General features: G+C 38.1%; 10 protein-coding genes, 1 non-coding gene and 2 pseudogenes across 19 annotated transcripts; 8 read left to right on the top strand and 5 right to left on the bottom strand.

The window, feature by feature from the left end:
• The first annotated feature begins 2,243 nt into the window (after window positions 1–2,243).
• Window positions 2,244–17,360, top strand: EMB1427 (Spc97 / Spc98 family of spindle pole body (SBP) component). Of its 3 annotated transcripts, none has more exons than XR_016100896.1 (20): window positions 2,244–2,435; window positions 2,525–3,299; window positions 4,615–4,722; window positions 7,009–7,124; window positions 7,237–7,500; window positions 7,602–7,699; window positions 9,708–9,870; window positions 9,970–10,080; window positions 12,484–13,524; window positions 13,624–13,776; window positions 13,864–13,963; window positions 14,080–14,174; window positions 15,158–15,349; window positions 15,467–15,523; window positions 15,605–15,676; window positions 15,820–15,918; window positions 16,001–16,132; window positions 16,249–16,664; window positions 16,753–16,949; window positions 17,036–17,360. XR_016100896.1 is itself a non-coding variant. In XM_088950467.1 (20 exons), exons 3-19 carry the CDS (start codon window positions 4,701–4,703, stop codon window positions 16,921–16,923), a joined length of 3,060 nt encoding a protein of 1,019 aa, XP_088806593.1. In that variant the 5' UTR covers window positions 2,244–2,435; window positions 2,525–3,299; window positions 4,615–4,700; the 3' UTR covers window positions 16,924–16,949; window positions 17,036–17,360. The 3 variants fall into 3 exon arrangements, 2 of the variants coding, with proteins under 2 accessions (XP_088806593.1, XP_088806592.1); XM_088950467.1 differs by having other exon boundaries at window positions 16,249–16,422; XM_088950466.1 differs by having other exon boundaries at window positions 16,249–16,422; window positions 16,753–17,360.
• A 1,677-nt stretch (window positions 17,361–19,037) lies between these two features.
• On the bottom strand, window positions 19,038–20,890 carry LOC148847697 (serpin-ZXA-like; annotated as a pseudogene). The gene is made up of 3 exons (XR_016101055.1): window positions 20,792–20,890; window positions 20,017–20,163; window positions 19,038–19,860 (listed from the first exon to the last, which is right to left on the bottom strand). The product of XR_016101055.1 is annotated as a serpin-ZXA-like (transcript).
• A 3,915-nt stretch (window positions 20,891–24,805) lies between these two features.
• LOC148847696 (serpin-ZX-like) lies at window positions 24,806–26,232 on the bottom strand. The gene is made up of 2 exons (XM_088952046.1): window positions 25,745–26,232; window positions 24,806–25,619 (listed from the first exon to the last, which is right to left on the bottom strand). The coding sequence occupies exons 1-2, from the start codon at window positions 26,138–26,140 to the stop codon at window positions 24,822–24,824; spliced, it is 1,194 nt and encodes a 397-aa protein (XP_088808172.1). The 5' UTR covers window positions 26,141–26,232; the 3' UTR covers window positions 24,806–24,821.
• Window positions 26,233–28,975: 2,743 nt separating this feature from the next.
• On the top strand, window positions 28,976–33,861 carry LOC148847695 (la-related protein 6C-like). The gene is made up of 10 exons (XM_088950465.1): window positions 28,976–29,522; window positions 31,084–31,165; window positions 31,285–31,379; window positions 31,509–31,580; window positions 31,668–31,747; window positions 31,846–31,924; window positions 32,054–32,101; window positions 32,191–32,259; window positions 33,055–33,192; window positions 33,270–33,861. The coding sequence occupies exons 1-10, from the start codon at window positions 29,220–29,222 to the stop codon at window positions 33,534–33,536; spliced, it is 1,233 nt and encodes a 410-aa protein (XP_088806591.1). The 5' UTR covers window positions 28,976–29,219; the 3' UTR covers window positions 33,537–33,861.
• Window positions 33,862–33,935: 74 nt separating this feature from the next.
• Window positions 33,936–34,009, top strand: TRNAI-AAU (transfer RNA isoleucine (anticodon AAU)). Its single transcript has one exon. It is a non-coding gene; the product is annotated as a tRNA-Ile (tRNA).
• A 3,148-nt stretch (window positions 34,010–37,157) lies between these two features.
• On the top strand, window positions 37,158–38,304 carry LOC148847693 (Heavy metal transport/detoxification superfamily protein). Its single transcript, XM_088951947.1, has 3 exons — window positions 37,158–37,330; window positions 37,420–37,495; window positions 37,742–38,304. Exons 1-3 carry the CDS (start codon window positions 37,286–37,288, stop codon window positions 38,062–38,064), a joined length of 444 nt encoding a protein of 147 aa, XP_088808073.1. The 5' UTR covers window positions 37,158–37,285; the 3' UTR covers window positions 38,065–38,304.
• Window positions 38,305–44,692: 6,388 nt separating this feature from the next.
• LOC148847692 (GDSL esterase/lipase At1g71250-like) lies at window positions 44,693–46,724 on the top strand. The gene is made up of 4 exons (XM_088951279.1): window positions 44,693–44,906; window positions 45,292–45,650; window positions 46,118–46,388; window positions 46,495–46,724. The coding sequence occupies exons 1-4, from the start codon at window positions 44,693–44,695 to the stop codon at window positions 46,722–46,724; spliced, it is 1,074 nt and encodes a 357-aa protein (XP_088807405.1).
• Window positions 46,725–51,589: 4,865 nt separating this feature from the next.
• Window positions 51,590–55,949, top strand: LOC148847691 (membrin-11-like). Its single transcript, XM_088950429.1, has 4 exons — window positions 51,590–52,195; window positions 54,381–54,501; window positions 54,600–54,749; window positions 55,577–55,949. The coding sequence occupies exons 1-4, from the start codon at window positions 51,951–51,953 to the stop codon at window positions 55,736–55,738; spliced, it is 678 nt and encodes a 225-aa protein (XP_088806555.1). The 5' UTR covers window positions 51,590–51,950; the 3' UTR covers window positions 55,739–55,949.
• A 4,159-nt stretch (window positions 55,950–60,108) lies between these two features.
• On the bottom strand, window positions 60,109–80,496 carry LOC148847690 (membrane steroid-binding protein 2-like). Its single transcript, XM_088949419.1, has 2 exons — window positions 79,756–80,496; window positions 60,109–60,624 (listed from the first exon to the last, which is right to left on the bottom strand). The coding sequence occupies exons 1-2, from the start codon at window positions 80,058–80,060 to the stop codon at window positions 60,297–60,299; spliced, it is 633 nt and encodes a 210-aa protein (XP_088805545.1). The 5' UTR covers window positions 80,061–80,496; the 3' UTR covers window positions 60,109–60,296.
• Window positions 80,290–91,973, top strand: LOC148847689 (myosin-binding protein 7-like). Its single transcript, XM_088949418.1, has 5 exons — window positions 80,290–80,380; window positions 85,089–85,301; window positions 87,530–89,102; window positions 89,205–89,257; window positions 91,703–91,973. Exons 3-5 carry the CDS (start codon window positions 87,789–87,791, stop codon window positions 91,764–91,766), a joined length of 1,431 nt encoding a protein of 476 aa, XP_088805544.1. The 5' UTR covers window positions 80,290–80,380; window positions 85,089–85,301; window positions 87,530–87,788; the 3' UTR covers window positions 91,767–91,973.
• Window positions 91,974–98,235: 6,262 nt separating this feature from the next.
• Window positions 98,236–108,916, bottom strand: LOC148847688 (transferring glycosyl group transferase). The gene is made up of 2 exons (XM_088949417.1): window positions 107,334–108,916; window positions 98,236–98,730 (listed from the first exon to the last, which is right to left on the bottom strand). Exons 1-2 carry the CDS (start codon window positions 108,629–108,631, stop codon window positions 98,490–98,492), a joined length of 1,539 nt encoding a protein of 512 aa, XP_088805543.1. The 5' UTR covers window positions 108,632–108,916; the 3' UTR covers window positions 98,236–98,489.
• A 120-nt stretch (window positions 108,917–109,036) lies between these two features.
• Window positions 109,037–112,602, top strand: LOC148847687 (Pentatricopeptide repeat (PPR) superfamily protein). The gene is made up of 2 exons (XM_088949416.1): window positions 109,037–109,803; window positions 109,924–112,602. Exon 2 carries the CDS (start codon window positions 110,663–110,665, stop codon window positions 112,550–112,552), a length of 1,890 nt encoding a protein of 629 aa, XP_088805542.1. The 5' UTR covers window positions 109,037–109,803; window positions 109,924–110,662; the 3' UTR covers window positions 112,553–112,602.
• Window positions 112,603–118,042: 5,440 nt separating this feature from the next.
• LOC148847686 (uncharacterized) lies at window positions 118,043–129,209 on the bottom strand (annotated as a pseudogene). Of its 5 annotated transcripts, none has more exons than XR_016100696.1 (6): window positions 125,365–129,209; window positions 121,299–121,397; window positions 118,664–118,709; window positions 118,442–118,558; window positions 118,282–118,367; window positions 118,043–118,186 (listed from the first exon to the last, which is right to left on the bottom strand). The product of XR_016100696.1 is annotated as an uncharacterized LOC148847686, transcript variant X3 (transcript). The 5 variants fall into 5 exon arrangements; XR_016100695.1 differs by having other exon boundaries at window positions 118,307–118,367; XR_016100694.1 differs by having other exon boundaries at window positions 118,043–118,367.
• Between the last annotated feature and the right edge of the window lie 3,359 nt (window positions 129,210–132,568).

Genomic DNA, 132,568 nt, shown 5'->3' with positions numbered 1-132,568 from the left:
AAAAATAACAACAATAACAAAATAATAAAAGGCTTAATATGCTCCAGCAAAAACATCTTATGTCTTTAATAATAAAAGGCTTAATTATGGCATCATGTAATGTCAAAGCTTGCAAATAGTGGTTGCTCAAATATTTTGCAGAGAAGTACGGATAGGCCCAATGCAGATTTTTAATTTTCACTGCAGAGCTATAAACATTCAAATTGGCAACAACCCACACTCTATACACCAATGCCCACGTGAACTGGCATCAATTCCGAGCTGGCACCCACCCCAACAGTACTCTGTGCTTATAAATTCTGACCCTGGGTTGAACCGTCTCTCTCAATATTTTGATCTTTGAATCTTGAGTCCTATCATGGTTTCACACCTATTGGTAAGGAAAAGCCTCACCTCACCTCCCAATACAAAGAGAGCTAATGTCATAAAGTTTTCTTTTTCTTTTTTTGAAGCAAGATGTTATAAAGTGGGAAACATACCAAATTGACTTGAGATTCACTACTTACTGTGTATCTAGGGCTGTCAACAGGTCGGGTTTAGGTAGAACCAGTCCCAAATTGATTATTAATTGGAACAAAATCATAAACTCAGAACCATCTTGTTTAATAGTCAGGTCTGAACCCGGTTATATTGAAAATTATATTTACTTATTTAAATAATAACTTAAAATTTAAAATTTGATAATATAAGCATAATAAAAATGATAGAAAAATACTAAATTATCTATATATTAATAGTTAAAATATTTTTAATTAATATTATCTTATTTATTATCTATCGAATTTATCATTTCAAATATAACATATGGTACAAATTATAAGAAAATTAAGAAAGTATTATATATTTAAAAAAATAATCAATTTTTGGGTCAGAATTGGTTCAGGACAAGCAAGAACTAGAACCAATCTAGTTATTAATCTAGACAAAATAATGAAACTAGAAATGCTATAATTGGTTCGGTCCGCTCGGGTCCATCAGGCAAGTCCGACCCCTTAACAGCCCTAAATGTATCATCCAAGTTTCATACATGTAGGCCCGCATGCCAGTGCACAGTCTGCACAAAACACTGGTGTATTGTGATTGGTTAGTAGCAAGTGATACACAATAGTTCGAGCAACACATCCAGGTCTTGCCAATTCATGGGGGTTGGGTTGTGCAGCAAGTAGCAACTGATATAGGTTATATTTGGCACCATTGTCGTTCCCAGTTGAAACCCTGCCACATCAATGCAACCTAGGCGTTTTGAATTACAATGGGAATTTATTATTTGATTGAGACTGTTTCAATTCAAAACAGTAAAAAAAACGTTTTGTCTGAAAATAGCAACACGGGGGTGTTGGAGGAAACATCAAATTGAGGTTTCCCCCAACAGCCACTGTGTCTCACAATGTTTTAGCTGATGTGGCACTTACTTGTCATCCGATGTGGCATGGTGATGAATTGATAAGATGCATCGCGTATCATACAACACCTTAAGCAAAGTTATATAGCCTTAGTCTTCTTCACTGCATAAGCTCCATCGTCTTTCTTCTTGAAGCAGCCTGAAGCTCTTGATAAAACATTTACAGACATAACACCCCGGCCTGTACATTGGAGAAAAATAAAGTCCGATGAAATTCTGGGTTTGGAAAATTCTTGTCCATTAGATTGGCATAAAGTATGATTGGTGTTACCTAGAAATAAAAATTTAACTTTAAACACTCCAATGTGAAACAGGACATACCAAATACATATCTACTATAAACAATCTAGTGAGCACTGCTGTTGAGACTATAAACATTCATTAAATTAACCAAACAGTTTCTCCTCTAACCACTGAAACTTGCACCACTTACACTACTCAAAACGTTTCAACCTAAAATGACAATGATACCAAACACAATCATAGTGTTAGTGGGATATATAGAGAACCCATTGCAAATTGGAATTCTATTCTAAATGTTATTCACCCCTTTTCTCCCATGTTAGTCCTAAATGTTATTCAGCTAATCCAGCGATTCACCTTCCAATATCAAAGCTGAGTCCAGTGTGGCTGTTTGGATTAAACCACCGCCACTTGTGGTCAAAGTTAAATGTTGGCATTTTAATTGTCACAAAGCGTTGATTGTCAACATATTTGCATTTCTTTTGTACTCCTTCCAAGTAAAATTTCACCTCACATGTCACATCGGCTCGAAGACCAAGTGGCTTGTTTCCTGCCAATTCACCTTGTGGAATTACTTTTGCTTGTCGCTCCCTTCGCCGATCATCACCCACCCACCCCGGCCGTTACTTTCTACCGTAGGCCTTTGCATCTTCTTGAATTTGTCCGTGTTCACCGCCATGCCATCGCTGATTCCTGTGCTCTGCAAAAGGAACTTCTGTTCAACCAACAAAATTGCAGGACTCTTGTACAGTGGGAAATAACCAGCTTACAGGATTTACAGATTTTACAGGTTTACAGAATTTGCATCTCATGATCCACCTTCCAGCTTACATTTTTTTTTTCAGAAAAATGATTCTTCTTTTTACGGAATTGTTACAGAGTTGCAGATTTCCCCCTATGTTAGAGAGTTACAGAGATTCGTATGCTGACCATGATATCCTATTTGCGACTGGTTTCAGATTTAGCAAATTTGCGAGGCTACAAAGCAACCAATGCAATAGCAGGAAAGAATCTCTGCATGAGATTTAGTTGCAGCACTGATGATGCTGTGGGCATGAACATGGAGCCCAAAGGCTTACAAAACGTCTTGAATTTCCTTCAAAATGGTTTCTTCTATGCTTGTGGGTTACGGGTTTTATGGCAAGATCCCTTCAGAGCTTCACTCTATCTTTTGAAAATTTAAAGGATGGTTGAGGGCAAAAGAGTCTTTTTGTCAATTCAGTCAGAGATGACGGCATGGTATTCTGACAAGGGCACTCTTTAGTCAATTTCAGAAACCAAAGGGAATGTTTTAGTATTTCTCAGATACCAGAGGGGAGGCTTTAACTTTTCAGTATTTAACTCGTTTGAAAATCCCCATTTAAAAATCTTTCCTTCTGGGTGTAAAAATAACCATTCTTTCTTGGTTGAAGGACCGTAGGGGTTGGTATGATGTTCGAACTTGAGATTGGTGGAGACTTTTGAAGGGCGATTAACCGGTTGCAGAGCAAGATCAATATTGGCTGTGGAGTGTGAACATTGGAGAATCAGATCATTCTTCTTCTTCTTCTTCTTCTTCTTCTTTTTAAATCTGCTTTTGCCATGCTTGGCTGGTTTGTGCCAAACTTTTGTTGGTAGAGAAGGGATCACATTCAGTCCACGCACTACTAATGTGGTATTTTATAGAACTTCGCACGTAATTAATAGGCTATAGTGTTAATGTTTTCCATGTAATCCTTTTCGAAAAGATTTTATTTTTAACGAAACATAAAATGCGTCCTGGTGAAACTAAAAGGTGATTTTCTGCGGTGCTAAATTTCGATTCTTTTAGGTTTCTACTATGCTTTTGACTTTCCAAATATGTATGTCTCACATGTGAAGCTTTATCTACTTGATGAACACTCTGTATGCCCTCTATATGCTTGTGTTCTGGTCATAACGAATTCCGCAGCTACAACTTAAAAAATTGCTAATTCTAGTTTTACGTTAGCTATGATCTAACTTATAAGGTTTGTTGTAGGTTTCAACTTGGGTTTGTATATACATTGTAGGGGACTGAACTAAATCGGAAGTTCCCTTTATTCACCAAACTGGAAATGATTATAAGCTTTTTGTAGATTCCAATTAATCTGTCAATGATTATAAGCTTTTCACAGGTTCTTCTTTTTCTTCCCCTTGGAATCAAAGGGACTTATACTTGTGTTCCATCTCTTTGGTTTATACATTAACAAATTCTTTTATCTGCAAGATGAATGCAAGAACTGTCCCAACAAATGAGCTATATTGTAATAATTTGAAACGAATTTAATATCTAATTTCCCAAGTGAAATTGACCGACTGTTCTTTTTCCATTACTCTTGTACCTTTCTCCTTCTCTTGATAAGTCAATCACTAAACAGGACTATTGATGGATGTATACAGAACTTATATAATTAATATGCAATCTAACTATAATATTAACCTAAAAAAAATGTTATAAATATGTTGCATGACACTTGTTTCTTGTCTTGTTTTTATCATCAGGGGACTTTATAACAATACCCTTTTTTGTTATATGTACAGATATATGCTTTTACTTAGTGTATATTCTAAAAGTTAGAACAAAGCTATGCATATGGGTTGGTCAAACTTCTCTTTTAATGAGTGCCTTGAACACTGTGGATCTCTTACATCATGTTGGATGCCAGTGTTTAAAATTAAAACTAATAATATACTGGCCACATTGTGATTCACCATATTCATGGTGTTCAAGCATCTGTATTGAATGGTAGGTCTGACTAATCTATATGGCTAACTTCCTCTACAAGTTATGATAGTGCATGGGCTGTCTAAATCAGTGGTCTGACATGTTAACTAGGTGATTTGAAAATATTGAGAACTATTGTAAGATGTTGCTGACAGAAACTATCCAATGGATTAAAGCATTTTAGGAATAAATAATTGAACTCGAAAATAACCAGGAGCTGAGCTTGTTAGTTTTTCTATTGCAGGCATTGAGATGATATTTTTTTTATTTGAACCTACCTTGTTGGGGCTCTACTTGAAGTGTGCTTCTACTAGTCTGCAGAATATTTAAATGGGAAATCCCATCTTCTATGGTACTTCTTTAATTTTTTGATCTCTATTAATTTTGTACGACAAAATAAGTTTTATTTTTATCAGAAGAAGCCATTTTTTTGATTAAATTAGATCATGAACAATTGAACAGTACAAGTAACTGTTGGAAGAACTTCCAACAACCCCTGTGTGGCTGTGTACAATAGAATAGTTCAACTACACCTTAGCCTATAGCAATTGCTGCCTATACACCCCCTGTACGGCTAATGAATCTGTCATCCCATTTGTAGTCCTCCTAACCTATTTGAAGGTAGCACCCATCTCCTTAGCTAAGTAATCTATTTCCCTTAGGGTGTGCTTATCCAAGATACAACTTACTTTTGAGTCTCTTTCCACCTCCACCTGTTGAAGCCCAAGTTGCTTCGCTAATCTTAGTCCTTACAGCAGTGCCATTACTTCATCTCTCAAAGATTCCCCAATGCCAATTGGTCTTGAGTACAAGGCAACAACCTTACCTAAAGAATTGCTAAATACACCCCAATGCCTACCGGACCTGGATTGCCCGAAGAGCTTCCATCAAAATTCAGCTTTATTTTGTTATTTTCTGAAGGTTTCCATTCCATCACAATTCTGTCTTTCACTTTAAATGAGTTTTATGTTTTTACCCAATGTGCAAATTTAACCTTTATGCAATCCACTAGTTCTTCAGATTTACTTTTCTCGTTGAAGATCCTCTCATTCCTTTCTTCCTAAAGAGATCTTTCCTTCTCTCTTTGAGATTGCGCAAAACAAAGATTGTCTGATAGCTGAAGTACTCTTTCAGGAAGGAAAGTCAAGTGAGTGGTGCCCTGTTTTTGTAAGGAATTTGAATGACTGGGAGGTAAGGCAGTGGCTAGAGCTGATGCAATAAATTAGTACCATTATGCCGGATCTGACAAGAGGAGACAAGAGAGTTTGGAGGTGGGGCAAATTAGGAATGTTCACGGTTAGATCCTTCTACAACAAATTAAATGAGGTTGAGATGGAAAATTTTCCAGAGGATAGTGTTTGGAATACTGTTGCTCTCTTAAAGTGCTTTTTTTTTTTTTTTATGTTGACTGCAACGTCGGGGAGGTACTTAACAGCAGATAAATTGACTAGAAGAGGTCTGAAGGTGGAGCCCAACAAGTATGTTATGTGTGGCGAAGCTTCTGAGGACCTGGATCATCTTCTTATTGTGGTGTTGGAAGCTAAAAGGCTAATCTAAGCAAGGAAAGATCATATGGAAAGTTAGGGCCTTCTGCAGTGGTTTGGACAGTCTGGATGGAAAGGAATAGGAGGCTTTTTGAAAATAAATGCAGTACAGTGCACGAGGCTCCTGCTAATGTGGGGTCTGGGGAGGGACAGATATATGAAGCCTTACCCCTGTACATACAGAGAGGCTGTTTCCAATCTTTTTGTATCTATGTATACAAGATAGAAATGTACAGAAAGGACATAGGCCCTTTACAGTTTCTTGCTGTGTAGGGGGTTGTAATATTTTTCCCCTCCTTCCCTCCCCACTCCAATGGTGGGCCCCCAAGTCTGAGGGCGGCCAATTTGTGCAAACAATGCCAATGTTTAGGACCATACCCTGTCTAGCCCTCCCAAGACCCAGATGGCTAGGACCAACATTGGGTTAATGCCCTTGTTTTTAGTACCCCATTGATCCTATGTGATTGTATTTTCTTTCCTGATTTTATTTATGTTTTAGTCAATGTTTTAAAACGCAGAGGCATGACGCGAGGCGTTCCACTATCTAGAGGCGTGAGGTGTAGTTCAGAATGAAGAGGTGTAAGCCTCCTGAAGAGGAGGGGGTTAGGAGGAGGATGAAGAGGAAGGGGGGATCTCATTTTTCTTTATTTTTAATAAAAATCTTTTATATTAAGAAGAATTAAGATTCATAACATTAGTTGAAAGGGGGGGTCTTGTCGAAGCAGAGGCGAGCTTGCAATCCCCTTATCTTTTCTTCCCTTTCCTTTCCTTTTCTTTTCTTCTCTTTCTTTTTCTTTCCCTTCCCTTTCTTTTCCTTTCCTTTCCTTTCCTTTTTTTTTATGTCTTTTTATTATCAGATGTGCATGAGGCGCATGAGGCATACGCCTCTAGCACACGCCTCATGAAAAAAGTGGAAGAGGCATATGCCTCAGAGGTGTCAGCGCCTTTGGCATACGCCTCAGGGTGTTTTGGGAGTGCCTCTCCTGGAGGCGTGCCTCCAGGCGTATGCCTCCCACACCTTTTAAAACACTGGTTTTAGTATGTTCTATGAGGCCCTCCATGTTTGTAACAGTGCTATATCTTTTATTCAACAGATGGAGCAGAAACTGAAGTTGCTCAAAGTTTTGTCGTTCGGCTCCATAATATTTTCTCTGAGGGTCTTCCTTTTGCAGCTCCATTCTCCAATTCAAGGATAAATGAACTTGATCTGGTATGCTTGTCTTGATACATGTAACCAATATATAAGGGGTCTTGTTGCCTAAATGATAAATATTGCAAAATTCTATTCAAAGTTCATGCTAATTGCTTTTCTCCTGTTGCAGGTAAGAGGTGTTTTACAAATGTTACAAGGTTTCTCCGGTTCACTGTTTTATTGGGATGACAGCAGGAGAAGTTTTTGTGCCAAAAATGGCATATATGTTTCCCACCTTTCTCAGACAAGTCTTAGTGGCATTCTCAATCAGTTTATATACAGTTCAACATGCTTACAACTGGTAGAAGCTTTCATCAAGAAGGTAGAAATGTCATCTTTTAGATCACCTCCTACCTTAAAGGCATTTGCAAGTTCTGTTTCTGCATGGCATAAGGTATCTATCTTCTTAACATAAAATTACAATATTTGTTCCTTATTTAGTTTTTTAGTATGTATACCTTCTAGAAAGATAGCTTATCATGTTTTGTGCAACAGAGGTTGCGAAGCATTGCTCTGAAGGAGGAAATGAAGATAGCTGAATCTGATACAATAACCACTCCAACCCTCCTGGGATTAGCAAATGCTTTGTCAAGGTTCTTTGACTATGACCGTGTTAGTTGAACACTTGTTGATAGTTGAAATTAAGGAGCATGATGAGTGAAATGTAGTATGAACTGAGATGGTTGAACTTTTTTCTTTTGGGTGTTTTGAAAAAAGTGTTAAGTGCCTTTACCAGCTAATCTTCAGTCTTGGGGTCCATTTGGGTGGGTTGAGCTTAAGATAAGCTTTGGTTTGGTTGCATGAATAATGTAAACTATGTTTCTTGACAACTGGCTTATCTGCCTAAGAAGTCAGATAATCTTGGCAAGGTACTCTGGATAAGCTATTCTAAGAGGCTGACATGGACACCCTTTCAACAGGGTGATTGACTTGGCTCTCTGGATTTTTCACCAAACATGGCTTGTAGGCTGTTCATGGCTTGACCTGCTTCAAAGAAGCTACCAAAACTAGCTTCACTGGAAAGTCAATTCTCAGCTCAGTGTAAGTGCTTTTGGGCTTTCAAGGTTTTTCACCAAACATAGCTTCACAACCTTCTGTGTGGGGCCTACCTTGCAATGCCAGAAGTCACTGCATGAAAGCCCTCCCAAATGGGCACTTAGTGTCTCAGTGTCTTGACCCATAAAGCTCAAAAGCCCATGACCAATGTTGGACCCAGCTATCTGATCTTGGAAAAGATGGACTGGATATTGACCTAACCTTCGGCACAATCTTATATTCTTATCAATGCAACGACTAGTCATTTTGGCCTTGCTAGTCAGTGTGACTAGTTGATGAAAAAAGTGTGTTCTAAATTTAAGATATTGATGCAGTGCCACAAACAAGTTAATATAGACTATAATCATGAGACAAAAAATGATATTGATTATTTGGTTTAAAATTTGCAAACATAGAAAAAGTTAGGCTGGGTAGGAAATTATAGCCTTTGTTTTCCGAAAGTGCACCATTAATTACCCAACATGTAGGGGTGTTTATTATATGGTCCAGACTGCCAAACTGAACTGAATCGAACCAAACTGAAATTGGAGGTTTGCTTTGGTCTGGACTTAAGACATGGTCTGGTTCAGTTTTCTGAATTTTAGAATGTGAACCAAACCATAAACCGGAATATATATATATATAATATAATATTATACATATAAAATATGTTATTTGGGCTTTCTAATTGGATTAAGCTCAATAGAATGGCCTAAACCATATTAGAAACCAGATCAAACTGTAATAAAATGGTTTGGTTTCTATATTAAAATGATTTCGTTTGGTCCGAGAATTTCTCAGACTGCAATTTATTGGTTTGGTCTGAGATCTTCTCCAAACTGAACCAAACTGGACTGTGAACACCCTACCAACGTGCCCTTTGTGGAAACTTCATACTAATACACGATTCATTGGGAGAAAACTCCAAAGAACTCCTTATTTTATTTTATGCCTTTTTTTTCTATTTTACATACCATCAATTGTGCTCCATCACAAATATTTAAAGCAACAGCATAAATATAACAAAGTACAAACATATTCTATATCAATTCAATAATTAGAGATACAAACACACTGGGAGAAAACTCAAAAAAACTCCTTATTTATTTTATGCCTTTTTTTCTATTTTACATACCATCAATTGTGCTCCATCACATATTTAAAGCAACAGTTTAAATATAACAAAGTACAAACATATTCTATATCAATTCAATAATTAGAGATACAAACATACAAAGCTTCATAATAACATTGTTGTTAACTAAGCTGACTAGTCAATGATCAACCGATCAACCTAGTCAATGCTTAGTTATCCTAGGCAACTGCATCGATTATCAACTGACTAGTTGGTTGATTAGTCAATTGATGCTTTGATAACACTGCCTTGGCATTTTTTCCACATGGTGACCTTCAGACCTAAATCTGTTTTGCAGATACTCTGATCCCTTGTATTGCTTCTGGTTCTATAAGTGCTTCTTTGCACCCATCACCCTGTTGCTTGTTTTGTTATTTATTTTCATCTTGTTATGATAGATTTATGCTGACGGTCTCTCGTTGATTTATCAGTCTTTGCTCGCAAGCTGAATTTCTACTACAAGTAGTTCATGGAGCAATTCCAGGTGCTTATTTTGAACCCAATTCTTCTGTTCCAGCTGCTGAGGTGTCTGTTCATATCCTTGATCATCTTTATAAGAAGTTAAATGAAGTTTGTTTCGTGCAAGGTGGAGAGGTTGTAGAAGCATTCCTGGACATGCTTTATGCTCTAGTCTTTTGTCTTTTTATTGTCTTAGTTTTTGTGGTTCTAATTAACAGTTTTTGCTAATGGCAGGAAGAAGCATATCAGATGCTACTATATGTATTTGTAGGGAGTTTACTTCCATATATTGAAAGGCTTGATTCCTGGCTTTATGATGGAGTTCTTGATGATCCATTTGAAGAGGTAATATACTTGGTTTTTTCATATGATATCTTGATAAGATTGATAAAAAAGTGGACATTGTTAAGTTAATATTCATGTAAGGATAAGAAACCGAGTAAAATATTATCCTCCTTGTCCTCTTAGATGGAACTTGAGCACATTGGTTCAGGTTAGTGGTCAACACAGGCCCAACCCTAAAAACTATGCAAATGGCCTGGAGAAACCAAATCTGCTCACCTGATCTTTTTTAGTTTTACCTTGCCTAACTTATTTTGGTCTATATTTGTTAGGCTTAGCTTGCAATACCATGTGAGCCCAACCCTAAGAACTAAGCAAACGGCCTGGAGAAACCAAATCTGTTCACCTGATCTTTATTAGTTTTACTTTGCCTAACCTATTTTGGTTTATATTCATTAGGGTTAGCTTGCAATGCCATGCGAGCCAGAAGCAATTGAAATTGGTATTTTCACTTTTCGATGTTTAACTCAAGTTTATTCACAGTCACACCTAAAACTTTGTTATTTATGTCTTGCATACTCCCTTTATTTGTGTATATAAAATGAATTTTTGTGGGTCTGGAAGCCAACCGCAACTCAACATTAAGGGGCTGTTTGATAACAGTTAAAGATGCTGAAGTGAAAATCTTATTGCTTTGTCTTTTAGTAAATAAGATTTTAAGGAGGCTGTGAGCTCCTTAATGGCTGAAACTGAAGTTGGGTAGACCACTACATAAAAATTTTACTATTTAATTATTTTAACAATTAAAAGACAAAGCAATAAGTCTTTCAGTTTAGCTAGTTCAGCTGTTATCAAATGGATCCTAAATTGTGTTGCGATTTCCTAACTGAAGCCCAGTTACAGGCCAGAAGATTCCAGCATAATATGGTTTGGTTGAGTCTAGCCCAGGTTGCAACACTTCTTTTTTACCATACATATGACACATGCAACAGGGACTGGGGCATGCTGTTGTGCACTGCCATATAAGCCAAGAGATGTTGGAGTTAGACTAGGGTAATTTGCTTGAAAAATAAAATTGCAGTCCACTTTCCACTGAAAGTGGCTGGAGGATGGTTCTACTTAGGAGACAAAAAGTTTGGTGGAATGTCTATATTAGATGCAATGCCTAATTTGTAAGGTACACATACATGTATACAAATTTTATATTGCAAATATTAAATCATTGATGGTTATGAGCATATGCTATTTTTATCAATATTATGAACATATTCTGTTGAGTAATATGGCTTATTTGTTACTGAAAAAGGCTTCTTTGATGGCCATAAGTATGGGGTAAGCAGTTTTTCCAATACCTATATATAGTAGGAAACTAGAAATGCGCAAGAAGGATACCTTCTTAACATAGTGTAAATTCTACTACTTTGCAGTGGAATTGCCTCAGGATTGTGCTCTCAAAAAGTTAGGAACATAGATCTAAATTTGTAATTTATATTTAACCCAGTGGGTTAGATCATGCATCTAATCAACTGAAAAGTTGTGTGTAGGTAATTTTATGAACTGTTTTTTATCTTTTACTCAATTGGGAACATGTTCACCCACGATTTTTTTATAATGTAGCTTCTTTAGTTTAATGCACTCCTAAAACTTTCATTATTGTGAAAGTTAATTATTCCTTCACAAAACCTTATAAGTGAGGTCAGTTTGTTCTTCCTTCTCTCTCATCCTCACATTTCTTACTCTCCTTCTCTTCCTTACATACATAATACATATACATCTTATTAGAAGCACCATTTATACATACACGGCATTTTTTTTGTGCATAAACATGGATATATTCATTTATGTTTAAACATGAATACATGCATAAACATATACACAAATATATCTTTTCAAGCCTGTATGTCACATCTTCCAGCCCTTCTCTATCAAGCACCCTCTACCGTCCTCTTCCTACTACACCTTATTCCAACAGTCATAGTATGCTAGAATTCTCTGACATTGTTTTTATGTTTTCCACTCTTGAAAGACTTACATGATTTATGCTCTCATTTTGTTTTGCGAACTCATTCAAAAGGATGAACAGCCCATGTGAAAACCTGTGCCAGAGTCAGAGACTTCATGATTGTGGTGTAGGATCTTGAATTTTTTTCCTTGCAACATATAAATTAACTTCTGGACTTCTAGTCTATGTTTTTAAGTACTTTTCACCATCTATGTGGGAAATATAACTTCACTGCATTTTTATTGTCATCCATAGGTGTATGATAGAGTTCATTTAGTGCTTCAGTGTTTATTCCAATGGTGCTTTTTGTTTCATGAGAAATAATTATTTTCTGTTGCTTTGTAAATATAATGTGGACTGCAGGAATCCCATCAAATAAATGTACACATGATAGGTTCTGATACTTGTTCCTGTCTTGGTTCAACGTCATATTCTTTCTGATACTACAGTGCCATTATTTGCAGATGTTCTTCTATGCCAATGAAACAATTGCAATTGATCAAGCAACATTCTGGGAAAAGAGCTATCTACTGAGGCAAGTATGTCAAAAATTAAATCGTGGGTCATCTGTGGGTACTTGTTCCAATGCTGGTGAGTCTGTGGCTGGTGACAAGAAGGGAATGGTTGACAGAGATCCCATATCACATAGTTCTCTAAAGGGGAGAGATCAGAAAGGAATGGACCTTGAAGTCTGCCCTCTGTTCATTAGGGACATAGCAAAGGCCATTGTGTCTGCGGGAAAATCATTACGGCTGATCCGGCATGTTCGACGGGAATACACAGCAATATCTGATGTTGGCAGTGATCATGATATTGATGGCTGCATAAGATCTATAAGTAGAAGTAATGCAAGTGAGCTGCATCATGGGAAGAGTGTAGGTGGGTTAACTTTGTCAGAGGTTTTCTGTATATCATTGGTGGGTCTCGTAGGTGATGGTGATCACATCTCTAATTATGTTAGACTGGATGAATCATTGAACCTTGTGATGGCACATTTGGTTGAAGCTTACATGGACAAACAAAAGCTGGCCAAAGAAAATGGGGTAATCTCACCGGTTTCAGTCTGTTCAGAGAAGACTTGGTTTAAGTTCCTATTGGAAACACTGTCCCAGAAAAAAGATTTAGGGTCTGCAATGAAGGATGCAAATTCCTTCCATGAAGTGAAAAAGGAGAAATTAACCACAAATTCTGTGCAGGAATCACCACTTGTTCAATCATTTTCTCCTGAAAATCCCATCATTACCATGTGCCAAACATCTCTTGATAAAAATAGGGCCATTTGGAATATGTTGAACTTATCTAGAAATTTACATCTTCCTCCTCTGAATGATGAGAGCTTGAGGGAGGCTATCTTTGGTGTGAATAGTGGAATATCCCTTGCAGCCAATGGAACAGATTATAGTTTTGGTTTTCAATTTGGTGTGTCAGAATACATTCAATCACAGGATGATGCAAAGGCAATAGAAACATTATTTTCTTTCTCAACTCTTCTTCCTTCTGTTCAGGTACTGGTAGATTTCTGGTTCTTGGAATATTTCTATTTTTATGCCATTTTCTAGGCATGTAGTTCATGAAGTCATTTTTTCCTTTTTACTTTGCAATAGGAAAACCTCAGTATATCGGAGCTTTTACCATTCCAGAAAAATAGCACCTTAACATCAAAAGTTCTCAATTGGATTGAAAGTGTTGAACCAAAGGAGACCCCACTTCCTCTGGTTATTATACAAGAATGTCTTATTATCTACATTAAGAAACAGGTAGATCCCTCCAGATAAATCCAGAAACTTCCTTATGTCAGCTTGATGTTTATCTAAATCAAAATTCTTATGGTTTATATTCCCTAGGTGGACTGTATAGGGAGGCATATCTTGTTGAAACTGATGAATGGTTGGCGATTAATGGATGAACTTGGAGTATTACGTGCTATTTATTTGTTAGGTTCAGGTATTTTCTGGTCTTCTGAACCTCTATTTTTTGGATTTTTTTGGTCCGTTACCTGTTTGCTTAATTAAATATATAATTTTGTTATTGACATAAGATCTTTCTATAATGAACTTCAGGTGACATGCTGCAGCATTTTCTGGCTGTAGTTTTTGATAAGCTAGATAAGGCAGAATTGTTGGATGATGATTTTGAGTTGAACACCATACTACAGGTGCAGCTAGTCATGTCTTGCAGAAAAAGATATGCAAAGAAACCTAGTATACCCATCAGGAAGACGCTAAGGTTGGTCACAGCCAGTAACATACCTGGCATATGTGCAGGACAATAGGAGACACCATTTGATGGTTTCCCTACTTCAACTCAATTCAGCCTTGTCCCAACTATATGGGATTGGGTGATTGGCTACATGAATCCTGCTTTGCCATTCCACTCTGTAATTGTCATCCATTGTTAAATAATGGGCCCTGAAGTCATTTCTCACTACTTCAACCTATGTCCTTTTGGTCTGCCTCTAGCTCATCTGGACTCTTCAACTCGCAATAATAGATTATTTCTTGCTGTTGTTTTAGATGGCCTTGTCTACATTTGACCAAACCATCTTAGTTTACTTTTTCTTATTTTATCACCTACCGTGGCTACTAACTAGGTTCCTAAATACATTCTGATCTTATCCTTTATAATTTTCCCACTCATCCATCCCAACATTTGCATTTCTGTTGACTCATTTTTTCTACATGTTTTTTCTTGATTGCCAAATGTAATTTACAACATGGTTCCCTACCTATATACCAAAAAATTAAACCACTTCATGATTATATTCATCAGGATCATTTATTGGACTGATATGATGTTCTTTTATGGCCATTGGACAATTTCAAAATTGATGTTACGGTCATCATTCAATTTGGTTCTTGACCTATGAAGTTTTTCTAGGTGGGCTGACCAACTCTAATCTCCCTCTATAAATGGAGGTGGTCCTATCTCTCCCACAGGCTTTTCCATTGCTCTGTGCAGATGGAAATGAAGAGAGTTGTAGACCCTCTCAGAGTTCGGATGGTTTCTTCTTAACTCTCATCTAGCTGTTTGGGTACCACATTTGCCAGTATGTGAAAAACCTGAGGTCTACCTGGTGGGCATTTGATCAATTTTTACTTGCTTTCGAGATAATAATTACAGTACCTTTATTGACTACAGGAATCCATTAGAAATTCTGCTGATAGGATGCTTCTCAGTGCACCAGATTCATTGGTTGTGACAATTACAAAAGGGCATCACCCAGGTGGTGATGTACAAAGTATTGCAGCTAGCCCTGTCTCCACTCTTCATAAAGGTCGCAACCACTGTCTTGGCATTGATGCCCTTGATTTGCTGAAGTTCACATACAAGGTATGCCTCCAGCTTCTATTGCTTGACTTGACCGACCCTGATATCTTTTCATTGTTTTGATTCATTTGCCTTGTATTTTTGCTTAAAGATTTATAAGTTGGTATTTGTGTGCGACAGGTCTCTTGGCCTCTAGAGCTTATTGCTAATACAGAGGCAATTAAGAAATACAATCAGGTAAGGTTTATGTCTAGGTTTGCATTCATGTTATAGGGATCGTGACATTATTCTTGATCAGTTAGTATTTATTGGGTTTAGGTGATGGGTTTCTTGTTGAAAGTGAAGCGTGCAAAATTTGTTCTTGATGAAACTCGAAGGTGGATGTGGAAGGTTGTTCTTCGACTTCTTCCTCTTTTCCCCCCATTATTTCCTTGTAGATACCTAGATATGGTTGATTTCGCTACCATTTTTTGATGTGAGAGAACATTTGTTGAGATTGAAGCATTTTTTATTTGTAATTTCACCTATTTTAGGGTAGGGGCACTGCAACAATCAATCGCAAGCATCACTGGTTAATTGAGCAGAAACTCCTCCACTTTGTTGATGCTTTTCACCAATATGTCATGGATAGAGTAAGATCCAATTTTTGTGTCAATTCTTTTTCATGAAGGAATTTCAGCAATCTTTGATCTCTGACCAGGTTAGAATAAGCAGGTTTTTCACAGTGCATGGCTTGAACTCTGCCAAGGTATGTCATCTGCTGGTTCTCTTGATGAAGTCATAGAAGTGCATGAGGCCTATCTATTGTCTATTCAGCGGCAGTGCTTTGTGGTTCCAGATAAGTTGGTAGTGTAACCATCTCATTACTGTTGAGATTTGAAATATATTAAAACTGCTCTGCACTGGAATCTTGTGAGAAAGCATTGCATGTGGTTGTCTGATAATCTGCAATGAATTTGCAGTGGGCCTTGATTGCAAATAGGATCAAGATAATCCTTGGATTAGCTCTTGACTTCTACTCCATACAACAGACACTAAATAGCAGTGGAGCAGCCCTTGCTATCAAGGCGAGATGTGAGATGGAAATTGACAGGATTGAGAAACAATTCGATGATTGCATTGCATTTCTTCTCAGAGTAGCCTTCTGTTCACCCCTTTATTTTATTACCTGTTGGATCATCTGTGTCAGCTTTCAAGACAGTCCCTTTGGTTCACAGTTGGAATTGGAATTGGCTGGAATGGATTCTAATTCCCAAGGGAGGGGGTGGGAATAGCCATTCCCTCAAATGGCATTCCATTAGGAATGGGAATATGATTCTGATTTTGCTCAACCAAATGGTTGGAATCAGAATGGACCTGATTCCAGACCCTTATTCCTGTGAGCCACGGACCCTGATATATATATATATGGTGTCAACCATGTATTCTTTCATTAATTGTTTCTTTGATTGGCCATTCGCATGTAGGTTCTATCCTTCAAACTCAATGTGGGTCACTTCCCTCATTTAGCGGATTTGGTTACCAGGATCAACTACAACTACTATTACATGTCTGATAGTGGGAACTTGCTTACGGTTCCTGGCTCTGAAACCAGTGCTTCCAGGTTGGGTAAGGCCTTTCCTGCAAGACCTGACTGATGAGAAGAAGTTCTGCATATGGCGAGGTGCAAATCATCTCTCTTCTTCCACAAGTCTTGTACAGAAATTGTTTCTCTATATTTTCTTTTATCTTTTTCCTTTTATTATCAAGGTAATCAAGATACTACATTATGGAATCAAAAGTTTTCCCAAGATTTGGAAAACCTCGTAAAGAAAACAGAATTAGGCAGAGTCCCAATCAACAATGTCAATGCGGTCCACTTGTAATCTCTGGAGTTGGAAATTGGTATTATGTACAGGGTCCATCATCTCCGTCAACTCGGCTCTCCAGCATCAAAAGGACAAAATCAGTCCAAATTCTATAATATGTGTTTGGTATAGCTTCCATTTGTCCACTAAATGTTTGTAATTGTTCACTTGATTTGTTTGTAAAACCTAGAAAAACAATAATAAAATCGTTTATTGACAATTAGGCACCACATCAGCAAAACAGTGAATGTCTACCTGTTGGAGGAAGTGCTAAAATGAATATTCCCCCAACAGTAGATGTGCATATAAATCAAGACCTATTTTTGCAAGTTTCTATGCGTACAGATCAACATAATGGACGTAATGCTGAAGTGGTGCTTATGTGGCAGCGTTTATTGAATAGACGCTCATGGTTTCAAACACCCCCATAGTTTCTTACAATTCTAAATGTTATATTTGGGAGAAAAAATTCATTGAGAACAGCTGTATGATCATCAATGGATGCATTAGGCAGACGTCTATGATTAGTCTTAACTGTTTCACTCATGGGCCTCGGCCAATGAGTTCAATCCCTGAATGTTTGTTAATTATACCAGTGTAGGTGGGTGGTGGGCCATCCATCGGGGATATTCTAAGTCATAATAAACTGAATGTTTACTTTTAAGGACTTATCTCCTAAAATGTTTCTATGAACATTGAATTTATAATTACAAAAAGGAGATGAGTCGTTAAGATAACGAGTGCCAAATGCAGCCCAAGTAAGAATCAAGTAATTCCGTTTTGGTTCAGTTTTATGTTTTATAAGTTTAGTTTTTGAAAATTTGATTTATTCAATTCGGTTTTTAATGAAATAAATGGAATGTTCACCCTGCGAGCCATCTATCAGAAAAAAAGGAGTTTTGTGAGAGCATATTTTATTTTGTTTTATTGGTGATTAACAAGATGTAAATTACCTTTACAAAATATTATATACTTTTTCCTTTTCCATTAACTAATTATATGAGGCGCGCATCCCACCAATTTGAGGCGTAAGCCTCGAACATTTTATAGAAAGAAAGCAACTGAGGCTTCTTGAAGCTTTATCCGATATAATTACACGGAATACCCGTTACAATTCAAAATCCCCTCACTACGGGTGTAACCAAGAGTTGAGTCTCAATTTGGACTTCAAAGTTCGGAGCTCGAAATTCAACTTCAGTCAATATTCGATAGGCTTGATTATTGGTTTGACTTGATTGGATTATGAATAAATTTAGATTAAAATATTATAAATAAAAAACATATTAAAAATTAATTTTAATATAAGGAAGATGTATGATGCAGGAAAAACATGGCATCGAAGAGTTTTGACCAATTAGGCTCGCAAGCTGCTTGAACTGAGAATTGCTAAGCTTGAACTTGGTTTACTCTTTGCTCGGTTCAACTGAACTGAATTGCTAAGCTTGAACTTGATTTGCTTTGTCCATATGATCACTTACACCTCTATTTTATCATTAAAAAGTTGACACTTAGGTCTCTTTCATTTTTTGGTAAATTATTTATTTGAGTAAATGCATTTATCTGAATAAATGTTTATCCTGATAAATGCATTTGTCATGTAAATAAGACAATGATTATTTTTATCCATTCATGTACTACTGACTACTTTACTAAGGTTAAAAAGTTATTTATCACGTGGGAAATGGGTGTATACCAAGACAATAAATTTTCCTGATATGCGCGTAAATTTAGAAAAAAGAACATCAATTTCTTGGTGAACGCAAGTTTGGATCTGCGTCATTGGGAACATGTCTGACGATGACATCATCAGCGGGAATGTGCTGTTCAACGTTGTGGGGCGAAGATGCGAGCTTGATCAATGCAACCAAAATCCTATTGGTACAGAAATTGGAATTTTCAAGTTCTATATTTCAAAAGATTCTTTCATTTCATTTCAATTGAATTTTGTTTTTCAACTCTTTCTTCACTCACACCGTCACCCGTTAAGAACTCTTAATCATCATTACAACAGTAAAAATACAAGAAATTATTAATTGCCAACAACAGAGGGATTGATGACATGCCCCATGAACAGCACCGCTCCACTCAGATCATCTCTCACCACAAACATGAATGGATGATCTGCTACGAAATCTATGGGGAAGGAAAGGCATTGTTGCTGAATTAGAATAGCTGTGCCAGCAGCAGCGTCAGTTCCTGCTTCATCAATTTCGACGAAACATTTATGATAAGCTCCTGAAACGAAAAGATTACCACCTTCCAGTTGACCTGTTAGCATCTGAGTCAGTTCTGCTTCGTTCTTGTCAAAAGACAGCACTAGTCCTAGTTCCTTGAGGACTTTTGAAGCTTCAAAGCCGAATGAGATCTTGAACTTTGGGATCCGGAAGTCTTTTACTTGGATTTGTCTGACAGGGAGATGGCGATCAATACATGGAAAAGCATCTGCTATTATCGTCTCCTTGCTTGTAAGGAAGTCTGAGTACTTTGAAGCCATTGTATGAACAAGCAAATTGATCAGACTCGCTAGTCATGAAGGGAACTTGGGTCGTGCTTCCATCAAGCAGATAGAATTCAGAGACCTCAGTTTTCGATTTATCAAAGTGCTTTTTTCCATTCTCCTTTGAAATAGAGTGTATTTGCAAGCACAATTCTTGTATCTCTAACAATAGAGTTAGCCCATTTGTTTCCTCTTCTACCCATACTCACATTCTCCGTCACCTCAAGGGGCTACAAGAAAATAATAAAAAAGTTAATGCGCTGAAACTTGAAATGATGGATCAGCAGATGATGCTTCTTCAGTTTTTGTTCAAAGGTTAAGAAGAAAGGATTAAAATTTCTAAAAGAAAACTGAAATAGAGAGAGAAAGAGAGAGTACAACCTCACCTTATTCACGAAATCGACGGCCTCAGCTTCTGCTTTATATACCGAATTAACAACAGATTTTTCAACCCAAACGCAGTTGATGAAAGAGAAATGGGGGCCTCCACTGGTGAGAGGTCCTTTGACGGAATCGATGAGTTGACGGCCAACCTGTTGGAGATGATCGATGTTCTGGGACTTGAGGAATGATAATATCTGTGCCAATGTTCGACCGCTGGATCCGAAACCTACAAGGCTCAAACCGAGGTGGATGGAAAAGGGAGAGAAGACAAAATTGGAGTTGTTGGCCTCGTCTAAGGTGGAGCACTTGGCGAATTTCAGACATGAATCGGTTTATACATTCATCGGTCGCCTGACCTCCACTTGGAACCTCGACTGGTAAGAGTTCCTGAAGCTAGAAAGGCTGAACACTGAGGACATGGAATAACAATGAAGGGCCCTTCCGATTTACCAAGAGAAAGCGCGTAGTGGTGGTGGTGGTGGTACTGTCGTAGGACTTCATAACTTGATCTGGATCGATCCCTACGGTGCCTTACCCGATGACCAAGATTCTTGCACCTTAACCACTCAATAATTCAAATAGAAAAACGCAAGAAATCACAATAAATTATGAGAAAAATTAGAAAAATATACCTACTTTCGTAATATTTTTGTAGTCTTGAGAAATCGTTACCAAACTTTGATTATTGACATTTGCTTTTTGTATTTTTTTGTATATCTCACAATTTGGGAGAGTTCGAATATGCTGACTCCCCCAAAGACATCCCACGCACAATACCCCACAGCACATCCCGACCTTCGACCTTCTATTAGGAACATCCCGCGATGACCACCTCCTCCATCTGAGCTTGGTGAGAAATCCGGCGCCGACGACCATTTCGGCAGACACACCGGAGGTACTCTCCATCCCTCTCATCTCGTCTCTTCCCTCACATGTTCGATCTGTTTTGTTGAGTTTATTTATTATTATTTTTTCAATACAAAAACACAGAAGGGAAGTGCTCAATCGATAGAGTTGTCGTTGAGATCAAAGCGGGCGACATTGGCGACGCGGAACTGAGTTGGTCGAGTGTCCCGTTGAGACTGGAACTAGGGAGTTTTATCTCGGTGACGCTTCTGGCTTTGTTGCAGATGATGCCGTCTCGATTGCAGAAGCATTTGATATTGGTGAGGGAACAAGGGTTGAGAGCATCAGAGAAAGCTAAACTGTTCTTCCACCTGACCAGAGCTTGGGCTTCGGTTCTTGTTGATGTAGAGGGCTTCAATGGGAGGGAGAAGAGAAACAGAAGAAGCAGAGGAAGGAAAAGATGAGGCCTTTGAGTCTGCCACATGTCTGGTGTCTTTAGTTTACCATTTGCTCTTGTTTTCACTTTGTAGCCTTCTCTGCTGTTTCGATTTGTTTGCTTCTTTCTCTAAGGCTGTATGTACAAGAGAAGAGAAGAGAGAGGGATGGACGGAAGTATTCAAAATATGAAAGAAGGGATGGCGACCAGTGGAGAGTAACGGGGAACAGAGAGGACGGGTTGGCCGTTGGCGTGGACTGAGAGATTATGACCGGGAATGGGAAACATTTTCGTTTTTGGGTGAAATTTGGAGCTAACGGTCGTTTCGTTAGCTCCTCACGGGCTGGGGGGAGAGGACATGCCGCATGCGGCGGAATTCATTGTGAGGGACATTTTTGGGGCGCCAAGCGTTTGGGTGCAAATTTGAACTTAAGGCTGTATTTAGTTGCGGTTGGGGTGGAAATAAATTTGAATTGATGCAAAATTATAGTAGTGCAAATGATTTGAGTGCAAATTTTGATTTATTTTTGTTTTAAAATTTGCCTTATTTTGCTTGATTGTAGTACAAATGAAGTAAAATAAGAAGTGAAATAAAATGAAATTTAATCAGAATTTGTGTTCTTTTGGGTTGCACTCCCATGCATTTATACTAGTACAAATAAGATTGCAGTGCAACCAAATGCAGCTTAATTTGGGAATGGGGTTTGTTATTTTAGAGGCTTTTGGGGAGAAGGCTTCTTTTGAGAGACAGAAGCCTCTATGACAACAAGCCCCATTTCCAAATTAAGTTCGAATATGTTCCCCACGGCTTGGCACCCCAAAAATGTCCGAAACAATGAAAATCCACCGCATGTCCTCCCACATGCTATCTCCCCTCAGCCCGCGTGGAGCTAACAAAATGACCGTTACCTCCAAATTTCAGCTAAAAACAAAAACATTTCCCATTCCCGCTCATAAGACTTTTTTCTTATGTTTTTTTTTCCCATTTCTGCCCTTTAGGCTCAGTTTGAAAGGAGTATAAATACAAATATGTAGAATCCCAAACCTTGTATTTTGTATGTATTTGCACTACACATTTGTATTTGTACTCCTTCCAAACCGAACCTTATGAATTTGCAATGTATCCATCAATATGAGTATATGACATCGGTATGGTAGTGTATCAGTCAATACACCACTGATATGCTTTTGATACTCACTTGATATGCTATCTATATGGGGCAATACCCCATTTCTTACCATTCTCCATATCTGTTTTTCTAAAATATGATACAATATGCCTTGTATCGAGGGTATGATGTCAAAATTTTAAACATTGCCTATTGTGGCTACTATAGGTTCCTAAAAGGTAAAATACTTAAACTACCTCTTAGTATTAGCAAATGAATTAACACTTGCCCTATTGTTTAAAAAAATACTTAAAATACCCTTAAGGTTTTTTGACAATTGACAATAGTTAGCATCTGTTGATAGAAAGATTCAAAAGTCTATTTTACCCTTCATTATTCAAAATTTCAAAATTAAGACATTTGAATCTATATAAAAAGAAAACCCTGTGAACAAGTTCACTGAGAGAATGGAATCACCAACATTGATGGAGGTATGATGAAGTGGGATGAAAACCCAACTCTCATCTCTCAAAGATAAAAATGTGAAGAGCATGAACCATCACTGTTACATGAATGATTACTTTGTTCTGTATTAGAACAAAAACAAGACAATCTACTTCAAATTTCAAATCCTCCCTTCTAATGTGAGAGAATCACAACTAGAGAGAACAAGAGGAAAGATGCTAATTCATAACTTCCCTACTGAACCATCTCAACATTCCCATTTTTTGTTACACTGATTTTCTCTACATGTCTTTTCTTGACTGCCAAATGCTCTACTGCGTACAGCATGGTTCCCTTTCTATAGACCAAAAAATTTAACCCAATTCATGGTTATTAATTATATCCATCTGGATCATTAATTTCCAGATGCTTTTCTTGGGAAATTTCAAGTCATCATTCAATTTGGTTCTTGACCTATAAAGTTATTATAGGTGGACTGACCGACTCTAATCTCCCTCTATAAATGGAGAAGGTCCCAACTCTCCCAGTCTTTTGAATCCAGCACGAACCATTAGACAGATTATCAGTGGAGAAGGTCCCAACTCTCCCAGTCTTTTGAATCCAGCACGAACCATTAGACAGATTATCAATGGAGAAGGTCCCAACTCTATCAATCTAAAACTTTATATATTTAATTCTTTTTCAATGTAAAATTTCCCTCTCTTGTCTATCAAGGTAAATAGTAAAATCTTCCTCTCATCTCTCTTTGCTTCTCACCGGAGAGCTGAAGATGAAAAACCTGGTGAACATAATTCCAGTTTCCATGGTATAAAAGTGTAGCCTTTATAGAAAGCAGTTGAGGCTAGGTGTTTCAGTTGTGCTTGCTTGTCCTTAGCCTTGAGGCATAAGACTGTCAATGAACTTCGAAGGTCTAAAACCTTAAGTGACATTACTACATTGGATGAAGACTGTGTCTAATGATAATAGGGTGTAATCAAGCTGAGTTGAGTATTGGGTTATATGAGCTCGACTTGTCTCAAAACTTTGGAGCTCTAAACTTGACCTTGAGGCGATACAGATACTCAACATAATAGAGTACTAATTAGACTAGATTAGCTCGAGTAGGCTTGCAGCCCACTCCATTTGGATATTATGGTGATGTTTGGCACTATTGTCGATTTCTCAGAAATCACTGCCACGCCGGAGCCACATCAGTGATTCAGGAATCAGTGATGAATCTGTTGTTTGGTTGGCTGTTTTCAACAAATTTTGACAAATCAGTCCAAAATCGATTACAGAAATCGGGCTAGTATGAGGAATTGCCACACTTCCAATATAACGATTCCCCTTTACTTTTTTCATGGATGATGACATGGCACCTAATGTGGATGGAGAATGAATACAAAAGAAATCACTGTTGATAAACACATCCAAACAAAAAATATTTTCAATTTTTTCAGAAATTGGCTTGGAACCAAACAAACAAACAATATTGCCAAATTCTAGAAAATCAACAAATTTTGAGAAATCGACAATGCATGGTACAAAAAACACCACCTAAGAAGCTGAATTCGATTGTTAACAAATTGAGTTCGAGCATTAAGCGAGCCAGGCTCGAGATGGCCATTGAGTAGTCTCCTCTCGCTTACACCCCTACGCCTGATCACCATCAAAAGTTGAAGACATGAGAAACATCTCCATACTTGTATGTTTTGATTAATGGGGAGATGTTTTCAATGCACAGCTGCAATTGCTGTGAGGCGCGCGACTGGCGAGGTGGGTGTGAGGAGGAAATCGGGATTCATATAGACCCAAATTCTGAACTCTCAAGTACAGAAATTGGAATTTTCAAGAAGAAGATTCTTTTAATACATTTCTAATTAAAGATTTTTCAACTCTTGCTTTTCCCACCTGCTGTTAAGAATTAGTATCTCTTAATCATAAATGCAACAGTGGAGATAATAAGAAAATATTAATTACCGAATGCAGAGGGATTAATGAGATGCCCCATGAACAGCATCACTCCACTCAGATCATCTCTCACCATAAACATGAATGAATGATCTGCTACAAAATCTATGGGGGTGGGAAGGTAAAATGGCTGAACTACAGTAGCAGTACTAGCAGCAGTAGCCTCGGCTCCTGCTTCATCAATTTCGATGAAACATTTATGGTAAGATCCTGAAACGTAAAGGTTACGACCATCCGACGACGGGCTTATTAGCATGTCAGTTAGCTCTGCTTCGTTCTCATCAAAAGGCAACGGTAATTCTAATCCCTTAAGGATCCTTGAAGCTTCAAAGCCAAATGAGATCTTGAACTTGGGGATCCAGAAATCTCTTACTTGGATTTGTTTAACAGGGAGATGGCGATCCATAAATCCTGGATCGGAAGCCACCTTCTCGATCAAATTACGAAGTCCATCTCTCTGATCGGGAAGGAAGATATACATAGAAAAGCATGTGCGGTAATCGTCTCCTTGCTTGTAAGGAAGTCTGAGTACTTTGAAGCCATCGCAGGAGCAAGCAAATTGATCAGACTCGCTAGTCATGAAGGGAACCTGGACCTTGCTTCCATCAAGCAGATAGAATTCAGACACCTTAGTTTTCGATTTATCAAAGCGCTCTTTCCATTCTCCTTTGAAATAGAGTGCATTTGCTAGCAAAAGTCTTGTATCTCTACCAATGGAGTCGTGAGGGAGGACATTCTTGATTAGCCCATTTGTTTCCTTTTCCACCCGTGTATTCACATCCACTGTCACCTCCAGGGGCTTCACGTTGTGGTGGAAGGCAAAGTGATCAGTATGATTCTTCAAGCTGAAATGGGTTCTGCATCGGAGAGAGAGAGAGAGAGAGAGAGAGAGAGAGAGAGAGAGAGAGAGAGAGTCAAGCTCACCTTATTCAAGAAATCGACGGTCTCGGCTTCTGCTTTATATACTATATTAACAATATCTTTGAATGTAGGTTTTAGATTAACAGATTTTTCAATCCAAACGCCGTTGACGAAATAGAGGCTGGGGCCTCCATTGACGAGAGGTCCTTTGACGGAATCGACGAGTTGGCGGCCAACCTGTTGGAGATGATCGATGTTCTGGGACTTGAGGAATGATAACATCTGTGACAATGTTCGACCACTGGATCCGCAACCCACAAGGCTCAAACCGAGGTAGATGGAAAAGGGAGAGAAGACAAAATTGGAGTTGCTATTGGCCTCCTTTAACCCGGCGTACTTAGCGAGTTGCAGACACGAATCGGTCTGCATACTCATCGGTAGCCTGAATTCCATCTGCATTTTGGAAGTTAGGATTAGGATAGAAGGCTCAACTGAACTCTGAATTAATTGGTGAAGACGAATAACGAATATGAAAGAAGAGCCCTTCCGATTTTCCAACAGAAATAAATATAAATCTCACAGCGCGTACGTCGTACTGTCGTTGTAGTAGCCTGATGGAGAAGGGAATTCTCAACCTTTAATTGGATGAAATTTTTTTTTTTTTTTTCCGACGTAAAATGTTGGGGCCACAGAAATGCATCTAAGGGCTGATTTCTCTTCTTCATAACTTCATTTGGATCCATCCCTACAGAGCCATGAACTTTGACTAAGCTTCTTTCTTGCAACCGGTTTTCGGGTCGGGTGTGGTTCTTAAGTTTCGAATAACCAGATTCAACTATTTTGATGTTTCCAGGTAGCAGCAATAACAGAAAACTATATAAAAATTCCATTCGAAGAATTTGAACAACAGTGGGCTCGGGTCATTTCAAAGTTTATAACTATTCTCAACCCAACCCGAGCCGATTTTTACCCGCTAATCCTAAATAAATTATAAGCTTTAACACCAAGTCCCCGTTAAGTTATTTATCAGGGTAAGTAGTGCACCGGGTAAATGTTTTTCTGAAAGAAGTGCATTTATCCATTTTTTTTTATTTTTTTTAAGTAAACAATATAATAATTATTTTAGTCATAAAAAATTTATTATTAAAAGGGGTATTTTTGTCACATCTAAGTATTAACAACTTTTCTAGGATGGGTAAATAAAATAAAATTTCCACCTGTGAGATAGGTATCACTTATCTAGGTAAGTGATGCTTAAGAAAATAAACTTTCCTTAGTTTCTACATAAATCAGACAAAAAAGAATATGATTTTTTTTGCCATTAGGATTCACAATTCCATTAACCAACTTTCTCCCCTCTCAAAATCCAAAAACCGAACGCCCCTAATTGATACAATCAGAGGGGCTGGATCCCCACATTCTACTCAATTTGGCGATCATTTGTTATGGAAAATACCTTGATTATCTTGATCCATATATAGTCTCTTTCATTATCCTCCAATATGCTTTCCCCGTAATTAGAGCTTACAAAGTACAAAGTACAAATATGTATATAAATACATATAAAATAATAAAAATATATTAGCCTCAATTTGGAAGGAGTACAAATACAAATTTATAGAGTGTAAAATCTTATATTTTGTATTATTTTCTATTTATATACGGTAGATATTTGTATTTATAATCTTTATAAACTGAGCCTAAATTTAAAATTGTTTATGGATATACTAATAGATGCATATAGTTTCATAAATACAAATATAAATATTATGTCAAATTTGGGTTGGGTCAATTGCCCGGGCCTCAACCCTAACCCAATTTAGAAGTCAAGTTAGATTCATATTTTTTTCAACCTAAACCCTAATTTGAATTTCAACTTTCCCAACTCAATTCAAGTTAATTCGATCTCAGTTGCAACCTTAGTTTTTATTTTTATTTATTTTTATCTTATATCTCTACTGCAATTAGCCAAAGAACTTACCAAGCCGCCATATCAATTTGTAGTTACACCCTTGAATTCAAATCTGATTCATTTAAGCGTGGTTCAAATATGTATTTAACCACTAAATCAAATATGCAAATATGAAAATTTTATGATACATATAATATTATTTTATAGTATTAAAATTATACATACATACATGTATATATATATATATATATATAGTTTTATAAATTTATGATAATTTTATATAAATCTATTAAAATTTCAACCAAATCAATTTGGAATTTATATTTTATACCGTTTTGCCATTGAAATCCTTACCCACCCATGGAAGAAACTGGATTTACTCCTCATACCAACCTCACAGCACATTGCAGCCGTACATTGATAACATCACCCTATGAATGACAACATACAAGTATGATCATGGACGATGTTCACATGAATGCATGGCTGAAAGTGCTATGCAAGGTTGGTGTGAGGAGCAAATCTGGTTTCCCATCACATTGGTTCCCCATAGAATGTGCATCCACAATACATTTTCCCATGACAAATACGAGAGATGTTTCCAATACACAGTGAGATATGTTTTGTGGGAGACAATTGGGACTCCCATGGAGAGTGTTTGCCATCTGATAATTTTTAGCACCGTTACTCTATTTCCTAGTAGTTTTATGTAGGAGATGGGGGATTCAGTCCTCACGAAATGGTGTTCACCATATTCACAGCCACTAGCATATGTGCATTAGGAATATTTAGATCCCCATAAACAAAACCCGTTTAGTTCACCCCTATAAATCTTAGCTCCACGCTAGAGGTGGAATGAATTCTAACCGGGGATTTGATGTCAAGACTAAGAGGTACCTGTAATTTCAGATTTGTGAGGAGGAATACAGCCTACTTATCCCTAAATAAAAATATACAGAGAACGGAAATATTCTCAGTACAGTACATGGTGGCTGTAAGGACGGTTGAGCAAGGTAGATTTTCTGAAACTTAATCCGAGTTCTTCATCATGTAGCAAAGCCATGTTTCTCCATCTCTATTATTGATTTTTGGGATGACTTCTATTAGTTTTAGGTGGTTATTCATGGTGGATGCTCTGGGTTGAAATGCTGAAGTTCCAATTTCGGGTTCGGAGGGACCCGTACACGTTACACCTATTATTATCTGACGAGTGATCACCATTCTCTAACTTCGCCCGAAAAAAAGCTGGACCAGATGAGAAAGAAGGAAATCGTATTTTTGGGTAATAAAAAAATGGATTGAAGTTTTTTTTTTTAAATGACTAAAATGTCCCGAGCAAAACCCAACCTTACAAATCCGGTCAAACCCAATCCACCAGCTTCGGTCGTGTGTAATGAAAATGAGTCGATAGGTTCTTCCTTTAGATGGAACAAGGATGCCCGCATTTGGGCGGGGAATGTGGATTCAATATCGAAGGTAGTTACAACAACGCCAGGAGAAGACAAACGAACGACACTCCCACCACCCACTCACAGAGAGACAAGGAGAGAAATTGTAAGAAGCAGAAATTATAAGCAAATATTCCAAGGAAGCTAGCAAGGAGGAGCGGCCAGCCAGAGAAACATAATGGCACACGCACAGCAACGGAGAGAGCCCGAAGAGTCCACAGAAGAAAAGGTGAATGATACGCCTGTTTCTTTCAAATTCAATGCCCAGGCACCTGAATTCGTCCCAAGATCACAGACCCAGATGCCCATTACCGGTTATTTCTACCCCTTCTTTCCCTTTCTCGGTGGGAGCAGCGGCTCCGATTGGTTTTACATTGCAGAGCAAGAACCGGTCCAATATGTTGCCAATTCGAATGTCACGGTGCCCAACTCTTCGAAGAATTTCCTCAGTGATGATCTCCGGCAGAAGATCATTAAACAGGTCCGTTCTCTAGTCTTTCTGGTTATGATCGTCGTTCTTAGATTGATATATATCGTTATCTGTGTGATTATTTGATTTGGTTTTTAGTTTCTTATTTCGATTTCGTTACATAACTTGCAGATATTTTTGTTTTGCCAATAATTTAAGATTTTTGAATTGGGTTTGATTAGATTATCCTTTCTTGTTTACATGGGACGAATTACTACCAATAAGAAAGGACATGGAAAGGAAAGCAAATGGATCACAGGCCTGAACTTGATTGGAGATTTCACGAAACCATTGTTAGGGAAATTATTATTACTTATTATTACTTTTATTTTACTCGGTGATCAAATTGTGTGGTGTAGATGGGTGCTTCTTAATCTTCTGCAAGATCTTTTAAAACGTTTTCAGAGGTTTATTGTTTTAGAGTGCATTTAGAGGCGACATGGTTTGATATAATTTCATTTTAATCTGGATTTGTATTTGAGCACGTAGGTTCTTCATATGAAGGAACCATTACTGTACATTAATAGAAATTAGAAATGGCTTAGTTGAATGAAATCCTAAAATGACTACTCTATTTTTTATATCATTTATTTTTCTTTTTCTTTTTCTTTTTTCTATTTTTAACTAATCTCATAAAATGAAACAATTCCATCCATCTCTTGAAATGTTTCCTTTATTTATGGGAAGCTTTCTTGCATGTGGCTGTGATCTTAATCTTGTCAAAATTGAAAAGAAGTCTAATATCATAGTATTCATGCATAAACTAAAAATTAAAATTTTCTTGTTCCATGACGTCTGATCTAATAGGCATCTAAAACACCAACCTTTTTTATTTTTCGGTTTGATACTATGTGGGTGCATGTAAAATTAAGGAAAATGAATAGCATCTTGAAAATTGTTGTTTCATGGTTTTCGGTTGCACGTAAAATGGCTGTGGAAAACGAATTATGGGAAAATAAGATTCCTTTTAATTTTCCTTAAGTCATTTTACAAATAGGACATTGGTCCTCTCAACTCATATTCAGGCTTGTTGAAAATTAGGAATATGACCGATTTCTTTTTTATTTTTTTATCATATATCATTTTCCAAGAGAATCATTTCATATTATCTTCATATTATGTGCAACCAAGCACAACCATTATGTTATTAAGATCAAGGCTTCAACTTTGCAGTTTCTTCTCGAATACATGAAGGACCAGAGTTTTTAATCTTGTCATGAACCTCTTGATATTGAGATTCCAAATTGTGGTTGCCTTGCTTCATTATCTCCACTCTTTGCAACAACAGAAGTGTGTATCTGAGTTAGATTATTTCATGCAAGTATACCATTTCATGATGGATTTTTTTAGGTTGTTAGAGAGAAAAAATGATGGGCTTTTAGGTTTCAGTTTTCTATTTTGGTATCATGATTTCAACCAATCATATGTTCTAGTTCCTTAGCGTTGGGTTTCCATGTTGGTAACAGAGCTTTTTCTATTATGTCTTCATCTTCTTGTTCCTTGTTTGGACTCCACATTTGAACTTTGGATGCACTTCATGTATCTGCTAAAAGATGGCTTGGAAGTGTAACAGGTAGAGTACCAATTCAGCGACATGAGTTTGATTGCAAGTGATATGCTGGCGAAACATACAAATAAAGATCCTGAAGGCTATGGTAAGGAGTTAATCATTTAATGAGATAAAAGGTCTGATCTCTTTTAGAAAAATCATTAGGAATGGTTTTATGGGGTTTTAAACTAAACAACTTTTCTTTAATAAATTGTATTGTAACAGTTCCAATATCCATTATTGCATCTTCAAAGAAAATAAAGTCTCTTGTCAGTAACAATCATTTGCTCGTCCAAGCACTCCGAGGCTCTTCAAAGCTTGTAAGGTTTTCTCAAAATTTTTCTGTTACTTGGACCAATAAAGTAATAGGTGTTAGTTTATTCTAGTATCTCTATGACTTTTGTTTCCTTTTCTGTTTTTTTCTTCTCCCTATTTCTCATGTTTTGAAGGTTGTGAGCGATGATGGAAAGAGGATTAGACGGAAGCACCTTTTCACAGAGAGAGAAAAAGAGGAATTGCAGGTTATTTAATGGAAGACAACTCCTGCATTTCATACCCATGCACCAATTCTTTGTGTGACCCAGAGCATTTTTCTTCTAAAATTGCAGTGTCGAACAGTCGCTGTTGAGAATTTACCTGAAGATTACTCTCACCAAAACCTTGAAAAGATATTTGGTGTGGTTGGAAGGTTGGATATCCCCCGATCACAGAATTCCTTTTAGCATTCTACGTACTTACCAAGGAATCCTCAATGCATATTAACAAGCCAACCTATGTGATTAACAGTGTGAAGACAATTCGAGTATGCCATCCCCAAGAATCAAATACTTCTCGTTCTAAAGGCGATGTGTTAATCAGTAACAAAGTATGTACCTTAACACCACAAGATCCAATTTGCATCTGAATTTAGGCATGCGACTACTGAACAAAGGTTTTTTTTTTTTTTTTTGACTGATCAATTATCTTGTTCACCGTCTTTTTTCTCTCTTGAAAGCTGCATGCACTTGTGGAGTATGAGACTGTCGACCAGGCTGAGAAAGCAGTAAGTTTTCTCACACAGCATAGAAAAGTGACCTGTTGTGCTTGTTTCTTCATGTTATAACAGATTTGAGGGCTTCTCATCTTCATCAGGTTGAAAAGCTGAACGATGAGAGGAACTGGAGAAAAGGCCTTCGTGTAAGACTGCTACATAGACGCACGGTATGCCTACTTAATTTCCAAAACGATCTTGCTTGCTTGTATTCATCAATATTCCATTTGATGCAGATTTTTTTTTTTCAATAAATGGTGAAATTGTTTGATGGTAGATGATCATCATCTAAGCCTTGTCCCACCCATATGCAGTCAGCATTTCTTACTACATGAATACGGTTTCGCCATTCTGTTATATTCATTACCATATCCGCCTTCAAATTATGGACGCGGAAATCGATTCTTACTACTTCTACCCAAGTCCTATTTGGTCTGCCCCTAAGTCGTCTACTCCTACATTCACTTCATTGATACTGTTGCAGATGGTCTTCTGTGCACATGGCCAAATAATTTCAGTCAACTTTCTCTCATTTTATCATCTATTAGACCTATTCCTAGGTTCCTTTGAATAAATTATTTCTGACCTTATCCTTTCTAGTTTTACAACGCATATGCCACACTCATTATTTGTACATTCTTGTTTCTTAATTACCCAACACTCTGTTCTATACAAATTATAAAATAGCTGTCTTTATAATTATTTATATAATTATTCTTTCAACCGAAATGATATTCACCTATCATATAAGACTCTAGATGCACCCTTTTTGATGACAAATAAATTGGTTTAGATTTAGGCTCAGTTTAGAAAGAGTACAAATACAAAATGTACAGTGTAAAGACATACAGAATGATACAAATGCAGTGTAAGAGTAATAAACAAAAGTTGCACTTTATTTAATATTTATTGATTGTAAACTTCTCAAATTTTATTTTATTTTTTTCCAATCTTGAAATGCCCAGCCAAGATCTATTATAAAAAGTAGGAAGCCGGACTACGACCATTCTGATAGGAACTCAGAAGAGGATGAAGCACCACCGTCTGAATCACTTGAAGACTCCTCTCAGCCTAATAGCATAGAACATCCCATGGAAAGCAATGTAAGTGGACGTATTAGTTAATAAAGCGACAGGCGACAGTACTTATACACTAGTATGATATATACTTTGTTTGATAGGCTGAAGATAGCTCCAGTGGATCAAAGAAAGGGTGGGCAAGGGGCCGTGGGAAGTCCCGTGGGCGCTGTCAAAGTCACAACGGGCGTGGTCTGCTTGCACCTTCCCCACAATCAACTAGCTCCGTCCTGTCTGAAGCAACAACGACCAAACAAACTCCCAGGGGGCCAAGAATGCCTGATGGGACCCGAGGTTTCACCATGGGCCGTGGGAAACCATTGAGCTTGCCGTCTCATACGACGTCTCAGGCCACTCTACCTCTCGACTGATGAGTTCTGCTGTCTGTTGCTGCTCTTTAAAGTTTAAACTATATCTGTGTTCCCTGGTGAATGCGCATTAGGCGTCATCGAGCGGTTATTTAGCCAGTAATATTACGTGGGCCAGGTTTATCGTCCATTGGGTTGGTAGCAATAATTGAAGGCATTGTTACATTGCAATCAGCATATCCAAAGGAAAAAAAAAAAAAAATTCATGGTTGGCTTCTTGAATCTTTGGTGCAGTCTTCTATTTCTGTACACCTTCATAGGTCTGCTTAGTTTTTTCTGTATGTATAAACGGAGTTGAATAATGAGATTTAACGTGTGGGATTTTCTCGCCGCTGTGTAATTATTGTTTAATAATAATAATAATAACTATAAAAGAATTTTAAACGTAGGAAAGTATCGTCTGGCCTATTAGCTCAGCTGGTTAGAGCGTCGTGCTAATAACGCGAAGGTCGCAGGTTCGAGACCTGCATTGGCCATATTTTTTAAAAATCTCTCACTTTTTCGTTGATGAAACGATCAGGTGCAGAGTTTGGGGGACCAGACCGGGTTAGGAACACAATACATTCAAAACTCGAGAATGAACATTAGCTGTTTAGAAAATTGCTTCATCAGTTCGATGAACGTATAAAATCTTCTAGGGCAAATATTAGAGTTCTTCTACTCAATTGATGTTCGTATTGACAATACTCTAACCATTCGCCAACATATTGAGCGGGTTGGCATCATTCACGTCCATCGTCAGTGCCATCATCACAGTGGAGCTGTGATCATCCAAGAAAAATTAAGGAGAAGAGGATGAATGGCGCAGGATGAACTAGCAACAAGAGGAGCCATTTCCCGTTTGAAAGGGACATTGATGTTAGGGTTCGAAATGGGTATATTAAGGGATAATATTGGTCATTTTCAAAATATTTAGAGGTATTTAAAATATAAGGCAACACCTGAAATGTGTCTGAAGGCGTTAAATTAGTAGGCAAGTTTTCAGATCTGAATTAGGGGTTCAAAACTTTAAATCAAACTTAAACTAAAACGTGTTTGACATCCGAAAAAGAAAACGAACGTTTCAGATGTTAAACATCTGAAAAGTGTTATCGAACACCACCTTAATAAACAAAATTACCTAAATCTGCGGGATCTATAGGCAAGATCAAGCAAGATCCTTCTTATTTATGACCGTAGGATATATTGCAAGAATCACTTCTAATAATCAAAGAAATCAGATTTGATGCTCACAAGACTGTGTTCACACAATCCCTTTCAGCAGCCTTGCATTGGGAATACAACTCTCCTTAGATCACCAGAGATGCAGTTTTCGCATTGTTTGTACTTTAATCTAGACATTCACAAATGATGCTCTTACACGAGGACTTGTGCGTTGTTTAGTAAGCACTATATCACTGGTCTTTCTTTCTATGAGAATCTCATTCTCTAGGAAGTAGGAACATTACTTCCATACTTACAAAATCTTTCTAATACTCTGATTATAGAAGTTGTATCCCATTATCTCTTTATTATACCCTAGCAACAAACTTTAGTTTTGGATTCCGACTTTGTCACTGGTAACTTCTTAACAAGAGCAGAATTAGCTATAGTGCATGACCAGAGAAAGACAAAGGCAACTCTGTATGGCTCATCATCATATATACTGATCATATCCATAAGGGTAGTGTTCCTTCTTTCTAATTAAACTCCACTATGTTCTAGAGTCTTGGGTTTAGTATCTTATACCAATATGCCATTTTCTTTTAATTAAGCATCTCTCTTTAGTCATTTCCTAGTAAATGACTCCTTCATCTTTCATTGTAAGCAAGGTTCAAAGGAATTGGGAACATTTCAATTTACAAGTCCTTTAAGGAACCATACTTCAAGTGTAGATTGTAAATGACTAAAGAGAGTAATGTGATCTTTATTAGTGGAAATCGATTGATTATTAGACCTTACATAGCAGAAGAGATTTAAGCATGGTTTTGAAAATCAGACTGGACCGGATGGTTGGATCAGTTGACCTGGGAACTGGTTCTGTTTCACCCTAAAACTTCTTTTTGGTAAAAAGCCATTGATTTGACCAACAACCCATTGACTCGGGCGGTCGAACCGTTGATTCGAAAAACAGTTTTTGGCGTTTTTATTTATTTTTAATTTTTTTAAATCAAAACAGACCATCTATTCAAACCATAGGGTCAGATCATTCGACTTGAAAACTGGTCCCCAAAACGGTTCTATGTCCAGTTCAGTTTTTAAAACCTTGAACTTAAGAACCAATTTTTTTTTTTTCTTTTTTTTGCTTGGAATGTATCGAATTGGAAGATCAAGTTATATATTACATATAAAACTTAAATAATTAAAATCTCATGACCATCTATCCTCAAATTTTAAATATACTAGTTAGTATACATAAAATTTGAAGATATATAGATAAGTACTTTTAAGGAGGTTTAATTTCGTTATTGGTCGAATGTATTATTTGTTTCTAATCGCAACAAGAACAAACTTTAGGTTGTGACGCCTAAGTTCAGGAAACAGGGCTTGGAAGAGATGGTGGAGAACAGGTAAGAAGTGGAGTGGCTTGTCTCAGAAGCCAAATCTAATATTGTACTTGCAAATATATTGCGATAATAATAATATTCTCTCCCAAACTTGGACTTCAACTTGCACAAGCAAGGCAAGAATTTATCAAATGTGGATACCAATGCAAGTGGGCGCCTCTCCCCAGTCCCCACTGTGGATAAAACCAGAAATTCTGGAACAAATGCTCCGCATATATATGTATATGGAGACAAAGTCTTTTCACTCTCTTTCACTATTGAGCAAGTACCCAATTAGAAATAAGGTCTAATCTGCCTTGGTTAATGGATATTTGAGCCCTTATATATTTTTTTCTTTAATTTTTTGTTTAAAAATTAAAGGTGATTGTTTAAATGGAAACCATATTAAAAATGATAATTTGGGAATCATGGTGAGAATATTTTCAATGGACCTGACAAGACCAAGAGAGCCAATACGCATATATATGTTACGGTTTAGATCTGTCTGTACTTGGACCAAACCCGTTGAAGTTCTCTGTCACTCTGTGTGGCCACTATTATATGCTCTAATTCCAAAGTTTTTATTGGTTGTTTCAGTAGTTAGGTTCTGTTTATTTCATCACTGTTAAACTTTGGCCATATATGTTTGGTTAAAATTCTGTTCTAAGAATCATTATTTGAAGAATGAATTTTGAAATTGAGCCAAAAATTATTCATTAGTATTTTTCATACATCCAAAAACATTACTTGTTAATATGACAAATTTCATTGGTAAAGCCTTACTTTACACTCTAGCTTTTACATGTTTCTTCGTTGCTCATGAACAGCTAATGTCTCGCCCTCAAAGTCCAATTATTACATCAATGTAATAAATAATAAATATAATAGTGTGAAACAATTTGACAAGCTTCAGTTATAACGTACTTATAAGAGGTGTGTATTCTGTATACGAGGTGGCATATACCCCACTCTACATGGCGTAGGTTAAGCGTTTTTGTCCTCCCTGCACAATTTAGAATGACACATGAATGAAAACAGGATGATGACCTTGGCAAGCACTCTGTCATATATATATGTTATATAACTCACAAGGATCCCCGTAAATGAGTCTTCTTCCAACACAAGAAAAGCAACTTAAATTAGAGTTGCTCTTCTTCTTCTTCTTCCTGCTAATATTTGATTGAATTAAAAGCTGGGTGTTTCGAAATTAAGCTGCTCACCTCAATCATGTTTTGGTGCTTCGAACAACCACGAGTGTTTGATGCCATGTCGGTAAGCCGGAAAACACTTTTGATCCTTAAATCGGTTCAAGATTCCATTAATTTCTTCTTCTTTACTTTTTTGCTATCTGTTCAACACAGATTGTGGAGCTTCTTGTTCATATGGATTGCGAAGGATGCGAAAAGAGGATAAGAAGAGCGATTTCTAAATTGGATGGCAAGATTTTTTTTCCTTTGTTGATCATATATATGATGGACATGTACTTAATGCATATGAGATATGTGGTGCGTAAAAAATTAAAAATGCTTTATAATTTGAGGTGCTAGCTTAAGGATATGCATGCCCTCTATAAATAAGCTATATATAACAAGCTACCATCTGTGAATCTCATCAACCCACATCTCTGTGAGTCTTTTTCTCATACATTTGATGGATACTGAAGCTAAATTGGCATGGTTGTAGGGATTGATTGCTTGGATATAGACATGGATAAGCAGAAGGTGACGGTGACAGGATACGTAGACCAGAGAGATGTTCTTAAGGCAGTTAGACGCACCGGAAGAAAGGCAGAGTTTTGGCCATATCCATATGATGCAGAGTACTATCCATTTGCATCGCAATATTTGGACGAGTCAACATTTCAAACCACATATAACTATTATCAGCATGGTCACAATGAAAGCATGCATGGCTACTACCCTGAGCTTCCATACTCCACAATCATCGATGATCATACAGCTACCTTGTTCAGTGATGACAATGTTCACGCTTGCACAATCATGTGATCGGTGGAATACATTGCATGTTTAGATCTAGGCCCAATTATTTGTTTGCACTAATGCAATTGCATTTGCCTTGTTTGCATGCGGCTTGGATGCATCAAGCAAAGTGAAAGCCAAAGTTAATTACGTTGGACCAAAATTTGCTTTCTTCACTAGTATTGCACTCTCATGCATTTGTTCTAGTACTGTAAATGAAATTGCAGTGGATTTCATCAACACAAGATGACCGTAATAAGTTGACGAGATGGCTGGGTTCCAAAATTGCTTTTTTAATTATATTGGTGGCTTAAAACATGGAGTTCGTTTGCTTCAAGGCTGTCTTATATATGTAAAGATGCGATGGTTGCTTGGAGTCAATAAGAATGCCGTTGGCTTCTGAGCTGGAAGTTACTAGGATAAAAGCATTTCAAGCGAACGAATATGTTCTGGGTTGATTAGAATATATATATATAACCATTGGTTCTTACGAAAAACTTGGCAACATAAATTGTGGTAAACAATGAAAGCTAGCTTTCAAGCATTCCGTAGCTTCTGTTTTTAGTCAACTCAAAACACGGATCTCTCTCTCTGATCAATCAGATGTCCTGTACTAGTTCAAATCCAAAGAAACCTATATCAAATTTGGCTGTGACCAGATATAAGAACAAAATCTTCTTTTTTTTTTTTTTTTTAAGAAAAACTTGCTCTTGTTTAAGTATAACTGCTCAAAACTATACTTGAATTAAGGTTGCTGTTAATAATCTTCAGGATTTGCCTTTTGGGGCTTTTTATCACATTCGAAAGCTCAAAAGCAAAAGCTTATCCAGACATGGAAATGGCAACAGGGGCAGGCGGGGATAGGGAGACATTCCCATTTCCATCCCTGTTCCCACAAAAATCCTTCGACTCCACATTCCCACTGGCAGATACAAGGTTATCTCCATCCTGGTTTTTATAGGGATTCCCATGATTTTTATGATATCAATCATTTTATTTTTTACATACATACACATAGGCAGGGATTTCCATGGGACAGGGAATAGGATTAATTTCTTTTTTGATTAATTAATTAATTTATTTTTTGAGAGGGGCTTATTGGTATGAAGAAAGAACATAAACATTTTAAGCTTCCGGAGACACCAAATCTTCCACACATAATTCAGCAAATGGTTGGGAGTAGGATTCTCCAAATTTCCCAAATATATCTCTTTATATGCAGCTTTCACAATAAACTTTCCTTTTGATGTGGGTCTCCACACAATCCTATATATGCTCCACCGGTCTACAGGGAATAATAATAGACTGAATTTTCCACCAAGAAAGTGATGGAACCATCGATGGAATAACACTTTCTCTCCAAATTTTCTTCTCATTGTCAATCAGATTACAGACCTTAAACTCCTTATTTTCAAATTAATCTATCATTTACTTCCACACGAAGCCGAGATCTTTTAGCTCATGTATATATCAGATAAAAAATTAACCCTCTTTCTATCACCAATAAGCAACATGCCGTCTATGATTTTAGGAATTGGTCAACGGTAGGTATTGGATTGGCATGTTTTGAAAGTTCAGGTACTGAATTATCGATTTTAAAGTTTAGGGACCAAAGTGGCATTAGGCCCAAAGTACATGGTACTAATTGAGAAATTTCTAATGATTTTATCTCCAACCAATCCGCATTCAGACTCGACTATCAATCTGTTAAATGGATGCATGACATATTTTATCGTGCCACTCTTTGATAAGGAATGTAGTAAAATGTGTACCTATTGTAAAAACAATAAACAGGAAGCACCATTACCCGCACCCACATCGGTTCCCCGACCCGACTTGGCATGCACATGTGTGGAAAGCATCCCCAACCCCCTCTCACATGCATGTAGTGGTATACCGTGCTTTTCTCCTATGGGTCTCTACCCATTAAGGAAGCAAGCTTATTAATATACTAAAATCTAGACCTATTTATGGGTCAGGCTCGGACTTGATTTTTGTCAAAATTCTAATGGGCTCTGCCCGAAGCCCAAGCCTGAGATAGTATAAAGTTGGGCCCGTGAACAGGTCTACTCAAATCTATCTCTTTTCCATGCAATGCAGGACAGGAACTTTTCACCTACATACAAAAGGAGAGAAGAGAAAAAAAAAAAAAAAACACAATAACAAAAAAACAGAGGAAAGAGATGAAACTCTTGAAATTTTGAATCTTTTTCCAACGGTACCTAATCAAGAGTACAGTAGAACTAGACTCCGTTCAAGATAGATTATGATGGTAGTGAGTATAGAACCAGCAAGTCGTATGGCTAGCATTACTCCGAGCCAAGCCAAATGAATAAGTAGGTTATTCGTATATATTCTGGTGGTGACAAAAAGCTGGACAAACCGTTATCATGGTCCAGTCCAGTTGATACAAGCATGAGATTCTATGGATAAGCTACCAAAAAAAAGAGACAATAATCTACTAAAATATGCTCTCTCTTATCTTGTAAAGAAATTCACCACTCCTTACCACTTCGCAGCATATGGAACGTGGTTCTTTTGAAAGTGATGACGCACACTCAAATTTTAATTGATTATATTATCTTTTAAACAAAATTGTTTAAGCAACGAATTCCCCCCTTATCAGGCGAAAAAAAAAGTTGTTCTGAGTTTCAGAACCAGATCGATCGTATTGGACCATCTGCTCTTTTATCAAGCTAAAGAAATTCGATGTGTTGATGAGACAAGGTGCTAGCTAGCTAGGGTCATCTGATGCTTGGCATCAGAGCATCTCAAAATTCTCAATAGTGGTACAATTGATGTTTGGAGTTTGGACCATTGAACACGACTTCCGAAGGCAGTCCACACCGTCCATGTTGTGTTATGTGTATTTTATTTCGTAATAGAAAGTAAAAGATACGTACGTAATAATGCTGCATGAAAATTCATAGTCGAGCCTTTCTCTAGGGGTAAATCTATGGTATCCAAAGAGTTTTTATCAATCAAAATTTTTTATTAATATTGATTATCATTAATTTGAGTGGTTAAATGTTTTTCGGATATCATAACTTTTTCATATCATAGTCGAACCCTTTCTCTATAGATGTTGTATTTTAGGCAGTGTTTTTAACCTGTGGTTGAACCGTATATTTGATTCGTTCGACCCACCACCTGCCACATTTTAGGTCTGGTTCACCCTAGTTATGTCGTTTAATTGCAAGGAAAACAAAATTATTGATTTGGTCAATGACCCCCATTTAGTTGAAACATTTAATCTTTTGATCCAGTCAGCGGTTCACAGGTATATATTTATTTGGTTTATCTATTTTTGGTATTTTTAGTCAATAAATCTTATTTATCATACTTATTATTGTTTAAAATGATAAATATATAATTTTAGATACATGCCCATTTTTGTATATATCATTTTATGATTTTTTCTATTTTTTATTTTTTTATACTTGTCGGAACCCGTGCAATGCACAAACTTAATTTGTTAATGGAAATTAAAGCAAAAAGAATCTTAAAACATTCCTAATTGCACCAAGTCAAACCAAATCCACTCCAATCATTACTTTTGTGTGATCATGAATTGTCTAATAAATTTTCATTATTTTTCAATTATGTTTCAACATTACTTTTGTGTGATCATGAATTGTCTAATAAATTTTCATTATTTTTCAATTATATTTCAACATCATCATCATCATGCCTTATCCCAACTAGATGAGTCCTGTTTCGTTAATTTGTTCTATTTAAAGCCATATCCACTATCAAATTATTAGTGCTTAAATCATTTCTTATTACTTGTATCCATGCCCTTTTTTGTCTATCTATAGCTCTTCCAACCCCTTCCACTTATAACAAATCACTTCTTCTAACGAAAGTTTTTGGTGGTCTTCGCCTATGCACGTGACCAATCCATTCTCTTATTTTATCAACTATTGGACCTATTCTTACGTTCTCATAAATGATTTCATTCTTGATCCTATCCTTTCTAGTTTTTCCATTTATCCATCTTAGTATTGGCATTTCTGTCACACTCAATTTTTGGACATATTGTTACTTGACTGCCCAAGACTTTGCTCCATATAGCATCGTTGCCCTTATAACTATTTTATAGCATTTTCCATTTACTCTAAGTTGTACTCACCTATCACACAAATCAAAAGTCTATATGCACCTTCAATTTTTCCTAACATGCTCTAATTTTTTGGATGACATCCTCCTCAACCCCTCCCATGTTATGAGTTATTGAACCAAGGTAATAACAATGGTCATATTGAGTTATTTCTTGGTCTTCAATCCTATGTGTATTTTGATTTAAGCTCCTATTATTATTAAATTTACATGCCATATGGTCTATTTTAGTCCTACTTATTATAAAATCTCTTGTTTTAAGGCATTTGTTTGTAAGATATATTTTGCATTTAATACTTTATTAGTTTCATAAGATAAAATAATGTCATTTCCAAACAACATACATCATGGAATAATTGGGACCGATGGCCTTATCAAAGAGGGGGTGAATTGGATGTGGCTTAAAAATTTAAACTCTTGAATGAGTTAACTATAAAACTCAAAATCCTTCCCCCCAAATATTGAAGCTAAGCCTTCTTATTAGTTTAAAACAAGATGTAGTGGAATAAGTCTTAGTGGACTCAATGGTTAATCAAGGATAAACTCTTAAGCTGCATTTGGAATCTTTTAAGAGATTCGTGGCAAGACAACCACAAACAGATGAAACTCCGATGATGACATTTTTTGATTGGTTAATGTCTTTCCAACAAGATACCTTTTCGAATCATAGATTTTTTAATATTTTGATAATATATAGTTTAATTTATTAATATTAGTTAACATCTTTTTATAATTCAAATTTGATTGAAATTTGCTATAAACCTAATGAATATGACCCGATTTGAGTTAGAATATTAGCCAATCAAATTTGGATGCACCTTTATGTGATTCGTTTCGATTGGTTTTGTAGGAGATCGGATCTGCTACTCACAGAGTGCACCTCACACTGACCTCATAGGCACATCCCACCATGTATTGGGATCATCTCCCATATTTTTGAATTATTATTGGGTAAATTTCTTAAACTACCATTATGATTTAGCTAATTGACTAAGTGTACCCTTATTGTTTGAAAATTGACTAACGCTACCCCTACTATTTCTAACAATTGGCTAATACTTCCCTTACCGTTAGCACCTGTTAATAGAAAGACGAAAAGACTATTTTACCCTTTATTCTTCTTCAAGTTTTTAAAATAAAACAAGGAAGAGGGGAAAGAAATGCTGATTCGTCAAAATCCTAACCTTTCAAACCCAGCAATGACTAACCTTCCATCGTCTTCCTCTTTAAGAAATTTACCCTATATATTACCTACGGAGACTTGAATCACCAAAAGTTTTGTTTGTGAAGGTTGAAGAGGGATGCACCCGCGTCCAATTTTTCTTCTGTCCCCCTCTGTACCCGTTGGGCAAGAGCACTAGTAACTCCCAACCGTATTTGTGCAAATCGCTGATGGCGTGCAGTATTCATGGTTTCGATCCACACATTCATCTATGTCTGCAAATGGTTTATAACATAAATTAAACCAGGACTGAATTAAACAATGGCAATCAAATTTGTACAACTGATCTTGGCAAAGAGGAAGTTGACGAAGAGTTAAACTAATTATATTACGTACCTTGGCATCCATGTTCAAGATAAGGGTTGCCTTGATAGCCTTCAAAGCATTTGCATAGATATCCCACACCATTGGACGACTTGTAGCAGTCACTATTGTTGTCACAAGCATAAGTAGGGGTGTTTCTTATTGCAACATCTTCACACGATTCGTTTTCTATTGACCAGTCGAGTACAGCCGGAACTCTTCCTCTATTTCTCCTATGGAAATCAAAGATAGAGAGATTGACTAGGGAGAAGTTGTACCAGTCCTTCTAAGTAATGAAAGAGAAAATCTCTTCTTGATTTTTGTAAAAAATCTCTTCTTGCTGATTCTCTTTAGCAAGACGAAGAGCACGGTGAAGCCCCTCCTCCTTTCAGCATGAGCTAATTCTCATGTCCTATTACTCTATGTCTAAACCCAATAAGAACATGAAGGGGGAGAGAGAAAAAGAGAGGGAGAGAGGTGGAGGGTAAAATTGGGTTTAAAAAAATATATCACGTGCGAATGAGCTTTAGCGGAATATTAATGAACCTTAACGATAAGGGCAGAGTTAATCAATTGTCAGAAATAATAGAGATAGCGTTAGTTAAGTTTCAAACAATAAGGATATACTTAATCAATTAGTTAAACCATTTTGATAATTTAAAAAATTTATCCAAAAATTCATGGAATAATGTATGGTAGGATGTGCCTTTATTAGACCTAAAGGATAAGTGAATAATCACCACCGTCCAGGATTATTCAACAAGTGATCTTTTCTTACTCGTCCCATCGAATGGTAGAAATTGAATCACGATTATACATGTCTGGAGGTGGATTTCTGACATTCTCTTTCAAGTCGAGGAATATATTTTTTTGCTTCTTAGTTATATGAAACAACGCAGAAGCTATTTCCGCGCCCATTTTCAAATAATTCGAAAGATTTCATGGTCTTTGTTCGATCACATTCTTTGGTAGAAATAAGTAAACGCAGAAGAAAAGTGAATCGAAGAGAAGATGGGAGGCATGAATTTGCTTCTTCATCTTGTAATCTTCTCCGCATTCGGTGATGCTCTTGGTCTTGTGGTCGGTGCTTCTCTATCTGCAATGTTCATCCTTGGAGATTCCTCTGTCAATTGCGGCTACAATCACCTCTACTCTTTTCTCGATGAAAGTGCGTTGTTATATCGCTGTGATGGATCACAAACAAGCTTTCTTCCTGATTTACTCGGTAATTCTCTCTCTCTCTCATATACGCCGACGCCGATTTTTTTTTTCTTCCATGTTGTACATCTCTTTCATTCTCAGTGTGATGTTCTTGATTTTCTTGAATGGACCAGTTCGATCGAGAAAGATTGCTTCTTTATTTTTCTTTAAATATCTATATCTTGTTTTAGGCAGAAACAACCGAAACCAGTAAATCAACTAAAGTGATAAAAGCTCCTCTCTCTCTCAAAAAAAAAAAAAAAAAAAAAAGAGCTCCTGCATAGATTTGTACTCCATCACAACTACTCTGCAGTCGGAAATCTTGTTTTTCATAGATTTTACTGACGGGAAGACCCCAGCAATTCAATGCAATTCGGTCAGTTGATTAACAGGTAAGTTTTTGGGTGCAGCTGAGAAGATGGGGTTGCCTGAGATCCCCCCATTTTACAGTCAGAATGGAACTATTGAAGGGTTACTTGGTGGCCTGAACTTCGGGTCGTCTCCGGCGACGATCATGAACACTGGTAAGTTGGGGTTCCAGTCTCTGAACCAGCAGCTCCGGCAAGCGTCCGAGACTCTTCAGTTGTTGCAGCTGCAACTAGGGCAGGACAAGGCTCAACAGATGATCAACTCGTCTCTCTTCTACCTCTCATTTGGCAAAGACGATTATGTTGAGCTTTTCCTTCATGATATCTCTGGCTTAAGGCACAGGTTCGGCGCCAAAGGATTTGCGCAGGTTTTGGTCAATCAGATAACCCGAGTAATTAAGGTTCTCTCTCTGTCTGTGTCGATACCGAGTAGAACTCGAATCAGGTTGGGATCAGGTTCTGAATCCCTCCCTACAAATATAATTAATACATGATACTGATCGGAAAAAAAAAAAGTTATCATCAATCAACCAAATTTCATCAAAATTCACGGGGTTTTGATTGGTCAAAGACTCTCCGGCATGATACACAATTTCCCCTTGTTAATTTGATACCACTTCCTATCCCATAATTTTGGATTTGGCCGGAGGAAGTGACAGTTTGAAACCCGTAATCCGAATAAATTACTCTTAATTTGTAAAATGTGTTATAATTGTAAAATATAGGACGGTTGGACTTGGATAAGGTTGGGTTGGGATCAGGTAAACCCATATCGAGTGGGGTCGGGTTAGCTACCGGAATCCAACCCACCCGTTAACATGCCAACTCTCTTTCTATACCCGTTGAATTAAACTCTCTACAACAACAGGATCTCTACTACGCAAATGTGAGGAAGATCATCTACATGGGATTAGGGCCATTGGGGTGTGCCCCACGCACGGTATGGGAGAACAGCAATTCTACGGCTGAAATCGACGGCGGATTATGCATTGATTGGATCAACGAGATGATCATAGAATACAATGCAATAGTGTCGTCAAGTGTGGTTGATATGGGAATGGAGTTGCGTGATGCTCAGATCATCTTTTGCGATGTTTACAAAGGGATGATGAACATCATAAACAACCCCAGACGCTACGGTACGTATTTCTAGCTCTCTCTACAATCTTCATCTGATCTTAATCAATTTGCAGTCCAAACTAAGCCTAATTAACCAACTTGTGTGTTATAATAATATAAATGCAGGATTTGAGAACGTGCATAGCGCGTGCTGTGGGATTGGAAGATATGGTGGTATGGTTGGGTGTGTTTCCAAAGAAGTTGCTTGTGAGGAGCCTTCAACCCACGTTTGGTGGGACTTCTACAACCCTACCAAAGCCGTCAACTCCTTGCTTGCTCATTCCATCTGGTTCGGCCAACCCTTGTTTGACATCTGCCTCCCAATTAGTATTCAACAACTAACGTCTATGAGATGACCTTCACCTACTACTATTTGTAACCATTAAGATCGATCAGATAAACATTTCTTTTACGTAAAGAGTGGTACTGAATTTTGTTATATAGCCCCCCACTGAAATTGGTGTTTTTGGAAGCTAGTTGGAAACTGTAGCTAGCGTTGAGTTATGTTAAATTCCGGTTACGGCTCAGGGTCATTGATACTAGCAACAAGCCAAAGGGATCCATAAAGATTTCAAGAATTAAAAAAAAAAAAAAAGGGTTTTTATGATTCAGTCCACTCCTAAGAAATCTTAGCTCCACCTAGGAGTGGACTGAATCTTGCCCATGGATTGATGCCAAATTTACAGGCAGGATGTGATTTATAGGGGGGCTATTAATAGATTAGAAGGGGGTTGCAAAAAAGATTTCTAAGGGAGAGTGAAGTCCAGAAACCCCTAAAAAGTTATGGCCTAAATGAACAAGTGCACGACAAAAGTATTTCCTAGCTAGATGTATAAAACTTCTTTTTGGAATTGCGATATTACATACATGGCTGCATCCCCTCCCTAGATGTTGATACTTGTATAGACTATATTGAATCTAAAACCTATTTCAATAGGTTGGTTAGGGTCACCTTTCTAGAGATCAAATTCAGAGTGCAAACATAAGACTATGCCATCTTCAATTCATTACAAATTATCTTGGGACGATTCAAGCTTGGGTGTGAGCTACCACTTTGATTTCTATATTTTTGGACATCAATATACTAAATCCAAAGATTTGATCTTTTATGGTCCAATAGACCTAAACAATCCAAAAGAGAAATTGGTCATCTCTAAAGACAAACGAGTTTAACATTAACGTTTGTGAAAATTTTTGATTTTTACCTTTTTTTATTTGTTGAAATTTTTGTATGCAAAGATCACTTAATGATCATCTACTCATTGGAAATGATGTAGGAATGTTGTTATCAGTGAGAGTGGAGCTTTCATAGTTGTTCTTCATTTAAGATTTTGGAAAGGTCTTCAATTCTATAGAGATAGAGCCAAACTTATCATTGGACTCTCACAAGCAATTTACATTGATAAGATCATTAAGCGATTTGACATGTAAGATTTGTACCTTTTCGACATGTGGTTACTCCATCCAAGTGTATGCCACCCAAGACTCCTAAGGAAATAGAAAACATGAAAAGCATTCCTTATGCCTCAGCCATTGGGAGCCTTATGTATATGTTGTTGTATACCCAACCTAACATAGCTTAGGCAGCAAGTGTTGTGAGTAGATATCAATTGAATATAGGATCTAAGCATTGGACTGTTATAAAGAATATACTAAAATATCTTTAAAAACAAAGGACTATTGCCTTATCTTCGAAAAAAGTTCACTATAATTAGTTGGGTATACTAATGTCGATTTCTGGTCTGACTCAGATGATAGGAAATCTTCGTCTTGATTTATCTTCTTCCAAGGGTTGGGAGTTATTGGTTTGAAGAATAGTAAGCAAAGATCAACGGAAAAATCCATAATAGAGGCCAAATGCATTGTCACAAGTGAAAACTAATAAGGCTGTGTTTATTTGCGATACAAACACTGATGCACCCCGGTTCGCGTTTGAGAGCATTTGTTTGAAATGTAAAAAGGTAATGATTATTAAAATAAAATTGTATTTTCTGACACTTTTATATTCTAAAAAGAGAGTATTACTGTACCTATTTTTTTGGATACAAATTTGTATTCATTTGATAATTAACTTTTTGAACAAATTTGAGGCATTGGAGCATAAGATAGTTGGAGTAGTTAATGATGGGCCTACACCCTTTGGATTAACTTTTTGAACAAATTGGAGATATTCCCAATGCATGGCTATAAAAGACTGAGATTGGTGTAAATACAATATTGTGAGGACTGAATCCCATCTCCTTGGATGAACTAAAATAACTAGAACTTGAACTAAAAGATAAGGGCATAATGAAAGAAGAGAAACAAAGGAGACCTACCAAATCCTGTACGCATCGAGCACCCAGTTGAACTCTCAAGACTCCAAAAGCAAATGACGAATGGCTTAGATTGGCCCTCAATCAATGGCCTAGATTTCACCTTGATCAAACATTTTCCACGTGTCCCATGATTGACGGGTCACTTTGACAACATGCCTCGGAAGACAAAGTGGAGCATTAATGACAGCTTAGTGACAACTCCCCTGCCAACCACATGAATAGAAGTGACACAATCCCCTGAAGAGCGTGTACGAACTACCCATCGTCGACTAAGATTCTCACATTTCCTTAGAACAACCACCTCAACACGTTTCAAACTTGATCCCCTACTCTAGCAAATAGTTTGACAGCTTTCTTGAACCGAACCAACCTTTTGCTATAAGTAGCTAGATGACCACTTCAGTCTCCAAGGCAGAGGACAAGTGGTGAGGCCCATTTGCGTTGTCCAATCCCGAGCTAGTACACATCCTTGAATAGAATACTCAAGGAACATGCCAATGACCCATACTAGCCCAGTCAACTGACTTAACCAATTAGTACGCCTGAATGTCTCCAACATGTTTGGATTCTGATAAGGATTTAACCAAGAAACTTAGGCCAGGCTTAGGTAGTTATCTTCCAATAGGATTAGGACTCCTTGAGACTCCTTGACGAAGATAATAACTCCTCTATGAATAGGTAAAGGATCATCAGAAGAAGGTATTTACACTATACCTCCCTTCTTACTCTCAGTTTACATAATCGACCCAACCACCTTTGCTCAATTTGGCAATCTCTTACCTACTTATTAACTCAAGCATGAAAGAATTCTCTTCAAAAAACCTCTGGACTTTCTCTCTTTTGTAGGTGCCTTCGAAAGCAATTCACCTTGCCTAGTCTCCTAGATTCACTTGATTCCTAGTTCCTTCTCACCTCTCTTATTTCTTACCTTGTTTTGGACTACAATAATAACAAATAAAGAAGATCATCTAGACACAAAATCTTTGAGAACGATGGCAAAGTAAAAATGAATGTTTTAGTAGTTTTCAAAGAAGTTGGAGAGAAATGGAAGTCCAAGTTGTTATTTGGATAGAGTTGTAAAACTAACAGGGGTGGAGTCAGGTGTAAGTACATGTAAGTTATCACAGAACTTGCCATGAGGACCATAATAGCACAGAACCAACCACTACAATACCCGTAATGAAGTCATCACCGTCACCAATGGTAGTACAACTGCACTACCAATAATTGAAATCGCAGAGCCCCATAACTTAACAAACCGCATAAGACCTACCATGACACCTGCGATGTTCTCACTAACCTTTTTTAGACAGAGATATCATTTAGAACAAATGAATGCAAAATATATAATTTGTGATGACATTAATAAACATAAGCCGCATCCACTAACGCTCTCATATTAACTTGACACCACAGAGTGCCTCTTGGGCAACAACGATGTCACTCTATTTGCCATATTACATACTCATCAAAGGAGCATCACCTCATGTGATTATGAGTAAGTTATCAAAAGGGTTATAGCTATCAGCATATTTACATGAGAGTTCTAAGGGCAAGAAAGTTTAATCCCAAGAGATTCTCATGAACACGTGGCAAAACCTTAGAAACCTTACCCGCTATTTGTTTAATGAATCATAACTGCCTTTTTGGGATAAAAATGTTTCTTATTGTCATTTTCCTAGCTCCCATTTTAGATTTGCCCCTTCCTCTATAAATAGGAGAGGCCCGAAGCCCTCTACATGGAATCATCTTGAGAGCATAGAGAGCGAGCTAACTTCCTAGCCCTGCCTCACATTATCTTATCCATACCAGCACCCCTTACTTCCCTTGCCTCTTCGTCTTCCTTTGTCTTTCAAAGAGACCCTTTTTGTAACCTTACCACCAGACCTACACCAGGATTTTTTCTTAAGAGGGCCTAAAGCAATTATGATTACTTGAACAAAGATCCTAACTTTTATAGTGAAATGTTAACAATTAAAATAGAATCTAATACATGATTCTAAATCCCCAAAATGTTAACAAGTAAATATGCTAACATTTTTATTTAACTTTTCACTTGATATTTTATATATTTTTCTTTTTTAAAAACAAATTTCCTTGGTTTTTCCTTGTTAATTACAACAAGGGAGGAGGGTGGGCTGGTTGTTGGAAAGGCAAGTGAACTAGGCAAACCATAGGGGTAATCATAGGTTGTTGGGAAGGCAAGTTATCAATGGACTAGTTTTGGATTGGACCCCATCCAGTCCAAAATCAATTTGGATGGACCAACAAGATATATTGAATTGGGCTAATTCGGTCCAAAATATTTATTAGATTGGATTCGACATAGTCCGTCCGTAATAAATTTATATTAGATTGGGTTGAATTAAGCCAACATTTAATCCATTGATATAGGATAAGAATATAAGTGTGAATGAACCAAATTTGAGTTGAAGCCAATCTAAATCAAAACAAATTTGAATAGATTGGATGATCCGGACATTGAATTGGACCGGTCCAAAATATTCATTGGATTGGATTTGACCTAATTCATTTATAATGGATTCACATTAGACTAGATCGGATTAGAACAAATCTAGTTCAATTGACACTCCTGCCTATTTCAACCCACCCACCCACCCCCCGTTGTACCTCAAATGTAAAAATACACACAATAATAAAATGGCAATAAAACTTATAAAAACTAAAAAAAAAAAAATTACTCTCGAATTCCTCTAATTAATAATTATATGAAAAGCTACTTTAAAAATGGAAGAGATTCAACGACTGAGAGAACTCCATTTTACCTTGACAATCCAAAAAATGTACAAAATATATTATATAAACTATTAAACTTTTATATATATTACATTTAATATAATGTAAATATACTTACCCAAAGGCCAAAACCATGGGGGACCCCGTCTCTCAGTTTTGCATGCCATAAAGAGATATTAGTGCTCTTCTTTTTTTCAAACCATAGGGGGCGGGGGGGCCATGGCCCCTCCGGGTTCCCCCTAGGCCCTAGCTCCGCCCTGATGTCTGGGAAGGCCACGGAAGCTTTCAATGTTAGAAAAGAGGAGGAACAAGAGGGTTCTCGGAAGGAGACGAGTGCATATTTTGAAAATTTAAAGAACAATTGAAGGCATTTTTGTCCTTTAATTTTAACTTTTAAATGCTAAGTAATTTTTAACAAATAATTTTGAGAAGCCACTGGGTATAACAACAGATCGCTCTTTCTCCCTCTCGATCTACGCCTGATATCTGGATATACATCAAGGCGCCATGGCCGTTGAGGGAGGAGGAACGTTGTCGGAAATCTACTCGAACTCGAAGAGGTTGTTGCTGAGGACAAGGGATGGATTGGAGCGGCTAGAGCGGCTCGAATTTTCATCCTCCACTGGTGTCGATTCCCCTGAGCTCTCCTTCTCTATCAAAAACGACATTGTTCAGATCCAATCCCTTTGCGTCGAGATGGATCGTCTCTGGAGATCCGTTCCCTCCAAACCCCAACGTGATCTTTGGAAGAGGCAAGTAATTTTGCCCTTTAATCTCTACAATCTGTCTCTCTTGCTCGATTGGTTCGTTCCGCTTGCAGTCTGTTTCTCCTTTTTTGTTTTTGGTACCGTTGAGGTATTAGAGACTCATTTCTATGATTTTTTTTTTCAACTTTTGGTTTTGAACCTTGTAACTGGTAATTGGGTCTAATTTTCGTGACTACTTCCTTTGCAATTTACTTGAAAATGGAATGATAATATGTGATGATTTTTCTGTTCACTTTATGTCGATTGTTACATTTATTTTCCTGGTTTCACAATGAATTAATGACAATTTTTTGAAGGTAAATAAAAAAGAAAATTTATTGAATAGAGAGAAATACAAAGATGGTGATAAGATATCAAAGGAAGCTGGATTGGGAAACAGAAAGTGATGTTTCTGTTTCCCACACAAAGTTTCATCAGCTACCTTAGCCACACAAAGTCTGTTTCCTGACAGAAAGTCATATCCTTAACTCTGTTTCCTATCCTTGGCTGTGTTTCCACACAACTTTGTGTGGGTAAGTAGCTGATGAAATTTTAGAGGTAGAATCAAATGGTCCATGGTGAAATCCAGTGTTAAAGATAGGAAGATGGAATCTTATGGCGGGTTAGTTCATAGATATCAAAGGAAGGAGATTTGTTTAGATAAGTTTTGTGGGCAGCCCTCTTCATGCCTGGTGCACTAAGAAATTCATGGAAATTGGATTTTTTTTTTTTTGTGCGTGAGAGATTGCACATGCCTTTGTGGAGCACTTTAAAAGTTTAAATCAATCTTTAGAAGGCCTTTATCTAGAATTTGGTGGGCTGAAGGTTTGGATTGGCCTAGCCTATCGAGAGACTAAAGGGTTTGGTTGGAAAGACCTCTTGAGGAGGAGGAGGAGGTTAGGAAGACAATGTTTTCTATGGATAGAACCAATTCTCCAGGTTCAGATGGTTTCACCACGGCCTTTTACCAAGATTGTTGGGAATTCTTTGAGAGGGGTGTAATTAACCTAGGGTTGAACTCCACATTTATTGCTTTGATCCCTAAAAACCAATGTTTTTAAAAATGATCTAGAATCAGAACCGTTCTAGCCACCGGTTTCCAGGTCGACGGTTCAACCATTCGCTCCAAACGGATGACCCGTTCTGAAAAAATAAATTTAAAAAATAGAAAATAGTTAAATTTTAAAAATGGCAAAAAAATGTTGAACGGGTCGATGGTTCGACTGCCTGGGTCAATGGGTCGTTGACTGATTCAACAGTTTTGGCCAGGGACCGGGTTTTGGGTAAAATGAAACCGGTTGCCCAGACGGTTCTTGGGCCGAACGGTACAACCATCCAAATCAACTGCGGTTTGAAAACCATGCTAAAAGCAGTGGAGCTGACCATCCCAAAGATTTCAAACCTACTAGCTTGGTGAATGGCTTGTATGAAAGTTTAGCTAAAGTCATGCCTTCTAGAATTCGGGAAATTCCCCCCTCTTTGGTGACTTCCAATCAAGGGGCTTTTGTGAAGAATAGGTAAATCACAGATCGGATCCTAATTGCTAATAGGTAAATCACTACTGACTTACTGAGTTGGTTCTGCTTCAGACCTTGCTGAAATGAGTCAGGAAGGCCAATTTGGCAAGTTATGGCTTTAAAATAGGATATGTTCACCTCCCACCACGCACCCAAAGGGGAACCTAGAAGTGCTGCAAAAATTCCATGGATATAAACTGGATTTCTGCATTTTGGTTACATCCTCCAATCATGAAAGTCACTGAGGATCCATGATGATATTAATAACCAGCATGGATCTGCTAGAAACAAGATGTGTAATACGAGATAGCACACCCAATCAGAAATCAAAGTGTCAGTAATCCATACTTTTACCAGATGTACTAGCAACTGATCTATTTACTTCTGATTGGGTTTACTAGCCTCTGTTACACGTTGTCTCTTGAGGATACAGACTCCAAACAATGACCTTTCAACCTCATCTTGGCAATAATTGACCTTTCTCCTTCATGAACTTCTAAGTTTGTCTTCAACTCGACCATACAGACAAGCATTTTTTATATTGTAACACCATTGAAAATATCTGGATATCATTCTGCTATCAAACTTTTTATCTCAGCATGGTAATTATATTTGAAAGTTGGTTGTGTTCATCATACTTGAAATTTGAATGTGATTTGTGTATTGTTGTACAGAAAAGTAGAACAGGTGGCTGAAGAGGCCGACTCCTTGAAGGAAAGCCTAGGAAAACATTTATTACGCCATCAGAAAAGAATGCTGGAAGCTAAAGAAAGGGCAGAACTACTTCAGAGAGCTGTATGTTGTCTTTTCCTTATTATATTCAATTACTACAACCCCTGCATGCATATGGTTTAAACTTTTTTTACTCCAAAATCTAATCCACTTTGTTTCAGAATGGAGAATCTGCTCATGTTTTGAGGATTTTTGATGATGAGGCGCAAGCAATGCAGTCAGCTCGTAATTCGTCCAGGATGCTTGAAGAAGCTTATTCTACAGGGGTTGCAATCTTGTCAAAATATGCAGAGCAAAGGGATCATCTGAAGGTAATTGCACTTCATCCCTTAGTTGATATACTTCAGAACCATTGTGCAACACCAAAAAAAATGCAATTCTGCACTGAATACTTTAAGATCTGTGGAGTCGATAGAGGGGAAACATAAGCCAAGTGAATTAGAACTAGTAGATAGAGTTCTTTGAAATGACATGTGTTGCTCTTCTAATGGTACCCTTTTATGGTGAGAAAGTCAGTGAGATTAGAAATCTTGGATGTATTATAGCATTGAATTTGAAAGAAAAAATCTTATGATGCATCATACACCTCTAGTACACAAAGAGGTCGAAGGTGAAGCCATGGCACAAATAAACCAAGACAGGTAATGAATTTGATGATACATAGTGATCCAAGTTGAATGGCTCATAAATCCTGATAAGAGATAAATGATAAGAATAAGAGACTGTTATTTGATAATTTTAAGCTAGGCCATGTGAAGTAATTAACATTGGAACATCAATCTTATGTATTTCTCTATCTAGTGAACAAAGGCTTTTAGGACTGCAGAAACACTAGCAGTGAGGTGCTAAAGTAAAGTTAATTGTTATCATTTTGCTACTACTTTTTCTCAATTTTTTGTTTCTATTATTTTCTATCAAACCGAACATAACCTTGTCAATATTGAAATACATTTAGCTAATGGAATTCAGATTTTATCCGTCCTCACAGCCCTTGCAGCTATGCATTGGGAACATCTCCATACTTCTATGCTTCTATTCATGGGGAGATATTCCCAATGCACAACTGTAAGAGCTGTAAACGGTTTTTGTGATTACAAAATCCAACTTCATGCTAATGTGACTTACATTTTCCATTCAGAGGGCACAACGGAAAGCACTTGACATATTAAACACAGTAGGGCTCTCCAACACTGTATTGAAGCTCATTGAGAGGAAACACCGCACTGACAAGTGGATTGCATACACAGGAATGGTGGTGACAATAATTGTCGTGTACAGCTTTTGGAGGTGGACCCATTGATTCTCCAATATACATGTACTAAACCAATATCTCTTATTTACATTCTCTTGAATGCTGTTCTGCAAGGTGAACAAATGGAAAAGAGATGCATGTAATTTCAGATAGGTTATCTGATGCTTTACATGAGACTGATCGAATCACATAGAAGGGTTGGGTTTGATGTGTACAGTTTTAACTTTTAACTAGAATGTGAATCATTCAGTTCATAAAAGCAAGGTATAAAAGGGAAGCCGTAACACTTGGGAGTAGGGGTATGCCAATGGGTTGAAATCCAATGAAACCGACCTTGACAGGTAGGGTATTTGGAACCAACCCCTGCCTAGGCTGATTCAGGGTCTAGGGGTTTTTCCTACCTGAATTGACTCGGAGAACCAGCCTTGGTTGACCTTGGTGGAATCGACTTTGGGACCAAATTTGACTTGAAATAAATCGCAAAATACTTTTGAGGATGTGAAGAAATCCAGACACTCATGGTTACAAAATCCATGGTCTCACTTGACCATTGAGTCACATAAATGATTTTATTATTTTTCTTTAATTTAATACTTGAATGTGTATAATAAGGTAATATTTACAAACTTAAATTATAATTGATAAGTTTTGAATTATATATTAATATATTATGATAATCTATCCATTGAATTACTCAATTTAATCAACAAAGGTATTATAAGTTTTGAACTTTTTTATTATTATTATTATTATTATTATTATTATTAAAAATCAAGTTAAGAACAGATTCCATGGATAGACCCTGGAACTGTCAAAGCCAGAATCAACCTTGGAACTGCTCTTAACAATATAGATTTTGGTTCCAAAAACTCTACCTTGAAACTGAACCAACCCTTGTTCCCCCTACTCGGGAGAGATGTGAAATGCATGAAGATTAATTTTAACTGATATGTAGAATTTGTCAAGAGTCCAGCTTTCTGATTGAAAATATAACTTATTACAACCTGGATGGTGATGGCAATGCCCAATGACCATGAAACCATACTTGTAAAAGCAAACCAAGTGTTTATTGTCTTATTCAAACCTATTGGTGCCTATTGTTTAGCAAGACTGGGTTTTCTTACCAGGATATTTTCAACTATGAAGTATAGCTTCCAATTATTTAGTTCATGTAATTAATCATTGATGTAGTGCAATTTTTTTTTTTATAAAGGAAAAACGTAGTATAAATTAAAACTTAGAAGCAATCAATAGATCTCCACACGGCATGCATCACTGCTTGAAGGAGAATCAAAACAAGACCTACGATTTTCATGTTAGCTATATTTGCGTAGAATGTCAGTACACTTCTTTGCTCCACGATATTAGTGCTGAATTAGTGAAATTCGTATGTGTCAAGGGTCTTTCAAGAAGGTCGAAAACATTGTGAAGATTCCTTCCTGCGTGTTGGAAGTTTATACAGACTTCGGAGCCTAAGAAAAAAATTGGCCCAACATTGACATGGCACTTTCCAGATGAGCTGCCAGTTAAACAAGAAATGGTGGGCTGTTTTTATTGTTACATGATCTCGTCAGACCCACCTTGATAGGACCAGTCCCGAGCAATAGGAGTGGGAAACTGCTCCTTACACAGCGCTCCTCACACCAACTTCACAGGCACATCCCACCAGGTATTGGGAACATTTCCCATACTTTTGTGCCATTATCATGGGAGATGTTTTCAATAATGGGATGTGCCTGTGAGGTCAGTGTGAAGTGCGTTTGGACATGTATTTTGTGAGGTTTCTGTGAAGAGCGCTATATGAGAAGCAGATCCAGATTCATTGAAGGAAAGAAAGAGATGGAACCAAGGTGCCCGTCATTGTTTTGAATAAGGTCCAAGACCTGAGTAGGAGAATTTCCAGAGAGGGGGCCTTGGAGCTTTTCATTGGCTTAAAGGGCAGGATCCTACCCATATGTCTTCTCACAAATTAGTATTATTACCATTCCGTATTAGCTTTGTAAAATCAGCCTTTAGGTATCTGAGGCCTATAAAATCAGTCTGTCTCCAATTAATTTTATTATCAGTCGTTAGTGGGAAGGGGCATGATCGAAGCATAATAACGGTAGGTAGGTGTTCTAAGGAGGCTGCAAGGTATATGGTTCTCTAATTTTTATTGGACAAAATCAGTGCTTAGAAAACTGGACTGGACCAGTCGATCCGTGATTGACCCCTGGCCAGTTCGGTCATACCCCCAAACCGCATTATGTAAAAAACCAGGCCAAAACTGGTAGTCCAGGCGGTCAAAATGAAAAACCGGTGACCCGGTCCCAGTTTTAGAAATCCGGCTGTTCTTTTGAATTTTTTAGCACATAAATTAAAACTTCTAAAGCCATAGCTTTGTGTTCGGATGTTGGGATGATCTTTTGTTTTCTTTTGGACAATTTTTCAATATCTATGTGTTCCCAAGGTGCAAAAGGTTCTTTTCCCCACTATTTTTGCTAAAAACGCTTTTTTTACTTTGATTCTTAATTTTTAATATAAAAATTGAAATAAAATAAAAATGTATATACTATAGAAGAATATAATTATATATTTTGAATATATTATAGACTAATATATAATTTATAATATTATATTATATATATTATAAATTCACACATTTCTGAACATATAGACAAAACCCATCCTAAAATGTGAGACTTTAGGAGGACAAATCTAATATTTGGGGTTATGCAAGGCCTCTAAGGAAAACGTGTATGGTTACGAGACAATAGTAAATTCCCTACCAATAGCTAGCACTTGTCATATGTAAGCTCTAAGCTGTATATATCTAATCATGTAGGTGTTTGTCATCAATGCCATTTCTTCGTAAAATGACACATCAGCATCATGCCTGAAATCTATTTTTTTCAGAAAATACCTGATGTTAGCCATTTTTCCGAAAAACGTTTTTTCCAGACCCCGATCTTAGAAATTGAGAAATGTGTGACATGAGAAAACACCATTTTCTCATTTTGTCTACTATTATTAGTAATAGTATGTTAACATGGCAAAGAAAAACGCCTATATGGCAGCAATAGCAATGGTATCAAATAGAAAACCCAAAAAAAAAATAAATAAATAAATAAAACAGTTTATGAGGAAACAGCATGTCTATACAGCACTATTTTCTGAGAAAATGTCTCTTAAGAAACGACATTACTTCCAAACACCGCCCATACCGCCCATGTATAATTGTTACAATTCTGAAAGCTGTGAAGCTGCATGGAACAATAAAGGTTTGAAATTTCTGATTTTGTTTGGCCCGAGGAAAATAACCTTGGAATGAAAGAAATTTTCCACGACTAAGTTCAAATTTGAGTGGGGAATTGTACATGTTTCAAGACTGCACATATTTGAAAGTTTGTAATGTTGTCATATAATTTAGATAATGAAGTTAGATATAACAATCAGACGAATAATGTTATCTTGGAGTTGTTATTTCAAAACCATTCGTATTAGTCACATTTCTAACAGCATAATAATAGTGAGGAGTTTGAGGCAGTGAAACATAACCCAACGATTCTCATATTAAAACATGGGTATGGCCTCTGAGTCCGGAATGTATGACAGTATGAGACAGCCGACATGTTCTATCTTTCCCAAGAGAGCAGTCATTCTTTCTTCTTTTTCTTTTGCCTTTCTAGGCGGCTACAAATAGTGCCACTTTTGTAAAATGATAACACATGCTATGCTACAATATACTCTAGGTAAGCGGCTTTTATGATGAAAATCTATTGGGTTCAGTCATATAAATGGCTTCTTATCCTCACAATCTGTATCAAACGAGGGATTTAGTTCATACGTAAATTAGTAAGTTGATCTAAAACAGTATGGAAGTTTACTATTTTTACCAACTTTGGGTGAACCCCAAGAGGAAAAAAGGCTCACAACTGCAGTGAGTGTGCGTGATCAAATCATGTGATTAGGAAACCTGATCAGATCATAATAAAATGGTGTGGTTTTTATACTAAGATGGTTTGGTCTGATCTTAGAATCTGATTTGAATTTTTCTCCAACCTGTCTGGATCAAACGGTGAACACCCCTAGTTGTAAGAATATTGAATATTGAAGAGGCCTCCCATGACACTGGTTTATTTTGTTTTCACTTATTTATCGATATAGTTATTCACTTTATAAGAAAATTTAATTATGAACTTGCTCATTCTGTTTTCCGGTCCAACACAAGCGCATAAAAGCAAGGTTCAAAGTATCGACACAGGCCAATATGCCGATACTTTTTTTTTTTTCAAAACTGGTTCAGAGGGGTCGATTTAAGTCCCGGCTACGCTCTAAACCATGGGCCGATATAGGCTGATACATGTCAATACTTTGAACCTTGCATAAAAACATTCAGAAGCAGAAGATAACACCTGCCGAGTTTCTCCAACTTGCACAAGTAGACAAAGGAAAATATATATACCATTAATGTACTGGGTTGCATAGAGTAAGCACATATTCGTGGCACAAGCTATTTTGCAAGAGATGCTGCTTTCTAACAATCAACATTCCCTAGCAAAGAACACCACCAAGCAAATGATTATCAGAAAACAGAGCTCTTTTGACTCATGACCTACTAACGCATTCACATCTTCCCCGCTTGTGTTTCTGCAGATGAGTTCAAATCTTGGCTGAGATCCCGTATCTCTCTTGCCTGGTCCTCTTTGCTTGCATCCTTTTCATCTCCATTTGTAGAATCCTCAGCACTAGCCTTTTTTGTGATAAGATTTCCAACCTTCTTATATTTTTCCATGAATTTGTATTCCCAGTCCTGTAAGACTTCAAGCTCAGAAGGATCCAAACCTTCAATGTTGCCTGTAAGGTCTTTCGGGTCAAAGGACATGAGAGCTAAGGCACGACTTGCATCCCTCCCAGCAAACATGGCATATGGCCCTCCAGGACCATAAAACATTCTGCATATGATCGTAAAAGAATCCTACGCTTCATGAAAGCTCAAGGAAAAAATAAAGAATAGAATAAAAATAAAACATTATTTATAGGGGCATTATAGCATAAATTTCCCAGCAATGGTGTCGAGTCTGTATTGGTCAAGAGTATGAATGCTGACCAACACAAGATATTATCTAGTATCCTCACTTTCTAGATCCATGGAACCATACTTTTATACAAATATATATAGAGAAGGTATGTTAGTTGGGTATTGGGATGTTTAGTAAGCTTGCCGAAAATGGCCTAGTGATGCAGGTATGGAAACTGAGGAAGAATCCATGAGGAAAGAAATCGGTTTTCTACAAATTCATTATTAATTAGAAATTTTGTAATTTTTTGCTAATTTCAATTTTACTATTCTTGAGTGTTTTTCAAGGAAAAATCTATGCTCCTGGAAAAAAAAAATGATAACGAAAGGGCTTTGACCAATCAACTTCTCCCCCCCCCCAGTGAATTTTATAAAAAATCACTTGATTGGTTACCACTTTTATAATACTGGTTGATCGGCTACAAGTCTTTCCAGTATCATAGTCGAACCCATTTTATAAATGTATTTTCTAACTAATTAGTGGTTTAGAATAAGGTTAGCTAGCATTAAGGGTCAAATTAATTTTAATAATCCTATTTGATAGTTTTCAAAATATCATTAAGGGAAAAAAGAACTTGGGAGTTGATTGAGAGTTTTTTTTTTCCTTTTTGAGGAATTGAAGAGGAAAGAGTAGAGGAGGAGAACAATTTTGGGGTGAAGCAGGTAGGGATCAATTTTGATGCCCCAGTAGTAAATTCTGGGGTAGAAACAAGAGGGTAAAAGAAGGCAAGATTAGGAAAAGGACATTGAGTGGGATGGAAAGGCTAAGGAGAGATGTGGAGGGGGGCAAGGAATTTAGCAAGAGAAAGGGGAGGATTAGAGGGTGTAAATAGGGAGAGCAGTAAGAAGGTGGTAAAAAAGAATCAAGTGGAAATGAGAATTGTGAGCTGGGATGTCCAAGGGCTAGGCAGGGTATGAAAGATAGCAATTATTAAAGCAAAGGTTGGATATAGTCTTGATCCAAGAATCCAAATTGGCTGATTTTGATAGTCAGTGGGCAAGAAGCATTTGGAGAGCTAGGGGCCTTAATTGGGCAATGTTCCCATCTTGGGGATCTTTGGAGGGAATAATTACACTCCAGAATAATGAGTCTTTAATTGGAGTTGAAGAACTTGTGGGTAAATTCACAGTATCAATTAAGTTTTGACAAGTGGTTGATGGATTTGAATGGGTGATGACAAATGTTTATGGCCCCAATAGATATAGGGAAACAAATGGGCTATGAGAAGAATTGGAGGATATTAGAGGGTTTGTGAGATGGGCCATTGTGCACGGGAGGTGATTTCAATGTCATAAGGTTTACGAAAAAGACTAACAGCTCTAGGAAGAGAATTAGTACGAGTTTGAGGAAGTTCAATCATAGTTTTCAAGGCACCTAGGGGATGATGGGTGACACTGGGGTGCCTAGTCGCCTAGTCACCTAGGCGATAAAAAATTTATAATATAAAAAGCTAACTTTTGGCTAGTTCCCTAGTTTTATATTCCATTCAGCATGTATATTAATTGAAAAAATAGCAATTCTCTGTATTAAGAACATTAAATTTCCTCCAAAAATGTGGCAAATCATCACATCTAAAAGATAAAAACTTTTACATATATTAATTTAATTATTTTCAAAAATAATACTGCTATAATAAGGATTTAATAGAGAATTTCATATCAATTAGCAGCTAAAGAAGGTCAACTTTATATGATAAATATTCAAGATGGAAAGGAAAATAGAAAAAGCAAGGATGGAGTTTCTGTTTTATTTAATTAGAGAGAGAGAGAGAGAGAGAGAGAGAACTGAAAAAAAAAACAAAACCTTTTTATAATTCTATTCTTTCTTTCTTTTTCTCTCCTCAAAACCCTTTGATCTTTTAAATTTCAATACTAAAACATTAAAACAAAGTATTTTGATATATATAGCATATAATAAAATGTATTTAACGCATACATTAATAAGATACAACAATATAAATGATATTATAAAAGGCACATGACAAGGAGTTTGGGTGAGGTGCCCAGCCAAGGGCGCCTAGGCGACGCCTTGACAACTATGAGTTTAATCAATTCATTGATGATTGTTAGAATGTTAGAGTGATGTTCGGCTGATACGAGTTCTTATTAGCCCATTCTTATGTTTAACTTATCTTGTAACTGGGCTTGTGCTAATGGGCCTAATCCTGTTTAATGATTTAAGTCATCTGGGTGTCCCATCACTAATCAGGGGCATCCCAGTAATTTCTTGTACCTTGTACTATATTCATCTATATAAAGGACTGGTCGACTGGATAGCACAGTTCGACATTCTCTTCAGTTCTGTGGTTCTCTTCTCTTCCTTGCTACTTCGAGTATAGCTCTCCAGATTACATGGTATCAGAGCATTAGCTCCTTCCTGGTTTCAGCAGGCGCACTCTTTTCTCTTGCTGTCTTTTCATCTTCTCTCTTCCTTTTCTGGGTTGCTGCAGTGAAGACCTAGGAGTGTAAGAGAGTAAAGCAAGTTCGAACCTAGGGTTTCTCTTGGTTGTAGGACTCAAGGGAAGTAAGACCCAGAAGTAGATGTCCTACTAGATTATCTCCAGCAAATAGCAGCTATTGGGCTACTAAGAGAGGTCTGTATAGGACAGACCTAGTTGAGGACTGATTTCAGCAGTCCTAGCACTAGCCGAAAGGGGGAGAGCTTCCTCTACAGTTGCAGCTTCGTGCTCCAGCAAGACTTGCGCAGAACAAGTGGTAAAGACTTAGCCTTCTCTACAGTTGCAGCTTCGTGCCCCAGCAAGACTTGGGCAGAACTGTGGTAACTTCAGTTACAGATTCTCTTCAGGTCGGTTATCAATCCTACTTTGTGAACTTCAGTTACTGCACTGTACAGTTACTTCAGGTTGCAGAACAAGCCCTAACTGAAGTAACTTCAGTTACTAGCACTGTGAACTGGTTCAGTTACTTCGATCAGTCCTAAACAGCACTGCATAGTACCCGAACTGTGAACACTTCTACCAGCACTATGAACACTGTGACCACTTCGGCCAGTCCTAAACAGAACCACCTACAGCACTGTGAACAACTCTTGGACTGAAATCAGGATGTCCTCACTATCCGGTGAAGTTTCCTCTAGAGATAACAGACCTGTTACAAGGTCCTCAAACCTGGAAAACCCTAATCTGCACAGCTTGCAGATTACAAGTGTGCTGCTAGATGAGTATAACTTCAAAGAGTGGTCTGTCTCAGCAATGTTGTTCATTACCTCTCGTGAGTACACAGGCTATTTGGATGGAGACAAGAAACAACCAGAAATTGGCAGTTCTGAATACACCGTGTGGCGCAAGGAAAATGCCACAGTCATGTCTTGGTTGCTGGCCTCTATGACTCCTAGGGTGGCCAGAACCGTTCATCACTTCCCCACAGCTGCTAAAATTTGGGAGAAAGTATCTAAGACATATGGCCAGAAAAAGAACAATGCTAGAATCTACAGGCTGAACCAAGACATTGCAGCCCTAAGGCAAGGAGACATGTCCGTGGCAACCTACTTTGCAACACTGGAAGGCCTCTGGGAAGAGCTTGACCACCATTTGATTTTGGATTGGGAAAATGCTAACGATAAGGGGAGGCATGATAAGCAGATTGAGGAGGGCAGAGCCTTCAAGTTTCTGGCGGGTCTTGACCCTGTATATGAAGGTATAAGGTCACAGATTCTAGGGAGAGATGAATTACCTGAGCTTCACCATGTCTACTACCTGGTGAGGAATGAAGAAGTAAGGAGAAAGGAGATGCAAGTTGACTCCCAGACACAGTCAACAGAACTACCTAGAGAACATTCAGCCTTAGTCTCCACTAAGGGGAATAGATTTTCAGACAAGAAGTCCCTCAAGTGTACACATTGTGGTGGTGAGAAACACACAAAGGAGAAATGTTGGGTCCTGTACCCTCATCTGAAGCCAGCTGCTCTGAGAAAGGACAAAAGGCAACATAAGGGCCACACAGCAAGTGGGAATCTTGCCACCAACAACAGTAGTGACAACTCACAGAGTATTCAGACAGTGTCATCTTCCACCGCAAGGCAGGCTGCCGACTCCTCTGGACCAAGTACTTTGGGCTTCACAGCTAGTGAGGTAGAGGTTCTCAGTCGGGCATTAGCCCGTCTGAAGAACAATTCTTTAGCTTCCACCTCTCTTGCCAAATCAGGTACAACCTCTGCATTTAGTGCATCTAGTTCCATTAATTCAACCTCTTGGGTGATTGATTCCGGAGCCACTGACCATACGACACATATGTCCTCCTTATTCTCCACATATCATTTGTTGTCTGGCCAGGATAAGATGAGAGTAGCTGATGGGTCCCTCTCCACCATCTCTGGAAAGGGGGTGGTTGACCTAAGCAAGGATCTTTCTCTTAAATCAGTCCTACATGTTCCTAGTCTTACCTCAAATCTGTTGTCTGTTTCAAAGCTTACAAAAAACTTGAACTGCAGTATAACTTTCTTTCCTTCTCATTGTGTCTTCCAGGACAGATTGACGAGGAGAACGATTGGGAGTGGTCATGAGTATGGGGGCCTCTACTATTTTGATGAAGATGTCAGCTCAGCCTTGCAAGCTTGTACTACTAGTCCGGAAAGTGTGAAGTCAATAGGTAGGTTGCACTTGTGGCATGCTAGGTTAGGTCATTTGTCCATTTCTTCCTTAGCAATGTTGTTTCCCGAATTATGTAGGGGCATTCCGAGTCAGAGTTTAATTTGTGATGTGTGTCAAATGTCAAAACAATGTAGATCAATGTATCCAATTTCTAGTAATGAAATTCAAGCCCCTTTTGATTTGGTTCATTCTGATGTTTTGGGTCCTTCACCCATTGTTTCCATTGATGGCTTCCGTTACTTTGTCAGTTTTATTGACCATTATTCTCGGTGCACTTGGATTTATCTGTTGAAAGGACGTGAAGAAGTTCCCCGGATAACTATGATGTTTTGCAAGATGGTTGAAACACAATTTGATAAAAATATCAAGCAATTCCGTTCAGACAATGCAGCTGAATACTTTGAAAGATCCCTGAACTCATTCATGGAAGATGCAGGCATGTTACATCAATCATCATGTGCTTACACCCCTCAGCAAAATGGGGTTGCTGAGCGCAAGAACAGGCATCTATTGGAGACAGCTCGAGCCCTTCTTTTCCAGCACAATGTGCCCAAGCAATATTGGTCTCAAGCTGTTCTCACTGCATCATACCTGATAAATCGGATGCCATCTAAGGTACTGGGTATGAAGACCCCTTTCTCTGTTTTGTGTCCCACTCTTCTAGAATTTCCTCTTCCCCTGCGGGTTTTTGGTTGTACATGCTTCATACATGTGAAAGATCCAAAGAAGACCAAGCTGGATCCTAAGGCTACAAAGGGAATATTTTTTGGGTACTCTCCTACGCAGAAGGGGTATAAGTGTTATGATCCTGTCTCCAAGAAAAAATGTCACTAGGGATGTAGTCTTTTTTGAGTCTCAACCCTATTTCCAGTCTTCTCAGAATCCTCTTCAGGGGGAGAGTAGTGGGTTGGAAGAGGATTCTCATTCTCCCTTCTTTTTTGTTCCCATTTCATCACCTTCCACTACTACTAGCTGTAACATTCCGGGTCAACCTAGTGAGACTTCCACTGTGCCAGTTGCTTCTCCAAATTTGGCTGATGCTTCTGAAGGTTCCAGTAAACAAGAGAAAGAGATACTTACATACAGTAGAAGGAAGAAGGCCCCTCAACCTCATGATTGCAACCAGTTGAACTCAGATCAATCTGTCTCTACAATCCAAGGTAATTCTGATTCACTCAATTCAGATTTGGATCTTCCAATTGCTCTCCGTAAGCCTGTTCGTTCTTGTACCACTCGGCATCCCATAGCCGATTATGTTTCTTACTCACACTTATCCCCTGCCTATCATTCCTTTGTGTCTGTTCTTTCCTCTGTATGTGTCCCTTCCAGGTATTCAGAGGCGGCATCTGATCCAAGGTGGAAAGAAGCCATGAATGAGGAGATGAAAGCCCTAATGAAAGCAAGGACATGGGAATTGGTGGACCTGCCAGAAGGGAAAGGCACTGTTAGGTGCAAGTGGGTATTCACAGTAAAGCACAGGGAAGATGGGTCAATTGAGAGGTACAAGGCCAGACTTGTGGCAAAGGGATTTACACAAAAGGAAGGAATTGACTACAAGGAAACCTTTGCCCCAGTAGCAAAGCTCAACACAATCAGGGTTCTACTGTCACTAGCAGCAAAATTCTCTTGGGAACTTCATCAGCTGGATGTGAAGAATGCCTTCCTAAATGGTGATCTTCATGAAGAGGTATTCATGGAACCCCCACCTGGATATGATGTTGGAAAGAAGGTATGTAAACTAAGGAAAGCATTATATGGTTTGAAACAATCTCCCCGGGCATGGTTTGAGAGACTTTGTTTGGCCATGAAGAAAGTAGGGTACACTCAGAGCAGTGCAGATCATACATTGTTTACAAGGAGACAGGATGACAAACTTACAGCACTCATTGTGTATGTGGATAATATGGTGATTACTGGAAATGATGTGAAAGAGATGAAGAGGCTGAAGGAGTTCTTAGCTTCAGAATTTGAGATCAAAGACCTGGGAAATCTGAGATACTTTCTTGGAATTGAAGTTGCTAGATCAAGAGAAGGAATCTACATATGTCAAAGAAAGTATGTGCTAGATCTCCTAGAGGAAACAGACAAGATGGGGTGCAGGCCAGCAGACACTCCAATAGAACCAAGCCATGGATTACAAGAATCAATGGGTGAAGAATACTGTGATAAGGAAAGGTACCAAAAGTTGGTAGGAAAACTGATATACTTATCCCTTACTCGGCCAGACATTGCCTATGCAGTGCATGTTGTCAGTCAATTCATGCACTCACCAAAGACCCCTCATATGAGAGCAGTGGAAAGAATCCTCAGATACTTGAAGACTTGCCCAGGGAAAGGAATTCTATTCAGAAAAAACAACAGACTTGAAATTGAAGCCTACACTGATGTTGATTGGGCTGGGTCCGTTGGAGACAGAAAATCAACCTCAGGTTACTGTACATTCTTGGGAGGAAACCTAGTCACATGGCGTAGTAAGAAGCAGAATGTTGTGGCTAGATCAAGTGCAGAAGCAGAATACCGGGCTATGGCACACGGGGTTTCTGAACTCTTATGGCTCAAGACTCTCCTTAATGAGCTTGGTATCAAGACTGAGGGTCCTCTCAAGCTGTATTGTGATAATAAAGCTGCTATCAACATTGCCAACAATCCTGTGCAGCATGACAGGACAAAACATATTGAAATTACACTTTGTCAGAGAGAATTATTTCAGGAGAACTTTGTGTGCCTTATACTCCATCAGAGATGCAGATTGCAGATGTATTAACTAAAGGGCTGGCATCAACGAAGTTCAAGGAATGGTGGGAGGGAAGTAATTCAAGGGTGAAATGGGAAGGCATAAAGTTTCATTGGAAATTGTAGGAACTTAAAGTCAAAATCAAAGAGTGGAAGTGTGGAACATTCAACATTTTGGAAGATTAGAAGAGAGGAAGCAAGAAGTTATTAGCAAAATTGGGGAATTGGATTCAAAAGAAGGCGCAGGTACCTTTGGAGATAGGGATAAGGAAGAGAGAATGGTCCTTCAGAAAAGCAACTAAAGGACCTTTTGCTAAAAGAAGATATTAGATGGAGACAAAAATCTAGGATTAATTGGCTTAAGGAGACACCAAATTTTTTCATACTTTCACAAATGGGAGAAGGGAAAAGTTTCTCAAAATTGGTGGTGGATGGTGTATCTTTGACTTAATAAGATGAGATTTCTTGAGCCTTTGTGGATCACTTCAAATCTATTTTCAAGAGACCTCTTAATGAAAGAGTGTGGCTTAATGGGTTAGAATGGTCAAATTGTCTGAGGTTTCTAAGGTTTGGCTAAAAAGAAGTTTTGAGATGGAAGAGATAAAGGAAGCAATTTCAATGGATGGATCCAAAGCTCCTAGTCCCAATAGTTTCACTATGGCATATTATCAAGATTGTTGGGATGTATTGAAAGATGATTTGCAAAAGGCTTTTAATGAATTCTTTGAGAGGGGAGTGATAAACCTGAGGCTAAACTCAACCATTACTGCTTTAATCCCAAAAAAAAAATTATGTAATGCACTCAAAAGATTTTAAACCAATTAATTTGATCAATAGTTTATATAAATTCATTGCTAAGGTGCTTTCTCAAAGGATTAGGGTTTTCCTCCCATAATTTCACCTTTCTAGGGTTTTGTTTGTAAGTTGAATTTCGAAAAGACCTATGACTTGGTTGATTGGATCTTTTTGCTAGAAGTAACGAGAAATTTTGATTTTGGTGACATATGGTGTAAATGGATCCTAGGTTGTATTAGGACGTGCCACTACTCAATTTTGGTGAATGGGTCTATGGTAGACCATTTTCTGACCCTTAGGGGACTTAGGCAAGGGGACCCCCTCTCCCCTTTTCATTTCACTTTAATAATATGCTTGAGAGGCTAATTTCTAAGGCTGGTGCTAGAAACTTGATGAGGGGGTGGAGAGTAGGAAGAGATGAGGTGTCAACCACTCACCTACAATTTGCTAATGGTACAATTCTATTATGTGAAGGAGGTGTCTGCGGTGGGTGAGGAACTTGAAGATGATTGTACTTGTTTCTCAGCAAATGTCCAATTTGAAAATCAATTTTGATATAAGTTGTATTGTGGGTCTGAATATGGAGAGAGAGAGAGAGGAAGTAAAGGTTAATTAACCTTTCCCATCGATTTAAAAATGTTAACTATAAAGTTGTATTGTGGGTCTGAATATTATTTTTATTCTAAATATAACGATTACTATCAATTTTATAATGTTAATTATAATTAACGTAAATATCCATTCCATAATCAATTATGGGGGCCAAATTGTGAAGTAGCCATATTCAGCATTCAGCATTCAAGTTTCAGCTTAACATTTTTGCATTCAGATATCAGATAAAGCAAAAAAAGTACTGATTTTCAAAGTACTTTTTTCAGAGCTTTTTCACTTGTCAGACATCAGACTTCAGACCAAAAGAATAACACCTTAGACCAATAATAAACTAATTAGGCCCACTAATAGAAAATAAAAGAACTAATAATAATGGCCCAACAAACAACAAGAAAGACTCAAAAACTGTACAGCCCTAACAAACTCAACATTTTCTTGGTTTGAAAGTTCAATCTTCTCCACAAGGCTGCTTTGTTGTGAACCGACAGAAGTATACAACAGATCTTATTTAACTAGCCCAACTCGCAAACTCTAAGCAGGTTGACATTAATAAGGCTTAACCTATTATCCTTTTTATCAGTTACCACAAAAAAGTCGTTTTTATGTGATGACTCCAATTAAAAGCCTTGTGTTCAATTCAGCTACCTGTCCTGTCACATGCCCATCTTTTAAACAATCAATGACTGGTTAGATCTCCTATCCTTTCTTGTTGTTCTTTTTTTATAATTATTACCTTCCTTCCCCATGTGTCCTCTACTTGCTTAACTTGCCACCTACCCTTGCCTAAAATTATCATCTTGCCTTCCATTTTCCCAACTCAACATCTTCTTAAATTAACCAATCCTTCACCTTCCTATCCCCCCATGTTCACCACTCTCCTACCCTTTGTTTGTAAGCCTTCCTCTATTACAACACTGTTTTAAGCACCATCCCTCTTCATGCCCTAAAGAAAGATCAATCCTAACCCTCGATTATGATACTCAACTTGTACAATTCTCTTGCAAAGAAAAGTTGGGACTCCCAAAGGAATCTTGTTAACATTGTTCACTTCAACCAGTAACGTATTGTGTTGTCGTAACTCTGAAGCAATTAGAAGCTGTTTTGGGTTAGTTTCCTAATTGAATTCAGAGCCTGTAAAGAGAGATTTGAGCCCTTAAGCTTTAGTCTATATTCTATAATTAGAGTTGTCGTAATTGAAATTTTAGAATTCAGTTAACGGAATAAAATGTTTATTTCTGAGGGTACTGGTGAGTTTCCGCTCACCTCAGAAACCTCTTCGAGGGAGGCTTGACCTCCTGAAACAGAAGATGGAGAGAAAAGAGAGAAGGTAGGGAAGGAATAAACTGGACTCAGGGAGAAGAAAATTAAGGGAGAATCATTCATTACTTTCATTATATGATGATGGCCTTACATAGCTGGCCTACAGGTGTAATATCAGAGGGAATATCCTCTGATTTCTGGATAACTAACTCTGGCAGATAACATGGGTGGAATATCTTCAGGTGGCAGAGTAACCAACTCTGAGTGTAACTAATTCTGGGGCTCTGCCGCCTGTCTCCTCTGTCTTCTTGTGAATGGCTGATAGGTGGTGGCCTGCTCCACTCCCCTAGTGGGTTCTGGAGGGGGTGTTTGGGTCTCAACAGTTCCTCCCCCCTTAGCACTGACCTTGCCCTCAAGGTCTAGGTTGGGAAACCTCTCATTCAGCCTTAGATAAGGTTCCCATGTGGCCTCTTCTGGAGGCAGTCTGGCCCATTCAACCTTGGCTTCTGGCACAACCTACCCTCCTCGTCGAACCCATCGGAAATCCACAATCTTGACAGGCTCCGTGTAAATGTCCCCTTCATCTGTAAATTAGGGTAAGTTGGGTGAGATAGGGGTATGATTCCCCACAGCTTTCCTGAGAAGTGAGATGTGAAACACTGGGTGTAGCTTCGAGGTAGCAGGGAGGTCCAATCTGTAAGCAACAAGGCCCACTCTCTCTAGCACCTTATAGGGCCCATAATATCTGGGAGCTAGCTTGTGCCAAGCCCGTCTCATCACTGAGACCTTGTGGTAAGGTTGGAGCTTAAGGTAGACAAAATCACCTATCTGAAACTCTAGTGGGCGGTGGTGAGAGTCATAGTAGGCATTCATCTTTTGCTGGGCTTTAGTCAAGTTGGCCTTGAGCAGTCTAAGGATCTCATCTCTTGCCAGTAGGCGAGTCTCTACTTCTGCCATCTTAGCCGACCCAAATTCATAAGGTAATATGGGAGGAGGTTCTCTGCCATATAGAGCCTTGAAGGGTGCCATTCCTACTGCTGATTGATAAGTTGTGTTGTACCAGTATTCTGCCCACGGAAGCCAGTGAGCCCACTGTTTGGGCTTCTCCCCTATGAAGCACCTCAGGTAGGCTTCTAAGCACCGATTAAGAACTTCAGTCTGTCCATCCGTCTAGGGGTGGTAACTTGTGGATGGGTGCAGTTGGGTTCCTTGCAATTGGAAGTATTCCTTCCAGAATGAACTCAGGAAGGCAGTGTCACGGTCCGAGACAATGGATCTTGGTGTCCCATGCAATTTTGCAATGTCCCGTATGAAGATGTCAGCCACCGTTGCTACAGTGTAAGGGTGAGGCAGGGTAGAGAAATGGCTATACTTGGTGAGACGGTCAACTACTACCACGATAACTTCCTTCCTTAAAGAACGGGGAAGTCCGGTGATGAAGTCCATGGAGAGGTCTTCCCATACTTGCTCTGGAATCTTGAGGGGCTGTAGGAGGCCAACTGGAGACTGTGAGGAGTATTTCTGTCATTGACAGGTCTGGCATTCAGATACATAGTGTAACACGTGCTTGCGCATACCTACCCAATGGTAGTGGCTGCTGAGCCTCTTTAGAGTCCTTAGCACTCCTGAATGTCCTCCCAAAGAGGAATCATGAAACAACTTCAATAGTTCAGTTTTGTGGCTGGAATTTGGAGCAATCACGAACCGGCCCTTAAAGAAGAGGTCTGGTCCCACAATTTGGTACCCTGCAACCTGGGAAGGGTTCTGCCTCAATTTTTCCCTAATGTCCTGCAGCTGCGGATCAGTCCTTGCTTCTTGCCTTATGGCTTCAAACAAGGGAAAACTGGGCTGAGAGTAGGTTAGTTGGGCCAGCTCCTCTACCCGTGATAAGGCATCAGCTACCCTGTTGGCGGGCCCAGGTTTATACTCTATTCGGTAGTCGAAGCCCATCAGTTTACTAAGCCACTTTTGCTGCTCCGGGGTGTGCACTCTTTGTTCTGCTATATACTTCAGACTTCGTTGGTCTGACTTTATGATAAATTGGTGTCCTAATAGATATGTACGCCATTTCTAGACTGCCATTACCACTGCCATCATCTCCTTGACATAAGTGGATTGGTTCTGGTGGGCGGTTGATAAGGCCTTGCTGAAGTAAGCAATGGGTTGTCCCTTCTACATCAGGACGGCCCCCACCCCTGCACTTGAGGCATCACACTCAATCTCAAAGGGCTGGGTGAAATCTGGAAGAGTAAGGACTGGAGAGGTCAAAACTGTTGTCTTCAAGTCTTCAAAGGCCCGTTGGGCCTCATCAGCTCAGCTGAAAGAATCCTTCAACAGGCGCGTTAGAGGGGCGGCCATGAGCCCATACCCCTTAATGAAACGCCTATAATACCCGGTAAGCCCAAGGAAACCCCTGAGAGCCTTTACAGTAGTGGGCTTGTGCCATTTTTGGATGGATCTATCTTTTTTGGGTCTTCCATGACCCGCCCTACTGCAACCACATGGCCTAAGTATTGTATTTGTTTTTGTCCAAAAGAACACTTGGTCATTTTGGCATGTAACTGATATTCCCTTAGAGTGGTGAGGGTAAGTCTCAGATGTTCCATATGGGTGCCCCAATCCTTGCTGTAAACCAGAATGTCATCGAAGAATACTAAAACAAATTGCCTTAAGAAAGGCTTGAAAATGCCATTGATAAGGGCTTGGAAGGTGGAGGGGGTGTTTGTGAGCCCCAACGGCATAACCAGAAACTCATAATGGCCATCATGGGTTCGGAAGGCGGTCTTGTGGATGTCGGCCTGGTGAACCCGGATCTGATGATACCCGGATCGCAGGTCCAGTTTGGAGAACACCTGTGCTTCTCCTAACTTGTCCAACAGTTCATCAATGAGGGGTATCGAGAACTTGTCCTTCACTGTAATCTGATTTAGGGCCCAGTAATCTGCACAAAACCGCCAACTACCATCCTTCTTTTTTACTAGGAGTACAGGGGATGAAAATGGGCCGGTGCTGGTTTGTATATGCCCTTTGTTCATTAGCTCTCTTACCACCTTCTCAATTTCTAGCTTCTAGAAATAGGGGTATCTATATGGCCTCACATTGGCCGGTTTAGAATTTGGTAAGAGGGGTATCTAATGGTCATGGGCCCGGGGTGGAGGTAATTGGCTTGGTTCCTTGAACACATCACCAAATTGATCGAGTATCAATCGTAGTGCCTCGTGTTGGGCTTCCATGGGTTGGTCACAGACTTGATTTTTTAAAGTTGGAACTGTGGGCTGCATGCCTAAGTGCATAAATAAGGGCTATCCAGTATCCTTGGAGGCCCGTAACAAGGAAGCTACAGTATCACCTTGGGGACTCGGAGGCTGCACCCCTTGTAGATGGCAAGTCTGACCATCCTGATAAAAGTCCATTGTCATTTTGGCCTAATCACACAGTGTCGATCCTAGGCCACGTAACCAATGAATTCCCAGAATAATATCAGCCCCTAAGAAATCCAATGGGTGGAGATCTACCACGAAATAGTGGCCTTGTATAAGGATCTTTTCCTTCTTGCACACACCATCACATGACATCTGACTTCCATTAGCCACATAGATTGAAAAGAGTGGAGTGAGTTGTATAGACATATCTAGTTGCCTTACTAATCGGCAAGTGATAAAATTCAGGGTAGAGCCACTATCAATCAAGATCATCACAGATCGGCCCACCAACCTTCCTTCTACTCGCATGGACTGAAGAGGGTTGAGGCCCATGAGGGTGTGTAAGGAGATCTCGACTCCAACAGGTTCTGGTTCAATTGAGATCAGTTCACAGTCATCTATGTTTTCTTCCGATTCTTCCTCTGTCTGAAGGAGAAACACTCGCTAGACTCTACACTTATGGCTCGGTCCAAACTTGTCATCACAATTGTAACAGAGGCCCTTCTCGCGTCGGGCCTGCATCTCATCCCACGAGAGGCGCTTGAAGGGCACAATGGGCCTGGGCAAAATGGGCTTCTGAGAATCCCCAACTTGTTTCATGGGTTTCTGTTCGGACCACTGGGGAGCCCTCACATTCGGGTAGGATGGCTTACTGGTCCTGCGCATGCTATCAATCTTCTCTTCTTGCAGGTAAGCCATACCCACCACCGCCATGACTGTCGCTGGTCGAAGAGCTCTCACTTCCAGGCGGATGTCTTCTCTGAGACCTTCCACGAAACACCCTACCAAGGCCTTCTCCGACCATCCATGTACCCTGGTCGCCATTCTTTCGAACTCGAGCTGGTAGTCTGCTACTATCCCGGTCTGTTTTAGTCGAGTGAGGAGTTCATCGTAATCCACAAACGTCGTCGGCCCAAAACGGATGCACAAGGCTTCCGTGAACTTCGCCCAAGTTACCTGAGGATGGGTTTGTCGATACCACTGGAGCCAGAGAATAGCGTCTCCTTCTAGGTGAATGGAAGCGATGGCGACGCGCTGGTGTGCAGGGGTTTCATGATACTCGAAGAATCTCTCTGCTCTGAAAATCCAAGGAATGGGATCTCCACCGGAATAGTTGGGAAAATTGATTTTAGTAACCTTTCTGGCGGGGTAACCCCCAGTTCCCTGGCTACCAGAAACAGAGGTGTCAACCCCTGTTGGATGACTGGGGTTGTTGGGAGGCGAGGTTAGAGATGACCACCTTGAGATCCCTGAGTTCGTTCAGTACCTGGTGGATCCCAATCTCAAGTTGGTCGACTCTATCTTCCATGGTAGAGGATCTTGTCTGCAACATAGCTGGTCTGCAACCTTGCTTTGATACCAACTTGGTGAGTTTCTACTCACCTCAGAAACCTCTTCGAGGGAGGCTTGACCTCCTGAAACAGAAGATGGAGAGAAAAGAGAGAAGGGAGGGAAGGAATAAACTGGACTCAGGGAGAAGAAAATTAAGGGAGAATCATTCATTACTTTCATTATATGATGATGGCCTTATATAGCTGGCCTACAGGTGTAATATCAGAAGGAATATCCTCTGATTTCTAGATAACTAACTCTGGCAAATAACATGGATGGAATATCTTCAGGTGGCAGAGTAACCAACTCTGAGTGTAACTAATTCTGGGGCTCTGCCGCCTGTCTCCTCTGTCTTCTTGTGAATGGCTGATAGGTGGTGGCCTGCTCCACTCCCCTAGTGGGTTCTGGAGGGGGTGTTTGGGTCTCAACAGGTACTTTCTGATAAAGTGTGATCTTCTTTCATGACTTTGTGATGGATAAACTGCAAAGCACCTTAAGCTTTAGCCTATATTCTATAATTAGAGTTGTCATAATTGAAATTTTAGAATTCAGTTAACGGAATAGTGTTTATTTCTGAGGGTACTTTCTGATAAAGTGTGATCTTTCATGACTTTGTGATGGATAAACTGCAAAGCACCTCCTTTTATATTGTCAGGTATCAAAGAAAGTTTGGAATTACCTTTTAAATCTCTTGGATTATAGCTGGGTTGCTCTGAAGAATATTAATGACTTTGTGTGGCAGTGGAATGGTAGAGGTCTTAGCAGTAGAGGTAAGATCTACTGGATTATAGAAATCCATGCTGTCTTATAGGGAATCTGGGAAGAAAGAAACAGCTGAATTTTTGAAAACAAGGCCATGACTGTCAAAGATTTGATCTCTCACATCACCTCTCTTTGTAAACTGTCGACAAAAAATTCTGAAAAGTTTGAAGGAGTTTCAGTAATTGACTTGGAATTTGGAAAGGAATGTAGTAAAATTTCTGCTCTCTTCCCCTAAATTTCCAACCTTGCCCCAAGGTCTCCATCATTTCCAAGATGGATGAATGATACTAAACTTTGATGGTAGCACCTTAGGGAACCTAGGTTTTGCTGGTATTGGGGGGATAATTAGGGGAAATGATGGCTGATTTGCTGGGCTTTCAATGGCCCAATAAGGATTTCTGTCTCCACTGAGGCTTAGATGCTAGCTGCTTTAACTGGGATCTGTAGCTAGAGATCTGGGTATCTCAAGCCTAAACATTGAAAGTGATTCAGAGAACACAATCAGATGGTTAAGAGAAAAAGACAATGGACCTTGGCAGCTGGATCATTATTTAACAGAGGCAAGAGACATCCTGAACTTGATGAATGTAAAACTAGTCTGGAGTACACAGGGATAATTTGTTTAGCGAAAGATCTTTGCTCTTATCATCTTTAGTGTGCTTTCTGCTGTACATTTCCTCATGTACTTGCTTCTTTTTTAATGAAATTATGGTTACTCTTCTTCAAAAAGTGTGATCTTCTTTCTCTCTCTTTATCTCTACATATGCAATGTTTCTTTTTTTTTTATCAATAATATGCAATGTTTCTTCTCTTTTTCTTCTTTATTCAGATCTATCTCACTCATAATTCAGATCTTTAATTTCCCTCTTCTTCCTACCACATAAAGATAATAGGACTTTCTTCTTCTATCCTACATCACCAAGGAATCTTACATGTGCCACATTAGTATGAAGCTCAAAAGAAATCTGAGTTCCTCTCCCCACTCTCTGTTCGTGGAAAACATCTCATCCCAAAACATCTTGCCACGTGTGCAAAATAAGCCCAATTTTAGTTAACTTTTATACTAAAGGCTAAACCTTTGAATGGTTAACATTACCAGTACAAGGTGGGCCATATGACTAATATGGACACCAGGATTGAACAAGCTACCAATCTAGTGAGTCCCCTCTCTAATGGTTGGGATGGAGTAGCCACAAGATCCCTCCATGTAGGTATGAGCTTACAGCCAACACAGTCCCAATCATAAAAATGAAAGCTTAGGTATGGGCTTGGGCCCAGTCCGGGGTCAAGCCAACCCTTGCAGGCCTGAACCCAACTCAAACTAAACTGAACACTTTCAGGCTTGTGTTAGACTATGCATAGGTTGGATAGGTCTGTCAATCATGCTCATACAATTAGTTTTGTGTTGGAGGGCATGACTTGGATTACTATTTTGCATCTGCAGACATGTAATATCAAAGAATAAACACTAGAAATTCTACCTTGACAGCTTGAGTCCAATAACCACACTATTGAGTCACAACATCAAATACACCAACATTGTATCTTAGCCATAGCAAAAGGATTAAAACAAACCTTTTCAAAGAATAGATACTTGAGTAGGATTTAGAAGCTTTCCTGAAGTGTACAAAAGGAAAAAATTACTTCCAATGCTTTCCATAGATGAGGTTGCATTTGCATCATTTGAACTATTAATTTTATAGCAGCCCAGGACAATTTCCAAGGACTGTATTTTACCTCTAGCAGTGTGGAGAGAAAAAAAATTGCTTTGTCACAAAATCTTAGTCCAAGCTGAAGTTTGTATTCGGTCATTACATAGGAGATAAGAAATAACTGATCACTGTAGCAAAGAACCCTAGATCCTGCTGCAGGGCCTAGGGTTACTACATATTTAGCATAAAGATGTAAGCGATATTTAGGGCTGGAGTTTCATGCAAAGAAAAAAGAGAATCAAAAAGGCTATTAGCCTATTATCAATGTTAGTCCCAGCTACCCAAGGTCTTGGGAGGGGTGCACTGGATGCAGACATATCATTCAGCATTACCTTGGAAAAAATGACCACTCTCAGACTCAAAAACCTGCGATACCCAAGTTTCAAAAACCAAGCAAAGAAAACCAGTGTTAGCATGGTCCACTAACAAGTTTTGAGAAAATAGGTGGGTAGGCCATCTCCCCTGGCATAGAAACTCAAACAGCAAAAGCACATTAAGACTCCACTATGCAAGTGACTATATTACTCCAGACTACAGATGCTAGTTCACACAGGTGCAATAGATTACTCCTAGAGAAACTTAAGGACCAAATCAAGGCAATTGCCCCAACTCAACAAGACCAAGCTAGACACCCTGACAGAAACTACACCATTGCTTTGGCAGTACACTGGTCATGGAAATATCCTTCATTTCTTTTCCTTTTCATCCTTCACTTACCTTGCTCCCCTAAAATTCAGCCTTTTTTTAGATAAGTATGATCACCTAAATACTTGGTTAGCCCATAAAATACTTGGTGTCTGGCCTCCCAGGCAAAATTAGCCACTAAGTTAAATGGTGAATGTAGGCATAGGCTTAAGAGATGGCTAAGTACATCTTAAGTGTAAATAGTACAAGGTTGCTTTGGAGGCTTGGTAATACGCCAACGATTGTATGAGAGAAATATGAACCTTCAAGGTCCCGTGGGAGTCATTAACACTTTTCAGGTGTGGGAGATGCGTATGGTCAGAAGACCAATTGTGGTTAGCCTGATTCTGGCTACCTATAAGCTGTAGAGCAGCGTGACCATCTGTTACTACGATAACATGGTTGTGAGTCTTATGACATTAGGCATCATGGAAGCATCTTACCTTAATGTGTTAAAAAGCATTTCTATCACACAATCCTCCTGACGACACATAGGTGTCAATCCAAGCAGGTAAAGTTGAGAATTAACAGATTGTAACTTATGATAACTTCCAAACTACCATATGGAAGATGGATTCAACCAATCACGCGCAGTCTGACCCTTCCTGCTCGATGGGTTTGTAGAGACCTTAATCCAATGACATTGAGAAGGAAGACAAAAGAGATGTTTAAAGGCAAATAACAATAACTCTCAATGATCACATGGTTCAACCCTCTTCATAAGGCAATGCATAACTACTAGTCATAATTCTCCAAAGAAATGAAAACTGCAAAACCCATTATTTGCCGAGATCCTACAACATCCCTAAAAACGATTAGGCTCAGATTGGGAAGAGTACAAATACAAAAATACAAATATGTACAGCACAAATGAATACAAAGTTTTGCACTCTATATATTTGTATTTGTATTCCTCCCAAACTGAGCTTTACGAATCCAATTTCACCATAAAAAGAAAAGTAAACTCAAAACCTAATTATTATCAACTAAGAACGAAAAGCCAACAAAAATCATTAACAAAAAAGCACTGTTAGAGAAGAGTACAAGCAAAATTCGAAGAAATCGAGAAACAAACAGCCCGCACCTGGACATAGTAACATCGTATATTTGTCCTTTAATAGCCATCAATAAAGGTTTCGTCGAATCCAAACCGTTATATGCCATCAATTCCTCCTCCGTCATGTCACCCAACTCAACCGGATTGGGGGCCGGGAAACTTGCTACTGGATTTAAATTCTTCTCATGTTTCTTCAACTCTTCCGGGTCGACGAACATTCCACAGACCAGTAGATAAACTGCAACCATCATAGCAAGTATCGTGAAGAACTCCGCAGGAGAGAGACCCGTGTACGCTGGAATTTTGTCCATTAAAGATGTGTAGAAAGCCATAGTGGTTGCCCAGAGAGAGAGAGAGAGAGAGAAAGAGAGAGAGAGAGAGGAGAGGAAAGATGTTACAGAGTCTAAACTCTGAAATGAGGTGGGTGAAGGAGGTAGTTGGTGCTTGGTAGGTATCTACCAAATTGAAAGTGTGCAAGGTGCAGGAAAGATGTTACAGAGTCTTTCTTCCTTTGGTTTTTTTTTTTTTTTCTTTCTTTACTTTTCCTCCCGATTCAAGAATGTGCTGTGCACAATCAAACCCAAGTTCAACTTTCCAACTAGAAAGCTACAAGAGTGCAACTACGGTGGAGCCAGCTGACCTAGCTTACTTGGTAATGTTAAGAATCTCGCTACCCTTATGAATCTCTTTTCAAGACCCAGCCCTTGTCTTCCCCAACCACTTACAGCTCCATAGTCATGCATTTACATACTTTATTTTCAAGGTTATATATCACATGCTTATGGCACCTACACATTATATATGCATATAGTTCATGACTCATATGCATGATTACATACTTCATAAGCACAAGTTCATATATTCTTGATTAACAACTTGACATATTTAAGTTAACATACTTACATAATTCAATGCCTTTGCTTGTAACCAAGGTTCTAAATATTGATATGGGCCGATATATTGGGTGTATCAGCCTGTATTGATATTTTTTTTTTAATGTTTCACTTATCTTTTTTTCGAAATTGGTTTAGAGGGGCCAGTTTAAGGCTTGGCTACCCTCTGAACCAATGACTGATCCAATACAATCCTTATAGGGGCATATCGGAAAACCACTGGCACGATATATATTGGCCGATACAGGTTAATATGTGGATACTTTGAACCTTTCTTATAACAACAAGTTTGAACGCAAAAGCTCATGTATCCACATTTCATATGACAATAATTTGTACCCTACAGGTGCACAATTTAATTGCTCAGTTTTTGTGATTCAACCTCATTACTAATCATAGCATGCAGTTTTGCACACTCCCCAATCCCCATAAAAGGCATTTGATATATTTGGCCCTATATCACTCAATCCTACCACTTATCCAGTACTAGGGGCTGATTTGCTTAAAAAAAATGGGGTTGCGGGGGGGGAGCTTAAAATTTTTTGAAAATTCAAGGTTTAATTTTGCTTAATATCTCTATAAATCTTGGGAGATAATTTTGCTTAAATTTTCAGAAAATTTGGGGTCTTGACCTCGCTTAAATTCAGACACTAATCACTTGTAATAATTCTTCAAAATTTTTGAGGTTAATCACTTGTAAAATTCCTCGGAAATTTGGTGACTAATAGTTATTAAAGTAAGAGCACCATCTCAAAGGCAATTAAGTGTAAATACGTACAAAGTCCAAACATCATACTCCAAACAATATAAAAGCACATGTTTGATGTTTCACCCTGCGCGGCTTATAAGCCCGTAAAACAAATTCATGGTGTTCTTGTATCAAAAATCTACAAACCATAGATAACAAAATTATGCTTAACTTCGCTAGAAGAAACCAAAGTTAAGTAGGGGCTAATGTAAGAGGATAGAATTGCACAAGTACATAGATCTGGCTAACTCGGGCTAAACCCAAGGTTCGAGTAATGAGCATGTGTTTTAATCAAATGCTAAAATATTCTAGAAGAACAAAGCATTTAGATTAGGTCATTAGTATTCTAGAAGGATAATTAAACATGAGCACTAAATAAGAAAGGGAACATTCCATAATAATTAAAAGTGGAAAAGAGTAAGATAAGAAATTTCTGGAATATAGACCCAAAAGCTCCATAAATAAGAAACCCACACCCAGTTTTGGGGACTTTTCTAGCCCAAACTCACATGAAAATCCATTACCTCTCTCTCCCTTCTTCCCTCTCCTCTCCTCACCTTGCCCTTTCCTTTGCAACCAATAGCTATTTTCTCCCCTCTTGTCGGAATTCTATCTCTAGCAAACTATAATTGTTTGATCCCTCACCATAAGGTATTTAAGGAGCCATTCTTTCCAACTAGACTTTCAGGGTGTAGATCACTATCACCACCACCTTACACGAAAAGAAGTAACCAAACCCTACTAGATATGGTTCAGTTACTCTTTGTCCATTCAAATCTGTTTGTTTCCTTTTAGGGATACACACTTGAAACTATGATTTATGTGTTAAACCGAGTCTCAACCAAGTTAATTAGCATTAAATACTTAAAGGTATGAGGTTGTCTAGCACATGTAAAAAAAATGTGCTAATAAACTAAAATTCCAAATTAGCAAATGCTTATTTATAACCTACCGCAACGATTAAATATGATACATATCTCTATTTGCCTGAGAATTCAAACCTCCTACCTAATATGATTATGATCAAGAAACACTCTTGGTGGAAACCAAAGATAGTGATAAAGATCCTCTAATTTATATGAAAGTTATGTTAGACATAAATTCCATGAAATGGGTAGATGCCATGAAAGTTGAGATAGAGTCAATGAAAACCAACAAAATTTGAACACTTGTTTGTCCACACCTTAGAGTTAAAACAATTTGTTACAATGGATCTTCAAGAGGAAGAAGAGCCTTGGTGGAAAAGACAAGACTTATAAAACTCATCTTATGGCGAAATGTTACACTTAAAAATAAGAAACAATTATGAGAAAATCTTCTTGTCCATGGCCATGTTAAAATCAATTAGAATCTTGTTAGCAATATTTATACACTATGATTATGAGATTTGGCAAATGAATGTCAAAATAGCATTCCTAAATGAGATCTTACAAAAAACATTTACATGCAACAACCACAATGATTTATTGTTAAAGATCAAGAACACATTGTGTGCAAGCTAAATAGGTCAATATATGGGTTAAAGCAAGCAAATTTCAAAAGTTACAATATTTGGTTTAACTCAACAATAAAAACAGTTTGACCTTAACCAAAATTTGAATGAACCCTATGTTTACATATAAGGTAATGAGAGATAAGGTTATACTTCTAGTACAAAGTTTTGATGACATCCTATTTATTGGGAGTGAAACAAGGATGTTATCCTCAATGAAGGTATGACTTTTATAACACTTTTCCCAAAAAGATCTTTGAGAAGCTTCCTACATTTTATCTTAGGACTTTGACTTTATAGAGATAGATTGAAAAATGGTCCTAGCCTCCTAAGATTATCATAATCTATTTACATAAATAAGATTGTGAAGAGGTTCAACATACAAGCAAAGTTCAAAGTATTGACACGTATCAACCCGTATTAGCCAATACGTATAATTTCAGGACCCCTCCAATACGCCCCTACAATGGGTGTATTTGAGGTCTGGCCGGTTCAGGAGACCTAACCCCCCCCCCCCCTGAAATGGTTGTGAAAAAAATTAAAAAAAGCAACCAAAATGTGTATCGATCCGCTCGATACGCCGGTAGGGGCATATCTCTCTAAGAGTATGTCACCAAAGACTCCTAAGGAGATCAAAGACTTGAAGAAGATCCCTAATGCCTTGTCATAGGGAGTCTCATGTATGCTATATTGTGCACTCGACTTAACATCGTACAAACAATCAATGTAGTAAGTAGATATCAATCCATCCTAAGATAGGCATTGGACTGCCATGAAGAACATGTTTAAATACCTAAGAAGAATTAAACCAATGAAAGGAAGGTGGTGAATCCCCTATAGAGATTGAAGATTGTGCTTGATGAGTGTCGTCATCGATGTTACCTCATGGATTGTGGAGTCAGTTATCATCATGCTTTCTCTGAAGCCAATCAAGAAGCTAATTAGTTGATGCATACCGCCTTCAATGAGTCTTTAGTGAGTGTTTCTATGTTGCTTTGGACTCTTGCTTTTATTTGTTTTTGTGATGTTTGGTCATGCTACCCTCACCTTGTGTAGCACAATTTCTGGTTTTACCAGGCATAAGAGTTGTTTTCATCAAATGGTCAATCACTTGTTCTAAATCAATAAAAAAAGAAATTAATTAGAAGTTGAATTAGACCTACCGAATGTTTCCTCAATGGGTGTTTAGTATCGTGGTGAGGTTGGTGATATGATTGAAGATGAAATAGACACACCATGCTCCATGCATAGTGTGTTCAATTCATTTCATCCTAAACCGGGTTTGGTATAGATGAATGCTGATTAGGCATTGTAGATTTTTTTTTTTTTACTTGAATCAAATCTATAACCTGCCATGTAATAAGCCAAGTGAGTGCCATGTCATTTGAAATACAACTCCAACAAGAAACATTTAGGGTAAATTGTTGAAACCTCTCCTGAAGTTTGATAATTGCAATCACCTCCCCCAAACTTTGTGACATAGTTGCAAGTAGACCCCTTTTGTTAAAATCCTCTAAAAAATGTATAAAAATGTCTAAAATACCCATATAGTTACTTTTCACTAAGATGTTTATTTTTCAAATTTTCTCTTCATATGAATTGCTAGTCCATACCCTTTTAATCTATTTTTTGAAATTGATTTATTTTTCAAATTTTCCCTTTGTATCAATTGTTCAAAGGTAAAATTGCAACTTCAAATTCTCTTTCTTATTGTTATTGTTTTTCTATGGAAACCAGTCTCAATAGGAATTGCATGGGTATTTTGGACATTTTTGTACCTCTTGTTAGTAGATTCTAACAATGGGGTCTACTTATAACTAGTCAGAAAGTTCAAAGAGGTGATTGCAATGACCAAACTTCAGGGGAAGTTTCAGCAATGGCTAGAAACTTTAAAAGAGATTTCAGCAATTTACCCAAAACATTTATCTGATGTTTTAGTTAGTTGTGTTTTATTGTGTTGTGAAGGCGGCCGTTGCGACAACTTTAATCCCTCGTTTCCTTTTAAATCTCTTTTAACTTATTTTGATTATGTCTATTTTAAAAAGGGTGTAAATTAGAGGGATTGGATTAGTTTAGTGCCAGCCTAAGGCCAACCCTGAAAAATAGACATCAAGCTAATGTCAAAATCCAAATCCGTAAATCCAAACCCAACCAAATTTATATTTAACGACGTGCATTGCATGGCTTTACTTGCTGATTATCATTGTTTTCTCCTTTGGTGTTGTAGAGCAGGGAAAGAGAAGTTGAACCAACTTCAATCGTATTGAAAATGAATAGAGTCGTCATCTGTTAAAAGGAACTTCCAAGCAAAACCCCTTTGTTGTCCTTTATTTCACTCTCCTACCATGAACTGCCATTTGAACTTCGAGATTATCATTTCTCTGTGTTTCTCTATATGAGATTGCTAAGCGCTAGATTGCAGTCTCCGTTTCACTCTTAGGTATGTATTCATTAAGTTACTTGTTTTTTGTTGTTAGGTTTTTATTATTCCTAATTGTCATTGTTTGCATTGTATGAGTTTGCGATTATGAAGTCCATATGCAGAATGAGTTTGATATTTTATTTTTAAAACATATGAAGTCCATATGCAGAATGGTTTTGTGAATTCCAGATCATAGCTGCCCCCCTGGACCTCCTAATTCATACCCTCTCCAAAACCTGTATTAAGTTGGATTTTCAAAATCCAAACCCTTTTCACATATGAAAATGCAAAACCCTCCCTTACAGCCTTACCCTGTTCACCCCGCATTTGAGGATGAGGCTGGGTGGAATTGGCAAATTGGGTTAAACCTGCATATAAATTTCTATTATTTCTTCTTATATATAAGTAATAAGTAAGTAAAATAGCATGAACAAACACCAAAATTTTCAATTACTTGATTAAACATATAAAAAAAAGCACATTAAATATCTATTATCCTTCACATAAATTTCAAAATATTTTTACATAAGCTCATATGTTTTTCATATGCAAGTTGGGAAGGGTTGGGTATAGACTAATATCAGTACTTTACCCATACGTACCCATACGGATTGAAAAAAACCCTCCCTAAAACCCATTCCTAACCGAAAATCTGTTTTTTAAGGGAAAAATCCTCCCTTTGGAACGGCTAGGAGCCAATACCATTAGGTGGGGTAGAAATTGCCATATTCAGTGAGATGATTTCATCAAGATTTTTACCATTGGTGTTATGAATAGTCTGAAATTGTCTAATTACATAAATACCAATGGCAATAAAAGTGAAATTATTTGGGGTATTCGTGGAGTGGAATCCTCCCTAAGTTTGTTCACGTTTGATTGAAAAAATGAAGTGAACTTGTACGTTTAAGTGTCAATGAGTAATTGATATGTTCTCAACACTTCCAAACGCATGCAAACGTGTGTGGTAATCCTAATGGTAGATTGAGACTTTCCTAATTTGATATTTTCTCTCTCTCTCTCTCTCTTTCTTAATTTGCAAACATTTTAAAGAATCTACCATTTAGAGCTAAGTTTTCTTTATAATCACTTATCTGTTACAAAATTTTTCTCTAATCTAATTTGTGTATTTACCTTGAACTCTGATTCCTTTGGTTTATACTTCATACCACTGCTCATAAGTTGCCTTGCTTATTCCTACCGCATTAGACCATCTCTCGGCTATATGATGTTTCCATTATTGCAAATAACCCACTTCCCTCTAGGGCTGTTATGTAAGTAGGTACTGAGGAACATGTGTTTCTTGGTTGGGCAGAATCTTATTTCAATATTCTCATTAGGACATCAAATGATCTCTTCTTTCTTGTTATTGGTTCCATTTTTTTTTTTTTTTATGGAGGTGCTTATTGCACAAGGTCCATGTTAGTGGAAACTCCACTTGCTCCCAATTTATTTCGGGGAATCATAGTGTGGTTTCTCATGCTTGTTTGAAACAATGCATTCAGATTATATGTATAGATGGTATTTATAAATTATAACCTTACAGTACTAACTCCCGATCTGTTACCCACAAACAATTCTCACATTCCTGTCCATATAACCCCATCGCCGTATATTGGAAACATCTTCCCATAAATGATAAGAGAGATATTCCAAATGTGTAACTATTATATCAAGTGGGTAAGGATGTGGGAATAGCTTGTAGGTTTTCCAAATGGGGTGGATTTTCTTGATCTTAAATGGGGACAGGGAAAACGGGGCGGGGATGGGGTTTGCATATAATTTCTTGAATTGGTAACTATCCTTAAATTTAATTTTAATTTTAAAATATCTCAAAAATTTCTCCAAATTCTTAAAATTTTAGGTCCCAAAATTCCATTTCTAAAATACCTCAAAATTTCCATAATTCAATTCTTAAAAAACCCTCATAATCCTATTTATAAAATATTCACAAACTAGATTTACCGTGGGGCAGAGAAAATCTGGTGATTCCAAGTCCCCGATGGGGAATGGGTGCCCTACCCCATTAACGTTCCTACTAACACTCTTGGAAAACACCATTCTTGCAAATTCCCTCTATGACATAAGTAAGAAAATAGTGGGACAATGTTCAGGCTTGATTGTTTGCAGGTCTAGAGGTCGAACATAAGTCAGTTCTCTTGCTTCCTCCCTTCTTTTTAGTAAATATTTCTCTTCTTTTGATCACAATGATGCATTGCATCAAGATTTTGTCTTTGTTTCGGTTTCAGGTATACTGTTAAGCTCAAAAAGAGATTTACTATTTGCAATTGTATTGGGAGGTGGATGTTCGTGGAGCTTTGTCTTTGACTACTGATCTAAAAGAAGAGTTGTTATTGAGTTTGAGGAAGAGAAACGCTCAAAGCATCTGTAATTGTTTACTGAGGAGTTCAACTGAACCCCTAGAGAAGGTTTTATTTGTTTCTGGTTACTTTCTAGGTTTGGTGGTCATTGGGTTGAGATAGGCTTGAATTGGATACTTGAAAGCTTATGGATTCCAAAGTCATATCACCTTCAACAGATTTGCTTCAATGCTGTAAATGTAGCTGTAGGTGCACATTGATCCACAGCAGTTGGCACCACTTGGTGAAAAGGAAGTCTGAAGAGCCTGAAGCTAGTAGCCAAAATGCTCCAACAGACTACTCTATATTTCGAATTGAATTGGAGAATGAATGCATGGCCTTACGAGAGGCACTGAGCAGACAACAACAAACAATACAGGATTTGTACTCTGAGCTGGAAGCAGAGAGAAATGCTGCAGCTTCAGCTGCAAAAGAGGTCATGTCAATGATATTGAAGTTGCAGAGGGAAAAGGCCGAAGCCCAGATGGATGCGCGGCAATTCAAACGGTTTGCTGAGGAGAAAATGGCTCACGATCAACAGAAGCTTCTCACATTAGAAGACTTGTTTTATAAGAGTGAGCAAGCCACCCAATTCCTTACATATCTGGTCCAGGCGTACAGACACAGGATGTTGAGTTATGGGCTTTCTGAAGCTGAGATAGAAGGTGAGAAGGGTAGATACCCAATTCATCTGAACAGCAGGGTTGAGAACCTTGAAACCCAATTCAAATTCTCTTCATATGGTTTTGGTGAAACTCTTGGTGCCCGGGAATTGCAGAATTTGGAGGACAGAATCTGCGAATTGGAGAGAAATCTTAGCTGCAATAAGATGGATGGGGAATTTAATAACAAGGTAGTAGTAGGTAAATCTCCCAAGTGGCTGAGGCATGCCCTGAAGCTCTCCAGGGAGACCTCATCTTCATCCTTTGGTTTGGTAAAGGGAACAGGACAGGATAGTTCTATGGAAATGATGTACCATGCTTACAGTTTTAAGAAGACCCAATATTTCTCACAACCAGATGATTACTCTAATTTGAGGAAGATTGATAATGTACCAGACCTTGGAGATGGCATGAGCGACAGACTGTATACCGTTGATTCTGTTCATCCCATTGATTCTATTCATCATGAAGCCTCTTATAATGATGATCCAAAGCCCAGAGCTACAATTGGGGCCTGTGAGGATTATTGTAACACTCCAAGGGAATCCTTTTTTAATCAAGTTAACATTGGGGATCCTGACATCAAGAAACTCGACACAAGGCATCAAGCACTTGAGGCAGATATAGAATCGATGAAGCAGACAATTAATTCCATGCTTATGGATAAATCACAGTTGATATTACTAGGTAAAATAGCTGATCAACATATGTGTAAAGAAATACCACCAGAAGGGAGGATGCTTGTACCTGTGAAGAGGCCATCTCTCATTGATAGCCTTCCCTTCATGTCAGTATTGAAGGTAATTTCTGGCCTATTTGTTGATTCTCAGTTCTACTTTTTCACTAAACTACTATTATCATGCTTTTTTCCACGGCTCATCCATGCATTTTCCAAATGGCAGTGCGTTCAATGGGTTGTGCCCATTTTCTGGAGAAAGAAAGCACATCGAAGCATGTAAGCATAATATCATTTTGTTATAGATGAATCCTTTATATCCTTGATACCATGGCAAAACATGGATCCACAGATGAGCCATAACCCAAAGTTGTACGAATACAAAGACTGTAACTGATTGATCAAGATCCAAAACTTGGGGCAGTAATGAAAAGATACAGTTAGGCCATGAAAATGTAAATTCATGAATGGGTAAGGATCATACATGTGGCTCTGTTTCCAGGTTATGTAACAAGGTAAACTGACATGAGTTGGTCTCAAGCACTGGTATGATTTACTGACCTTGTGAATTGACGACCTCAGACAGATTAATAATCAGCTTAGTCTTGGCATATGCCATCAGACACATAAACCAAGAAGTGTCTGGCAGGACCGACTCTCAGAAAACTGGGGTGGTTGGTGGATCACCAATTGATCATCACTCTGGGTAGGGGTGCAAGTCGGGCAGGTTGGTTTGGGCTTAGAATAAACCCGGGCCTGACCCTATCACCTATAAGTAGGGACCAAGCCCAAAGTAAAAACCGAATGATCAGGCCCGAGCCCAACCCGAGCTTAAATTTAACACACTCGGGTTGAGCTCGGGCTAGAGCCGAACTCGGGATGGGTTGGGCCCGCCCAAGTTTCACCCCTAATTTAAAAGACTAGGCTATGGGCTTAAGCCCATTCTATGACCCAAAATCCAATCAAAGCCTAAAAAATAAAAAAGGCTTAAGATTTTTTGCCCTAGTCCATCTGAAGGATAAATATCAAAGCCCATCCTAGCAGCCTGTAGCCTGTATAAAATTTTGGACTGGATATGTGATGGCCAGGATTTTTTTTTTTGGTACTAGAGGGATAGGATTGGGTCTGCCCAAATTCCAGTACAAGAAATGATTATCCAAATTGCTAATTTTTCCGCATGTCAACTCGGTCAAAGAATTCTTAAAGTTCGGGTTTTGATTTTTTGTAAAAGCTTTAGTATAAATCTATAGATATGATTTGTTTTTGAACAAATATGATTTGTTTCCGTTCTAGTATACTCCAAATCGTTGTATTGATTATTAGCCTCTCTCTCTCTCTCTCTCTCACAGTGGGTTGGGATTTGGGAAATGCCATAAAATGATAAGACAAAACTATCCAATAAATATTAAATAACTAAATAAAAAATAAAGAAGACAAATTAAAAAGTGAATTGATGCAGCATTCTATCTTTTCTAATATTTTATTCATTGCATTATTTTATAATAGAAACTAGAAAGATGAAAGACAAAGGGTGAAAACTAAAAAGTAAAACCAGGAAATTTAATCCATAAACAATAAAAAAGAATAAAGGAAAAGTAGGAGGTAACGTGGTTTAATATCAATAAAAGTAATACATTTAAAAAATTTTCAAAAATATGTTAACTTTTTAAAAATAATATCAATAAAGGGCAAAAACACTGTTCATCTTCTTCTTCTTGCCATTTGTTCACCAGAGCCGCCGCTTGCCATCGCCTCCACCCACCTCTGCCTCCAGCAACATTGCCGGAGGTGGCCAGAGGTAGAGGTGGCAGTGGCGGCAGAACCGGTGGTTTCGCTATCCAACGCCGCCACCTCTCCCTCCGACCACCTTCGACAACGTTGTCGAAGGCGGAGACAGAGGTGGGCGGAGGTAGCGGCATGCAGCATTGGACGACAGTGGCAAGTGGTGGCGAGCGGTGGCGGACGGTGGCTCTAGTGAACAAATGGCAAGAAGAAGATGAAAACGATGTTTTTGCCCTTTATTGATATTATTTTTAAAAAGTTAACCTATTTTTGAAAATTTTTTGAATATATTACTTTTATTGATATTAAACCACAAAAGTTGCCCTTATATGCTATTACCCCTATTAAAAACCATACCTAGCTCTAACTTGCGCTATTTTCAATTGTCACTCAGCAGAAAACCAGAAGAATCACACTTTAGTCTTTTACAAAGGACTTGAATGAACACTCTAATAGGTCAGGTATTGAGCATTGACTAATTTAAAGGTAAGAGAGAGGGATCGAGTATTGAAAGGCATTCACAATTTCACACTTTCAGTCTTTCAACTCTTTCCCACCATTTTGCTTTTTCAATCTCAACTCTCAAACATATTTTTTAGGGTTACTCTAAGGGCCTTACTGCCTTAGACATCGGGTTGGGCTCAGGTTTCTTGCGCTTGGGTAGATGTCAGTTCGGGTTCGGTCCAGGCTCGGGTTTGCCAATGGTCTAGCCTGAGCCCAATCCAAAATTTAAAAAAAAAAACCCCGATTTTATAGGCCCGGGCCTGGCCCAAGGACCAAAAAACTAAGCCCAATCCATGTAAGTTTTCGGTTTAGGCTGGTCCAGGCTTGGGTTGGGCCCGCCCAAGTTACACCCCTACTCTGGGCCAATGTAGAGGTGTTTAATTTATATTGCATTCATAGCGCTTAATTGTTGTCTTGTTTTCCTTAATTTTTGTATAGGTATACGTTTGGGCTATCAAGGAATAATTTGAGCTTACTATTGCTTTTATGCAAAGTCCTCTAGATGAGGCAATGGAGGCCTCTTTCAAGGGCATGAGTGTTGAATAAGGATCTTAAGTGTTTGTAAAATCTATGCTAGTCTGTGCTGACACAGAGACATTGATTATAATAATACATTTAGGATTCCTTTGGTTTGTAGTCGGAATCAGAATTGGAATATGGGTCCTACATGCTTTTGTATGTATTTAGTATAGCTTTCTTTTATTTACTTGTACTTGATTTGTTTGTAGAATCAAGAAAAATAATAATAAAATTGTTTATTGATAAATAGGCACCATTAGGCACTACATCAATATAACAATGAATAAACCTTTAACCGTTGGAGTAAGCGTTAAAATGAAACTTCCCCTATGATAGGCATACATATAAATCAATGCCAGTTTTTGTAAGTCTATATGCGTCAGATCAGCATGATAAAGGAGGCCAAGATTTATATACTTCATTTTAATGCTTCCCCCACTGAGTAATCATGGTTTTAAGAAAAAGTTTAACTCCGCCCCTGAGTTATCCTCCTCAACCCCCCTCCCCCCTTAAGTGAAGCACGGATACAACATAGAGCTGATCACGAAAAGCAGAGAAATTACTGAAAACAAAATTTCTAAATTTCTAATAATAACCAACTTTATTAGTACAACTATCAAAAAAAAACTTTACTAGTAGATACAATATAAAGTTGATTATTAGTAAACTCTACCTACAATATGTGTGGTTGATAAATCAAATTGGAATTTATTGGATTGGACAGAGATGAAATTCAAATTTGAACAAATGCATTATGCATATCATTTTCAGTCCTAAATGCAAGGCCCAAGTAAGCCTTTGGTGAATACATCAATTTAATCCTTAGTGGAGATGAATTGGACATTTCAGTGCATGCTTCTATGTCCATGAAAGACCAAGTTTGTTATTAGATACCTAACACAAAGGTTAACACACGACAGCATTGGTGGCTTTGACTGAAAGACACCAACTTCACAAAGAAGTGACTGAACCCATAATATTTCAGAAGTAGCAATAGCAATGTTACGGTATTCAGATTCAATGTTAGGTTTGGCTATGGTAGCTAGGGCTGTTAATGGTCCATTACAGATGGACCAGGTCTGGTTCAATCTGATGAATACTTTGGACTTTTGAATCGGTTCAATTCAAATTCTTGAATGTCCAAAATTGGTCCATTGACAACTGTGTTCTTATCAATGGATTGGATATTGATTCAACCCGACCCAATCCAACATAAATCTATTATGGATGGACAAAGTCTAATCTAATCCAATAAATATTTTGGACCATTAAGTTTGGACTGATCCAATTTGGACGGGTCCAGCCCAAAACCAAGCCATTGAACATTCTTAAATGACCAAGAGACAAGATTAAGATTATGATCCAAAAATACACAAAACCCATTTTCTAACTAATTGTCATCAGGGCAATAAGCCCAATCTGCACCAAGAAAACACATAAATTTGTCCCAACGAAGACAAAGTAGATGTTCAGCACTTAGTCACTAGTGGCTTGGCAACAGTAGTAACGTGGGACCCTCATCAGATTATCTAGCTAGCCACAGTTCATCTTACCTTATCCTTATCTTATATGCTTTCTTACTCTTATCTTATCTGTAAGTAGTTTAGTTAGTCTTATCTAGGAGTCAAGGAGTCTTCCTACAATGAGGATTCTTACTTCTTGTAATCTCCTATTTAAGGAGCTGAAATTATTGAATAAAGATATCATTTTTCCAGTCATGAAAGAGAGTAAAAGGAGAATTCGGTGATCTTTTGGGCAAATAACTCTCTAGGACGCCAAGATAGGTTCAGCTAGGAAGGGGAGGAACAAGGGAAAACAAGAGCTTTTCCCCGTGGACCAACCCGTGATGCATCCTATTACCGGGCCCATAACAACTTAGTATCAGAGCCAACCATCATGGGAGATCTGGAGCAGCTATCATCAAGGGTCCACGAACTGGAGCATAGGCTCGTGGAAACCAGCGTGGAGGTTTGTGAGGTCAAAGACAATGTCCAGGAGCTGCGACGCTTGCTGGAATCGTATTTCTCTAACAAGGAGAGGAATCCAGAATGGGTTGTAACCACAAACAGCTTCCAACCAGACTTGATGGAGTCGTACGGCGAATAGCAGGTCGTCACCCCGGTAGCCGCGGTCATTCCCAAGTACAGTAGGTTGGAGTTCCCTTCATACAACGGCGTCGGAGATCCTTTGGGATGGTTGTACAGATGCGAGCAGTTCTTCCGCAACCAACGGACAGGGGATAGCGATAAGGTAAGCTTGGCAGCATTCCACATGACGGAGGAGGCGCAGCTCTAGTTTTATAAATTGGAGCAAGAGGAACCCGGGCTCAGTTGGACCCAATTCAAATCCTACTACCTCCTCAGGTTTGGGCCCCATTGACGAGCAATCCGTTAGGTGAACTGATCAACCTCAAACAGACGGGAACGGTGGCTGAATACCAATGCCAATTCTAGACTCTCCTTGCCAGAGCAACTTCGGTACGACCGGACCAGTAGGTAGACATGTTCACCGTAGGGTTAACAGAACCCTTGAGGGTGGATGTGGAGATGCATCCCTGGAACCACTCGGAATGGCTCCATCTTTAGCAGCCAGCCAAGAACGAAAGCCACAAACAAGCCACAATTCCATATCAGCATCCAGTGAGGGGAGCAGCGTTGTTGCACCCCCTATTAAGCACTTGTCAGGGCTGAGATGGCGGAACGCAAGGCGAAGGGGCAGTGTTTTAATTGTGATGAACTCTACTCAGCAGGGCACAAGTGCAAGAGACCTTTTTGCCTCCTGGTGGAACAAGAGGACAATGAGGATGAACCCCCTTCATTGGAACCCAATCCAGGAGGGCTAAATCATTCCACCTATCCTGGATTCCCTTGACTGAACTCCAAGACACATATCCAGATTTCGAGCTTGAGGACAAGCTCGTAGTCCAGGAGGGGAGTAATGTTATGGACGCATTCATGAGGAAGAAGTACTGCCACCGACAGCAGCAGCAACGTGGGACCCTCATCAGATTATCTAGCTAGCCACAGTTCATCTTACCTTATCCTTATCTTATATGCTTTCTTACTCTTATCTTATCTGTAAGCAATTTAGTTAGTCTTATCTAGGAGTCTTATCTATCTTATCTGTAAGCAGTTTAGTTAGTCTTATCTAGGAGTCTTATCTGTCTTATCTGTAAGCAGTTTAGTTATCAAGGAGGACTCTTACCTCTTATAATCTCCTATTTAAGGAGCTGAAATTATTGAATAAAGATATCAAATTTCCAGTAAAAAAGAGAGTAAAAGAAGAATTCGGTGATCTCTTGGACAAATCACCCTCTAGGACACCAAGATAGGTTTAGCTAGGAAGGGGAGGAACAAGAGAAAACAAGAGCTTTTCCCCGTGGACTGACCCGTGACGCAATCCTATTCCCAGGCCCATAACACACTCTACTCGTTGTGAATTGCAACCACACATCTCATAATTCATAATAGAGATGTGTAGTTGCAATTTACCGCAAGTAGAGTGTGGGTAGATGTTGTAAGGCGCCAACAATGGCCCTACATTCAAAAGAATCATCAAGTGGACATCCAGATGTGAATCAATATTGGTTGTCATTTGCTTATTGCAATTCAAGTGGACTTTCAGTTATGACCTAGCACTGCCCTCCCTCTAGGGATGGCCACAAGCTGATCTTTTCACAAGTTGTTCGAGCTCAGCTCAATCATAATTGAACTTTGAGCCGAATTCGAGTCTAGTACATAGGCTCGTGAGGCTCGCGAGCCTAATCAAGCTTTTACATATATACTTATATATATATATATATATATATATATATATATATATATTATATAATTTTAATTTTATATATATAGTAATAATTACTTTTTTTTGTAAAACATTTAATTCTAAGTCAAGCTTGAACTTCCAAACTTTTGACTCAAGCCAAATTCAAGCTCAAGTCTCTAGCTCGAGCTCGAGCTTGAGCCTGATAGCCTATTAGCGAGCCAAGCTCGAATAGCCAGATATTCGACTCAATTCGCCTCGAATCCACCCCTACCTGCCCGCCTGTCCAGCCCACAAATCTTTGGACCCTGGCATAGTCCAACCCAGCCTGGACCTACATTAATCCCCTACATAATGAGGACCCGGCCTGAGCCAAGCAAACCTTAACCCAGTGCAGTCAAGGGTAATATGTATATTTGGTATATAAAATATTAATATACAGATAATAAATTTTCATAGATTTTTCTATAAATTTTAATTACAAAATTAAATTAAAGTTCTGGTTTTTTAGAAAAATATATAATTTTAATAATTAATATGGGTAAGTCCGGATCCACAGCCTCGGCAACCCTAGACTGTTAATAAGCTATCAAAACCCATCGCGGCCCATGTTCATCCCTAGTACAACCTCAACGCCCAAAAGAAATACAACCATCCCATATCCTTAATAGAGAACTCGGCATTGAGTATGATGATCACTTAATTAAGTGATTCAATTGTCAAATGAGACCATGATCTTGGTAATCATGAGTGCATGGGTTCAAATCTTACATCCTCAAAGTTTATTGTATCAAAAAAAAAAAAACTTATTAAAATCATGTGCAGTGGATGTCTTGAGAAACGGAAAACTCTCAGATTTTTGAATTTTGAAAGGTGACCATAATAGGAATGTTGGAGGTGACAAACATGTTTGAGAGAAATGTGGGGTTCAACTGTCTCATGTAAATAGTCTTTACGAAATGAGATGGCCATGCAAAAAGGCATTATAAATGCTTTACTCCAATAACACTTTTGCATTATAAATCATTAACTCCAATAACACTCAGCATAGTCTTGCTGATTGATTAGTGTTGCAATCAGAGCGAGTGTTATTGGAGTTGCTCTAGAGAAGTTTTATTTGAGCTGAGTGGGCCTAGAATTATTGGCTTAGTTCTGGTGGCAATGTTTGCTGCAAAAAGGACTAGATCAATTTGGACCTAAATTGATCAAGATGAACCTCGTGATTGAGTAGCACTCATACATCATCAAAGGAGAAATCTACTCGCGTGAAAATAGCTAACAAATGCTTCATAGTTTGTCTTTGTTCCATGACTAATAGTCACAGCAAGGTTGAAATTATGGCTTGGTAATGGTTGGCATGCTACTACAAGTAGGTCGGCTATGCTCTTCACCTATTGAAGATATTCACCCATGGTCATTGACCCCTTTTTTATCTTGGTAAAAAAGATATTCCATTAAGTAAGAACAAACAAACAACAAACACAAACCACCTAACAAACAGAAAGAAAAGAAAAAAAAACAGAGAAAATACTAGCTAAACTAATCTAACAAGAAAATCTTCCGCCCTAACTTAGCAGCCTCATGCGCAACCTAATTTGCAACAGGGAGCGCCAATTGAACTTGATATTTTTTCCAATACACAGAAGCTTAAGTGATTTGAATTCATAGTTGATTTACATAACTCCTACCCTTGAGTTGAATGCACAGAGATTCAACTCAGTGGTGATCAACCTGCTCAGCAGTAACCGATCTTGAAGTTCCTATGTTAGATATTCTGGGTTAACTGAAGTTGACAAATCAGTGGTGATCAACTTTGGTGGGCTGCTCTTAGTCCCTTCTATATATGACAGCAGCTGCTGGCCTTCAAAAAAATGGAAGATCAATCTTTGTGTACATTCGGGCTGAAAAAAATAGTAAATATCTGGAGTCTGGACCAAGAACAAAAGTTATGTAACATCGATTTGAGGTTATAAAAACCCCATTTGGGAGGGTTTTCCCCCAGCAGTTTCCAGTATTGTAACTCGTAAGGTAGGCCCATATACAAAGCTAGGAAGCTGTGTCTGATGAAAATCCCTGAAAGTCAAAGTATTTATGGTGAAGCTAGCTTTGTTAGTTTTCTCCGAGGCAGCTCAATCAACGCAGAAGCCCTCCCAAACGGGCCCTTCCAAAAAATATTACTTGAAAATCTGAAATACGATTTTAAAGCAATTGAAAGGTTGGTGAGGGCAACAAAACATAAGATTGCAGCAGAAGAGAAACCCATTGGCCACAAGATTTTAACTAAAAAGCCCAATTACTCTTGCAATGAGCTTTTGCAACATCCAAAATATACAAGGCGCATTTCCCTTTAATGTTCTTTATAGAATGCACCACCCCCTGTACACAAATTTGTCTCCTATGGGAGAGGCGCTTTGGCAACGGGAGATTAGAGAGAGAGAGAGGTCTACCAATTATTAGCGCAAACTGAAACTCTTAGAATCATCTTTGAAATTAAGATGAATTCCAAGTGCAGTGGTTTCTCCCAGTGAACACAGAACACATGTAATAGTTTCTGCTGATCAATTTATACAGCAACTACAGTTTCATCATTTCGATGATCATTTCTCTGATTTGTATATAATATATCATGAAATACATAAAAAAAAACAATAATTAACTATGATCTAATCTTTTTTTTATGATGGAACAACTATGATCTAATCAAACCATAAAAATTATGGGATTATAATAAAGTAAAACAAAAGATCAGCATAAAAAATCTGGGTTGACTTTACCTCTCTCAACGTTCAACAATGAATAAAGGAGTTATTTTTTATCAAAAATAAAGGGGAATTATGATAAACTCTACATGAATTGTGTTAGGTGTCCAATCCCTCATAAAAGGGTAGGCTCCATAATTTAGTTCCTTTCCCATTCCTTTGGTTTCGCCTAAAAATGTGTGGGTTCAGAAAGAAAATTTGAATGCACCCACTTTGGAATCTGTCACAGAATCCCAGAATGACAGTTTTTTCTGCTTAGCTGCCTTCTCTTCAGTTTTCAATACCAACTGGTCAATAGTCCCAGGAAATGAAGCTTCAATGACACTCCTAAACTTATCGTACAAATTTACCCTGTCTCTTGTTCCAGATACGAGCTCATTTGCATTTGGCTTCTTGAGAAAATCCAAAACATTCAATAGATTCCTCCTACAATACAGAGGACACTAAAAAGGTTATAACACAAAAAAGGGAATAAAAACTGTAAGAACACAAAAAAGATTTTTAAACATTGAAACACAAACAGCAAGAATCACAATAAAAGGGGATGGAGTAGAGTTGTTAATCTCGTTTTACCCTATCCATTACATTGCATTTGCTAACTTAAATAAAAAATGTCATTTTTATTACTGTTCTTACTAAAAGCACAAAACAAAGAAAAAAGTTGTTTCTATTTCATCTACCTTCTCATTGATAACTAACAACTATTCATTCATCAATAAAAGGCCAAAAAGGATGGGTAACACCACATGACTCTGCCTAAAGAAAAACTTCCAAGAAGAGCCTAACACCAAATGTTCGAAGCCCACTCGATTGACAATGACAAGGGAGATATTGAGGAGGATCAGTGTTGGGAAGTCAAGAAACATGTCCAGAAAATGTGGCAGAAATATGTATGCTGAGGTAGATGGGTGGAAAAACCATATAAAGGATAGGATAAAAAATAAAGTCATTCATAGGAACTTAGGAGTAGCTCCAATAGGAGATAAAATGAGAGAAAGTAGACTAAGATACCTTCAACACATGTAAGAAGAAGTGATTTGTTACAAGTTGAAGGGACTAAAAGGGTAAGGGATAGACCAAAAAGGACATGGGTAGAGGTAGTAAGAAATGATTTAAGCACCAACAATTTAACAATGGATATGGCATTAAACAGAACAGACTGGAAAAACAGGATTCATGTAGAGCCATATAGTTGGGATAAGGCTCGGATGATGATGATGATGATGATGTCAGAAAAACACCAGGCTGTCCAAGTGTCAAAAGTTTTCACCAGATAGAATGGGGGATTATTTGGGGTTGGACTCAATAAGAAGGGAAAGAAGACCAAGAGGAATGTAAAAAGAAGCAGAGAGGTTCCTGTTACAGACATAAAAGACAGAGTATTCAAACAAGGGTTACAGTTTCTACGAAGTGGCATGTGAATGATGGGCTTTGGAAGGTCAGAGGTTAGGCAGTTTCTATCAGGTGCTCCAGGGATTTAAAAATCAAACTAGTTGTTTTGTTGGGATCTTTGTTGGTCAGTGTTCAGTGTTTGTGTTCTTTGTCCTTGCTTTTTTGCAGGCTATTTATTGTCTGGAAGGTAGGAAGGTTCCAAAGGGAGGTCTGGTTTTGGGGTCTCTTTTTTAATTTCTCAATAAATTTTCTCTTTTATTTATTACCGAAAAAAGCCCAACAGATGATGAAACTGGAGGAATCCTGTTAAATAAATGAAAACAAAAACTAATTCTAGGTCGTTCCAAAGGCAAAACAAGTGAGGCAAACTGTAACAAAATAAGTGAGATTCTTCAATCACATATTATGGATGTGACAGAAAGGAAGACTCCTCTGAAGTGTAGTGCTGGTATCAGTATCCACATGTATCCAACATCACCCATTTTGAAGTCTCAATATAACATAGTTAAAGACAACTTTCTAGTTTCTTGATGATGGACCCATGTTTTAAAAGTGCAAGGTGCAAAAAAGGCGCAAGGATCAATTTGCACCCAAGGTGCGTGCCTTTTTGAATTAAGGTGCAAAAATCTAAAAAATAAAAAAAAATGTCGGAAAAATCAAAAAATAAAAAAATGCAAAAAAAACATAAAAAGTATTAAGCATAATATTAATAAAAATATAAACTTTAAATTTTAAAATAAATGTTTTAAAAAACCTATTATCTAAAATTAAATACATAATCATAACATGTAAGCATATTCAAATGTGAATTTAAAAATAAAACCAAACATATAAATTTTTTTTTGATAGATAAACATATAAAACATTTTCAAGCATGTAAAACCCACAATCTCTTTTTTTCCTCAATTGCATTATACTTAAAATAGCAAGCAAAGCGAGCAAACCGGAGCGGAGTAGAACCCCCTATTGGGTAGTATTGTTCATTCATTCATCCTACTAAAATTTCTTAAAAAGCAATTAAAATTATAACTCATTATTTTTTGTGTGAGAACTAAGAATTTAGGACCCTAACATGAACTTGTTTGGGCTTGCCTCGAGAGGCGTGGCATGGGGGTCTGGGGGTGGAGCCCCCCCCCCCCCCCCCAGCCTTTAGATTCAAAAAAAGCAAAAAAGCGTCAAACTTTCTAAAGGCACACACAGGCTGAGGCACAAGGCGCATCAAGCACACGCCTAGGCACACCAAGCATGCACCTTTTGGAAGGACTGCGCCTAGGACCTGGGCAAGGCGCCTACCTAAAATGTGCCTCGCCTGTGCACCTAGGTGCGCCTTTTAAATCACTGGATGGACCCAATGAACAAGTATTGTCTTTGTTGATTCACGAGAATTATGTTCATTCCAAGTTACTGACATAAATCAGTATAGATTATAGATGCCTAGTAATGGGTTAATGTTCAGGTCATGATTTAAGTAGTAGATTGTGGCATGCACTAAACCATGAAACCAAGGTTTTGTGATTGAGAAAATTCCATTATAGATGCCTAGTAATGGCAAAGTTATAGTCTTCAAAATCTTACAATTTATGATGCAATTTTTTTTATAAATAATTTATGATGCAATTCATGATTTGAATCATGAATTTTTTTTTGTAGTAAAAATAAAATTTACTAAAAGAAAAAGAAAGTACAAGAAAGGCGACCAGAAGTCACCCTCACCCAAGAGAGAAAACACCAAACACAAAGAAAACAATTTTCTTCTAACCCCTCTTTATCTACAATTTTGAACTCTGTCAAAGACTTTGAATCATGAATCCCAAAGGGTTTCGATTCAAATCTTATGTGTAAATCCTTTTTCTGAAAAACCCTTGCAATTTTTGTTTGAATCCTATGATTTTATCCATGAATCTTTGGACTTATATGATTCATGTCATTCAAATCAATTTAATTAAGACTATGTTCTTTACTTCATCATCTCTTTGTTTCTTTTAAAAAGAAACATTTTTTTTTTGGAAAAAGGTAAAGTAATTTTATTCAATGAGAAAGCCAATTACAACAAGACTCAGGCCAACTAGGCCTTCCTGGGCCCAAAACGTATTACAAAAAACATCCATGATTTAGTACAAAGAAGGAGAGAAACATTCCGACTTTTAAACTCCTCATTCACTAACGCCCAGGAGCAAATCTTCCCCACCACTTTCTGCACAATCTCATCTGGACTTTTAGATTGATTACAGAAAATTCTATTGTTTCTTTCCATCCAAATGGACCAAAGAACAGCCTACGGAATAGTCTTCCAAACAAGCCTACCTTTCTTGCTAAGACCCTCCAATCTCCAACTCATAAACAACTCCTTCACAAACTTAGGCATAGCCCAACACACTTCTAGTTTCTTGAAGAAATGTCCCCAGATTGAAGAGGAGATCGGACAGTGAATGCACAAATGATCTATAGATTCAGCACCCATGCCGCATAAAACACAAGAAGGATCAGGAATCTAAATACCCCTTCTCTCCAAGTTGACCCTAGTTAGACATTTATTCAAAACCATTGTCCAAACCAGGAAGTTCTCCTGACCTGAGCCGCGCATCTTAAGGAAAAGGGATTCAACTGTGAATCTACCATCTGCATTCCACTTCCAAGTCCATTCATCTTCCATACTCATATCAATTCTCTAATTTTGAATCTGCCCCAATAGACCTACATACTCCTCCACTTCCCAGTCTAGCAAATTCCTCCTACATAGGGGAGTCCAAGAAAAGGAGCCCCCAGAGGTACTAACGTTATCAGCAACTGAAGAATCTTGATTCACTGCAATTTGGAACAGCCGGGGAAAAGCATCAGCCAAGGGGCCTTCCTCACACCACGAATCCTTCCAAAACTTAATTCTATCCCCTTTTCCAACTTTAAACTTGACCCATTCATGAAAAGAGTACTGACCTTAGAAATACCAGCCCAGAGTTTTCCAATTAGAGTACTGACCATAGAAATACCCCCAAATGAAAGGGGATCGAGAGTTTTCCAATTTCCCCAATCCACACCATACTTAGCCGCAATGAGGCACCTCCACCAAGCATTTCTCTCATAAGCAAATCTCCATATCCATTTGCTAAGAAGAGCAGCATTGAAATCTTTTACTTTCCTAACTCCCAAACCACCCTTCTCCTTAGGCTTACACATTTGCTTCTGCTTAATAATGTGAATTTTCTTCTCATCCACCCATCCCCTCCATAAGAAGTTCCTTTGAAGTTGTTCCAACCTCTTTGCAATTTTATTTGGAATTGGAAAGAGAGAAAGAAAGTGTGTTGGGAGGTTGGATAGGGAACTCTTAATCAATGTAACCCTACCACCAAAAGACAAATATTTAGCCTTCCAAAGAGCCAACATCTTCTCCATTCTCTCAATGATCAAATACTTAACCGAAAGGAGCTCCATATGGCAGGCCATTATCTGTGCACAATCCTCCAAATTTACAACTTGACCCACTGGGATGATATTACTTTTGTTCAGATTGACTTTGAGACCCGTAACCACTTCAAACCAACTCAGAATTCCAAGCACTGTTTCCAACTAAGGCAGAGATGCATCCACAAAGCAAGGGTATCATCAGCAAACTGAAGAATATTAACTTTCTCTTTACCTGGAGAGATAGCAAACCCATTCCATAATCCCGATTCTGCAGCCTTCTTACTAAAAAGAGTGAGGATTTCCATAACACAGATGAACAGCAAGGGTAACAGAGGATCTCCTTATCTCAGCCCCCTAGAACTACCAAAGAAACCCGTGGACTGCCCATTAATTAGGATTGAAAATTTAGAGGTCTTAGTACAAACACTAACCCAGTTTCTCCATCTCTATCCAAAATTCACGCAATCCAACACCCTATCCAAACAATTCCAATTGACATTGTCATAAGCCTTCTCAATGTCAAGCTTACAAACAACCCCGGAATACCCTGTAGGGACGCACTTGCATGAAACTCCTGGAACAACTTCATCACATCTTCTTTCACAAAGTCCCAGCACTTCAGATAGAACAGATTGGTAAAACCATCCGGCCCAGGGGATTTATCACCTTCAAGCTTCTTAATTGCTGCACTGACTTCCTCTTCTGTAAAAGGCCTTTCAAGCCAACTTTTTTGGGTCTCACTTAGTTGCCTAAAGGAGAGATTGAAGGGAAATGGTCTCAGCTTCCACTTTTCCTTGTAAAATTCTTTATAGAAAGAGGTTGCAACTACTTTAATCTCTGAATCAGATTCACCACATCTCTCATTCCATGTCAACTTCTTAATAGCTGAAACTCTAGCTCTAGCATTAGCCACTTTGTGAAAGAAATGTGTATTTTTGTCACCTACCTTTAGCCAATTAACTTTAGCCCGCTATCTCCATTTCAATTCCTCTTTCACCACCAATTTTTCAATGCTGTTTTTTGCTTGAAGTCTTTTCGGCCTTAACTCTTTAGAAATAGGAGCCATTTCTTCTGCTTTATCAATCTCTTCAATAATACCCAATAAAGCCTTTCTTTCAGTCCCCAACCTTAACTTATTCTCCAAGTTCCAAATTTTAATTCTTTTTTTTTATAGCCGCCATTTTTTTTGCCAGAACAAAGGAACTGGATCCCTCCACCTGAAGTTCTTCCCACACTTTCTTCATCAATGGTCTGAGAGTTTCCTCCTCATACCAAGAGTTTTAAAATTTAAAGGGAGATTTGACCGTCTCCCTCTCCCCACAAATAAGCTGAATAGAACTGTGATCTGAGACAGGTCTAGGTAAAGATATCTGCCTAAAGTCCAGAAAGATGTCCTCCCAATTTGAGGAAACAAGAAATCTATCCAATCTGACTAGGGTAGGGGGTATCCTGGTTATTTGTCCAAGTGAACCTGTTACCTTGAATGGGATTGTCCATTAGATCCATATTATTAATGAAATCTGCAAACTGCCTCATCGATATAGTTCTTCCACTTCTTGTATTCTTCTCTTCCACCGACAAGGTGACATTAAAATCTCCCCCAATAACCCAAGGATGAGTCAAAGTCCCCCTCATATCAGCCGGTTCCCCCCAGAAACTCCTCCTAAGATTAGAAACTATTGGACCATACACATTTGTGACTTGAACTATATTACCATCTTGCAGCTTCAAGACAAGAGAGATCGAGAAATTCCCACTTCTACAAGAAATCAAACTACAAACTAGGGGGTCCCAAAGACAATAGCAAGCCTCCCGGACTCCCATTGGCCGCCTTTGCCCTCCATCTTACCTGACCATCTCCCCAAATACTCCGAATAATACCAGCATCAATTTTCTCCAATTTGGTCTCTTGAATCAATACAATTCCCGAATTTGAAGCCTTTAAGGAATCACAAACCACCATTCTTCTTCTCCCAGACCCCAGCCCTCGAACATTCCAAGAAAGAATTTTAATATTCATTGATATGACAAAAGAAGAGCCAACATCTCCCACTCCTAGAACTCACTCCCCCCACCCTCTCAGTTTTTCTTTGACCCCCTTACCGCCCCAACACTGCTCCCAGCCTTCTCATTCAAGCCCCAAGAGAGACACATCATTTCTCTGCTCCTCTTGGAGTTTGTCCCCCCTCTTTTAGCCCCCATCTTACCCCTTTCCAACAGAATTCTTTGTTCTATCTCTTCCAAGAACTTCACTGTCTCCGCTTCCATTCCCTCCATTGAGACCCCCAAAAAGCTCCCCAACCCTTGAAGTTTAGAAGTGACCTAGGAAGAGGACTTAGAGGTGCTGCTACTAGACTTACCTGCTTCAACGGTCCCAAGATTTGAATTTCCCACACTCACTATCTGGCCACTTTCTTCTCTCCTATCTGCCACAGCATGACTTAGCTCATTTTCCTCCACCACTCTTGCTGATTCTGAGTATCGCTCCTAATTGCAGACTTATCTTCAACTTCCACTACTGCCAGCGGCATCACCTCCATATTGAGTTTATTTCCATCATATGTAGGTTAAAAAACCGCGATAAGTGGATTATTTAACATTCAAGTTGAACTTGATTACATCATCATAAATTTCTAGTGTGCAAGTGGTAAACTCTGATAAAATTACTTTTCAATATATACTTAAACTTTTAATGTATCTGTTTTTAATTTTAGACAAGATTGTAAAAAAGAGATATATATATATAGATATATATAGAGAGAGAGAGAGATTGATAATTGCTATAAACTTATTACGTCATATATTTTACAATTTACTCTATGATTTATGATTCGATTTGATTCTCCATGATTTACAATATGATTACAGTTTTTAAAACATTGTGAAGAACTAATGAAACTTTAGACCTGCCAAAACACTCCAGAGGAAGTAGAAGAGAAAAGTTCTCTAGAGGTCCATGCAATTGTATTTGTATATAAACTCTATAATGATCCATAGCAAAACAATTTATCATCAATCCTAAGAAAAGCAGGCACTAACACATCCAAATTTAAGACTAACAACCAACGCAAATCATTCCACAAAACCAAGAATTTTTCTATAAACTCTCTAACGAGTGTCGGATCCCAAAACAGCCTATCATGAATCCTGTTCGGCTGTTCCTACCAAAATAGACATTTACACATGCTTTCAACTCAAGCTTATATAACTATAGAAAACCACCCCAAGGATCCAAACTTAAGTTCTTAGGAATACCAGACACAAAGACTCAAAAGAATAATAGAACACAAGAAGCAAGACAAATTAGGGGGAAGGAGGGTTAGAAAGTAGCCTTTGGAAGTTAGATATCACTCAATTCCACAATTGCATCTGATTCTTAAATCTTCCTTTTCTCTTGCTACCAACTACATTAATTTGATTTCAAGAAGAAGAAGAAGAAACTACTTCCAGACAAATGTTTTATTTCTTGTAGGTATGTGATACATGCAGAAAATCCATAATCAAAGATAGAGAGAGTTCCAAGTTCCAACCAACATGTTTTTTATATTTAATTATAGCTTGCAATGACCAGTTGAGCTTTTCTCTATGACAATTTTGAGCTTCACTGAAAAGACAAGTATTGAAATCAAAATAAATTAGATTTATATCAGAATTAGCTAGCAAAAGGTATTTTATTAAGTTGTTAATTCTTTTTTATCTTACAAATTTAATATAAGAAATGCCAAAAATATGAATTTATATGACATGATATCACATCCATAGGTTTCTAGACTTCTATTACATGGTATCTCTAGAAATAAAGTCAGTTCTAGTAATATCATCTAAAACTTCAGAACACCAACCTATCTATAAGAGATAGGAAACTTGAAATATTTGATGAAAAGTCATTGACATTGCTTTTTCTGGCTATCTGAATATTGATCTAAATTTTCACTTTATGATCAACTAACTCAATCTTTCAACTGAGTTGAAACCAGAAAAGAAGCTACTTTTCTTTTTCAAACTGAATTATGGAATTTACCTGATCTTAGTTAAAGTAGCAATCTTTAATTTATGATTGAAGAATACTAAATGAGTTACTTTTCTTTTTCAAACTGAATTCATAATGTCTTCACTTGATCTTAGTTAAAGTATTGATTTAATTGCAAGAATAAATATAAAAAGAAAACAATTCTATCAGAATTTTTACCACTCTAGCAAGCAAAGAGGAAAACAACAAGAAAGAAAGACCTTACCTACTAACGTAATTCTGTGTGATGGCAATAGATTCCTCAAGGTTGATCACCAAATGCCACCATCCATTAGGCACAAAGATCACCTCCCCTGCTTTGCACACACACTCAACGGGCCTCTTCTTCCAATTCTTAGTGGCACCATAGAAGTTCATGAACCACTCAATTATTGAAACAGGGCATGCCACTTCTGCACCATCAGGGCTTGGATGGACTCCTGGTGGCACTACATCTGGTGGAAACAAGATCCATTTTTTGGATCCCTTGACGATTGCATTCCAAGCTGATGTTGAATTTGGATCAATGTGGAATGAAGAACCCGACCCAACAGGTCCAATTATAATCCATTTGTAATCTGGTCTCTCACTACCCAAAACAGAAAATAAATCCTCTCTGAAGTACACGGGAACTTCATAATCAGAACCTAGTTCAGGTACCTTCTCTGCAAACTTTGGGTCGAAGAGATACAATGGCCTTTCCTCTTTCGCCCCATCTGCATACGTAAAATAATCCTCAAGCTTCATATTAACTGGCCCAACTGAAAACTCAAAATCCTTGGAAACCCGAATTAGATAATCCCTGCCCCACTTCTTCATAGCAGCCCAATTCTCGAGGCAACCTTCCAACAAAACTGGTTTATTTGGTTCTTCAAAGTTCAGTATAAACTCCTCCACTGAAATCCCTCTCCTTCGCTCAATATTATCCCTTTCGAGCCATTCCGGTTTCATTTCAAGGTTCGCACAGAGCCAACTTTGGAAGAGATAATCGGAATAAAAATCCCTCACTTTTAAACCCGACGAACAGTTAATCAACGCAGAAGACAAAGGCCTGTGTGCAGAAACGTAAGTAGATTTCCAAGACCCATTGAAGGAAAACCCTCCCTTGAAATTTTCCAAAACAAGATTCCTCCAAAGAGGTTCATGGTTACAAAAAATATAGAAAGACCTGCTCACTGTAGCTAAAACACCTAAATAGGTATCATCAAGAAACCCTAAAATATCAAGAACAAGTTCATCTGTCAGGATTCGAAGATTACCCAGGCCTGTATTTCTGGAGTTGCAAGGTGATGTACTAAGAAAGAAGTTTCCTAATGGCTGGACACCATGACTGTGTGAAGGAGCAGAGCTTTTCAAGTCGAATCCTTCTTCTCTTTCTTCTTCTCCCTCTAAGGATTCTCGTTTCTCTAGATCAGAGTTCTGGGTACTGAAAGAGATCTCTTCATTGTTCTTCATCTTCTTCCTTTTGTTCTTTGTCTTTCTTTTGATGACTTGAGATAGTAAGGACTTCTTGCAGCTTAGCATTTTCGTGGTAACAAAACTTTTGATGGCGGGAGGAAGATGGCGTCCGTCCACTCGCAATACCTTATTGCTGTGCTTGGGTTTTAGGCGCTGGCGGCTGCCGTAAATGATTCGTCTTTTTTTTATAGTTATTCTTTTGCAGCAATGCAGTGTTCCTCGCACTTATTTGGTTGGCCAAGCCCGTCCTGTGGGCGGCTCATCGGCCATCGTAGCCCAAGCCCCATGGTTTTGTGAAGCAGCTCCTTTGAGCGGTTAATTTGCAATTTTTTCCAGCTTCTATGCAAAATCTATGGTGGAAAAATAAAAGATTAACAGAAAGATTGAAAAGACTATTCTACCCATCGTTTTTTCCTTAATTTTCAAAATGTAATATTCCAATAAATTAACCTGCAACATTTGAATAAATTTGCTGTTAATAGAAATGCAAGCACAAACACAGCTTGACTTTGGCGCAGCAGTTACTGGTTCAGAAGAATCAGAATGCTAGACGGAAGCAAAAGTTGTTTGTTTGTTTAATTGAAAACGGGAAGCCCATTCACATGCAGTTGTTTTTCTTCGAAATCATCCTGCAAAAGCAATTCCATCTTCTTCTATAATTATTTATAATTTGTCCAGTTTTTTATCTTCACCTAATGTGAAAAATAATGGTGGAGATTAGTCAAAGAGAGGGGGGACCAAGAAGAAGCTATGTCAAAATATCTTATAGAACTGATTGCGGATCGAACGGAATCCTGATCAATCTATCACAGCGGAGATTAGATAGTCAAAAAGCGCATTTTTAAGTCTGAACGCGGTGTAAGAAATTGAAGTGCCAGCCAATGAAGACAATATATAATGTAATGCATCCAATGTGAACATTTTTTTCTTGGGGAGTTTCTTCGGCTAGAACTGAGCAACAATAGCAATGATGATGATGGTGGTGGTGATTCCTATGAACAATTTGATATTGCTCATCCTATCGCCTTAATGGAATTTGGATCTCAGTAATGGATTCATCGAGAAGATGCTTAAATCGTCGCTCGCCATCAGGTTCGTCGGAGATTCGACAATTTTACAAACCACGCACACGCACAACCGCGAATATAGATAATAGAATTGGGATGCTCAGTTGGAAACCCACTTGAAGATGCTTTTCTTATGATGAAATCGTTGAAGCTACTAATGGTTTAATTCAGGTTTGTTTCTTTAAATTTACGAAGACCCAGTTTTTCTTTTTATAATATCGATTCTTGTTTGTTAAAGGAGTTGATTCATGTGTATTGGTTTATGGGTATCAAATAATCTGGTCGGAAAAGGTTCTGAAAGATGGATGGGTAATTGCTATGAAAAGGCTAAGCAAAGCTTCTACAAATGAGAGGAAAGAGGAGTTCTTAAAGAGAGCTTGGAACAATTGCCCATATTCACCATCCAAATGTGTCGGCTCTGCTGGGTTGTTGTATCAACAATGTTCATCTCATCTTTGAGTTCTCCTTCCACGGCTCTGTTGCATCTCTTCTATATGGTATTTCTGTGAAAAAGACAATCCATATCGTAATTTCACCAGAGTTGGCAAACAATGCCAAAATCACATGGCCGGCTGCCCGCTCCATATACTCTGAGAGCTTTATCACTCTCTGATGTATACAAAACCATTCGAATAGATTGGGTTAGGGTTTAAGGTAGAAGGTTTTAGAGAATTGTCCAATTCTAATTATCAAACCAATATTTAAATATTTAAATACACAGAAAAACTACCATCTTTATCTATCTGTATTGTAGCTGCACTTCCGGCCTCCAGGCGATGTGAGTACCTCCGAACCAGTCTTACCGTTTAAAAATATATAACGTGATGGTGGAAGCAACCACTCGCAAACAAGGTCAATTAGTTGAAAAATCATTTAAAGGAAAAGCTGGCAAAACTCAAAACCCAGCTTGCATTTGCAATGAATCCCAGTTTCTCGGGAAAAATACAGAACATGTTAATGGACTAATTCCCCACCCAGGTCCCATTTTCAAGCTTCTAACCATCTCCGAAACCATTGGAGGAATCTAATCATGAATGGTTGTAGCAGCAGCAGTAATAGTGGTATCAGTAGTTATGTAGTTAGAACACTCAGATTAAAGAACCCAAAACTCTTATTGTTGGAAACTTGTTCCAACATTTCTCACCTGAAAGTAATCCATGCCTATATGATCAGAACCCATATCATCACCGACTTATTCGCAGCTAGCCGACTGATCGCCTTTTGCACAAACCCCACCTATGGAACAAGCTTTCTGGATTACGCCCAACGAATCTTCTCCCAAATTCAAAACCCCAACCTCTTCATCTACAATGCAATGGTAAGAGTTTATTCAGGCAGCAAGAACCCCCAACAGTCCTTCCAATTCTATAGAAAGCTTCAGCAGGAAGGCCTCCTTCCGGACAATCTAACATTCCCATATTTAGTGAAATCATGCGCTGAATTTGGATGTGTAGGAATGGGTATTCAAGCCCTTGGTCAAATCATTAAACATGGATTTGAATCTGATGTATATGTACAGAATTCTCTAGTTCATATGTATGCTACATGTGGAGATATAGGAACAGCAAACCGGATCTTCCGAGGGATATATCATCTGGACGTTGTTTCTTGGACTTCCATGATTGCAGCGTACAACAAATGTGGGGATGTGGAATCAGCACGCAGGTTGTTTGATAAGATGCCAGAGAGAAACTTAGTAACATGGAGTATTATGATCAATGGGTATGTCCGAAACCACCATTTCAACAAGGCAATTGAGCTGTTTCAAGTTCTACAGTCGGAAGGAGTACAGGCGAATGAGACAGTCATGGTTAGTGTGATAGCTGCATGTGCTCATCTGGGAGCCCTTGAACAGGGAGAAAAAGCGCACAACTATGTGCTTAGGCATAAGCTAAATGTGAATTTGATCCTTGGAACAGCTCTTGTGGACATGTATGCGAGGTGTGGAAGTATTCAAAAAGCTATTAGAGTTTTTGAAGAACTGCCTGAAAGGGACACACTGAGTTGGACAGCCGTAATAGCAGGACTAGCCATGCATGGCCATGCAGACAAAGCACTGGAATATTTCTCAGAGATGTTGAAGACAGGTATAACACCAAGGGACATCACCTTCACAGCAGTTCTATCAGCTTGCAGCCATGGGGGGTTGGTGGACAGGGGTTTCCAAATCTTTGAGAGCATGGAAAGGGAGTATGAAATAGAACGGAGGCTAGAGCACTATGGGTGCATGGTTGATATTCTTGGGCGTGTAGGGAAATTGGAAGAAGCTGAAGATTTTGTAAGGAAAATGCCAATGCAACCTAATGCTCCAATTTGGGGAGCACTGCTAGGGGCTTGTCGAATTCACAGAAATACAGAAATCGGGGAAAGAGTGGGGAAGATTCTGATTCAGTTGCAACCATGTCATAGTGGGTATTATGTGCTCCTCTCAAACATCTATGCTCGTGCAAACCAGTGGGATAATGTTACACAACTGAGGCAGATAATGAAGGAAAGAGGAATTAAGAAACCGCCTGGGTACAGTCTGATAGAGATAGGTGATACTGTTTACCATTTCACCACAGGGGATAAATCACACCTGGAGATTGAGAAGATTGAAGCAATGTGGGAAGAGATTGTTAGGAGAATAAGAATGGCAGGATACACAGAGAATACTGCAGATGTTCTTTTTGACATAGATGAGGAGGAGAAGGAGAGTGCGCTATACAGGCATAGTGAGAAGCTTGCAATAGCCTTTGGGATGATGAGGACCGAAAACCATACACCACTCCGGATCGTGAAGAATCTGAGAGTATGTGAAGACTGCCATACAGCCACAAAGCTGGTTTCCAAGGTCTTTGGCCGGGAACTAATTGTAAGAGACCGGAACAGATTTCATCATTTTAGAGGAGGTTCCTGTTCTTGCATGGATTACTGGTAATAAACAGTCATTTTGAATTTTTCAAGGCCATTCTTGTTCTTAATATTCAACATAACTCTAGATTAAGGTTTTCAGCTTTTTCCTATGATCTAAGCTTAACAAGCAGTCCAAATACAAAATAAACATACGGTTGATACAAATTATACAAAAACTTTAGGCTCAGTTTGGAAAAGAGTGCAAATACAAATTTGTAGAGTGCAAAACCTTGTATTTTGTATTATTTTTTATGTATTTGCACTGTACATATTCGTATTTGTACTCTTTCCAAACTGAGCCTTAAGTCCAGGAAAAATTAGTACCCGTAAAAAGAGAAACAGACCAATTACTTTTCCTGATAACACCTCAAAAATTTGTTGAAGCAACATTGTGGAAACATTGCAACAAAAAATGCCATAGTATGATCAGTTAAAGTTAGAGCTGTAAATGAGTTGAGCTAGCTAAGTTGCCAATCCACAAAAGAAGAAGAGGAATCAGCCCATGCTAGCTGAGACTCATCTTGAATCCGAGCTTGGGTCCACTCATAAGGGGGTGTTCAATAATGAGAATGTTTTTGCTTTAACTTGTTTTCAGAACTGATACATCATCAAAAAAACAAAATAATGTTCTTCAACTCTGCTTTTGTTTTGAGAGGTGAAAATAACAGTCATATTTTTGAAACCATCAAAATTATGTTTTCTAAAACAAAAACAAATTTTCAATCTCCAACTTCCTACTACAGTGTTTGACAGAGTAACAAACCCTGTTGCTCCACCTCTCCTATTTAGCTTGACTGGACTCCAACGGATACAGTGAAGTCCAACAGATTTGGTATTATGATGGTAAGTAGGAGATTAGAACCAATGAGAAAGCCATTTATCTGGAAAAGAGGGTTTAGATCAGAGGTAAACGAAGCTCTCACGGAACTGGTTTCAGAGATACATCCAACAACAAAGCAACTTAGATCAGATAAATCTGGTTTCAGAAATATATTCAACAAAAAAGCAGCTTAGATCAGGTGAGGTTCAGAACTCTGAGATGTTTTGGTGAGTAGACCTATCATCTTATTTTTTTTCCATATCTGCTGATCTTACTACTTCAAACCTGGTATCAATGTTTTTCAACCCGTCATTGACCCGGCCAATCGAACCGTCACCTGGTCAGGATTCCGGGTTTGGTTCAGTTAAGACCCGTCAGATGGTCAAAAACTGTTTACTTGGTTAAGAACCGTTTGACCCGGCTGGTTCGACCATTGATCCGTTTGACCCAGTGACCGGGTCGCGGGTTGCACAATCAATACACGCAAAACTTTTGGAGGCCATAACTTTGTATTCCGATTTCTGATTGGGGTTTTTTTTTATTTTGGGTAACTTTTCGAGATCTATGCGTCCCAAGATGCCATAGACGCCTTGCCCCGCTATTTTCATGAAAAAAAACCCCTCTTTTGGCCTCAAATTATAAATTTTAATATTTTTATAAATAAAAAATTAAAAACATAAAATAATACACATAACATATCTAAAACATATTTATTATTTATACACACATATATGTGTATACTTAAGACATATATGCGCTGATGTGGCATGGTCTGAACCGTTCGACCCAGTCAGTCGAATCGGTGACCCACGACCTGGAGGCAAAGACTTGGCATCTAATTAGGCTTCTACGAATAGCCACTTCATCCTCTTTTTTTTTTTTTTTTTTTTTTTGCTAGAGCTTCAGCACACATAACCAAAAATGCAAGGAGAGAGGATCCCTTTTCGATGGAAAAAAGACCTCCGAGGGAGAGCCATTAATCAAAATCCGACAAGACATCGACTTTAAACGGCCATGATCCACTTAATCCATTTGCCATGAAAGCCAAACTTTTGAAACACCTTCTCAATTAAATTCCATTCTATGCTATTGTAGATTTTTTCTATGTCAATTTTACACGCCTGAACTTCCTTTTTCTTTTTCATGGAACGTATCATTTCATGCGCAATAAGAATATTATCATTAACTTATGCATTAGGAATAAAATGCTCTTTAAAATAAAGGAATAATATTATCCAAAAGAGGTTTGGTTCTATTAATAAGAATTTTGCAAATAAATTTATACACCCTATTGTATAAGCTAATTAGTGTAAAGTTGTTGATAAAATCAGGTTTCTTTGTTTTCAGTAAGTCATTAAGGTCTCATTAATGATTCTGTTCATTCTACTCGAGTGGAAGAAAGCTTTCACAGCATTACAGATCGACTCCCCAATGGTAAATCAAACTTAAAAAAATAAATAAATAAGGTATCCAAACCATCAGGGCCATTAGGAACTTTAAAATCCTTCATAGATGGAAGCACTTCAAAATTTCCTCATTTGTATCTTCTCTAATGATAGCTTTGTTTTGATACTCAATGATACACTTATTAATTCCACTAATAAATTCATCAATACCATTTGTGCCCTTGCACTTGAACCTCTCCTCAATTTTATTACAAAAGAAACTTGAGATATCTCCCAAGCCATGGATCCAATTACCATTATCATATTCCCAAAATTATATTCTTAATTCTTTTAATTGTCATCATGGTGTGAAAAAAATTATTATTTTTATCACCCAATTTAATCTAATCATTCTAACCTTTTGAGCCCGAAATATCTCTTCACGTTTAAGAATATTTTTAAGCTAATTTGAAAGGCATTTTCCTTTTTTTTTTCAAGGCAAATTACTTGGGTTATCCAACATTATCTTGGACTTCTTTAAACCTTAACGTAATATTTTCTTTCTTCTTGGTAATATCTCCAAAATGATTTTTAATTCTTGAGCTAAGTAATTTCTTTACTTAATGAACTACATAATCCTTGATCTCATAGTACTAAGGATTCAAGCAAAATTGACAACTTCCTCTAAACTTGGATCCAAGCACGACAAGCTTCAAATCTAAAAGGCCATGGGCCCAAAACCAAGGCAAGTATCCACTTTATAGTGGCATGGATATATAAAAGCTTATCAAACCTACACCCATACCCATTACATAACTAAAAATTGACAACTTTTTCGGTAAAGACAAATTCATTGATTCAAAGTTTCGAACATCAGGCTCAGTTTGGAAGGAGTACAAATACAAATATGTAGAGTTCAAAAGCTTGTAATTTGTATTATTTTGTATGTATTTGTACTCTTTCCAAATTGAGCCTAAGGCTGCGTTTGGAAACAATGCAAATGGAGTGTAAATCTTGGTTCGGGGTAAATTTGCACTCTGGTTCACTTTTGCCTATGTTTGGCAACACTACATTTATGCATTGACAAATGACAAACCAATGCATGTTTACATTGATAATAAAATGTAAAAGTAATTCAAGTGGGATTTTGATTAAAAAAAAAAACAAAATCAAACATATGCTTTATTGGAATTCATGTTTGCATCCATTACAGCTAAAAATTTGTTTGGTAAGAAGGTAAATTTGCCATTATAAAACTAACCCAATTTTACAATTTATATGAACAGTTTTACACTCTACATATTTGCATTCACACTTATTTGCATTGTTTCCAAACGCAGCCTAGGGGACCATCCCCGATACAAATATGTAGATCATTAATTACAAATTGGAATATGATTATTTGGAAATGAAAACCAACGCCCATCCCTACATTATTTATTTATTTATTTATTTATTGCCCCCATTCCCACATTCATGACTTAGCCAAAAAAATGCACATAAGCATTTCTTGATCTATCAATATGAACACTAATTGTTCAAAAAAAGAATAAGTTGGCAACCATCCATGATATTTTGCAAATATGACAGTAGAATAATCATCGTTTGAATGTTACTATGTTAGAATTCATCTAATCCATGCAAATATAATCACTTTTACACTTACCTAGAAAATGGAAAATTTCAGGTAGCTTAAGCATTTTTATCAAGCCATTTTACAATAATGATTTCAAGTTTTGTTACAGTATCATATAAGTCACCCAACTCAAATCCACAAAACTAAGACCACCATTGAGAGTTTCTCCCAAAACCCAACTGAAACCCGCAATTCAAACTTTGCCCGTGGATTTACCCGTAGTATTAGCTTTGTTTAAATATCTGATAAAAGTTGTTTTTCATTAAGAAAAAGTTTAGAGGACAGAAATTCCCGGTCTCTTCCTTGAACCTAACACAAACTCAAAGGACAAAAATTCTTTATCTTCTAATTCATATACTCTGTTTTTCTGCTAATGGATTTAAGTCCTATCCTAGACAAATATTTACAAAAATTAAACTTACAACCATACTCGGAGATAGCAGGGTCTAAGATTTATCCATGATTCCAAGTTGTCAATAAGCTCCACGCCTAGAATCTCTTTTTTTCCCCTTTTCACCCTATGGCGGGTGCTTCCATTCACAGGTTTCAATCTTAATCAAGAAATATAACTAAGAAATCAGCTAATTCAACATCCAAAGAGAGGGAGATCACTAAACACCGATAGAATGGAAGAGAAGAAACACATCCCCCAGGATCTTAAGGCTGCATTTGGATGTGGTGTAAATCAAGAACCGATTTAAATTTACATCATTTCAGTTTTGTAGGCATTTGAAAAGGTGTAATTATTACCGATGTAAAACTCCAATTTGGTTCAGTTTTACGTGCATTTGGATGGAGTGGAGTTTTACATCAATAATCGATGTAAAAATTACATCGAATTTATCGATGTAAAATTTTACACTCTTTCACCCATCGCTATTTTTAAAAAGCAACGATCACTTCATGATTTAGTGTAAAGCTTCAACAATATATTTTACACCGATGACGTTTTACAGATTCCAAACGCAGCCTAAGGAGTAAAGAGATGAAGACCCATACTAAAGAACCCTACTCAGAGCAGTAGAGAGGAAGGGGAGTCATTGAGGACTAAGGATGAGCAACATTTGAAAGGTCCAATTGAGATTAATGTCCAAACTCTATTGCTCCTCCCACCTTCACAAAGACACACATCCCTAATTACTGAACCATAAAAAAAAGCACACACACACATCCTTGAGGGTCTCAGTGAGAGATAACACCTCACTAATTTCATAGTATTTAACCTCAAACCAAAGTTTCAAATACATCACTAAGGGAGGACGCTACAAGAAAAACGGTCCAAGTGAATGGTCCAACCACCAGCTTAGGTAAAGACCGTCGCATTTGATTGTCAGTCCAAGGTGATTCAAGCATCTCTAACGCGAAGATATGTCAAAACCGCCGGCTTAGAATTGTTAAAAACAGGGGTCTAGACCGCCGCCTTAGACAGGCAGCAATCTACCACCCTGGGTCTCGCCAAACATTATGTGACCCTTTTAGACGGCATTCCGAACCACCGCCTTATACTTTGCCTCAAATTGCCTGACTCTTCTAGTCAGCGGTCTGGACCACCGCATTAGTTCCTTTTAGACGGTGGTCTTAACAACCGCCAGCTTAAATCCTTTTTTTTATTCGAATACGAGGTCAACATTTTTTCTGTACTTTTGTACCTTAATTCAAACTCCATGACAATTTATACATAAAAACTTAAACAATTTATATAAAAATGCAATTTAAAACAAAGTCTATAAATTTCACGGTTATTATAATATCCAAAATAAATTGTTCAAATACAAATAGTGCGTCTTCCAAAAAGTCCACTTAGTATAATGGTTGAACCTACAAATCATAACACTAAATTTCAGTACTTATCACAAGAGATAAGCTAAAAGAGCTCCCTAATAAATATAACCAAAAGGAATTTTAAAACTAACAAAAGTTATGGTGTAGAGAACAGACTGTCTCAGGTGGCCAGGTAATAGATAAACACAGAACTCATAATATTTGCCATGGAAAAATCCTGCCAAAGAAGAAATTAGAAATGAAGAACAAAGAACCAAGACTGCACATGATACTAGAATATCAAATTATTACCTCTCATCATATACATTAGATTTCCCAACACTTTCGAATCCTTCTGTATCAAGGTAAAGCACAAATGTTCTTACTCCACCAATATCCAACTTAATGGGGTTTCCCATACCCATATACCTGTAACCAAGGAAAAAAATGTCAGTCAAAGGTATGGTTATTAAAAAAAAATGCTAACCGAAGGCCAGAGAGGGAAAGGGAGAGACAGGAAGACAGAAGATTAACCTTTTGTTTTAGTATCATGCACGTGACCTGTGACCAACACCAAATCCTGAAAAGAACACAAGGTTCCAAGAGTTGAAGAAACCAAAACTTACACAGAAATACGACCAGATGAGAATACCAAGTTCTAATATGGGGAAAAACATTAAGAAAAGATTTGCCTGACCGGTATGGATCAATTACCTAAGAAGGCAACCATGAAAATAAAGTCAAAAGAATATTGATCAAAAGAAGATAAAGTCAAAAGAAAAACAGTATAATAAAGGGAGGTAGTTAAATGGCCCTTGATGTGTAATGATACCTATAATAGGTAAAAAGATAGATCACTGGTTATCATTCAAAAAGGAAAATAACAACAACAACAACAATAGCATTTACAATGGCAAGCTAAATTATTTCTCTTTTCAAAGAATAGTGACACATGCACCTCAAAGCATCAGCTAAGCCAAGTGTCAGTAGAACACTCAAAAACCTTGAAATCAACTTAAATTCTTATTCACAGTACGTTTTCTAAAACAATTGAAGTCATGAGAATGATTTGTTGCTTTAATCACATCAATGTTTGCGCATCAGACCATCCACAAAATAGATACTTCGTCAGATTGTAATTGCAAGGTCCAGCTCACCTACATTATACCAGCCCTAGACATGTTTCAGTGGCTGATTATATATTATTATGCATAGGGAATATCTCGGGTTGGGATCTCAGTGATGCAGGATGCTTATATGGGTTTGGGCCCTATAACTTGCCACCTGTCACATGTATGAAGACTCAAGACCTACTATTGAATAGATCCCCCCCCCCCTTTTTGATCAGTAACTGAATTCATTTATTAATATACAACACCACTTTCAATTTGGTTAGAAGAACAGCTAATGGAAGGGCTATATGTATCGGCTAAACAGGTGGTCAATGGACATTAGTTTTTCTGGTTCATGGGTACCATGATTCATAGGCACAGCAACTAATTTACAAGTATAGGCAGCCTATTAAAGCAGTCTAATTGTTTCCATATGGATCCCAATTTCAATGTAATTTCCTCTATGGAAGTTTTAAAACGTCCTCTATGACAGTTTTAAAGGAAAATGAGGATACTTTTTTTATCAGCAAAGAAAATGATATATTGATTGAAATCTGAAGGGCTCTTAGTTATCTCTATCCAGTTTGACAAATATTGAACTTTTACTAGTAGTACTAGGATGGGTGACCTCCTGGGAAATCCTTGTGTTGCACCCCAACTTTTATTTTATTGAGCAAAAAAAAAGTATTAAACTTTTACTATTTTTAGCGAACATCTGTTTTTATTGATAATAGTTTTCGGATATAACATCTATGACTTACTAATCCTAGCAAGTTTAAGGCAGAAGTGTAAAACAAGGTTCTAGGAATCTTAAAATGTCAAATCACCAAAAAAAAAACTCTAAAATTGTCTATTAGTGTAAAACCTTGTTGTAATACCTCAATTGAAGTTAATAAAATCTTTATTTACTGATCAAATGGGGCCAGCTAAGCCTTATATCAACTATAAGGGAAAGCTACATGAATCTTGTTGCCACTCAACTCTATTCAGAGTCATCCATTGTTAAACTATGGGCCTTCTAATCATTTCTTGCTACTCCAAACCATGTCCTTTGTGGCATGACATGAAATAGACAAAAGTAAAACAAAATGTGCAAAACTCTTAATTCTTCCCATTTAAAATCAAAGTCAATTCTGTTCATGTTGAACTACTTATGAGCCAAGACTAGTCTATGATATATGAACTGATTGAGATCTTTGGAGATCTTATGCAACAGACAGGATTGTTTTACAAAAATTCTTCCCTTCCAAGTTCCACAATGAACAAGCTTGTATTGCAGAAGGAAAAATTCCCCATAATGATCACTACAGTTCAAAGGCTATTATCATAAGACAAGATTGTAAAGTTAAGGCAATTGACTAAGGCTAAATCTGGTGCTCTTAGGGAGTCTGTATAGTGACAGTTCTTTGCCTATGTAATTCTTGAGTTCCCTTATCTATGCCTCGATGCTGTTGTACATCTTCTCATGTAGCAGTTTCCATCTTAATGAGATTCTGTCATCTTCTTTCCTGAAAAAAAAAAATGACTGAGTCTCCAATCCACATAATTATTTTGCTACATCTAATTGTATTGACCATATTCCCTTCACTTGCTAAGGGCATTAGAAGAGATAGATTAGCAACCTGAGCTACACCTGATTGTATTGACCATATCCCCTTCACTTGCTAAGGGCATTAGATGAGATGGGTTAGCAACCTGAAATCCTATGAAAAAAGTAAGCACCTCAATCTTTCTCAAGTGTGCACTAGATGGAAATTGGAACCAGTAAAAAACCAAAAAGGTATGTGGGCCTTGTCAACTTTTACCTAAATTTTCCAGTTTCCTAGGGTGATCTCAAAGGTCTAGGTCATGGTCTTGTTAAATACTAAAGCAACTGAAACAGTGAAAGAAGAGTTTTAAGTTCAACCTAGATATCATAGTAAAAAGATTAGAAAGAACATAGACTTGATGATCTTATCCTAAGAAATAGAGTGAAGTTCCCCATGGAAGTAACAAGACCCTAGATCTTTTTTCTTCAGCTCAGATATCCTATCCACCTAAACTCGACAAACCAGTACCTTCTCGATCACCACAAGGTAGCTGCCACATATGTCTGGATCCAGCCCCTTAACAGCAGTAAATGAACGAACATTCATTCCATATTTAACAAGATTTTTCTGTACATAAGACACATATAAAATAAAACTGATGTCAGAACATAACAAGATGCACCAGACACAAGACACATGTAACTTGGATACAAATGCAAGGTGGTGAATGCAGCTACCCACAAAACCAATATATTGATTCATCCAATATGGTTACATGATGACAATACCAAAGAATAAATTACATTGACAAATGGTTTTCAGTTAACATAAAAAGCACTTATTCAAAAATGTTTAGATTAACGGATATACATCTAAGCGTTGTCCTAGATTAATAGCAAAAGCAAAAGAAGTGTGCAAATAATCTGACTACTCACTTGGACATGCATCCAAGAGCAGATTGAACTTATACCTGATATAACAATCAGTCATGGAAAAAAATGTATATTTTAAATAGAACAATTGAAACAGAACCATACATAAAACTTATTTAACTTACCTCAGGAATGCTTTTGGAAATTTGTAATTTTCCCCCTCGGCAAAAATGTATGATGAGGAATTGGAGGTCAGTTGCTATCTCTTCCTTGGCAAAAAAGAAGATCCTGAAGGAGTGGGTGCCCCCTGAACCAGGTTTTATCAAATTAAACTTTGATGGAAGCAGTTTTGGAAACCCAGGAAGATCTAGAACTGGAGGGGTTATAAGAAATGAAAGAGGAAATGTGTTGGGGCTGTATTCGGGTCCCATTGGAATTGGAAATTCCACTACAGCTGAACTGAAGGCAATGGCATATGGGATACAGAAAGCTAAGGAGATGGGGGTGGAAAGGCTGGTTGTGGAAGGGGATTCCAAGGTTATCATCAGTTGGCTAAAACAACATGACAGCACACCCTGGATATTCAGAAATGACATCAAGAAGATTAAAAGTCTATCCAAGGACATGCAGCTTTCAATTCAGTGGACCCATAGAGCAGCAAATGGATTTGCAGACCAGCTAGCCAAACAAGGGGTAATCAGGGATCACTGTTTCTGGGCTCAACTGTAAGAGTGAAAAATCAATTTAATAGAGGATACATTACATTGTAGTGAGGTAGCCGAGGCTACTCATAAACTGTAACCCCTGTAATTTCTATTTTCATCAATGAAATTTCTTTTTACTGATCAAAAAAATTGTAATTTTCTACCGAATCAAAAGGCAAGCTAGTAAATTCATAAATTCCAAGAAACTTAGAGAGCTTATCTTTGACATCTCCAAAAATAATCTGCAACCTTCAACTAGTTTTGCATAAGGATCTATAAGGATAACACTGCTGTCAAATCAATGCCCATGCTTCAATCCTCGAGGACCATCAATATGATAACCATAAAGAACACCATGTCAAGGCAGGTCCTACATTTCATAGATGCATACTTAAATGATATTAATATCTCCATCCAGCCTACACCTTCAGTTCTTTCAGAAAAACAAACTGCTTCTTCCCTTGCCCAAAATATTGATAGAGAGCTATAAAACTTTGTCACTGCTTTTTTTTTATCAGTGAACTTTATCATTGCTTTTTCTTTCTACAAATATCTTCTTTCATCAACTTCTTTCCCTGCTTTCCATTCACCATCCCTTTTGGAAGAAATTGCACCCTCTATAAATCCTCCGGACCAGTCTATAGCATCTCCCACTAGCAGTACCAATGCTACCTAAAACTCCTTAATCTTTACCGCAGGTTTCCCATTGACTCTAGCTTCCTCAAGTAGGAAATTCTTTGATTCGATCTTCAACCTCTTTCTCCAGCTAAACGCCACCTTGCCATCTTTCGGGATCTGTCCCTATTGATCCTCTATAGTACAATCACTGTTCTACTTCTCTCCCTCCTTCCACACTCAGAGCTCCCACCTTGAGCACCTGGATTAATTGATTGTCTGATTGATTCCTCCATTTCTTTCTTCTTTGCCTCAGAAATGGAAGCTTAGACTGGCAAGTGGAAAAATGCACTATTAAGAAGATACTACCAAGGAATAAATACAATTTGAGTAGCTCCTATAGCTTCTTTGTTGCGGTGCCCACCTTTCAGTAGAAAAATAAAGCTAAATTTTGAAAGTTGCATGTTTGGGAACCATGGCATTTCTGGCATTGGTGGTAAATTTAGGAACAGTGCTAGGCATATTTTCTGTTGTCCTGTGGCAACTCCACCAGAGCAGAAATATTAGCAGTGCTACAAGGGCTAAAAATGGAAAGACCACTCAATTATGGCAATTTAATTGTGGAAGGGGACTAAGGTAACTGTGGAAAGGCTTAAAAACAAGCAAAAAGGTGCATGGAAGCATAGAGACAATATGATGAAGGTGCAGAGACTAGTTGAGGAGTTGGCAGTAAGTGTAAAATGGATTAAGAGGTTGGGAAGAAATAAGAAATCACATGTTTTGGAGTTTTCTTTCCTAGGAGGGAAGAAAATTATAAAAGGGTAAGTAGGATGGGGCCTAGTACACAAGAAGGGTGTCTTAGACCACACATTATGCATTCTGTGTACTATCAACAATTGGTCTTTAATACTTGCTAAAGCAATAAAAATATACCTAAAATTAGAAAGATACCACCCTTAAGAAGGTAAAAATAAATACAACAAGCTGCTCAGGGATAGTCAATCCCCAATACCCTTCAACCCCTCACCTAATCAATTAAGTCAGTTTCTCTAGGTATCCATCTGAACAAGCTGTCCACCCTAGAAACCCAGCTCTACTTTCTCCAATATGATGACTCAAAGATCATGGACCAAGAGGTCTGTTTTTTTTTTTTTTTTTCTTTTTTGATAGTTATAGACCAAGAGGTCTGTTGTGCATCCACCTAATGACTAACAGGAAATAATTCTCAATTTCCAGTTTTCCACTCCCTCTACACCGAGGAGAATAAAAGTCTCATGCATTGGAGAAATGCGAAAGATCTAGCTGAAAATAGAACCACCCAAACAGTGGACCTAACCAAAATAACATTGCTACTTTGGTTTCCATAAGCTCCATCATTGCCAGTTTTTTTTTTTTTTTTGGGTGGGGGTGGGGGGTCACACCATCATGCCATTCATAAGGTGCAACCAACAGCCAAAATTTTTTGAACAAAGAAAATGCTAAGGCATTAGAATTTATTTTTGGTTCAGTCCTATAGCTTTATGACCTTTTTTTGGTAAGTTCATAGTTTTACTACTTCTAAGAAGCCATTTTTATAAATACAGTTTATCCCTACTCAAATAATAAACCGATCCAAACTTAACAATTCATCAAAATACTTGTTATAGTTGAAACAAATTCTCCAAAACTGGGTCCAGGAAAAATAGGTTATTTGGATTTTGGACCAATGTTTTAAAACACAGACTGACAGAGGTGTGAAGCCAGGCTTCCACTACCCAGAGGCATGAGGTGTACTTCAGAATACAAGAGGTGTAGTAAGCCTCCCAGGCACAAGAAGCATGGTTCTTTCCTTTCTTTCTATCTTCCTTTGCTTTTCTTTTCTTTCCTTCTTCCCTTCTGCAAGAGGCACATGAGGCATACCAGAGGCACATGCCTCATGGAAAAGGTGTTTGAGGTGTATGCCTCAAAATGCTTTTAAAACATTGATCTGAACCACATTAAAAAAAAAAAAAAAAAAAGTGTTCTCACAAGGTGCCAACCAGCTGGTTGGTAAGGTCTCCTGCTGGTCGTAGCAGAGACTTGGGATCCAATCCTGCCTGCACATGGGTTGGGGGATGGGCTACCCCCCGTTGTGTAGCCCTTCAAAAGAAATCGGAAAAAATAAAAAAGTGTTCTTGAAAACAACCAAATAAGATCTATGTGAAGTTCCCTACATCAAGTCTTAGTTACCTTGCCAAGACATTTCAAATAGACTTAACAGAATGCAAGGAGATTTGTAAATGGTGGCCAAATAATTGTATCAATTTCACTATAATAAAAAAAGCAATCCATGAAACATTGAAAAAAAAAGATAAACTCGGTGAAAATTAAGTTTGATTTTATAAATGTATGCCATTTCTCCAGTAAATTGATGAACCAACTTACAATTGAACTTCTAGAGCTATTGGTAATCCTTTCAAAAAAATAATATCAGACTTTACGGGCTAGGGTTCTTTGCTTTGTTGCATGCTGGACCACTTTTTCCTCCACAGGGAGGCCTTTCCGCCGCCTCACAGCATCAATAAGTTTTCTTGCTGTGTTTGGTAGAACACTTGAACCATCTCCAAATTCTTCAATCTCCTCTTCTGTTTTGGGTACAAAAAAAGGATCCTCAGAAAGTGCCTCCCAATGGCTAAGTACAAGTAGAGCACTTGAAGCTCCAGAAGTCCATCTCCTAAGTTCATCTGCAAACCCAAAGCTTTCAGCAACTGGTACATATGCATGCACACTAAATAATGGAGATCCTTCTTGCATCTCTTCCTTCAAAACTCGGGCCCGTCTCCTGGCGAGAACAGCATACATGGGCCCCAGATATTCAGTTGGTGTGTTCAGTTCACAGAAATACATGGCTTCCACTAGCCGAGGTTTCTTCTGAAGCACAGCTGCTCTGCAAGCATCTTTGACAGCCGTCATTACCTGTCCTGAAAAAATTCCATATTGGTCTAGTTGCTGAGCTGAAGATTCAGACTCATCAGAATGCACCCCTAATGGAACAATATAAGCTTCTACAAGAAATGCCAAACCCCACATGGATTCATCACACAATGGTCCAGCTGCCATAGCTAGTTGGAACCCAGATACCACACTGCTCTCAAGATTCTCCGCCTCCATATACAATGCTCGATCAGGTATATCTTCATCTCTATTTTTCATCCTAGCTACATCCACAAACCCCAATCGCTCTGATACATTTGGAGAGCCCCGAATAAGAACAGAACCACTGATCTTTGAACCTTTGGAATCAGGAACAAGGAGGATATTAGGACCCACCTGCCTAGGCCCAAGTGCCCAAATCCTCTGAAGAAAATGATGCCACAGACTTCTATATTTCTCAATTCTTTCTTTATCCATTTCTTTACTTCCAGTCTCAATTTCACTCTCTATGGCATTGACAATGTATTTCTTAAGTGTTTCAATTGGATCATCACCTTCAACAGTACACTTTCCTCTCTGTGTTCCCAAGATTTGGTTTCTCTGTCCTGGTTTGCCTTCTATTATTTCACCAAGTAAATCTGCACTTTCATCAAGCAGCTTAGTGAGCATAGGTGGAAGTTTCATGACATGCACTCGAATAACACATCGTCCATTTGGTGTTGTCTTCTCAATATAATCAGAGCTAGCAGTTAATACCTTCAAATTCTCTAGTGGATTAGATCCCTCCCCTTCAATGGTTTCTTTATAAGAGACAAGGGGTGGTGAGACTTCCAGCCTTACCCTTGCAAATCTCTCTTTCAAGTCCTTTATGCATCTCTCAAGATGAACCTCTCCTGCAGCTGCAAGCACCTGTTCCCCCCTTGCAGAAACAGTAACCTCTACAAATGGATCTGCTCGATTCAGAAGCCTGAGACCCCGCATAAGTGCACCCATATCTGTTGGATCAGAAGGTTCAATTGCCACTCTCAAAGTTGGAGCGACTTGGAAAACCATACTTGAGAAAGGCCAACAGTTTCTTGTGGATGAGAGAGTGGCACTTTTCAAGATATACTGCCCAAGACCTCGAATTGCCACAACATTTCCTGCCTTTGCAGAAGCCACAGGTTTCAAACCTTGGCCCATCATTAGATACAAGGAATGTATCTCTGCTTCCTGTACATGCTTCTGCATTAATCCCCCTCTCAATGGATCATATAAAGCCGAAAGTACAAATATTCTTTGTCCTGAATAAAGAATCCCACTGAAAATCCTTGCAAAGGCGAGGAAACACTCGTCTGATTCCCCAGCCCCTCCTTCCATTAAATTGTTCACAACTTCTCCATTTGGTCCCCATTGGGGGAGCATTTTTAATGGCACAGCAAACATCTTAGATACAAAAGCAACACATGGCGCTTCTGGGCTAGAATCACAAGCCTCAACAGATTTTCTAATTTGTTCTGCCTCTACAAGCACATCAGAGTGATCCCCATTATCCACTACCTCCCTCTTTGGAAGCAACCGTGAGATCTGAAAAGACTGAGCTGTAATGGGATCAGGCATACATTTAACCACCATGGATAAGATTGTATCAGACAAAGGAAGCCAGCGGCTCATGATAGCTTGAAGCACAACTTTTGGATCCTTGTTCTGAAGCTCACGAGAAGGTATAGACAAATTGAATGACTTGGTGACTTTCTCCAGCAATTCCTTCTCCCCATCAGATTCAAGAGCTGCCCGATAGACATTCCAGAGTGGTTCAAGCACAAACTGCACAAACATAGGCCGTGCCTTACTCAAGCCACTGATTCCCTTCTTTCCCACAATCATCTTGGTCTTGGGATTATAATAGTGAGGACCCCACAAAGCCTTCTGCAATGCATCTGTACTTGCCCCAAGTTTTAAAGCATAGAAATCAGCAAACTTGCTAATGCAAAAGCCCCAACCATCCAAAGCACAAACAAAAGCCACATTTCCCTTTTGGGGTTGGAAAGTGTCTTCTTCGTCGTCATCCACAAACTCCTGACTCTCAATCCCCATCTGACCGGCAGAGGCAGCAAGTATGGAATCTACATCAGAAAGATACTTCTCTGACTTGTATCCACTCACAATCCCATTAACTTCGTGAACAATCCTCTGCAACCGATTATAAGCTTCTTCTGGACTCAATTTTAGTTCTGTGATTAACCGATCAACTTTGTTGAGGACCAGACAAGGCGTAAGCTTCTCTATCCATGCCTGGCGCAGAACAGCATGGGTCTGTATATGAACTCCCTCAACGGCATCGACCAGGATCAAGGCACCATCACTCAATCGAGCAGCAGTCGAGACCTCGCTACAGAAATCCATGTGCCCCGGAGAATCTATTAGATTGATAGAGTAGTCCGTGTACTTCAGGGCTATTGAGGAACTCTTCATTGTAATTGCCCGCCTCTGCTCTTCGTCGAGGTAATCCATAAACCTCAGCCGACCAGCTTGCTTCGGGTGGAGTAACCCACCAGAGTAGCCCGCAATGAGATGATCAGCAAGTGTAGTCTTGCCATGATCAACGTGGGCAAGAATACAAATATTTCGAACTTTCCGGCAATCAAAATCACTCATTTCAACCACAAATCAAACTCGAACCCAATTAATACCACCGAGCAAACACCAGAAATTTGTCGATTCAATTTAGCCAAAACAAGAAACCATCAACTGGGTTTTCCTCTCTAAGAGAAATTTGAGGGTTTTGTTTGGTACTCAAATCTTTCAACCAAAAGGAAAGGGAAAAACGATTTCTTTTTGGTTGAAACCTCACAAAACCAAGAAGTTATCTGTAGATTACTTATGGATGTAAAATAGTGAATTAGTTTTGTTGGGTTCTTTTCTATGGAGGATTCGAAAGACCCAAGTAATGATTCGGTTCTCTCTGCGGTTATTTTGGGGAACTCGAATAAACATATCGATGACGTACAAGAAGGATAAGCACTTGAGAGAGGAGAGGGGGGAGTTGCAAAGAATACCTTCTGATCTGAAAAGATACAGGCGAAGCGGGTTCACGGTTTCTCCTTTTCACGCAGAACAGAGAAAATTCGCTTGCTGCAAATTAGCAAATAGTGCTGCTAGGGTTTTACAGGTTGAAACTTTATTCCCTCTTCTATGGTTTTACGGAGGAAATTTCTGATAATCTTTTAACAAAAATCTCCCATGAGCCTTTAAGGAAAGATAAGTGCCAATAATCAGCTAGTTGGTATGGTCTGTGCTTGTCGCAGCGGAAACTTGGAATCGAATCCGCCTGCACCTGAATTGGGGTTATGGCTTGGGAATGGGCCATCCCACGTTGTATTCATAAGATATTAATTTAGTACCTAAACTTTGGTTCTAATGCCAATTTGGTCTCTATCTTTGGAAACGTACTACCACAAGTGGGGTTAGTTAATGCCAAAAATCTCCCATGAGCCTTTAAGTATTTTGGTTCTAATGCCAAAAATCTCCCATGAGCCTTTAAGTATTTGTGATTTTTCAAATGGTACTAAATGATTAGTAACTGCTTAACGGCAGGTAATATATTGACATGTTTTGAAAGTTTAGATATTAATTATCACATTTTAAAGTTTAGAGACCAAAGTAACACTAAACTCAAAGTATAGGGTATTAATTTAGAATTTTTCTAAAAAATAAAATACAAATACCTTCCCCTATCAAATCATCAAAATGCCCTTTTCCTTTTTTTTTCCTTTCTTTTCTCTCCCTCTTTCTTCTCCCCTTCTGCTATATTCCAAACCATTATTCAAGATATAGCAATCAATAGTGTTACCACGGGTATGCCGGTGACTTCTTACCATTCTACTAAATAAGAAAAGGGTAATTTAGGGATTAAAAAATAAGCAACTAAATGAGAATCTTTTTCAAAATTAACTGTCGAAATACTAACAAAAGGGATCTTTGTCTAACGGCCAAAGTTCAGCTAGGGCCTTTGCCACAAAAAAAAAAAAGTATAGGGGGTATTTGTTACTGACCCAATCATGCAAGGGGAGTCCATGTAATATATCCTTTTTATTTTTCTCTCTTCCCTTATGCACTTTAAGATGGGCTGATCGAGCTAGGTTTGGATTTCCTACCCACGACAACTCTACTCACACTTACCCACATAACATCATAGCCACACATGGGTAACATTTCATCCCATTACATGTTACTATGCATAAGGAGATGCTCTCAATGCATGGAGATAGTATTTTGTGTATAGGCATGGGTAAGTTCTTGTTGATAAGAGATCTGGAGTTGACCAAACCAAGGAGCAAGCGGACGCCTGGTCTTATGGGGTAAACTTGTTTGTTTTACTTGTCGGGTTTCTAGTTTCTACCATTAGGTGATGAATGGATTCAAGACTATTTCATTGTTTAGGATTGGATTTATTGGAGCTCTTTGAAGCAAAAAAAGGAAGAATACAAAATGGTTAGCTACAATGAGGCATGCAATCACCCAATAAAATTGTGGAGAGTAGTTGTTTGGAGAAGCAAGGGAAGAGATACAATGGGTTTGGGGAAGGGAAGATTAGTAATATTAGTTTAAGGCATTGGAAGTGCCACAATCAGACGTATAAGGGATTGGAATTTGGTGAGGAAGTGGGGAAAGAGCATAGAATGAGGAAACTCCAAGTTGAGCTTCAAGACATACTTTTTGGCTGAAAAAAAAAATGGTGTCTCTGAACCTTGAGGAATTTTTGTACGGAATCAAGGTTCTCGTTAAAAAAAAAATTAGGTGGGGCTGAACCGCCATGGACCGATGGACACAGGTGTTTGGGAAAGTTTTGTGTTGATGGTTTGATATAAGCATGACCTATATTGATCAGCAGTTTTGAAGGCCAAATCAATGGCGAGATAAGGGATTCAGGTGTGTTTTAGTAAATTACACCCACAAGGTTGATTGAGAATAGACATGTTCATGGGTCTGGGTCTGGTCGGGTCAGGTTTTGCCTCTTTAAAATTAATATTATATTAAATTTATAATAATTTAATAAATTAATTTATATTTCATAATAGTAAATTAATATTTATTAATAATTTAATAAACAAATGTATATTATATATATTTATTATATATAACATAAGTATTTTTTTATTATATGTAATAGAGTTGGGTTGAGCTTATTTGAGAAAGCCCAAACCTGGCCCGAAAAATGATCAGGTTTGGAATTTAAAGCCTAAGCCCGAGCCTGCACCTGCAGGCTTGAAATTTTGTCCAAGCCCAAAAAATAACTGGCTAGGTCGAGTCCGGCTGTCAGGCTAGCCGGCCCATGAACAGGTCTAGTTGAGGATAAACCTAGTATTTTAAAAAATTAGAATATTATATCAGCCTTTTATGACTGGAAAACTATGATAAGGGAGGTATTTGCATCTTTTTTTAAATGTCAAGAGAGGTTTTCTGCAAGGTTTTTAAAACTATACTAGGCAGGGAACTGTTCTTGGGTCTGGTTCCTAAGTTGAACGGTCCGATCATCCGATTTGAATAGATGGCCCATTTTGTCAAAAAATTTAAAAAATAAAAAACAAAAAACGACCAAAAACCATTACCTACGTCAACGATTCAACCACCCAAACTAGCGATTCACTGACCAAATCAACGTTTTTGGCCAAAAATCGGTTTTGGGTTAAAACAGAATCGATCTCCTAGTTCTTTCAATTCGGTCCAATTTTGAAAACATTGGTTTTTTGTTAAGGTGAAAATATAAGGAAGGTTTATAGAATTGTTAAAAAACTCAGACAGGTTTTTATGTTTTTTACTTTGAAGCATGTTTGGATGGGTTGGATTTAAATAGGGTTGTACTTGGATCAGATTCGGATCAAAACAAACAAAACCCAAATCCGATCCTATTAGTGAAATCGAATTTCTTCTTCTTCTTTTTTTTTTTTTTTGAAAATCAAACTTGGATTTTATTCGGATCAAATGGGGGTAAATCCATAGGCTTATCATTTGAATGCACATCATAAAATCTGAATTCAATACAATTATATGAATCGATCCTCCAAATACGAGATACTAAATATTGGATGTTGGATCGATTTTTAGACTTTTTATTCCATTAACAACCTTGGATTTTAGCAACAAGTTGTAACATTGTAAGAAGATGGCATCAATTTCAATGATACTACTTTTACCTCACATTCAAATTTAGCCTTGCAAAATAGTCCCCAACCAATCTAGCTTCACAAAGAAGCCCCTAACTAATACGGCCTCGCAAAATAACTCCCATACAGATACAGTATAGCCTAGTAAAATACTCCACATACCAATAGCCTTGTAAAATATATAATAGCAATCATCAAGTTTCAGGGGCTAATACTTAAACAAAATTTTCTAAGAATTTTGAGGGTTAAACTTTTAAAAATCTTTTACAAATTTTCTTAAAATTTCGGGACTAATCTTTCAAAATTTCCTAAAAAATTAGGTGCTAATCTTTCAAAAAAACCCCTTCAAATATTCGGATGCTAATCTTTCAAAAATCTCTTCGAAATTTTGGAGATCAATTCTTCCCAAAGCCTTTCAAAGTCAAATTATTTAGACGTTTGGAGGTTAGTCTCGTAACGAAAATTCTTCAACAAAACAAAATAAAACCTAAGAGTCGAGATGAATGGTCATGTTATTGATTCTTTGTCAATATTGAGTGATCGTGATATTTCTCAAAACAAAATAAAAC

This window comes from Nelumbo lutea, chromosome 6 (assembly GCF_056320005.1).
Source record: "Nelumbo lutea isolate HS-2025 chromosome 6, American lotus-T2T, whole genome shotgun sequence".
Classification (NCBI taxonomy): Eukaryota; Viridiplantae; Streptophyta; class Magnoliopsida; order Proteales; family Nelumbonaceae; genus Nelumbo; species Nelumbo lutea.
The sequence above is the reverse complement of the archived record's forward strand: the minus strand, read 5'-3'. Positions and strand labels throughout refer to the sequence as shown.

Excerpts from the sequence above, each read along its gene's own strand:
- LOC148847687 (XM_088949416.1), top strand. The coding sequence starts at position 110,663 with ATGAATGGTTGTAGCAGCAGCAGTAATAGTGGTATCAGTAGTTATGTA.
- LOC148847688 (XM_088949417.1), bottom strand. The coding sequence starts at position 108,631 with ATGCTAAGCTGCAAGAAGTCCTTACTATCTCAAGTCATCAAAAGAAAG. Across the intron at positions 98,731-107,333 it reads ACACAGAATTACGTTAGTAG|GAGGAATCTATTGAATGTTT; the intron begins GTAAGGTCTTTC and ends TCTGTATTGTAG.
- LOC148847696 (XM_088952046.1), bottom strand. The coding sequence starts at position 26,140 with ATGCAGATGGAATTCAGGCTACCGATGAGTATGCAGACCGATTCGTGT. Across the intron at positions 25,620-25,744 it reads CCGTCGATTTCTTGAATAAG|CCCCTGGAGGTGACAGTGGA; the intron begins GTGAGCTTGACT and ends CACAACGTGAAG.
- LOC148847692 (XM_088951279.1), top strand. The coding sequence starts at position 44,693 with ATGGGAGGCATGAATTTGCTTCTTCATCTTGTAATCTTCTCCGCATTC. Across the intron at positions 45,651-46,117 it reads AGATAACCCGAGTAATTAAG|GATCTCTACTACGCAAATGT; the intron begins GTTCTCTCTCTG and ends CTACAACAACAG. Across the intron at positions 46,389-46,494 it reads AAACAACCCCAGACGCTACG|GATTTGAGAACGTGCATAGC; the intron begins GTACGTATTTCT and ends ATATAAATGCAG.
- EMB1427 (XM_088950467.1), top strand. The coding sequence starts at position 4,701 with ATGGGAAATCCCATCTTCTATG. Across the intron at positions 4,723-7,008 it reads GGGAAATCCCATCTTCTATG|ATGGAGCAGAAACTGAAGTT; the intron begins GTACTTCTTTAA and ends TTTATTCAACAG. Across the intron at positions 7,501-7,601 it reads CTGTTTCTGCATGGCATAAG|AGGTTGCGAAGCATTGCTCT; the intron begins GTATCTATCTTC and ends TTTGTGCAACAG.
- LOC148847690 (XM_088949419.1), bottom strand. The coding sequence starts at position 80,060 with ATGGCTTTCTACACATCTTTAATGGACAAAATTCCAGCGTACACGGGT. Across the intron at positions 60,625-79,755 it reads TACGATGTTACTATGTCCAG|AATGTTTTATGGTCCTGGAG; the intron begins GTGCGGGCTGTT and ends GATCATATGCAG.
- LOC148847691 (XM_088950429.1), top strand. The coding sequence starts at position 51,951 with ATGGCCGTTGAGGGAGGAGGAACGTTGTCGGAAATCTACTCGAACTCG. Across the intron at positions 52,196-54,380 it reads CAACGTGATCTTTGGAAGAG|AAAAGTAGAACAGGTGGCTG; the intron begins GCAAGTAATTTT and ends ATTGTTGTACAG. Across the intron at positions 54,502-54,599 it reads CAGAACTACTTCAGAGAGCT|AATGGAGAATCTGCTCATGT; the intron begins GTATGTTGTCTT and ends ACTTTGTTTCAG.
- LOC148847693 (XM_088951947.1), top strand. The coding sequence starts at position 37,286 with ATGTTTTGGTGCTTCGAACAACCACGAGTGTTTGATGCCATGTCG. Across the intron at positions 37,331-37,419 it reads GAGTGTTTGATGCCATGTCG|ATTGTGGAGCTTCTTGTTCA; the intron begins GTAAGCCGGAAA and ends TGTTCAACACAG. Across the intron at positions 37,496-37,741 it reads AGCGATTTCTAAATTGGATG|GGATTGATTGCTTGGATATA; the intron begins GCAAGATTTTTT and ends GCATGGTTGTAG.
- LOC148847689 (XM_088949418.1), top strand. The coding sequence starts at position 87,789 with ATGGATTCCAAAGTCATATCACCTTCAACAGATTTGCTTCAATGCTGT. Across the intron at positions 89,103-89,204 it reads CCTTCATGTCAGTATTGAAG|TGCGTTCAATGGGTTGTGCC; the intron begins GTAATTTCTGGC and ends TCCAAATGGCAG. Across the intron at positions 89,258-91,702 it reads AAGAAAGCACATCGAAGCAT|GTATACGTTTGGGCTATCAA; the intron begins GTAAGCATAATA and ends ATTTTTGTATAG.
- LOC148847695 (XM_088950465.1), top strand. The coding sequence starts at position 29,220 with ATGGCACACGCACAGCAACGGAGAGAGCCCGAAGAGTCCACAGAAGAA. Across the intron at positions 29,523-31,083 it reads GGCAGAAGATCATTAAACAG|GTAGAGTACCAATTCAGCGA; the intron begins GTCCGTTCTCTA and ends GAAGTGTAACAG. Across the intron at positions 31,380-31,508 it reads TCCGAGGCTCTTCAAAGCTT|GTTGTGAGCGATGATGGAAA; the intron begins GTAAGGTTTTCT and ends CATGTTTTGAAG.